The following is a 107,234-nucleotide window of genomic DNA, read 5'->3' on the forward strand; positions in this document are numbered from 1 at the left end:
TGATTTTATGTATATAAGTACACTGTAGCTGTCCTCAGACACACCAGAAAAGGGCATCAGATCTCATAACAGATGGTTGTGAGCCACCATGTGGTTGCTGGGAATTGAACTCAGGACCTCTGGAAGAGCAGTCAGTGCTCTTAACCACTGAGCCATCTCACCAGCCCCTCTTTCCCCACTGTTTATCCCCACCAGTTTCACCCCCTCACACAAAATAGCAAAGGAACAAGGATAGAGGAGAAAGGAGAAAAGGGGAGAGAAAAATTAGAAAAACTCTTAAAATTTAATTTCTTTCCTTTTGTTTCTTCTTTGACCATGGCTAATAACAAGCCTTAAATAATCTTCCTAAATGACTATCAACCACCAACCCACCTATTGGGAATGTAGCATTTATATACACTCCGAAAAGTTCCCAGAATTCCAAACATCACACAATCTCAGAAACTATCTGCAGCTGGCAAACCCATGCTTTTGCTAGAGCGCGAGGCAAATCACGGTCAACTGCTGTTTGAAGCAACCCTACATCCCTACACCTACGATCAAAAGGAAAACCTTTTTTATGTTTTTTCTTTTTTTAAGAAACCAAAGTCTAAAATTATCAATAGAAGTTCCTACTGTAACACATAGTATTCTAGACTTAATAGACTTAAGTTGATCAATTCCAGTAGAACATGATTTGCCAAGGCAGGGTTCACTAGGTCTTTTTCGTCTCCTCCTTGCTCTTTTTTTTTTTTTTTTTTTTCCGGAGCTGGGGACCGAACCCAGGGCCTTGTGCTTGCTAGGCAAGCGCTCTACCACTGAGCTAAATCCCCAGCCCTCCTCCTTGCTCTTGACACCACAGTATTACATTGCCTATTGGAAACCTTATTTTTCTGGATGTATTTAGTTTACATGTAGGAATGGTTTTTTTGTTTTTTGTTTTTTTCTTTTTTTGGTTCTTTTTTTCGGAGCTGGGGACTGAACCCAGGGCCTTGCGCTTCCTAGGCAAGCGCTCTACCACTGAGCTAAATCCCCAACCCCATGTAGGAATGTTTTTGTTGTTTTCTTGTCCGTTTGTTTTTCACCTACACATTTTGTATGTGTGTGTGCCCAGTGTCAACAGTGTCAGAAGAGGGCACTGAACTCACCCTGGAACTAGAGTTTCAGAAGATTATGAGCCACCATGTGGGTGCTGGGAATAGAACCCTGGTCCTCTGCAAAGTCAAGTGCTCTGCTGTGCTTCTGCCTTGATCCTGGACTGAACCTCTGAACCTGTGAGCCAGTCCCAAGTTAATGTTGTTCTTATAAGACTTGCCTTGGTCATGGTGTCTGTTCACAGCAGCTGGACTTTCCCATTTGGCTTCTTGGTCTCATCATGTTTGCTGTGTAGCAATTACCTCCCAGATGAAATATTTCACTTTGAAGCCAAGCTCCAAGTGCTGGATAGTTGTTTTTTTTTCTTTTTTTTTTTTTTTTTTTTTTCAGAGCTGGGGACTGAACCCAGGGCCTTGCGCTTCCTAGGCAAGTGCTCTACCACTGAGCTAAATCCCCAACCCCCTTTTTTTTTTTTTAAGATTTCTTTATTTAATGCATGTGAGTACACTGTCACGCTCTTCAGACACACCAGAAGAGGGACTCAGATCCCATTACAGATGGTTGTGAGCCACCATGTGGTTGCTGGGAATTGAACTCAGGACCTCTGGAAGAGCAGTCAGTGCTTTTAACTGCTAAGCCATCTCTCCAACCCAATGCTGGGTAGTTTTATGTTACCTTGACATAAGCTAAAGTCATTTGAAAGTAGAGAGTTTCAAGAAAATGCCTCTATAAGATCTGTTGTTGTAAAAATATAAAAGATAAAATGCTGTCTTTTATCCCCCACTAGGTCTGTCAGCGCAGTGCCCCCGAGATATCTGCTTGATATTTTGATCTCAGTCAGCAAAGCCTCTCACCCGCTCTGCTCCATCCCATATCACACTGCCGAAGGCCTCTCTCTGAGCCTGGCAGCAATCTCTCTACCTATCTAATTCCCATGGCAGGTTTCCATGCCAGAAACACACATCCCAGCTCCATGGCGGCCCAGACCAGCAGCCTCACACTCTCTTAAATCTACACATGAAAGAACACACAACACAATAACCTTTGATCCAATTGATAGGATATAATTGCACACCTAAACTTACAAAGCCCGGTACACATTCATCCCTTAAGAACACTCATGGGCTGGAAAGATGGCTCAGTGGTTAAGAGCACTGACTGTTCTTCCAGAGGTCCTGAGTTCAAATCCTGTCAACCACATGGTGGCTCACAACCATCTGTAATAAGCTCTGATTCCCTCTTCTGGTGTGTCTGAAGAGAGTGACAGTGTACTCATATACATAAAATAATGAACACTCGTAACAACCTGTAAAGGTACAGCGTGGATGGAATCTTAACGTCAGCTTCTATATTGTCTCCGCCCCGGCTTCTCTTCCTATCCCTCCTGTTTCCTCTTCCTTTCCCTTCCAGTCCTCTTTTCTTCCTTCAGACTTTTCCCCCACCCATTCTTCCTTCTCATCCAATGACAGGCCTCCTTCTGTCCTGTACCTGCCCTCACATGTATTTTACAAATTAAATGGGTAGAAGGTTCTGGTGAAGTCACCTGAGTCCTGAGTAGGCAGCTGTCCTTGGGGCAGTGGAATTAGCATCAAAATACAGATAACTCCAGGGCAAACCACAACAAAGATCAGACTGTAGGGTGCTGGATAGTGGTGGTACACACCTTTAACCCTGGCACTCGGGGAAGTAAGCAAACATAGGCAGATTTATAGGAGTTTGATACCAGATTGGTCTACAGAGTTCCAGGACAGCCAGAGCTCACAAACTGTAGGGCATTTTCTTAGTTAGTAATTAATGAGGGAGGACATGGTCTATTGCACCATCCCTGGGCTGGTGGTTAATTCTATAAGAAAGCAGGAGGAGCAACTCAGAGAGAACAAGCCAATAAGCAATTTTCCTCCATGGCCTCGGCATCAGCTCCTGCCTCCAGGTTCCTGTTCTAAGTTCCTGTCCTGACTTCCTTCAGTGATAAACTGATTTTTGAAGTGAAAGCCAAATTAACACCCCATCCCCCATCCCCCACTCCCCAGCTCTGCCAAGCTGCTCTGGTCAAGGTGTTTCATCACAACAATAAAAACCTAACTCGGACACTCCGAAAGGCACAGTTTGTTCTAAAGGGAGGTGAAACATTCCATTTCTAGTTTACCTCCATCTCAGGGAGTAAACAGCTCAATTGTTGTCCTCCAAGGAACCAGGGGCTCTGTGGGTCTCCTGTCTGTCGGAAATGGTTAACGTGTTACAGCTCCCAGAAGGAAAACCCTTGCAGGGCAGGTAGCTGGGGTCCCACATCTCACCCACAACCATCAATGCTGGCACCCGTGGTGGCAGCAGCAGCAGCAGCAGCAGCAGCAGCAGCAGCAGCAGCAGCAGCAGCAGCAGCGGTAGCAGGGACAGCAAGGTAGGTCTAAGGTCCAGAGATGAATGCTTTGTGAAAGAAAACGCTTCCCCAAAATGTTACAGCTCAGTAAAGCAGCCACTCTCAGCCAATTATTGGTGAACTAACTTGTGAACATTATTCCATTTGCACAGGAACTTTATAAACATGGAGTAGGGTGGGATCCAGGTGCAGATGCTCCCATTTGGTTCAGTTTGAGGGGCAGTGGTACTCTATTAGCCTGGAGGAGGACTTCAGGTGTTTTCCCTATGTGATTGATTGTCATGGTTCTCTCAGTAGGGTGTCATGGTTATGTGTTTCAGAGCATAGAGTTAGGCAGGGCATGGCCCCACTCCTACCATTCTCAATTCTGAGTTTCATAGAGTTTGGGCTCACCCAGCCTTACTAGCTCTTCTGTCTGGTAGCAGCGTCTACTTGCCTCACACTCAATAACTTCAGAAAGTTCCAGAAACTGACTGGATTCACTAGGCCCTTCTCTCCTCATGCTTCTATGGGAGTAAGGACTGTTGAGAAACACTCTCAGAACAGCTAAACTGCCTATAAGACTCTGCACACCTGCTAAAGTGTCTGGTGAAAGCAAAAATCAGCCACACCGTCTAGAAGAGCCAGGAGACCTGACAGGCTGCTTGGGGCACTCACTCTCCAGTCTGCCAAGATGCCCACAGGTTTTACAGTGTGCTGCAGATGTTGTGAGCCATCACCTGTACTGGGTGGGCTTTTTTAAAAAAATCACTTCTGCTGTTCTCAGTGGCTGTCCTATTGCTGTGACCGAGCACCATAGCCAGGACAACTTACAGCGTTTCAGAAGAGTTCATCAACAATGCAGCAGGCAGGAACAGCTGAGAGCTCACCTCTCCAGCTACAAGCAGCAAGCAGAGAGAATAAACTGGGGAAGGCAGAAGGCTTTGAAACAGCAAAGCCTGACCCTGGTGGTATGCTTCTTCTAGAAAGGCCGTGCCTCTTAACCTCCCTAAAAATGTCTGAGGACCAAATATTCAAATGCCCAAGAATAAAAGTGTCATATCATATAAACCACCAGTTATTCTTTACCCATACTCCTGTGAGAGGACTGAGTTAGCCAGAGCCAGGCTGACTCCATGACAGGCTGGCAATTCAGGAGACTAGGCCTGAGTTTCTGTTTTCTACAACTAAAGAAGTCCAAAATAAGTCAATTCCAGGAAAAATGACCCCTCACAGCCAGCCAACCAGGAGCTGCCCCACCACCTAGCCTGAGGTAAGTATAGATAAATTCCTGAAAGCCTTAATCAATCACAAAGGCAGACCCCTGTGATTCAAGGCCAGTCTGGTCTACAAAGGGAGTTCCAGGAAAGCCAGGGCTACACAGAGAAACCCTCTCTGTGAAAAATAAAATAAAATAAAATAAAATATGCGTTTTACTTATGACTTCACAGGGTCAGCCCATGGTTGTTTGGCTCCATGCACTTAGGAAGAATGTGGCAGTTGGAGTGTGGTAGAAGGGGTGCTTTGGGGGAAGGGGAAGGGGAGGAGGTAGGGGGTTGAGGCAAGGTTTCTCTGTGTAGCCTTATCTGTCCTGGAACTTGCTCTGTAGACCAGGCTGGCCTCGAACTCAGAGATCCACCTGCCTCTGTCTCCCGAGTGCTGGGATCAAAGGCACCACCACTTCCTAGCTGTGGTGCTTACGTTTTTGGCTGACTGGAAACAGAGTGAGCTGTGAATCTGATTTCAGAACATCTTCTCTTTCCTAAAGGAACCCCTCAGCCACGGTAGTCACCTGTAGATCTCCACCCCATGGCCATTACCATCTTGAAATCAGAACAGCTGTGCTTACTCACAGGAGGCTGCACAGGCATAAGACCCTTCCCTGAGATCCCAGCCACTCACTTGATCCTGACCCATCCTCCAGTTGCTTGTATTCCTATGCCAGAGCCATGTGATCTCTGGTAGTGCTAGGGTGTAGATCAGAGTTGAAACAGTAAACAAAGTGGAGTCCATCCCTGCAGTTTTCCAGAGGCCATCACCAGCGCTGGGTAGATATTTTTATGATGTAAGCTGTTTTGGAGGTCACCTACATTGCTATAAGTATCCCTTCATCTATTTAGGACTCCTCATAAGCTCATTGTTTACCACGGTGAATTTGAACGGGGCTGTTCCTTTGGTTGGCTCTCAGTGTCTGGGTTTGTGGTGATTTGGATGAGAATGGCCCCCACAGGTTCATATTCTTAAAGAGTTGTTTCCCAGTTGGTGGAACTTTCTGGCAAGAATCATGAGGTATGACCTTGATAGAGGAGGTGTACCACTGGACTCTGGGCTTTGAGGTTTCAGAAGAGTCATGCCATCCCACTGCGTGCTCTCTCTCTCTCTCTCTCTCTCTCTCTCTCTCTCTCTCTCTCTCTCTCTCTCTCTCTCTCTCTCTGTGTGTGTGTGTCTTTCTGCTTCATGGAGGTGAATCTAGATATGAACTCTCCTGCTGCCCTTCAGCCTGCCATCACAGACTCTAACCCTCTGAAACCACAAGCCAAATCAAATAGTTTCTCCTATAAATTGCGTTGGTCATGTTTTATCATAGCGTTTCTCTGTGTGGCCCTAGGTCTCCTGGAACTTGCTGGGTAATCCAGGCTGGCCTCAAACTCAGCCTGGTATATTTTTGTTTTTGAATAAAATGTTTGTGAATTCAGGTGCCTGCAGAACCCAGAGTGTCAGATCCACTGGAATTTGAGCTGCAGGCATTTTGTAAGTCACCAGATGTGGGTTGCTGGGAAGCTAATAAGACTCCTCAGAAGTGGGAAAGGCATCTCTCGGGCCTTAACAGATGGGAAACTAACCCTTTGGAAATGGGCCTCTGGGCATACCTATACCCAATTATCTTGGGGCTGGAGAGACGGCTCAGCGGTTAAGAGCACTGGCTGCTCTTCCAGAGGTCCTGAGTTCAATTCCCAGCAACCACGTGGTGGCTCACAGCCATCTGTAATGGGATCCGATGCCCTCTTCTGGTGTCTCTGAAGACAGCTACTTATATACATATATACATAAAATAAATAAATAAGTCAATCTTAAAAAAAAAAAAGAAAAGTGTCACCCTTGATAACATTATTTAATGTGTGGAAACCATTTTTTTCCATACATGGTTTCTCGTGTAGCCCTGGCTGTCCTGGAACTCTCTTTGTAGACCAGGCTGTACTCAAACTCAGAGATCTGCCTACCTCTGCCTCCGAACGCTGGAATCAAAGGTGTGCACCACCACACCTGGCTAGAGAGACCAATCTTAACTATGGTACAGCCATTTCCTGGTAAGGAAGATCCCACACTACATAAAGTGTAGGGAGGAAGCCAAACACTAGCAGGCTCAGACCCACGCCCTCTTTCCTAATTGTGGACAATTTATGACCAGCTGCTCTGAGCTTCTGCTGCCTTGCCACGGCAGATTGGATCTTTTTTTTTTCTTTTTTCTTTTCTTTTTTTTTTTTTTTTCCGGAGCTGGGGACCGAACCCAGGGCCTTGCACTTGCTAGGCAAGTGCTCTACCACTGAGCTAAATCCCCAACCCCGGCAGATTGGATCTTAAACTGTGAGCTAAAGCAAACCCCTTCTCCCTTGAGCTGCTTTTGTCTTTCCCACAGAACCATGAACAGTAACTAAGGATGCCCTCCAAGGCTCATGAAACCATTGCCCTTTCTAATCTGCTTGTGCACAGGTATGTATTCTAGAAAGTTCATCCAATGGAACCATAAAATATGTGGCCTTCTCTGTCTTCAACCTGAAGACGGACTTTTAATGAGCACAATGTTTTCTAGTTCCATCCATTTTTCTTTCTCTTAGCTTGTTCATTAAAAACAAAATCAAACACACAGCTTAGGGGCTGGATAGGTGGCTCAGTGGTTAAGATCAATGCTCTTTCGGAAGATTGTTTGATTCCCAGTGTGTGGGGAGCTGACTTGCCTGAGACCCCAACACTGAGCTAATTAGGACAGAAAAAGAACATATGAAAATTCACCTAAAGGATAAGCTCAGTTGAACAAACCTAATGTTCTAGCTGTTCTAATGGCAGTCATCATGTTATCTTTTCCTTCTATGTAGCAACATATTATTTAATTTTCAGTCATTGATACTGTACTCTACTCACTTGGGGTTTGCTTGTTTCTTACATAACACGCACAGGATACTTATTTATGTCTTTTTTTTCCTGATGGATATAATTCAATGCTGGTTTCTCCAAATTATTTAAGATGTTTAGTATCAGTTAAAATTGTAATTCCCTGCCTGGTGGCATCCCTTCTGTGATAGTTCACGGTAAACATTTACAATCATATAAATTAATTCCATTTTTAAACTTCCACATCTATTCAAAATGGAGCAGTGTTTTAAGTATATCTGTCTATTTTAATTTTGACTCACACTGTCTTTAAGAGTCAGACGTTGATCAGAAAGAACAATTGTCTGGGCCCCCCCTTCTACATAAACCAAACATGCTAACAAGTGTACTTATTTCTGATTGGCTTTTTACCTTTAATTTCCCAACTTTGAGCAATCACAGTGAATTCTGGTTTGTGAAAGAAAAGGCTGTGCTTAGATACTTCCTATGTCTTAGAATAGGTTTAAAGAGAGCATGAAAAAGGTCAGAGAAGGCTTAGAAAAGAGAAAATGAGAAAGAGAAAAGGCTGAGAGCTGGTATAAGAATTGGTTTTCCACCTCCCCTTGGCCCTTCTTCCCTCTTTGTTGGGGCCCTTGGTCTTCTTTTGCTCATATCTTTTGGCCCATGGGCCTTTAATCGCTTGACTAGCCTTATTAAACAACAAGTAGATGATTTGGCAGTGAAACCTATTCAAGTACATCATCATAGATTGGCTTTAGAGGATTTAGATGAAGAAGGCTCAGCCTCAACTCCCATCTCCACCCAACCCCGATCTGGGCGACATTGCCCTTGGACTGCCTAAACATTGGCCCTACTTGCAAGAATAGCCTCCTTTACCTTTCAGCCTTGGCACTGACATTGATCATGATTCTCTATCCCCCGCTCAGTCCATGCTGGGTAGAGCACCAAAGATGGGCAACTTTAGAGATGTTCCTCATTCACCTAAGACAGGAGCCCTGAAGGCTGACAGGGTATTCAGTGACGGGTTAAATTGGTGGGACTCCTAGAGCAATCCTAAGACAGCGCTAACCCAAAAGGATAAGAGGGACTTTGTTCCCCTGAGCTACTTGCCACCTCGCAGCGCTAATATCAGGGGCCTTTCATCCTTTATTACAGGGAAGGGGGAGATGTGAGGAGCCGACTTGCCTGAGACCCCAATATTGAGCTAATTAGGACAGAAAAAGAGCATATGAAAGTTCACCTAAAAGACAAGCTCAGTGGAAAAAACCTAATGTTCTAGCTAAAGTGCCCATACCAATCTGGTGGTCAGCGTTGCTCAGTAACAAGACTTGCCAGAAGCACTGATACAAATCTGGTGGTCCAACAGGTTTGCCAAGTGGAGGCTTCTGACCTTTTGTTGGGAGCTAACTTCATACAGACCCAGGGCTCATGATCTTTGCAAAAGAGCCAGCTTCCTAGAGACCCCTACAGACCCAGGGCTTGTGACCTTTTGCTGAAAGCCAATTTCCTACAGACCCACGGATTGTGACCTTCTGCTAGGGGCCAACTTCCTACAAGACCTAGGCCAACATCCCGCAGGACTGAGCCAACTACCCTATTGGCTAGTACATCAAGGTCTCCTGCCCTCTGAAGACTTCCTCCTCCCCCTGCCTTGCTACTGTATATAACCAGAGCCTGCAAGCATTAAACTTGTCGCCTTGATCAGACTCTGGTCTTGGCATCCTTCTTTGTATCTCTTGTTCCAATTCTCTTCCAGATACCCTCTGGACCCTCATTGACTGTACTGCAGGAGGGGACACCAGTGCCCAAGTGCTGCTTGTTCACACCTTCTGAATCTAGGTCCAGGGTATCTGATGCCCTCTTCTGGCCTTCTCAGGCACCATAGACATTTACACAGACAAGCAACCCTTGCACAGAAAATAAAGAAAGACAACAGAGCCCAGGGTAACTTCAGCTTCCTCAGTCTTGGCCACTGAGTGCTGGGACTCCAGACATGCACAGTGGTGCCCCTTTCATGCCCTGGTGATGATCACTTGGGTTCTCCCCATCTTTGGTCCCTGTGAATAGAGCTGTTGTACACTCTGTGTGCAGTTTGGTTTGAACATCTGTTTTCACTTCTCTTGGACACATGCCTGGTGGGGATTGCTGAGTGATGTGGTTGAGTCTTTCAACTCTGGGAAGCTGCCAGGTGATTTTCCACAGCTGCCGAGTGATGCTTTCCCACCAGCAGCAGAGTGGGATCCAGTTTCTCCACAACCTTGCCAACACTTGTTATTGTCTGTCTTACGTGGAAAGCCATCCTCGTGGGCGTGGCTATGGTCTGTCATGGTGTTTACGTTTCCTTGGCGACCATGATGGCGAGCACCTTCATCATTTTTGTGTCTTTGGACATGTTCAAATATTTTTCTTTCTTTTTCTTTTTCTTTTTTCTTCAGTGCTGGGGCAGAACCCAGCTTGTGCATGCTCAGTAAACTCCTTAGCACCAGGCTCTGCTCCAACTCTTCTTCTACTCACCTTATTTTCTTAAAGCAACATTTTAATTTTTTCTTTTTTCTTTGTTTGTTTGTTTTTTACAAACTCCTAATAAGTTAATATATGTGTAGGTGTCACCCGCCCCCCCACATGTGTGGAGGTCAGAGACAACTAACAAGAGTTGTTTCTCTCCCTCACCATGTGGGTTGTAGGAATTGAACTCAAGTCATCAGGCTTGCAGCAATTGCCTTTCTAAACCATCTTGTCAGCCCTCTTTTCATTTTTTAAAAAAGAAATAGAGCTGGGCCTTAGGCATGGTAGTGAACCCCTTTAATCCTGACACTCTGAGTGGACCTCTGAGTTTGAGGCCCGTCTGGTCTATACAGCAGATTCCTGGGTAGCCAGAGCTATGTAATAGAGACATCTTGTCTCAAAATAAGTATGTTAATGCATTTATTTTATTTTAAATATGTGGGGTGTATATATGTGTATGTGGTCTCTATGTATAGAGAGCTCACAGAGGCCAAAGGAGGGTGTTAGATTCCTGGAGGTGGAGTTACCGATACTTATGAGGTACTATGTGGGTGCTGGGAACAGAACCTGGTATAAAAGCAGTTAGTGTGTGTGGCCACTGGGCTGTCTCTCCAGTCTGTCATCACCTTTTGAGATTAGCTCCTATGTACCCCAGGTTGGCCTTGAATCTCTTTCAGCTGAAGATGATCTCTCACTTCTGATTTTCCTGCTTCCACCTCCTGAGTGCTGAACTGCATGCGGTTCACGTCTTGCTAGGACTAATCAGAAGGTTCTGTGTGCACTAGACGAACATCTGCCCACTGAACAATATCTGCAGTAAAAGGGTTTTTAAAATGATTTATTTGGGGCTGGAGAGATGGCTCAGCGGTTAAGACCACCCGACTGGGGTTGGGGATTTAGCTCAGTGGTAGAGCGCTTGCCTAGGAAGCGCAAGGCCCTGGGTTCGGTCCCCAGCTCCGAAAAAAAAAAAAAAAGACCACCCAACTGCTCTTCCAGAGGTCCTGAGTTCAATTCCCAGCAACCACATGGTGGCTTACAACCATATGTAAAGAGATCCGATGCCCTCTTCTGGTGTATCTGAAGACAGCTACAGTGTACTTATATATAATAAATGAATAAATAAATCTTTAAAAAAATGATTTATTGGGGTTGGGGATTTAGCTCAGTGATAGAGCACCTGCCTAGCAAGCGCAAGGCCCTGGGTTCGGTCCCCAGCTCTGAAAAAAAGAAAAAGAAAAAAAATGATTTATTTGTTTCTATTTTATATGCGTCATTGTTTTGCCGACATCTATGTCTGCGTGAGGATGTCAGATCATTTGGAGCTGGATCACACACAGCTGAGAGTGGCCATGCTGGGACCTCTGGAAGAGCAGCAGTACTCTTTTTTTTTTTTTTTTCTTTTTTTTTTCGGAGCTGGGGACCGAACCCAGGGCCTTGCGCTTCCTAGGTAAGGGCTCTACCACTGAGCTAAATCCCCAGCCCCGAGCAGCAGTACTCTTAACCACTGAGCCATGTCTCCAGCCCCCACAGTACAAGTTTTTTTTTTTTAAGATTTATTTATTTATTATATATGACACACCAGAAGAGGGCATCAGATCTCTTTACAGATGGTTGTGAGCCACCATGTGGTTGCTGGGATTTGAACTCAGGACCTCTGGAAGAGCAGGCAGTGCTCTTAACCGCTGAGCCATCCCTCCAGCCCCACAGTACAAGTTTTTAATGTTGATGTGGGTTCGTCATTCTTTGTTGCTTGTGTTCTTGGAGCTGCAGCTTCCAAACTTCTTGTTCATGGAAGACATCTCTCAGCACTGTGTTATAGGCTTTGTGTTGGTGCAAACGCAAGCTCTGGAGATGAGCCAGGTAGATTCAGATCCCGGTAGGTAGTGCTACCAACTGAGGACTGTGTTTCCTTCACTGTAGTGATATTTCACCAGGAGATCAGGATCCTGGTCTGTTCAGAAGATGATGACTATAACTTTCTCCAAGAGTCCTCTTTCCGTGGGCTGAATTTAGTTGGAGCTCAGGGAGACCTGAAGTTCAGGAGTGAGGTGGCCATGGCAGCACATGCCTTTAATCCTAGCACTCAGGAGCTGGAGAGATTAAAGGCAGCCTCAGTGCATATTGAGCTTGAAGACAGTGTGGACTGCACAAGACCCTGTTTCAAAACAAAGCAAAGGGGCTGAGGAAATGGCTCGGGGGCTGGTTAAAGTGCTTGCCACAGGTGTGAGGACCAGAAGCTCACATAAATCCTAGGCAACCATGGCTTCCTACTTGTAATTCCAGCTTTGCAAGGAGCTCTGCCTCAAAGAAAAAGTTAGAGGGCTTGAGGATGACCCCTGACATCCATCTCAGGCCTCCATAGGCATGCATAAGTATGGCTATGTAAGTGTAAGTTTCTGGTCACGTCATGTGATGCAGACTCCTGTGATGCCTTGCTGAGGCAAGGCCTGTGGGAGGATACTTGATGTTTGAAGAGAGCATAAATAGGACTCAACAGACAGTGACAGGGCATAACTAGTCTTGCAACCCTTTGTTGGTCTTGAGTCTTTACTGATCTTCACTTGAGAGAGCCACCACAGAGAACTTTTGACGCCTTGAGTGGTTTTGGTCATTCCCACTGACTCATGCTGATTCGGCTGTTGCTGCTGGATCTTGGAGCTGCTGTTGATTTGTTTGGTGTCCTGAACTGGACTACGACTACTACTACTGAACTGGATTGCTGGTACCCTGACAAACGGAGATTGGAATTACCCCAAAGAACTACTACTAAACAGGTCCACATCCCCTTGTCCTGTTTACCATCTTTTTCTCCTTACCTGTGGACTGTGGGCTAGAAGGGGGGTCAAAGCATTTGAGAACGCTTATTAAAGAGATTTTCAAAAATCTAAGCCTACACATACCCACACAAATGCACAATCACACACACTGTGAAAACATATACATACACACAAAGCATAACACACACACACACACACACACACACACAAGAAACAGAAAAAGAATGGCATAACAAATTACATACACAGAAAATCTAGGTGCACTCCTTTGAAGCTTACTGGTCATTCCCTTCTCAAGCCATGGCTCCCTGCAAGTTCTTGTTTTGTTTAGAGACAGGGTTTCTCTGTGTGACTGTTCCAGAACTCAATCTGTAGACTAGGCTGGCCTTGAACTCGCAGAGTTCTCTCTGCCTATGCCTCCAAGTGCTGGGATCAAAGGTGCACACCACCACTGGCCCGCTCCTTTCAGAAATTTATTTCATATCTTCAGGCTTGGTGGCAAATCTTCTGGGTTTATAGCAAGCAACTTTAATCATTGATGTCACTTTTTTTTTAAAGATTTGTTTATTTTATGTATATGTGTACACTGTAGCTGTCTTCAGACACACCAGAAGAGGGCATCAGATCTCATTACAGATGGTTGTGAGCCACCATGTGGTTGCTGGGATTTGAACTCAGGACCTCTGGAAGAACAGTCAGTGCTCTTAACCACTGAGCCATCTCTCCAGCCCTTAATATCACTTCTGTATTTTAACCCTTTATTAGCTACTTTTCCCATCACTACTACTGAATCCCTGAACAAAAGCAACTTAAGAAGACAAGTGTTTAAGGGAGCACAGGTCTCTTGTGGTGGGGAAGCCTGGCAGCAGAAGTGTGAGATGGCTGGCCGTGCAGAACCCAGTCAGGAACTGAGAGAGATGAATGCACGTGCTGCTTTCTTTATTTTCCTTCTTTACTCAGGCCAGGACTAGTCTCAGCTGATGCAATGGGGCTGCCCATTCAGGATGGGTTAAGCTCTCTGGGTAAGTAGTACATATCTACAGTCTCAGGACTTTGGAGGAGGAGCTAGGGGTCAGGTGTTCAGGGTCATCCTCTACACAGCGAGGCCAGCCTGTGCTACAGGAGAGATTACCTCAGCAACCCTACCTGGCCCTCTCTCAAAAGGAAACCTCCTCGGAAATGAACTCACAGACAGACTCTGAGCTGCATCTCCTGGCTGATTCCAAATCCAGTCAAGTTGATAATGAAGAGGTAGCAGCACAGCTCCCCCTCAGTGCCCCAAAAGGTTCTAAAAGAAGTGAAGATGCTAAACAGATACAAGTAAGAGCTGCTTCCTCACAGTGGTGCATGCTTGTAATCCCAGCACTCAACAGTGTAGAGGCAGGAGAATCACTGTGAGTTCAGGGCCAGCCTGGATTACACAGTGACTTCCAGGCCAGCCTAAGAGCTCAGGAATCTGCTGTCTGTAAGAAGCGTATGTGAGTGCACACCTACTATCTGTCAGCTGAGTTAGCTAAATCCCCAGAAGCAATGCAGCTTCCAGGAGGAGCAGTGGTTGCAATTCTGACTCTCAAGCACGTGCCCTTGTAGCACAGTGGGAAGCAGCACGGCCCGTTATCTCTGAAGGATGACATGGTCTGCACTCATCGGTTCACAGGGGAGCTTCCAGTCTCTAAGGAAGGAGGATCCCCACCCCTTTGCACAGGAGGCTTTGCTTCCGGCTTCCTTCCTGCCCCCTGTTGTCTGGAACTGGATCCTGGGCGTTTAGCAGGAGAGGCACGGATGTTCACTTCCTGTCAGACCAATAAACTCCAGGTTATCCCTATTGCCAAGGCCCAAATGAAGTGGGGGTTTGGTGAGCCCTCTAGTTCTAACACTGTCAGGAAAATGCAGGCTCTGGGATCTGCTGGTTTCTTTATTAGGTAATTTCTTTTAAATTAATTAATTGTGTGTGTATGTATGTGTGTGCGTGTGTGTGTGTTTCTGTTTTCTCACATGAGTGTCACAGTGTGCAGAGGTCAGAGGACAGCTCATGGGAGTTGATGTGTAGGTACATACGTGTGTAAGCATGTGTGCCATAGCTGGCACGTGAAGGTCAGATAACAACTTGGAGGGATCACCCTGTGGGTCCTGGGGATTGAACACAGATCACAGGCTTGGCAGCAGCTGCCTCTACGCGTGGAACCATCTCATCAACCCCTAGATGACTTCTTTAGAAAGAATATGGGCTGAGCAGACGGCTCAGTGGTTCAGCCCTGGCCGCTTTTCCAGGGGACTACGTGGCAGACCAAAGCTCTCTAACTCCAGTTCCAAGGGATCTGACATCCTCTTCTGACTTCCCCCAGCACTGCACATATGTGGTACACAGACATACAATACACGCAGGCACATATACATTAAATAAATAAAGTTATAAAAGATATTTCTTGAGGCTAGAGCAATAGTTTAGATAATAAGAGCCCCAGCTACGCTTCAACGGGACCCAAGTTCAGTTCCCAGGACCCACATAGTGGCTCACAACCATCTGTAACTCCAATTCCAGGGAATCTGATGTCCTCTTCCGGCCGCTTTGGGCACCAGCATGCATGTGGTGCACAAACATCTTTGCAGGCAAAAATAAATAAAGTTTTTGAAGATAAGAAAGTGGAAAGTAGGGGTTGGGGATTTAGCTCAGTGGTAGAGCGCTTGCCTAGGAAGCGCAAGGCCCTGGGTTCTTGGTCCCCAGCTCCAAAAAAAAAAAAAAAAAAAAAAAAAAGAAAGTGGAAAGTGGGGCTGGAGAGATGGCTCAGTGGTTAGAGCACCAACTGCTATTCCTGAGGTCCTGAGTTCAAATCCCAGCAACCACATGGTGGCTCACAACCATCTGTAATGAGATCTGATGCCCTCTTCTGGTGTGTCTGAAGACAGCTACAGTGTACTTAGATATAATAAATAAAAAAAAAAATTAAAAAAAAAAAAAGAAAGTGGAAAGTGGCCGAAAAAGATACTAGATTCAACTCCTGGCCTCTACACACACACACACACACACACACACACACACACACACACACACACACACACACACACACAATGTAATAACAAATTTTTTCTAATAAAAAAAATCAAAAAAAAATTTTTCATTCTTTTTTTTGGAGCTGGGGACCGAACCCAGGGCCTTGCACTTGCTAGGCAAGCACTCTACCACTGAGCTAAATCCCCAACCCCAAAAATCAGATTTTTTTTCTTTCCTCTTTTGTTTTTCTTTTTGACAGGATCTTACTATGTATCCCTGGGTATCATGGAGGTGGCTCTGTAGACCAGGTTGGCCTTGAACTTGCAGAGATCTGCCTACCTATGCCTTTCAAGTGCTGGGATTAAAGTTGTGCACCACCACGCCTTGCAAAATTTTATTTCTTAGTATTGTGCTGTGTGTGTGTCGGTAGTGTGTATATGTATGTTGGTGGTGGTGGTGTGTGTGCGTGCGTGCGCGTGCGTGTGTGCATGCACACATCCTGACCATGTGCCACAGGTGCACAACTGTACTCCGCTTAGGCAGAGGTGGCAGCTCTTTTTCAGTTCCTGGACAGCCATGCCTACAACATTCCGCCCCTCTACTGACTCCTTCCTTCTCTCTACCTCAACGCTGCGACATTCCTTAAGTCTTGGTTGGGGTAAGATAGACGGGGTGATATTTATGGCTGAACATTCGACAGTCATTTATTGTCCCTTCTTTAACCAGTTAGAACTCTGTGGTTAACGTTGCTCACTGCAAAAAGAAGCCCCGTGACCACTGCTCATCACATGGTAAGTTGGTAGTGTGTTATGCTGGGTTCACAGGAAGACTGCTGACGATAATTCTCCCCCAGCCATGTGCACAGTACACAGTACCTCTAACCGGAGGGAGAGCGTCATTTCTCTCTGTTCTACAACAAGTGCGTGTCGTGCCTTCAGCAATAGTCCAGGCTACGATCCATTTTGTCTTTTTTTTTTTTAAAGATTTATTTATTTAATGTATGTAAGTACACTGTAGCTGCCTTCAGACACACCAGAAGAGGGGATCAGATCCCATTACAGACGGTTGTGAGTCACCAAGTGGTTGCTGAGAATTGAACTCACAAAGAACAGTCAGTGTTCTTAACTATTGAGCCATCTCTCCGGCCCTTGTCTTTGTTTTTTTTTTTTTTTGGTTCTTTTTTTCGGAGCTGGGGACCGAACCCAGGGCCTTGCGCTTCCTAGGCAAGCGCTCTACCACTGAGCTAAATCCCCAACCCCTGTCTTTGTTTTTTTGAGACAGGATTTCTTACTGTAGTTTTGGCTGTCTTGGAACTCAATTTGTGGCTTAGGCTAGCCTTGAACCATCACTTAGATCTTCCTCCCTCTTCCTCCTAAGTATTGGGACTAAAGGTATGTGCCACTACCCCTGACCTGTTTTTTATTTTTGTATACAGAGTCTCTCTATGCAGCCTTGGATGTCATAAAATTCACTATGTTCACCAGTCTCTGCCTCTTAAGTACTGGGATTAAAGGCATATGTGACCATACCTGGCTAGTTTTTGTTTATATTCATAAAATAACTTGCTGATTGATTGATTGATTGATTGATTCCAAACAGAGTTCTCTGTGTAGCTGGATGGCCTGGAATTCATGCTGTGGACTAGGGCTGACCTCAAGCTCATAGATTCACCTACCTCTCCCTCCCCACTGCTGGGATTAAAGGCACATGTCACCACTGCCATATATATATATATATATATATATATATGCAACTTAATCTGTGGGTAAATTTGAGAATCAGTGGGATGATTCTGGGGATAAAGGTGCTTGCCACCAAGCCTAGCACTGTAAGTTTGAGTCCCAGAACTCACATATTAGAAAGAGAGAAATGAATGCTGCATGTTGTTCTCTGATATCCACATGTATAGCATGGTGTGCATACCCATTTACATACACATAATAAATAAAGTAAAATTTAGAAAGGAATTGATGGGAGGAAATAGGTTAATTTAAAGTACGACCAGAACTAGGGAGAGAAAAACTCTCAATTTCTCTGCCTTGCCTGTAGCAGATTTAGAACTCTGAAAACTTAGGAAATACACATGCATTGATATAACCTGGAGATTGGTAATCAAATCTGTGAGGTAATGCCCCCCATGCACTTTAAAGTAAGGTGAAGTGTCAAAGAATGAGAATCTTCCTAACGCTGATACCCTTTAATACATTCCTCATGGTGTGGTAGCCCCCAACCATAAAATTATTTTCATTGCTACGTTATAACTGTATTTTTGCTAATGCTATGAATAAAAAAATGTAAACATCAGCTTTCTAATGGTGACCCCTGTAAAAGGGTCATTCCACTTCCCAATGGGGTCATGACCCCCTAGGTTGAGAACTTCTGCCCTAGACAGGTCTTAGAGCCCTAGAGCTCCCACCCTTTCTTTCTTCTTCTTCTTTTTTTTTTTTTTCCGGAGCTGGGGACCGAACCCAGGGCCTTGCGGTTGCTAGGCAAGCGCTCTACCACTGAGCCAAATCCCCAACCCCTCTCCCACCCTTTCTATCATCACCTTCAGCATGGAATTTTCTAGAGAAATTTCCAGATGCTAGATGATCCAGCTGGGGGCCCAGAATAGCTATGTATGTGGTCCAATGCACAATAGTATCTGTACTTAAAACATTTTGTGATTACCTTTCTTTACCTTTATGTATTTTATACATTTATTGTGTGTGCGTGTGCATGTGTGCGCGTGCACATACATGGCACACATGTGGAAATGAAAAGGCAACTGTGGGAGTTAGTTCTCTCCCTCTATCACATGGGTGTCAAGGGATTGGACTCAGTTGGTCAGGCCTGGCAGCAAGGGCCTCTACCATGTGTCATCCAACCTGCCCTTATGTTTTATTATTTAAAGTTTTTTTCCTAGATGACTATGTAGCCTAGACTGGGCTTGAACTTGTGTAGTTATGGATGGGTTTAGACTACTTAAAGAGATTGTGTTTATTACTTTTGTCTGTGGCAGTTGGGAGGGCATGTGCCACACTGTGAAGGTCAGAGGACTACTTGGAGAAGTCAATTCTCTTCTTCTACCACAAGGGTCTTGAGGATTGAACTTGGGCTGTCAAGATGTGGCTATAAGTCCCTTTACCTTCTGAGCCATCTCATGGGTACCCAAAAGTTCTAGAATTTGAAATCTAGAGTGATACCATTTATGAGGCTGGAGAGATGATTCAGCAGTTAAGAGTACTTCCTTTAGCCGAGAATGATGGCTCACAAGCAAATGCAGTCAGATCTTTATGAGTTTGAGGCCAGCCTGGTCTACATAGAGATTCCAGGCCAGCCACAGTTACATAGAGATATCCTGTCTCTAAAACAAAAAACAGATAGTACCTGCTGCTTTAACAGAAAACCTAGGTTTTGTTTGGTTCCCAGCAGCCAACTGGGGACTACAACCTCTGCAAGCCCAGTTCCAGGGGTTCTGGTGCCCTCTCCTGGCCTCCAGGCATTCTGCACGCATGTGGTGCACACTTGTAGGTGAAACTTCCAGGTACACACAACTAAAATATTTTTTAAAATCCTAGAGGCAGAGTGATACCCATTTCTTTAAAGTTAATGAAAATTGGTGGCTGGTGGAGTTGAGAAGGCTAGGCTGATTCCATGACAGGCTTCAAATTGGCGGTTAAGAAGACTAGGCCTAAATCTCTGTTTCCAAAAACTGAGCAGTTCCAGGCAAGTCCAGGCCTCAGAAGCTTCCCTGCACCTGTCCTGAGGCAAGGACAATGGGTCAGCAGCCGTTTCCAGACTTCCTCAGCTACTTACTCAGCAACAGTTTCCATAGAGATGGACCCAACAAGTTAACACAGAGGTCACTTATTCCGGAATTCCCTAATGTGCTTTAAATCAGGTTTGAGAGCTCACTTGGTTGTCTCTCTATCTTGGTAATGGGAGACCCCAGCGTGCTGGACTAATGCAGAATAAAACACTCTTTGCATTTACATACTGCTTGAGAATCGGGTGTCATTCTTTTGTGAATCATGGACCCTTACATTGGGGGACTTGTCCTGGGATTAGCTGGAGACCCCCGACCCGAACAGTGGAACATTACTAATTGGTAAGTCCAAGTGCTTGGCTGCCTTTTGTCCATGTCTGTGTTTCTGTTTTGGGTTTAATCTGGAGGCCAAAAAGGGTAAAGCGGATGTGTATTACGTCACCTGGCCAGGAGCAATGGAGGAGACTCCTGACTCCCTACCAGAAGCAGGAGAACTTGCTAGTTCTCCTCTGGATTCTGAACTGGCTGTGGGCCTGTGGGCCTCCCATGCACAGGGAGGAAGGCTGCCATCTATAAAGTAGGATGGCCTGAGGAGGGGACTCTCCATATCCCCATCGTTGACAGAGGGAAGGACTAGTTTCTGACTCCCCTCACCCTTCTTCCTCTAAAGGAGGGTCAGCCTCAGCCCCCTTCCTGGCTTCCCCTTTCTGCTCCTAAGGAGGATCTCTGTCCCCCCTCCTTATGTTCCTGCTCCTGCCACTGCTGCCCCTGCCCAGCCAGCACAGGCAGAGGGAGGAGCAGCCCCTGACTCTCCTGACTTTCTTGACTCTACTTGGAGTCCACCTCATAGTCTGGCCTGTTGCGCTCATAGGACTGACTCTGTTATGGCCTTACCCCTCTGGGCTACAGGGCCTCCAGATGCTCAGGGGAGACTGTTCTTGACACATGTGTCATTTGTTAGTATTGATCTTTACAATTGGAAGGTGCAGACCCCCCTAATTTTTAGAAAGGCTGTCAGCTCTCACAGCTCCTCTAGACTCAATCATGCTGACTCACCTGGGATGATGGTCAGCAATTGCTCCAGGTCCTCTTCCCCATAGAGGAGAGAGGATCATGGGAGATGCCCGGAAATTGGTTCCTGGAGCAAATGGGCTGCCCACTCAAATTCAAGCTGACATCGATGCAGCCTTTCCTTTGACTCCACCTGACTGGGGTTTTAACACTGCTGAAGATAGGGAGAGGCCCCAGGTCTACCACCAGATTCTGATGGGGTGGGGTGGGGCCTCTGAGAGGCCGCCAGAAGGCCCACAAATTTATCTAAGGTGAGTCAGGTGATACAGGGAAAGAATGAGAGCCCCAGGGAACATCTACTAACACTTTTTGAAGCCTATAGGACTTATACTGCTTTTGACCCAGAAGCCAGAGACAACCAGTCAGCTGTGAACATGGCTTCTATTAACCAAACTGCCCTGACATCCTTGGAAGCTTCAGCCACTGAACAACTTTGCAACCAGCCTCTATTTGCCTTTGAACGGCAAGATTTGGAGAGAGGTTTCAAGGGACAACTGACTTTTGGACCTGCCTCAAGAATTCAAGAACTCACCCATCATCTTTGACAAGCCACTGCATGAGAACTTGGGTGAATACCAGCTTGCCTGACCCCAAATAACTGTGTGACTTAGAGACACTCCAGGAGGCCACACCAGACCTGCTCCAGGAGCTGAGTCAACTTGGCTACCTAGTATCTGCTAATAAGGCCCACCTCTGTCAACTTGAGGTCACCTATCTGGGGTACATATTAAAGGGGGAGTGGCCAACACATGCTCCCAGAAGCAAACCATCCTCAGCATCCCAGTCCCACCATCCTGAAGGCAACTTCTGGAATCTGCCGGGTTCTGTAGAGGTTGGGTGCCAGTATTCCCTGAGATAGCCAAACCATCGTATAAGGCCACCAGCGGCCAAGAAGATAAAATAAAATGGACTCCTGAGATGGACATGTATGGCTTCTAAGACTCTAAGAAGAGCCTTATAGGAGGCTCTGTCCTTGACCGTCCTGGACAGTCACAAACTTTCCACCTGTATGTGGATCAGAGAAAGGGGAAAGCAAACCAGTTGATCACCCATAGTTTGGGACCGTGGAAAAGACCTGTGACTTACTTATGGACTTATGGAAGCTGGACATGGTGGCCCAAGGATGGCCTGTCTGCCTCTGGATCATAGCTGCCACTGCCTTGCTAGTCAAGGATGCTGACAAAATAACCATGGGGCAGGACCTTGTCACTATCGCCCATTCTTTCTTCTTCTCTTTTTTCTTTCTTTCTTTTTTTATTTTACTACACTGTACACTGTAACTGTCTTCAGACACACCAGAAGAAGGCATCAGATCTCATTACAGATGGTTGTGAGCTACCATGTGGCTTCTGGGAATTGAACTCAGGACCTCTGGAAGAGCAGTTGGGGCTCTTAACCACTGAGCCATCTCTCCAGCCCCATTATCCCCCACTCTATTGAGCGAACCTCCCAAGGATCCACCCAGCTGGTGTCTGTTCAACACCAGACTGGTGCACTTTCAGGCTCTGCTTTTGAAGCCCCTCTCACATAAGACATAACCCATCATCTGCCCTAAATCCAGTCACCCTGCTACCTGACCCTTCCTCAGACGGGCAGCATGAGTGCTCTATAGCTCTGGGGAGCATCCAGAACGTCATGCCAGACTTGACTGACATATGCTAGCCAGATGGGGTATGTATCTACTTCACAGATGGGAGTGGCTTCATCCAGAACGGAATCAGGTGTGCAGTGGCGGCGGTAGGGGACATGGACTCTGTTATTTGGGCAACTGCTTTGCCACTGAGAACTTCAGCCCAGAAAGCTGAAATAAAGATTCTAATTCAGGCTTTAAAACTGGCAGAAGGAGCCATGGCTAACATTCACACGACAGCAGATGGGATTATTGACTGCTGAAGGAAAAACCATCAAAAATCAGGCAGGGACGCTTGCTTTATTGGAGGCATTATGGCTTCCTCCATAAGAGGCCATAATTCATTGCCCCAGGCATCAGAAAGGGACATCAGAAATAGCCCAAGGGAACAGGCTAGTTGATAAAACCAAAAGGGAGGCCGCCCAGGCTCCCACTGCCAATATCCTGGTATCCTTGCTCCCCCCTGAGCATCCCTGAGTATACTACGAAGACAAACAGCATCAGGGAAGATGTTGAGGAGTTCGCAGAAGAGACATGATTGCTGACCTCTGAAGGCTGCACCCTCCTACCTAAGGAGTTGGCTGAGCCATTCATCCCTCACATTCATCAAGCTTCACACCTGGCCACCGAAAACTGAAAGAAAGCAAGGGGCAAGGTACAGAATGTTTGACTTGGGACACTGGGTTGGTCAGGTGATCTCACACTGTCCCACCTGCCAGGCTGTGAACCCCGCAGGCCCCATCAAGGAACCAGAACCAGGGGTCAATGGCCAGGGGCTAATTGGGAAAACCAGGAACATACAGATATAAGTATTTGCTAGATTTTACAGATATCTTTTCAGGATGGGTAGAAGCCTACACTAAAAGAAGGAGGCTGCCAGCATAGTGGCAAAGAAGCTTCTGGAAGACATCATACCCAGGTATGGTTTGCCTATCCTGCTTGGGTCTGACAGTGGACTAGCATTCATCTTTCAGGTAACTCAATCTCAAGTACAGGTTCTGGGGAGCAGCTGGAAATTATATTGTGCACACAGACCCCAGAGTTCAGGGCAAGTACAGAAGATAAATTAGACCTTAAAGGAGGTCTTGACCAAATTAACCCATGAAACTGGTAGTGACTGGGCATCTCTCCTACCTTATGCCTTATATAGGACTAGGAATACCCCTTATACTTTAGGTCTCCCACCTTTGAGATCCTATGTGGGAGGACCCCTCCCATGCTGCCTAACGTCCAGTCTGATATCTTAGCTGAATATGGCCAACATAAGATTTTAAAATCCTTGGAAGCCCTCAGTAGGGTCCTGAAGCAACTATTGGCCTGCCATCCCCCAGGTTTATGAGTCTGTTCCTCCCCCTAACGCTCACTGCTTTGAACCAGGTGACGAAGTCTGGGTTAAGAGCCATAACCACAAGACTCTAACCTCTCTGGAAAGGGCCTCACACGGTGAACCTGGCCGTGCCTGTTAAGGTGTTTGGAATCAGGATGTGGATAACCACTCCCACACTAGGCCCACCAGGAGTGATGATCCAGCCGTTGAGGTCCCAGAGGAGAAGTGCAGGCGAACCATCACAAGAACGAAGGAAGGTCACCCTGTACCCTGCCAATCCGGTCCGTGAAACTGTGACTCCAGCACTCCTGATCCTGCTTGTTTGCTGCTTACGCTTGGCTGTGCCAGCCAGTAGCCCCCTTGTTATCTGGGTGTCCCCACGGGGGTAATGCAACGACCTTGCCATCAAGGTCACAGTGACTGGCAAGAAGGGCGATTGGACTCTTCTCTCCCTGGACTCAACACAGAGCTGTTGGTTACCCCAGGGACTGTGCATTGGAAATAAGGTACCCCCAGCCTATTCCTACCTCTGCAACCACACTGTAACCCCTACCGTTGCAGGATACCTGCTGCCTCCAGAGAATACTTGGTGGGATTGTATCTTGGGCTTACTCCATGCATTGATGGCCTGGTTGTAAATACCACTGAGGATTCTTATGTTCTAGTACGGCTTGCACTCAGAGCGACTTGTTACTCTGGGGAGGATGTCTTCAACCAGCTAGTGCTTCCAAACAATCCAGTTAAAACGGCGGCCATGTACCCTGTGTTACTAGGTTCTCTACTTGGCATAGGCTGGCTGGAGCTGCTAGTGTAGGGGCCTCAGAAACATCTCAGGGATTCAAGATTCCCCATTACTGAAAAGGGGGCGGGGCGGTGAGAAGGCTAGGTTGATTCCACGACAGGTTTCAAATTGGCAGTTCAGGAAACTAGGCCTAAACCTTCGTTTCTAAAAACTGGGCAAGTCCAGGCCTCAGAAGTTGCCCTCACCTGGCCTGAGGCAAGGACAGTGGGTCAGCAGGAGTTTCCAGAGACCCCACATTCGGGTAATGTAATCAGCATGGAGATGGACCCAACAAATTAACATAGAGGTCACGGGGTTGGGGATTTAGCTCAGTGGTAGAGCGCTTGCCTAGCAAGCGCAAGGCCCTGGGTTCGGTCCCCAGCTCCGAAAAAAAAAAAAAAAAAAGAAAGAAAAAAGAAAAAACAAAAAACATAGAGGTCACCTACCCTGCAATTCCCTAATGTGTTATAAATCAGGCCTGCGAGCTCACTTGGTTGTCTCTCTGTCTTGGTAATGGGAGACCCCAGCATGCTGGACTAATGCAGAATACAACATCCTGCATTTACATACTGTTTGAGTCCAGGGTAGCATTCTTCTGGGAATCATGCATCCTTACAAGGTGTCTCAACAGTTACGAACACTGGTGTTAAAGTTCTTCCTCCCAGCCCCATGCTCCCAGAAATAGGAATCAGACTCAAAATATATTTACACACTCCTTGGCCACGGAGCTAGGCTCTCCTCTGACAGGATATAACCTAGAATGACCCGTTTGTCCTAGCCTACACTCTGCCACCTGGCTGCTTACCTGTGCTCAGATGCCACGTGTCTGCATTGTCACATCTTCATGGCGAATTTTCCTGCCTCCTTCTCTACCAGAATTCTTTCTCCTTCCTACGTCCCACCTTCTACTTCCTGCCTAAGCCACAGGCTTTTTAATCGATAGGTGATGCATTCATACAAAACACAAGATGTTCTCTCTACAACTTGGTGTTCTCTCAGAGGACCTGTTTTCCATCATCCATATAGTGGTTCCCTAGAACACTCACATGATTCACATACATACATGCAGGCAACACATTTATACACATTTAAAAAAGATATGAAGAAGAATAAGAAAAAGAGAAGAAGAAGGAAGGAGGAGGAAGAGGAGGAAGAGGAGAGGAGGAGGAGGAAGAGGAGAGGAGGAGGAAGAAGAGGAGGAGGAGGAGAACAACTTCTGCTGGAGAGAGTTAGTGGTTAAGAGCATTTGGAAACAGATTCAACTCCCAGCACTCTCATGACAGCTTACAGTGTCTGTCAGTCCGGTTCTAGGCAATCTGAAGCTCTATTCTGACAAGGCACTAGGCACACACATAGTGTACATATATGTAGTCAAGTCACTCGTATACATGAAATAAAATAAAGCAATAAAAGAGAGGCTAGAATAGCTAAATGTGGTTGCCTTTAATCCCAGCACCCAGGAGCCAAAGGCAGGAGAATCTCTGAGTTTGAGGCTAGCCTGGTCTACAGAGCGCATCCCAGGCCAGCTAGGGATACACAGTGCATACCTTGTCTTTTAAAAAGATGGTAAGATAGATAGATAGACAGACAGACAGACAGATAGATAGTGTTGGGGTTCAGGAATTGCCTCACAAACCACAGGGGCACCAATCCCAGTCAGACAGGGATAGCTTATTGAGCATACACCCCAGGGCTGGTTGACTAGGGCCTTGGTCCAGATTTGGGAACTGTACCATGACCCAAAGTTAGGATCCTACAGGGTTTTTAAGCCCAAAATCCACAAACATTTGTGCCAAGTTACTCCACCAATCAGGATTTAGGGATAGGGGATTTCCTTAGGAACATGTCTTTGTTGTACATTTATTCTGTTCCCGATGGTTGGGGTATTCAACTGTGGCAGGGGACTTGCCTTGTATAATATTCATGTCAGAACTTGTCTACCAGGATAGGATTTGTCTTGTCTAACATTCATGTCTTAACTTGCAGGCCAGGATGTCAGTTACCCACTTGTATGCCCCTTTCTGCCAAGCAAGATGTCAGTTCCTAGTCTTGGGAACTCACTTTATTAGAGCACTACTCAAAGTGGAAGTCTTTTTTTTTTTTAAAGATTTATTTATTTATTATATATAAGTACACTGTAGCTGTCTTCAGATACATCAGAAGAGGGCATCTGATCTCTTTACAGATGGTTGAGCCACCATGTGGTTGCTGGGAATTGAACTCATGACCTCTGGAAGAGCAGTCGGGTGCTCTTAACCGCTGAGCCATCTCTCCAGCCCCTCAAAGTGGAAGTCTTATTCTAAATAGTTTGTCTCTCTTATGTTGGTGTCTACCCCAGGGGCAGCTTATAACATTAAACTTATACACAGGTACAGAAAGGGCTGATGGGTGGTTGGTTTGGGTCCAAGCTTATTGTGGGTAACTATTCTACTGACTTCTATCATTCTACATCACAGGCATAACAGGATATGTAATCGATCTTGGCATTAGAAATGTTTCTAGTAACAGCAGAAACATATGACAAAGTTTCTTTATAATGGCAGGCTATCCAGGTGACAGTTACCTTGGCTTTATATTTTACGTAGGCCTTAACAGACAGACAGACAGATAGACAGACAGACAGAGAACTGGAGAGAACTGGAGAATTGTTGATTGAATTTCTTTTCTGAGATAGGGTTTTCTACGTAGCCCTGGCTATCCTGGAACTCGGTATGTAGACCAGGCTGGCTTTTAACTCAAGAGATTCATCTGCATCTACTTCCCAAGTGCACTGGGATTAAAGGTATGTACCACCACCCCTGGCTCCTTGTGTTTAAAACTTATTTATTTTATATATGTGAGTACACTGTTACTGTCTTCAGACACACCAGAAGAGGGCATCAGATCCTATGACAGATGGTTGTAAGCCACCATGTGGTTGCTGGGAATTGAACTCAGGACCTCTGGAAGAGCAGTCAGTGCTCTTAACCGCTGAGCCACGTCTCCGGCCCCCTGTATATAATTTTTATTCCTGGAATTCTACAAGAGATTTTTCATGAGATGATTTAATTTCCAGACTATACAGAAAGCCCCTTTGAGGGCTGGAGTGTTAGAGAGGGCTGAGTTTCAGTGTTAGAGAGCTTGCCTGGAACGTTGGATCCTAGTTTCTATTCTCAGCCACACACACACACACACACACACACACACACACACACACACACACACACACACACACACACGACATCTACTTGTCATATATATTGACCTGTCAGAGGTGTCAAAAGGCAGCCTTCCAGAACCATTATTTGTTTTTGAGCTGTGAGTATATTGAAAAATAAGTATAGTGTTTGTGGGCAATTTGGGTCCAGTGATGCTAACATGTGGTTCCTTCAAGTCTCCCCTTGGGAACACTTTTCACAGCTTTTCTGGTTTAGTTCTTAGCCAAGTTTACCTTGTTATGGTACTGCATAAAGAGACATCTAAGAAGCAGGAGGAAGTGGCCTCTCATTTTGAGGATCTCTGGCACTGGGAGCAGAGAGCGGTGTCAGGGAGCCCATAGCCCTGACTGGTGATATTAGCAGGCAGATTTGAGGTTGAGATGAAGAGAAGAGCCAATATGTCATAACTGGGAGGTCTCTGGGGCTGGAGAGATGGCTTAGCATTTAAGAGCAGCTGTTGGCCTTGCTGAGGACCAAGGTTCTATTCCTAGCATCCACATGATAGCTTCTAACCATTCATAACTCCGGTTCCAGGGAAATCAGTGGCTTTTTCTAACCTCCCTGGCCACCAGGCATGCACACAGTGGGCATACACAACATGCAGACAAAACACTCATACATATAAATACATCAATCTAAAAATATTGGGAGATCTTTGGCTCAGGCTCCCAAGTTCCTCAGTATGCAGCGTTGGTTAGTCTGGAACTCACTATACAGACCAAGAGGGCAGCACACGCTCAGAGATCTGCCCTAGTGCTGGGATAACGATGTACACTACTCTGCCCGGCTTCCCATCCCGTTTGAGACAGGGTCTTTCTATTTGTTGATGGATACTTCACACAACAGGCTGGCCTGTTCACAGGAGTAGCAGTTTATATGCTTGTGCCACCAACCCTGGGATTACATCTGAAGAATCCGACTTGGGTCCTCATGCTTGTGTGGCAAGTCGCACAGAGCCACCTCAGCAGCTTGACGTTTATCTTCTGATGCTCTTGCTCCTGAGGTGCTCTACTATGCCAGCTCTAGCTTTTATTTCTTAAACTTTTTATTGATCCTCTGTGAATTTCACATCATTGCACCCCAATCCTATTCATCTCTCCATCCCTTCATATCTGCCTGCTATCCTTGTAACCTCCCCCTCCCAAAGAAAATAAACAAATAAAAAAGGAATTAAAAAAACCCAAACATATTGTCATGAAAGCTGCAGTGTCATAATGTGTCCCACAGTACACCCTTTTGTCCACACATCTTTTCTTGCAAAGGTTCCTTGCCATGAGTCATTGGTCTGGTTCAAGGCCTTTGACTTCTGCTACACTGTCGGTGCTGGGTCCACACTGGGACTCCTCTTGGATATCCTGTTCTTGCCCTGTGCCATGGAGATCCTGCAGCTTTGCATCTGTAGGACTGGCCCCTTCACAGTTTCCAGCAGTTCATTGGTTAGATGTTGGGGTGGGCCTGGGTGGTAGCTGAATTGCTCAGCCTGCCAGCTCTCCTGTACCCACACAGCAGGTCAAGCTCTCCAGCACTGCTAGCCCACCCAGTGCCACAGCCCATGAGGGGTGGGATCAGCTCTCCCACTCAATGACCTCTCCTGAAAACGCACCAGCCCCGTTCCAGGTGTCGAGGGGCTGGAGGGCATTCCTCTCTTTCCCATAGCACCTCATGGGAGCTAGTGAGGGACAGAGCCAGCTCTCTGCAGTGCTTGGACGTTAAACATGGTGCCAGCATGGGACATTGACACAGACCCCTGCTGCTGCATGGCCACAGGCCCAGACATGGACATCAGTGGTAGCATGGGATGGGACTTCACCATGGCCTCAGGTGGCAGGGCAGGGTATTCCTCTCCACCCCCCAAGTCTCCAGTTCCACGTCTTTGTCGTGTTCCCATCTCTCCAGCATGTAGTAGCAGGCAGGCCTCTCCAACTCTACCTTCTTTTTTTCGGAGCTGGGGACCGAACCCAGGGCCTTGTGCTTCCTAGGTAAGCGCTCTACCACTGAGCTAAATCCCCAGCCCCTGCATCTTCTGCCTGTGAAGTGGAAACTTAAGGGTTCTTTAGAAAGCCAGTTGTGTCAGATGGTGTTTTCCTGAAGTGGACACAGGTGAAAGGCGAAGGCAGACTCTTGAAGGAATGTTTCACTGAAGCAGACACAGGAGAAAGGATGGACTGCTAAAGCAAGCACATGAAAGGACACGTGATGAAAGATTTTTTGCTAATGACAGACATGTATTGGTCCACCTTACATTGCATAGTTGAGCTCCATTTGTCTATACTCCATAGGGAGAAACACACCAAAAAAACTTCTGGTGGCATGCTACAGTTTCTCATCGCTTCCTTGGACTCAGGCTGATTGACAGAATAATGTGAGCTGAGACAAGTTCACATGCTGAGGTAAGACCGGTGGAGGACACATGGTGTTTAGAGGGATATGAAGAAGTCTTGGTGGACAATGGCTATGGCTGAGCTAGGCTTACTTATAGAGCAGCTATACAACACTTGTTTGTCTCATGTCTTCTTTGCTGATCTTCACTTCACTGAGAGAGCTTTTCCTGGCGCTCCTATTGGCTTGGTCCGTCCTGCTCACTCCTGCCAAGGGTGAAGCCTGGCTGTCTCTGCTAGGTAATGCCACTGCTGTTGATTGAGTTTGCTATTCCAACAGTTGGATATAACTGGCCTGCTAAAGCGTTTGTGAGCGAATTGAGCTGCTGAGGCTAACTTATGAACTAAAGTGCCAATTTCCAGACAACACTTTCTACTACCTCTGGTGAGTGATAGGCTACAAGGGAAGTTAAAGTGTTTAAGAACCATCATTAAAAGTAGGTTCTAAAAAATTCAAGTTACATGCCTGTCTACCACTGTGTCCCCTAGAAATTTCTTTTTTCGTTAGTTTTTCGAGACAGTTTTTCTGTGTAACTCTGGCTACTCAGAACTTTCTTTGTAGACCTGGAACTTGCTCTGTAGACCAGGCTGGCCTCCAACTTAGAGATCCACCTGCCTCTGTCTCCTGAGTGCTGGGATTAAAGTCATGCGCTACCATGCCTGGCTTGGACCAATTTTAGAGACTCTGCTTTTCATCTTAACAGGTAGCTCCACATTCATGGCCTGGCTATGAGGACTAAACTAGGGATGGAAAATGCTTGTGGAGCCTTGAGGTCCTCCCTGAGACAAGGGGTGAGGACTGACAACTTAAAAATAGCTCCAGGTGGCTGTGACAGCTTTCTTTTGGTAGCAAAATTGGAGTTCATAAATAATATCGGAAAGGAAAGATTCCAAGGTGTTTTGCAGGGCTGGCCCTGCACTGGGGACCCTTATACCTGGAAACTAAACTAGATAAAGCACGAGGCCTTAGAAGAACAGACTTCTTCCCCTTAGGTCACTAAAGTGCTTTGGAGTGTTTTATTCCCTTAGTAAAGGTCCATGGGATAGAATCTAGAGCTAACACCTAATCATCCTGCCTCGGTTTCCAGGGTGCTAGAGCCATGGCTTCCTGACACCACATCCAGTCCTTTCTTCCTTTTTAAAAACAAACAAACAAACAAACAAACAAACAAAAAACCAAAAAAAAAAAAAAAAAAAACCTTGCTATGAGATGAGGCTTGCCTACAAAGACCTTCCTGTCAGTGCAGGGATGAGAAGCTTGTCCCATGACCCCTGGCATCTTTTTAAGTTTTACACAGGAACATGTAAAGGCCAATTCTCTGTCTTTTTCTTTCTGTTCCCGACCTAGCAACCTTCCACTTCATGATGCATCCGGCATTCATCCCATGAGCATGTGTCCCTGCTCGGTCCAAGGGGTGAAACGAAGGGCAGCCAACCACGGGAGAGCAGAGCTATGGAAAGGGACTTATATTTCCCCAAGGTGAAATCTGTCCCAAGTCACTCAGGAGACAGATGACGTGGAAGGGGGTGGTGTGGCTGGGTGGGATTTCCACCGACGACAGTGCCGTTACGGAACTTCAGAAATTCTAGTTCTTGTCCTCTTGGCATATACCCTTTGGGGAATAGTTTCCTGTGGGTCCGGTAATTTAATAGTTTCCTTACTCCCAAGAGGCTGAAACTGTTTCGATTTTAGAGGTTGAGGATGTCTAAGTTACAGGCAGTAGTAGCAATCTTGTTCAACGCTGCATGTGTCAGTTCTTGTACATAGTAGGTGTTAAGTGTGAGAATGACTCCATGAACGGTGACCTCTTTGACTGTTGTGTGCTTCCCCGACAGGCAGGGAATAAAACCCACTTCTAGACCCTCATAATCTCCACATCCAGTAATTTGGATTTCCAGGCCTCTGCTTTGTTGTGGGCGACCAACCAAAGGCTAAGCGAGCACCTGCTTCTCCAGCTGATCCTAACAGGACACCAGGCTGCCTCGACCCTATAACCTCTCGAGGTTCCTTTTCTAGGCTTACTGGGCGCCAGGAACCTGAGAGTGTCCCTGCAGCAGCCTAAACCAGATTTCGCCCCAGGGGTTTCCAGCGTAGGGATGCGCATCTCCAACTGTCCATCACCTTGATCTGGGCCAGCCTTCTTTGCCCCTTCGTCCTGTGCAGGAGACCCGGGGCTAAGCGAAGTGCCTCACCCGGTACTTATAGGCCTGTGGGTGCGTGTGGGGGTGGGGGGAGCAGGAGCCTGAATCACCGCCGCAGTCTCCCTCTCTTTCTGGCTTCCAGTCCGGGGCCACCTCTGTTTCGCGGCGCCGGCTGGCCAGGCGCAGCGTGCTAGCTCTCTTACACTCCTCTGCGCGCCCCTCTCCCCGGCTTGCGCTTTCGTGGCCGCCGCCCTCACTCTGGCCGGATCCGGGGAAACCTCGCCCCGCCGCCCCTCCCCGTAGAAGCCAGAGCTGCCAGCGCTAGCTCCAGGCTCCCGCGGGAGGGGGCGCGGCAGCCCCCACGGCTCCACCCTCTTCGCGGGGCCGCGGCCATCTGGGGCCCCTGCCAGGCGCGTCCGTTCGGGGCCCGCGCCCAGCTCGTGCGGGAGGACGAGGCACCCCGGAGAAGGGAGCTGTACCGCCGCACCAGGCGGTCCCCTGATAGCGGGCTGCGGAGAGCTGCTCTCCGAGATGCCCCGAGGGGGCGGTGGCTGAAGCGCGTCGCAGAGGACCGGACGCGGGCGCCCTAGTCACCTCGGCGACTCTTTACGAGCCGGAGCTGCAGCTGTAGACGCGGCAGGGCGGGCTGGCGAGGGCGCTGAGGTCCGTGCTCCCCGCGTCCGTATCAACCGCCCGCTGCGGACTTGCTACCTCCCGCCTTCCCCGCACCAGCCCCCCGCGAGCTGGCAGGAGGAAATTGCGCGCGGCCCCTTTAAATTTACCCAGGAGCCCTTAAAGGAGCCCCAGGGGCCCCAGACAGGAATCCCCACCCCGGTCCAGCCCGCGCTGCCTAGCGAGCAGCTAGCCGTCCGTGCGGCCGGCTGCCGGTGAATGCGCCCCGCGCCCGGGGGCCCCGCGCACCGAGCGCCCCGCGTGCGCCGCCGCTGGCTCCGCGGCCCCGCGCCCCGCCGTCCCGGGGCCCCCGCTCCGCAGCACAGCGCATGGAGCCCGGCGGGGACCACCGGAGCCGGAGCGGCGGCGGCAGGGGCGGCCCCGGGCCCGCAGTGGCCTCGGCACGGGGCCGACGGCTGCCGCCCACGGCGGCGAGTAGTGGCACAGAGCCCGAGGAGGACGACGGCGGTAAGATCTGGGGCCGACGGCCCGGGGTGGGGGCCCCGGCGTGGGGGAGGGGAGGGCTGCGGCTCCGGGCCCCTCTCGGCCGCCGAACAAAGCGGGGGACGAGCGCAGGGCGGCTCGGGGCGCCACCTGGTGGGCGCAGAGAGCAGCTACAAGGCCCATGGGGCGCTCCCCGCCCGTGGCGGGGTCTGCCCGCCGGGCTGGGGCGGATCCCTACTCCTTAAAGGGCCCCGCGGCGCCCGTTTTTGGGGGACCAGCGACGTGGGAGTCGAGGCATTGGAACTTGCGGCTTCCGCCCTTTCTCTTTCACATTCCCAAGTGGTTTTTCTTTTAAAGGCTGCCTAGTCCCTCTGTCCCTCTTTGAGGCTTTCCCCAGAGTAGCATAGCTCTGAATTCCGCTGTTCTCGGGTATGCCGTCCCTTTCTGCGTGGCCTTGCTGGAGACGGGAACTCTTCCCTTTACGGTTACGCTACGAGAAACAAAGCGCAGCCTGCGTCCTGCCCCCCCCCCCGTCTGTTATCCCCCACATCGGGAAGGTCTTAAGTAAGGGATGGGTTCGCACACGAAGGTGGATGCCCCCTCCTGCCTGTGCGTTGTCGCGTTTCAGAATTTATTTTGGCCCCAGTTTGTCAGCTGTACCAAGACCCGCCGGTCCTAGTTGGCCCTTAAAACCAACTGCTTTTTTGTCTCCCTACTGAAAGGTTCATTCCCTTTAGATCAGTGGAGGTTCTGTCCTGACCAGGGAGGCTGTTCTCTACTCTCTGAGCTCCCTTCCCTATAAGCCCCCTACCCCCCCTTATTTTTAAATATCAGCTCCTCCTTTTCTTTCTTTCTTTCTTTTTTTCCCCTTTCTGCTCTTAAAGGGCTAGTCTGTCTTAGACTTACAAGCCCCTGCACTGGAAGGTTGCAGTAGGATGCTAGATGTTCAGTGTGTTTGCAGACAAAGGCCCATAGGCCCAGAGAGCGGACTGACCTACCAAAGGTCACTGAGCAAGGCATCAGTGAAGCCAAATCTTGAATCTAATGTTCTTTCTATACCTCTGCTTAAAAAAAAGTAATGGAAGCAAAACAAACAAACAAACAAACAAACAAACAAACCAAAAACCAAAACCCACCACTACCACCACCACCAGACAACTCCATACAGGGGTGAGAGCTGTTTGTCTGACCCTTGGGATTCTGTACTGAGAGAAGGACCAAAATCTGCTTAGTTTGTGGCCAGGAGACCATTTTTCTAAGTAAAAAGTGGCTAGCCAGCACTGCAGCGAGGGCTCTGGGTGTCTTTAACAAAGTGAAGGAACACTAGTGGGTTGGTGAGGCCCCAGGAGTGCACACACCTTTGGGATGATGGCTGGTCAGTAACCACATCCCTGCAAGCACAAATGAGATTAATGCTGAGAAAGACTTATTGGGTGTGATGACCAGCCAGGAGTCACTCAGTGGCTCTGGGGAAGTCCTGGTCTGAACAGCTCCTTTCCCTGGAGGTGTTGACAGATGTGTCTTAGGTGTCCCTCCAGTGGAAGACCTGACAGTTGACACCCCATCCCTAAACTGCTACTTACAGGATGGCAGATTTGGGAAGAGGGAGAGAGGGGCCTCAGGTGGGTGGGTGTTGTACACAGATGTGGGTGCAGACAAACACCCCCTATTGTTCCACTCTCCCGACTGCCGGCTGGAACTGCCTGGCCTGCTGAGCTTCTGGCTTTATCCCTCCTTATTTCTCTGTAGTTGGCATCCTCCCTGGCCTTCACCTTGGTTTTAAAGACTTCAGCAAGCTAGCCTAGTACCCACATCCCTTTGTTCTCCCTCGCCGGGTCCCTGCTCTCTGTATGGGTGTTCTGACCTTCTACCCACTTCCCCTTTCATTGCTCTTGCCATCCCTCTCTAGTCCTGAACTCTCCCGCCCCTTCTCATGCTTCCAAATCAGAGCCTTAGGTCTTTCTGTGGAAATCGGAGATTGAGAACCTGTCTCCCTTTTCCCTTCTTCAGGACAAGCTCTTCAGCTGGAAGGGGGTGCCTTGGGGTCCTGGGGGAGTACCCCCCTACCCTCCTCCAGGGCCAGGGGACCAGCATCTTCAGGCAGGAAATACTCAGATCATTGTGAGGCTCGCGCCTCACGACCTGGAAAGAGTCGAATCCCTGGCAGGGATCACCGGCGCTATTACCACGACCACTGGCGGCTGGAGTACCTGATGGACTTCATCCCCTCCCGGCACGGCATGGTGTGTATGGTGTGTGGCAGCTCCCTGGCCACCCTCAAGCTCAGCACCATCAAGAGGCACATCCGCCAGAAACACCCCTACTCCCTCCATTGGAGCCCCAGGGAGAAGGAAGTCATCAGCAACAGTTGGGACGCCCACCTGGGGCTGGGGGCCCGTGGTGAGGCTGAGAGCCTGGGGGCCCGGGGGGCTGAGGAGGAGGAAGAGGAAGAAGATGAAGAGGAGGAGGAGGGGGCCAACCTTCAAGCTTGCCCACCCAAGGGCTCAGGTAATACAGAATATGGAGAGGCAGGGGCTTGTGTGTAATGGGGCTCTGGGAGGGGGCAGCTTTTCTGCCTTTTTTTTTTTTTTTTAAGCAAGTCTTTGCTTCTTTGGGTGGAGTCTATTTACTGCCCTTCCTGTTGAGAGTAGGGAGGGATAGTGGGGTGGGGGTAGTTTCTAGCATCACTGAGGCCTAGACACTGTAGTTGAAGGAGCAAGAGTAGTTATAGGGGTGGGAGGGTCAGGTTGAGGGAAGGGCTGTGAGTTGGTGAGGGAAGTGGGGTGTGGTGTGGTGTTGGAGCAGTGAAGCCCAGGGAAGGGGCTGAAATCTGGGTTTAATGAGGCTGGGTGGGACTAGAGTGAGTGAACAGGAGGGTTAGGGAGAGGGGTTCAGATAAAGGGAGTGGATGTGATGGTATATGCTTGTCATCCTAGAACCAGGAAACTGGAGGCAGGAGCATCGTTAGTTAGATAAGCATTGGCAACATAGGGCCTTTGAACCCTGCCTAGGCTGTGTGAGTTTCTGTCTAATTAAAACAGAACAGAAGAAGATGTAAGAGGAGAAGAAAAGACAGGCAAAGGTCAGCCATGGGACCCGAGTCAGAGTTGAGTGAGAAAGAGGCTGTGTGTGGAGCACCTACCTGGCTGTGGTGGGGGACTCCCCAGAGGGCCAGAGACTCAGTTGCTTCCCTCCAACCCTTTCAGGCAAAGCCCCAGCTGGTGGGGGCTGCCGGCGCCAGCGGCGAGGGGTTCGAGGGGGCCCAGTAGCACCTCGGCGCCGACGCCTCGCAGCCTCCCGAAGGGCTGGGGGCAGCAGGGGGCTGGGGGCCCGGCGCCTGGAACGGAGGCTGAAGGAGTCACTGCAGAACTGGTTCCGGGCTGAGTGTCTCATGGACTACGACCCACGGGGGAATCGGCTGGTGTGCATGGCCTGCGGCCGGGCACTGCCCAGCCTGCACTTGGACGACATCCGTGCTCACGTGCTGGAGGTGCACCCCAGCTCCCTAGGGCTCAGTGGCCCCCAGCGCAGTGCCCTGCTGCAGGCCTGGGGTGACCAGCCTGAAGCTCTGTCCGAGCTCACCCCGCCCTCACCAGGTGCGAGGCTGTCCCAGGGCTGAGATCCCTTCAATATTAGGGCGGCAGCATGGGAGCTGAAAAGAAAATTGGGGGGGCAGGGATTTTTGGTTGAGGGCTGCAGGCCTATTTTCCCTTTACACACAGACATTCAACTCACCCATCTCTCTCTGGCTAGTGCCGGCTAGCTTGGGGCTGGGGTGAGGAGCAAGGATGGAACCCTCTTGTGTGGGTAAGGCCAACCCAGCCAGAAGGCTGAGCCCTTCTCCTTCACCCCTTCCCCAACAGACGATGACCTCGTCCCCCAGGACCTGACCAGAAAGAGCCGGGACTCCGCCCCCGCTGCTGGAGCCCCCTCCTCTCAGGATCTCAGCCCCCCAGACGTAAAGGAAGAGGCTGGCTGGGTGCCTGAGAGGCCCGGGCCGGCGGAGGAGGAGGCCGAGGAGGGCGAGGGCGAGGGCGAGAGGGCGGGCATCCCGGGCCGGCCTCGGAGGGGCCGAGACCATCGCCGCCACTACCAGGAGCGCTGGCGGCTGGAGTACCTCATGGAGCTGGACGGCTGCCGGCGCGGCCTGGTGTGCATGGTGTGCGGGGGCGCGCTGGCCTCGCTCAAGATGAGCACCATCAAGCGACACATCCGCCAGCGCCACCCGGGGTCCAACAGCCTCAGCGGGCCAGTCAAAGCCCTCATCGCCCAGGAGTGGAGCGAAAAGGCCGCACACCTGCTGGGCCTGGGGCTTCCCAGGCCGGAGTCACCCAGCGGCCCTGTCGCCCCCAGCACAGCCTCAGCCTCTGAGGAGGGGGGAGGGGCAGAGGAGGCGGAGCCAGAGGAGGAGTGGTGGGGTGAGCCTGTGGAAGGCCAGAGCAACTGGCAAGGGAGAGGGCAGGGCTCGGAGGGAAGGGTGGCGAGAATGGAAGGCTGTAGAGAGCTGGGAGGATGGGTCAGGAGGAGCAATGGAGAACAGGGACAGGGACTGGGCTTGATTCTTGCCACTCGCTCCAAGGCAGCCCTTTGTTCTTCTCTAGGCGACGCGCCGCTGTCCCCTGGAGCTCCGTCGGAGCGACCCGCCGAGGAAGAGGACGAAGATGACAGCCAGGAGCCCCGGGGGCTGCCCTTTCCGCCGCCGCCACTGCCGCCACCGCCACCTCCGCCGCCGCCGCGAAGCCGGGAGCAGCGACGCAACTACCAGCCGCGCTGGCGGGGCGAGTACTTGATGGACTACGACGGCAGCCGGCGCGGGCTGGTGTGCATGGTGTGTGGGGGCGCGCTGGCCACGCTCAAGGTGAGCACCATCAAGCGACACATTCTGCAGGTGCATCCCTTCTCCATGGACTTCACCCCGGAGGAGCGCCAGACCATTTTGGAGGCTTACGAGGAGGCAGCGCTTCGTTGTTACGGCCACGAGGGCTTCGGGCCACCCGCCCCGGCGCCACGAGATAGCGGCGCGGATCTCAAGCCTGGCGCGGTGTGTCGCGCGTAGTAGTCACCCTGCGCTGGCCTGGCCTTTGGGCTGAGAGACCCTGATGTCAGGTTCTGGGACCCTTACCTCCCCGCTGGCCGGGCTAGGCCGGGGCCGGGGGTGGGTATGCGATGGCGCCGCAGCAGTCCTTCGGTGACACTGCTGTGCCCCCTAGTACTTGGCCTCCAGTGCGCAGTGGCCCGGGGATCCCGGCGCTCTTTGTGCGATGCTCCGCGCTTCCCGAAAAGCCAAAGCGCCTCCCCAGTGTTCGCAGCGAGCGCTCTCGGCTGTCCCCGAGGGCGCAGTGCTGCCAGACCCGGATGGGGGCGCAGTCAGTCAGTATTAGGGTAGAAGGCGGGCCGCAGGGAAACCAGGAAGGACGCGCTGGCCGCGCGACCTGGCCAGTGACCCAGTTCTATGCGGCCTCACGCCAGCGGGCGAGGCTCTCGCCTTCCAGGCTGTGGGGTCCAATAGGTATTCTTGGCCTCTTAGAGGCCCAGGCGGTGGGACTGAGGCTCAGCAGGGGGCGGGGCGCGGGGCGCGGGCGGAATGGTGGGGCCCAGTCTGCTGCGCCAGCTTCCCTGGCTGGCCCAGGGGACAGCGCACCCATCCTGGGCCACTGCCACGCCTGCAGGACCAGGGGCATAAAGGGATTAGCACTTTTTCTTTAGGCCCTCCTGCTCAGAGGGCTTCTGTTACTCGGTGAAAGCAGCGGGAGTATTCTTGGTCCAGTGCCAGTACTGTTCCACTCCAGGGCACTGGGGCGGTTGGTTTCTATTGCTGCCCCCTCTGAACGTGAATTGTCCTGGGTGGACACACTACCGGTTCTCAGCTCCTAGGGCACGGGCCTCTTCCTCCCGTGCTCTTACCTGAAACAGCGCCAGGCCCCGTGGTGCCAAAAGGGCCCCTCAATCTCCCAGGCAGGTCCGAGAGGGATATGTAGATTTCATTCTCCCGTGGAGAACAGGTGGTCCGAAGATCAGGCCCTTTTTTGCTCTTTGTATTTTATTTTGAAACTGTATTTAATGCTTTTTATATGAAGGGGGTAGGGGAACTGGCCCAATCACCCTTATGTGCAAATGTCTTATTTATTATGCGTGTATCAGAGATAAGCTGTGAGGTGGTGGAGGAAGAACTGAGATGGGAGTGTGGTGAGGGGATTGGGAGTATACTAGATAGCTCCATGTTCCCCTGGCCTTTTGTCTCCAGGTCCAGTGTCTGCTCTTTACAAAGGGAAGTCACTGCAGGCACTGTGCCCTCCTTTTAAAATCGGGTGTGGTGGTCAGGGCGTGGGACCTGGGTTCTGGAACCAGTGCAGCCTTTGTGGTGAGAAAACAAGAAAAGAAATCCCTTCTCACCCTCCAGAGCAAGAGCTCAAGGTTCAAGTGCCTCAGGCCCAGTTCCCTAGATCGAGAGATGGATTTTATACCACGGATTTTATAGCATTTTTTTATAATTCAAAATTGTCAGTGGGAAGGGATCCTGGAGCTCACAAACTGATCCCTTTCAAATCTCCCAGCTCAGTGAGCTTTACACTATATTGCACTGCTTCTAATCTGGCAAGTTACCAAGATTTCTTTACCTATTAGTCCTGTCAAAAGTGTGCGTTGGGCACTGTAGGCCCACAGCACTTGTGACTCCTGAGGACAGCAAAGTTCTGTACTTCCTGGGAATGAGGACGCAGGTGGCTTCCAGCAGTGCAGGCTTGCCCGTCAGAACTCCAGGTGGGGCCCACCTTCCCTGCCGCTGAGGTTTCCCCAGCAGAATTAGGTTGCTTATCTGTGCTTGTTTTGAGGCCATCGACCATCAGGTATTCTGGAACGGCTGCTGGCTCAGTGAAATTACAGTTTCAGCCAGCAGGGTTTTGGAGACAGTATTACAATCTTAAGAACGGAGGTTATGTATGGATTGTGCCAGGCTGTGCACTTACCCTTTTGCTTTCCATCGTGCATGTTCTTAAGCTGAGAATGATTATTCTCTCCCACCTCTACATAAATTGGAGCTGCTGTCGTTGCTAGAGCTCACTGCAGAAGTTCCAGTTAGCTGGGGCAGAAGATTTTGGCAGTTTCCAGGCATCTGAGACACTTGATAGAGACACATTCTTGGGCCCACCTGATTACTACATTCTGATAGGTCCTTCCCATACTGTCGAAGCTCCCCAGGTAGTTGTCAAGTACCTCTGCAGTGACTCTGCCATGACCACCTATGGCCTCAAGGGGCTGGTGGCTCTCCTCCCTCCAATTCTGACACGAACAGGTGAAGTTCCTTCATTGTTTTGTTAATGATATGCTTGCTATTATGGCCCATATGTAAATGTTACTCTGGATACATATTTATATGCCATGTTACTTAGTGACACTATTCAAACATTTGTATGTGTATTTGTGAAGTTGTTTGCATCAGTCATAAAGCCCCCCGCCCCCCATGAGGTATGTTGAATAAAATCTAGAAGTCCAGCCCTATGAGTCACAGCCAACTTAGTTTGGGGGTAGAGCAAGTCAGAGGAGTTCTGGTGTCAGATTAGACAGCTATGACCAGCTCAGTTTCAGCTTTGGTTGCCCATGGTTTACAGGCAGCTTCCCAGGCAGGTGAGAGTGGGAACCAGAGCCTCTCACCCCGTCACTTCTGAGGTTGTCCTTTACAGGGCCTCTCCGTTTTAGAAACCAAGCCATGCAGTGTGTGCTCAGTGCCATGGGAATCCTTGCAATCTTGGGAGTTCCTTACAACGTTCCTGGAATGAGGGTGGGAGTGAGTGAGCCTTTGCTCTCACTTCACCCAAACTGTACAGAGAATAAAGTTGCAGACTGATGAGACAGTCACTGTGTTTTTTATTTATAATTAATACATCGATTTGCAGTTTTACAGGGACCAGAGAGCTCCTCGGTACTACCGTATTTTATGTTGCACGCACAGACACGCACACAATATCATTAGTAGTTTCTCATCTCTACACTTTTCTTTAAAAAAAAAAAAAAACTCATGTGACACAGAAATCTTTCCCATTACTTTAACACAGCAGCAACAGAGAAAAGAGCAAGGTGTGGAGGCTTCCAGTGCAGAATGGGGTCCCTGGTTGGGAGACCCCAAAGACCATCGGTGTATTTACTTTCTGGGAGGGCAGAGGATGGTGATGGAGTGTTGTCTACAGTGGAAACCAAGGATTCAAAATGTACAGGGGCAAAGAAACTTAAGAAAATGGAGTAAGGCATTCTATCTATGGAAATCTGTAAGTCATTTCCCAAAAGGATTGGGAAGAGGACCCATTCCTAATTTTACAGTCAGAACTTTGGGACCATTGAACACCTTGAAGTCCCCAGCTCCTACTTCCTTACAATAGGGCAGAGCTGAGAACTGAAGGAATCTTGGATGCCAGTTTTCAAGCTGACTGGGTTTCCATGCTGAAGGGGAGATGCAAGGTCTCGGATAGAAACTAAGACCCCTGGACACCCCACGGATGCCACTGTAAGCTCAGTTGTCTTAGCAGTATCACCTGGGCTTGCTTGGCCACCCACAACCTAAAACTTCTGGAAAGCCCTCTCCAGAGAGCACTGTGGATCATGGTAGGAACTATTTCATCACTATGTTTGAGAATGGAGATCCTTTCAGATTGCACTGACTCCAAGCAGCTGCATGCCATGCTTCTAGAAATGTACCTCCTCTATCAGCCACGGCCTCTGGACTACAACAGACACATGACTGGCAGGCAGTGGGGCTCAGTGGTCCTCAGGCTAAAGCACTGCACAGCACAGGTGGAAGCAGCAGGGAAGACAGAGAAGGAAGGCTTTTCATGTCCTTGTACCTCATTACCCACAGACTGAGATAGGATTACAATAACTCAAGGCGGAGAGCCCACATGCAGATTATTTTTCTTTAACAAGTTTATAGCAGTGTACAGCAGTTACAGACATTTACTTCATAATAAGAAAAGTACAACCATATTTATTAAACTTGAGGTAAGGTGGGCAGGGAAAAGAGGGAAAAGCACATTCTGGAATGATTTCTCAAACCAACACTCACACTGGTATCCCAGACCAATGGCTTGGGCACTGCCCTCCCAGCTGGCAGAGCCCTTCCTTCCCTAGGAAGAGCAGCAGAGGGTGGCTGCTGCTGCCCTCCCTCTGACTGCTCCCCCCACTGTCCCCTTACCCCTGGCACTTCTCAGGTGGCATTCTGGGAATAGGGAATCACCTCTCGCCTGTAAGTTCTTTCATTAAGGACGAAGAGGAGCAGGAAGAGTAGCTGCTTATGTGTAAGGCAGGAGGGTGGGACTGAAGAAATCCCACTCTTGCCCCAGACTATTTACTCATAAGTTAATCATTATTTCCTGACTTAAAAATAAGGGCACAATTATAAATGGGAGCTGTAACAGTCCTTGAAACTGGAGAGAGGACCTAGACACGTTTTTCTTTTCCTTTAGAGTACACGTAAAGCCCCACAACCACTATGGTCTGATTAATTCTATCAATCTGATTCAATCCTTATTCTTTAGGGTTCTAAGAGATCAGTTCTTTTTTTCAGTCTAACACATCTTGTGCTTGGTACTGAGGGTAAAGGGAGAGGATGGGAGAGAACACCAAATTAAAAAGAACAAACAACTTGGAACCAAACTCTAGCTGACACTGAGCAAGTTCCTTCATAGTACAAGTGACGATGTTATAACTATTAAATGGCGTTTTAGTAACTGTTGCACTTCTGGCTTCCATGTGTTTATTCTGCCTTTTTTTTGGCGATTCCAGGAAGCTTTGCTTGGATCCTATTGAGGAAAGAAAAAGAAAACTGAAAATATTTGTTTTAAATATACATTTGTTCTGAAGTCAGGTAGGGCTCAGCTGTTGGGAACAAGCCTGAGGGAGGGTCCCGCCACACTGCCCTTACTGCAGAGCCTGATCCTGTTTCACTACAGGGATCCCTGCCCCTTCCCTGGGAGCTAGGAAGAATCCAAAAGTATTGGGGTCTTGGTATGGCAGCGTGAGAGCCCACTTCTTTAGCACTGTGAAGTGCAAGAAAAGGAATGACAAGTTGGCAAGACGAGATGTGGGAAAAGGACATGGCTAGTTGCTTCATGGTTCTCTACAAGGTCTGGCAAGAGGACATCAGAGTTGTCCTTTACTCTGGTGAAGTGGTCATTTGAACCTTCAGTGATGTCAAAGCTGCTCTCCATAGCTGCAGCATCTCACAGAGGACTATAAACATCAGCTAACACTTTCAACAACAAAGCAGGCCTGGTGAGCAGCACCAGGTATCTATCTAGTGTGCCTTCAAGCTGGAGTTAGCATAAGTGTACAATAAAGAAACAAGTCAGGGAGGATTCTGCATCGGCACCCATCTGCCTGGTTCACGTTTAGTTTCTTCTTTTCTCTCTGTGGATGGAAATCTGGGGCCATGTATGCTAAGCAAATGTTTTACCACTAAACTCCACTCCTGACCCATTCAGTTCCCTCCTGATAGTGTAGCACTTTACTTCTTAAAGAACAGCTGAAGAAAACAGAAAAGAGGAGGACATGCTAATTCAGTGCTGGCTTCATCTTGCTGTGAACATTCAAAATAAAAGAGTTCCTTGATTTGCAGTATTAGATAAAGAATTCATGGTATCTTGAGTGGGGAGATGGCTCAGTGGTTAAGAGCACTGACTGCTCATCCAGAGGTCTTGAGTTCAATTCCCAGCTACCACATGGTGGCTCACAGCCATCTGTAATGAGATCTGATATACATTAAATAACATAAATAAACCTTAAAAACATATGAAAAGGTCATTAAAAAAATTTCATGATATCTTATAGCACTTTAAAAATGAAAACAGGGGGGGTTGGGGATTTAGCTCAGTGGTAGAGCGCTTGCCTAGGAAGCGCAAGGCCCTGGGTTCGGTCCCCAGCTCCGAAAAAAAAGAACCAAAAAAAAAAAAAAATGAAAACAGGGACTTTTGTTTGTTTCTTTTGAGACAGGTTCTCACTACATAGCCCTGGCTATGTTGGAAACAGGCAAGACCTTTTCCCCACCTACTTCTGCCTCTCTCTCTGGTGCTGGGATTACAGGTGCTTACCACGGTGCCAGAGTCTAGGCTTATATCATTTACCGAAAGAGACAGGAAGACTGCCTTGACTTGGGTGCATATGAGAAAAACAGGGTTAAATATCTAAAATATTTGACAGTCAAATGTTTCATTGATCATTTCAATCTTGAGAGCAGGAGGGTAGGATATTAAGTTTGAGGCCAGCCTGGGCTACATAGCAAGTCCCTGTCTCTAAACCAAATGAACAGCCCAAGAAACTAAAGTTCCTTCTTAACATAAGTACAAAAAGCTAAGGTTTTATTCAGGGTGAAAATTAGTTACGTTTGACAGTAGCAGTTTATATAAGAGACTAAATGATGTGGGGAAAGGGGTCCACATGGGAAATAGTGAGCACAGCCCCTAAGGACACTTACTTTTCAACAATTGACTTGGTCTGATCCCGGGCAATCCCAACATAGTGGTCAATCTGTGTCTTTAAGGAAGAAAGGAAGGAAAGAAGGCTCAGTTGGGCAATAAAGGGGCTAAGAATTTTTAATTTCAAATTATATATATATATATATAATATATTATATATTTTGATATTAATCTCTTCTCTGAAAAGGCACTATTCTGTTTTAGTGCAACTATTAAAAATCCCACTCTTCACTATTCCAGAAAATAAAAATGACGCCCAGTGTTTCAGAAGTTACAAATCTCCGTCTTCAGATTTCAACAACACTACAAAATAAAAATTACACGTCATCTGTACAAGTAAAGCTTATGTGGTGTTTTCTGTAGCAACACTGAAGTACATTCTTAGCATCAGAAACTACAGCATTTAATCTGTATTCTGTAGTTGTGATGTGTTTTAACTCCTGGGCATTATTAATTCATTTAATAATAGAAAGCCAAAGATATTTTTGTTGATATATATGATATATATGTGCATTTTATAGTACATGTGTGTATGAGTGTGATGTGTCTTTGGAGGCAAAATTTTGATATAAGGTTTCTCTCAATTGCTCTCTACCTTATTATTATTTAACTGATTAATTTAATTAAATTTAAAGATAATGTCTCAGGTGGCTTCCAATTTACTATGTAGATAAGAATGAACCACGAACTTCTGATCTTCCTGACTCACCTCCAACACTACAGATGCACACCACTATATACAATTTATGTAGTGCTAGGGCTCAAAACCCAGGGACTTATACATATTAGGCAAGTACTTTACTAACTGACCTACATCTCCAGCCATCGACTTTATTTCCTGAGACAGTTCAGTCCTTCACTGAACCTATAGCTCACAGATTTGGTAGAACAGCTGCTAACAAGCCCTAGAGACTCCCCAGGACTGGGACTTGCAGTTAAATGGTGGGTATTTTATGTGGGTGCCTGAGATAAGGTCTCAGGTTCTCATGCTTATGTGACAAGCATTTTACCAACTGAGCTACCTCCCTGGCTCTCTCAAAAGGTCGTCAGATGTAATCTGCTCGAGCCACAATGGAAACACCTGTTCACACTAACACTTCCTTCAAAGTGCAGTTCAGTTTTAGGAGCTCAGTTTTAATACACAGCATCTTTTCTACCTTCCTTTTTTGGAGTGGATAATTCATCCCTACGACACAGAACATCTGCCTAGGCCTCCAGTCTCTCTTACGTCAATCACACATTACTTAGCATATCTGTTCCAGACAAATGCCTACCTTATACTTCTCATAGACAATTGGGACGCTGAAAACCAGCAGCTCGGCTGTAAGACAGAATAAAAACACGGCAAGTGCAAGTGTGAGACTCAAGCAGCATAGCCATTTGTTTAAGTATAGAGAAACAATCAAAAAGAGAAAAATAAGAGCTCTTGAAATTGAGGTAACTAGGGCACAGCAGATAAGGGGTTGAAAACCTCTAACAGGCTATTTTCTTTGTATGACAGGTGTCAACTTCTAAACTACATAAGTGGTTTTTAAAAGCAAGGTCCCCATATTTAAACCAAATTTAAACAGTGCTCATTATTCACAGTTTCTTTGAAATCCTTTGTGAAACCATTTAATAAACTCTCGGCGGCAAGCCCAGGTTAGTCTAATATCTAGCAAACTCTCCAGACACCACAGGCTGGCCATACAGGGTAAGTGATACATGCTGTGTACATGCTCTTTAGACAAGTCCTGTACTCCTGGGCTGCGTTTGGGTGGTTGTCCTCAGTGGGCCCAGAACTCACTTTGCAACTTAATTCGCTGCTGGATCCCTGAACTTCTGTTCCTGCCCACCTGTGCTGGGATTATAGCTGTGCACCATCATCACGCCTGGATGCCCTGGCCTTTTTGTTTTTTGTTTATTTTTTAGAATTATTTATTATATATGAGTACACTGTAGCTGTCTTCAGACACACCAGAAGAGGGCATCGGATCTCATTACAGATGGTTGTGAGCCACCATGAGATTGCTGGGAATTGAACTCAGGACCTCTGGAAGAGCAGTCAGTGCTCTTAACCACTGAGCCATCTTTCCAGCCCCCTTTTTGTTTTTTTATTTTTCCTTTGAGACAGAATCTTATTAAGTTACTCAGGCTGGCCTTGAAGGTTTGATCCTTCTGCCTCAGTTTCTTGAACAGCTTTGATTATAGGCCTGCACCATCTGGCTCAGCATTTACACTGAGTCTTCCAAGTCTTTTAAGAAATAAGCACAGACGGGCTGGGGATTTAGCTCAGTGGTAGAACGCTTGCCTAGGAAGCGCAAGGCCCTGGGTTTGGTCCCCAGCTCTGAAAAAAAGAACCAAAAAAAAAAAAAAAAAAAAAAAAAAGAAAAGAAAAAAAAAGCACAGACACACTTTTCCTTGTCACCTTACCGAGAATCAGAAGGGTAATTCCGTTAAAAACAGCACCGACGTAGGTCATCAGCCACATGAAGACAGCCAGCTGTGAAGGCCAATGCAGAGGGTTAAATAAGAATAAAGATGCCCCTGGCTTCAAGCTAACTAGGTTTGCATCAATACAGTGTTTTATGACACAGATCCGCCATGTGTACTAACTGTCTTGGGGTCCAAAGGAGACTGCTAATTACAGGGTACTAACTGAACAGGGCTGGTCTAATGCTGCTCTCCAGAGGGTGGTGGCTTTCTCTGTTGATCCCTATCTTCTTTTCTACAGGCTTTCTCTTTTCTGAAAAAACCCTGTATGCCCTATTTTAGCTCTAAATTAAAGCCCAGCAACTAACCTTCAAGGAGTCAACCAAGTCTTCTACCAGAAAGAGACGAATAATGAGTTTGAGGGCCTTGTTGACATGCACCATTGCAGCATTCATGTAGCTGTGGAAAGCTTCTGAGGACAGTGTAATGTCCACATCCAGGTAGGCCCTTCCAAGGAAGAAAAACAATCAAACATGTGACACACACGGGGAAATTCTTCAACAGCACAGTGGTAGTTTAGTGTGAAATCAGCATTCTAGAAATCTGAAGGGGACACAGCTGTCCTTTACTGGATAAAAGCTAATATGCCAGTTATCTATGAACTATAAGGCTTTCATGTACAATGAAGAACTATCTAGTGTGGATATATCAAAATACATTCTGTGGGAATGTAGATCAGAGAGCAGAGCACTTGCCTAGCATTATGAGATCCTGGTTCAATCCCCAACATTGTAAGACAAATAAGTAAAAACTAAAAATTCATCTGTATGTGTTTGTGTGCATATATATGTAGGTCAGAGGACAACTGTGGGTGTCATTTCTCTGGTATGCATTGTCTGCCTGTCTGTCTGCCTGTTGGTCTGTCTGTTTACCTACTTATCTAACTAGGGGTGTGCTTTGAGGTTTCTGGAGCTCAAGCCTAGCTCAGTGGTTCATATGGTCTTTTCCTGTTGCCTGCTGATCCAGGTATAGAACTCTCAGCTCCAGTTAAATGTTTTCCTTTATCGCAAGGCCCTGGGTTCGGTCCCCAGCTCCGAAAAAAAAGAACCAAAAAAAAAAAAAAAAAAAGTTGCTGTGGTCATGCTGTCTCTTCTCAGCAATAGGACATTGTCTAAAACAGTGTTCTACACCACAGTGCACATGTAGAGGTCCGAGGGCAGTTTATGGCAATTGGTTCTCTCCTTCCACCATGTGGGTCCTGCAGACTGAACTCAGATTGTCAAATTTATAGTAAATACCTGCTGAGCATCTTGCTGGCTAAGACCCTGTCTTAGAACACCCAAAGCTATGTAGAGAGACCTTGTGTCAAACAACCACTATCAAAACCAAAAACTGAAAGAAAAAAAGAAGGGCTGGGACTATAGTTAAATAGTGGAGCACTTGTCTGTGTAAAGGTCCTGGGCCCAATCCCCAAGCTGGATAGTTTAGAAAAGCAAAGGAAAGACAGAGGTCAGAGATCATGAATCTGTTAGGGCTGCAAACTACACAACGCACTGTGTTTACAGAGGCTGAGTTTTTTTCTTTTTTTTTTTTTTAAAAGGGAGGGCACAGGCAGACAGAGGGTCTCAAGTGCACAGCCCTAGAACTTACTGTATAGATAAGGCTGGCCTGAACTTAGAGCTCTGCTTGCCTTGCTCTCCCAAATGCTGCAATTTTGGCATGTGTTACCATGTCTGGCCATCTTGTTCTGAGGGGGAACCCTGTGCTCATAACCTGTTCATTCACACAGTAGCTACTGAGCGTCTACTGCTTATCAAGTTTGAAGACATCTTGAGGAGCTCAAACTCTTGAAGAGCAGAAGAGTAACAGGCATATGTTCGTCCTCCTGTTTACTAAGAAAGTATCTTCAAATATAAAGGTTTTAAATATGAGATGTTTTCAGCTATGGAAGCAGTGGCAGGTAAGCCAGCCTTATCAACACAGTGAGCTCTAGGCCAGCTAGGGAGATACACTGAGACCTTGTCCCAACAAAACAAACAAAAACACTCCCCAGATGTTGGGACTAATATGATTTAACAAAAATTTTTTTTTATAAATTCACAGAAATGATACAGAGAGGGACCATTATTAAGATATCTGAGCTTGTAAAATGTATTCACTCAGTCAACACTACTGGCTCATTAAGATTAATTTACAATATAATTCTAAGGGCACATCTGACTTAAGTTATCCCTTCTATTTCTATCAACAGAAAGTACAAGCCCTAGCAGGGAGCTAGTGGCTACTCTAGAGAGGTCACAGCAGCTCTTTCTCTGAGACAAAGGAGTTTTAAAAGCTAAAGCTCAAATACAATTTTTTATGGGCAAAAAATTTCAACAGCACAAACATGAGGAAGCATTTGTTAAAGTCAGAGTTCAACCAGAAAGGCATTAAAATTTGCCTCCAGATTAGGACTGGCTCAGTAGTTAAGATCACCGGTTTCTCTTCCATAAGATCAGAGTTCAACTCCCAGCAACCACAGGGAAGCTCATAACCTGTACTCCAGGGATCAGATGCACTCTTGGCCTGCAATAGCACCACACATATCTTGTACAGACACACATACAGGCAAAACAGCCATATACATAAATAATATTTAAAGGTTAAAAATAACTGCTCCCCTGTCCCAGGAAAACTACACTAGAGCAAAAGAAAATCAGAAATAAAACCTGGAACAAACAGAATAAACTCCTGGTTTCTAGCTGTTACTACATAGGGCTGAAACATGGACATAGTGGCTGACTGAGGGCTGCCTTGGGCAAGCTAGTCTGTGCCTATTCTGGATTTAGAGCTCTCTTTAGTCTTAAGTCTGAGCCTGTAGTGAGTAACAAGTTCTCAGATACTAACCTGATTACTTCTCAGGGTGACTGCAAGGTATTTAGTGAATGCTTCTGCCATCAATCAGCTATAAGGGATAGGCTAGAACTTCAGACATGTGTAATCTCAGCAAACTTACTTGAATGGATGTCCTTCTTCTGACTTCTGCACAGCTTGGATGACAGACTTGTAGACTCTGAAGCTGATGGTGACAGAGAGTAGAGCCAGGATGAGGTAAGAGACCACACTGATAACACTGAAAGCTGCCAGAGAGAGCAGCATGATCAGCGTGGTGCCAAAGACAAACCCAGTCTTCTTCACATCTCGCCAGAAAATCAGATCATGCACTGCCAAGAGAGAGGGAACAGAAGTTAGAGAACCCAGGACCACCCTGCTTGTGCTATGTTTTACTGACTGGGCCATCTATCTCCCTAGTATCCTGGCACCTCTTTCTTTTTGGTTTTGTTATTATGGGTTATTTTTTATAGCCCAACCTTGCACTCTACTCCTGATCTCCTATGAATTGGGATTGTAGGCCTGTGACACATATCTACTGATTTTTTTCTTAAGACAGGGTCTTGCTCAATTGCCCAGTCTGGCCTTATAAAAATGGACAAGGCCTCTAGAGTTGGAAAGATGAAACTCTGAGTCTTGGTCATTTCTACCTGTGCTACTTTTCACCTTTCTAAGTCATTCTCCATTGTAAAGTGAAGAAAATGGCACCGTCCCCCTAAAGCTGTTTCAGGTCCAACGCAGGCAGACTACATTATTACCTACATGCAACAAACTTATGTGACTTAATAGGAAGGAGAGGTTTCAAGATTCCTGATGGGAAACTGAGTTTCAGGTAGAGGTTTTGCAAATCAGGGAGAAAACTGGGTACCATTCAGGTGCACAGGACTGAACTGAGACTATACAGGAAAACTGAACAGCAGGAGACTTACGCAAGAGGGCTGGCACTAAGCAGGGTAATTCCTACAGTCAGAGTTCAGGCACATACTATGCCAGAGTTCATGTGCCTATAAGTGTAGTTTCAATATAGAACGCAGAGAGGTTTCATGTCACCAACTAATCAAACAAACTGATGATACATGTCCCTGGATATGACAATACTGCTTCTATGGAATTCTAGCCCTAAATATGTACCTTTTTAGAAAGAGAAAATAACTTGACAAATTCAACTGGAGAAATATCCTACAGAAAGCCAATCTATATTATTAAAAACTACCAGTGTAAACAATAGGGGGCTGGAGAGATGGCTCAGCAGTTCCAGCTGATTTTAGTTCCCAGCATCCACAGATTGGCTCACAACTGTCTGTGACTCCAGTTCCAGGGGAGTAACAGACCTCTTTTGGCCTCCAGGGGCACCAGGCACACACATGGTTTATACATACATACATACAGATAGCTAAACACTTATATAAATAAAATTAATAAATCTAAAAGTTTTTACAAAGAAAGGAAATAGATTTCTATACTTGCACAAGTTGAAAAACGCCATGTATCCTCACGGACTTTACCGCCACCTGCTGGAAAGTTGTTATTCAATCACATGTGACTAGTGCCCCTAGAGCACTGCAGAACATGAACTGCCTAACTGTACAGAAAGGCCCTAGGCCAGAAAAAGGGTATTAGGGAATGGCAGATAAAGAGCAACTGTCCTATACCTCCAACCTCACAGCTTGTCCTTGCTTCACTCAGGCCTTGGCCTGCCCTATTTCCTGCCCACACTCTGTATTCCACCACTTTGTATGACCTTACAGCTTTGTCTCTTCTAGGAGCTCGTACCACCACCTTGTTTATAACAGGCTCTTCAAATCTGTGACAGGCCAACCTCATAACCCAGAGCCAGTGTGAGAACAACTTCCCTTCATTTCCTGATACTGCTCCTCAACATATAGAGATTTGCCAAGCATATTCAGTTACAAAACACCTAAAAAAAAAAAGAGGGGGGGTGGTGTGGCAAAACATTTGGAAACTTTTACCTTTCTGATTCTCTGGTAGAGTTAGAGGAGAAAAATGTGATAAACAGGGCGGCTATTGAAGTTTAATGTGAAGCCATTAGAATGGGTGTTCAAACTAGTAAGAAGGCAGAGTTTTGTCTCCATAATTCTTTTTTTTGGGGGGTGGGGGGCACTGCCATTACTGCTTTTAAAACAGCAAATTGGCTAGGTGTGGTGGTATACAGCTGCAATCCCAGACCCTGAGGGTTGGAGGCAGGAGGGCCAGCAGTTCAAGGCTATCTCCACTTTCTGAGCCAGCTGTGATTAGATGTGCATGCCAAATTGCCTGGGATATGTGGTGCCAGGAAGAGCTATGTTCACCTTTCCACTTTTTTCACTTTTTAATTTTGAGGTTGGTCTTGGGCTTCTGACCACCCTGCTAACACAGCTTCTTGAAGAGATGTGATCACAAAACTTGTGTTACTTGGGATATCTCTTTCAATGAATGGAAGGGAAACAAGAAGGGCTAATAGAGTATGAATCTGATCAAACTATATTACATACATGTGTAAAATGTCACAACAGAATTCACCATTTGCCCAATCTTTCAGCTGATAATGTACAGATTCTGAAGTTTGGGTTTACAACCTAGGCCACTGGCAGTGGGGTGACTGGGACAGGATACAGAGCTGGATTCTCACTATGGGATGTAGTAAGGACCTTGCAGGGATTGCAGGACTGCCTGGGTGAGTGTGGAAGCACCAGGCTCTGCTGAGCAGGCAGGCAGAGCCTAATGCTGGCTGTCATTGCCCACTCACTGCCAGTCTCAGCACGCGGCTACAATGGAACACTCATGACAAAGGCTTGTTACAGCTTGTAATAAAGATTCGTCTTTTTTCATTGTTGCTAATAGGATATATAATTAAGATTGGGGGATAGAAAGGAGCTTTTAACTAAATTTCTTTTAAAAAATTATATTTAGAGCCAGGCGTGGTGGCATACATCATTAATCCCAGCACTTGGGAGACAGAGGCTGGCAGATCTCTTGAGTTCATGGCCAGCCTGGTCTACAGAGTGAGTTCCAGGGCGTCACAGAAACCTTGTCTTGAAAACCAAACCAAACGAAAAGAATTCCATTTAAAGATTTTATTGTTTTTATTTCATGTGAAATCTGTGTGCTATATATTATTCTATGTATGCAGTTTCCATGGAGTCCAGAAGAGGACATTGGATCTCATGGAACTGTATGGTTTTTAGTGGCCATGGGGGTGTTGGGAATTGAACTTCTGACCTTTGGAAGAGTATGCCAGTACTCTTAACCATTGAGCCATCTCTCTAATCTCATTAGTTGTTTTTCTAGGCTTCCAATGCAAAGCCTCTGTACTTACTAAGAATATTTATGTTGTTGGTGAATTATAAGCTATCCTTCCCTACTTCCAAAGTCTTCCATAATGTGGTTGTGATGGCTACTCTTGGTTCTCAACTTGACTACATCTGGAATTAACTAAAACACAAGTGGCTGGGTATACCTTGAAGGATTTTTTTCATTTGACGTTTATTATAGATTTTTTGTTTGTTTTGTCTTGTTTTTCTAAACAGGGTTTCTCTGTGTAGCTCTGGCTGTCCTAGAATTCCCAGAGATCTACATGCTTCTGCCTCCTGAGTTCCAGATCTTTTGAGATGGGAAGGTCCACCTTTACTCTGGGTCACACCTTCTGCTGGCAGTCTATATAAAGGGCACAGAAGAAGGAAGCTTTTGTTCTTTGCCTGCTTGGTCTCACTGGCAAGTCTATTCCTTTACTGAGGTTAGAGCCTACTTCTCTGAAATTCTGATAAATACTGAAGACCAGTTAAGATATCCAGACTCATGGTCTGAACAACTACTGGATTCTTGACCTTTCTGTTGGTAAATAGCTGTTAGACTAGATGGACTACAGCTGATAAACCATCCTAATAAGTCCCACACATATCTATATATACATATATATGTTTCCATTCTATAGGTTGTTTTTCTAGAGAATCCTAATAAAGTGGTCATACTTAAAATTTTTTAATTTAAGCTTTAAAAAATGTTTACATGCAAAAATGGGCTTATTTAAAATCTTGAGCAGTTTCCATTCCTTCTGAAAATTCATTATAAACAAAAAGCCAGTGGGGCTGGGGAGGTGGCTCAGTGGTTAAGAGTGATTGCTGTTCTTCTGAGGGACCAGAGTTTGATCTGGATCAGACAGTTCACGACTGCCTGTATGTCCAGCTCCAGAGGATATGCCTTTTTCTGGCCTCTACAGATACAAATAAAAATAAAAGGCTAAGACAAACTACTATGGTAGATTGTGCCAAAACAAAACATTTAGCTCATGTTTAATATACAACTTTAAAAAAGCATTAGCACAGGAAACAGAGCCAGACAACAACATCTTTAAGTGATTCCCAACAATGAAGCTGCAGCTTCAGTTATATTGATATTAACAACAGCATGACAATGTACATTCACATGCTAAAGTGTCACACTCATCTGAGATGGAAACAATGACAAACCTAGATCTCACTGTAATTAAGTACTGTGCATACTACTTCAGTACAGCAGGAGCCTCAAGTTCCTCTTTCTATCCGACTTCTCTTTTCAGGGCATTGCCCTGTTGTTGTCTCAAGACAAAAAAGAAAACCATACTAAGGAAAGCCCAGGTAAGTGTGCTTACAGAAACCCATGCTCAATCCTCAGCCAAATCGAGAGCAATGAGGGAGCTTTTTATATTCCTTATTTTTTTATTTAACAGTTATTTATTTAATGTGTGTGCTGCATGTATGGGTGTGCATTTGTGAGTGTGCCTGTGTGTGTGCTACCAAGCACTTTCAAGGGTTTGTGCTTATTAGAAGCTGGTTCCTCCATTTCTGCTTTTACTGCTGATTTCAATATGGGTTAAATAACAACAGGGCCTCTATTCTCCCTACTGTTCAGCTTTCCGACTTGTATCCAAAGTCTTGGTATTTATATTTCTCAGATAAAATGAGATTTATGTTCCTATTGTGCAGACTGTTTTTCAAACCAGCAGACCACAAATTACTCCTGAGAACCAGGTCAACCTGACTTGACAAACAAGGCTTTCTGAAACTGGCAGACCATAATGAATATAACAATGTATTTATGCTATATGCTAGTCCAGAACGTTTCGAAGTTCCCCTTCCATTAAGCTTTGCTTGCTTGCAAAAGTCATGAAATACCTATAGAAGAGTCCCCACTGTAGCTGAGGGTCACTTGCTCATTTCTGATCCCAAGGAGAGCAGGTGGCCTGGCCATTATTGAAAATTCTTGCCTTGCTCACTGAGATCTCTGTTGAGTGTTTGGATCTCCAGTCTGACACCATAACAGTGTTCTCCTTAAACCATATTGGTTCTGGCCACGAACTCGGGTCAGGCTTGGCAGCAGGTGTCTTTACTGAGCCACCTCAACGGTATTCCTCGGCCTTGTATGTTGCTTCATAAACTTGGGGAAAAGCTGCTTGCCACAAACTATATATACTGATATACTAGTTACAGGCCATTAAATCAAAGAGCAATAGAACCAATGGAATCTTTCATACCAAAAAAGATTTTATTTACTTTTAAATACCTGTATTACTACTATTTATGTTTTCTTTAAACATCCATATGTAAGAACATTTACATATTCTGTGTAAAATCTTTCAGAGATCATTTATTGGAAATACAGAATTTTAAAATAGGAACACCCTCAAGAAACCAATATAAAGTCAATATAGTGGCATATAAAAGTAAAATATCTAAATATATAACTATACATTATTTTTAATATTGCTATAACATATCAGTAGCCTGTTTTTTTAATAGTATCTCTGATCAGAATGTGTCAACATCACATTAGGATATGCATTTGTGATAGATGTGGAAAGACCGTTTCTTCTTACTCTCCCTCTCTTAGATTTCTTAGGGTTTTCTCAAGTTCTTAGTATCAGACAACAGAATTCAAAGAAGTCATCAAAATTAATGAAGCTGGAAAGTGGGAATAACTATCTCAAACATACCTGACGATCCTCACTCAGCCCTCTTTATAGCTGCTGAGAATTAGCAAAAACACTTTTTAAAAGATTTTCAGGGGTTGGGGATTTGGCTCAGTAGTAGAGCGCTTGCCTAGCAAGCGCAAGGCCCTGGGTTCGGTCCCCAGCTCAAAAAAAAAAAAAAAATTTCAGTTTTTTCAGTTATATAATAAAACAGGTTTAGTCAGGCAGTCAAATTAAAATTAGCCAATATTTAAAATGCAAAAACCCACAAGGGTAAGAATACTATAAAAGGTTAAAATAAATTTAAAGAAGAACATGTTAGAGTCCTTCAATTGGTCTTGAAAAGCAGAGGGCAGGTGGGGAAATCGAAGCCATCAGCTGTCTTTCATCATCCTCATTCCCTTCTTGTAAACCAAACATTTACGAAGTCGTCCCTGCTACCCTTTAAAGGGTTCTGCATTGGGGTTGGGGATTTAGCTCAGCGGTAGAGCGCTTGCCTAGCCAGCGCAAGGCCCTGGGTTCGGTCCCCAGCTCCGAAAAAAAAAAAAAAAAAAGAAAAGAAAAAAAAAAGGGTTCTGCATTTATCACTAATGCATTCTAGTCCATTTTTAACACTAGGTCAGAACTGCTAAGCAGGGTCAGAAAGTTTCATTCTGTCCAATCTCCTGATCTGTTTTAGACTGATACTAGAACCTGGCAGTTCTAAGATAGGACTCACAAGCCTGCAAGACTCCGTCACCACCGTCATCCATCTCAGCCCTACAAAGTCCTTATCCCTCTTGCCCACAGGGATGGATCATCAGAGCCTCCCTGGGTCAGTGCTATGAGTGCTGTCTAGGGAATGTCTTCCTGTTCTGGTAGGCTCATGAGAAGGATCCTATTTTCTGGTCCCATCTAAGTTTGGGCTATCATATTAGAAGCTGATTTAGTTTTGGTCGTTAAATCATAGCTGCTTTTGGTACTTTTTGTGTATCTGGCAAGATCCATACTGCCACTTCCTATTTCTCAAGATCCAAACTCGTCTTTTGGTCAATAACTTTGAGTCTCCCTGCTAGTAGGAAGGACATCATGGTTTCTTCCAATTTTAACTTCCTGTCTTACAAAGTTAACTCTGAATCTTATGGCCATGTTCTATTTTGCAGTAATCGATTCATAATGCCTCTCCTACAAGATAACTAATTCCCCAGTAGGTGGCCTATGGCTGCTTTGTGTGTGTGGCTCACTCTCAGGTAATTTCTTATGGGCAGGTGCACAAACTCTGTTTAAGTGCTCACCTCGCGGGCACGCTCTAAAACACTTGGATCCTGCACTGCTTCCTCCTGTCTGCATCAGGCCCCCTTCTTTGTGGAGCAGACTGAAGCACTGCGTCCAGCAACAGTTACCCATCGTATGCTGCCCAGGCACCAGCAGCTGCATCTGTCAGCTCTAGAGAGCTCCGCCAAGGTGGCCGTTATTACAGTGGCCTAAAGGAGCCGCGTGAGCAGCAGGAGCACAGCGCGGTGGCTCTAGGCCAGGAGCTCAGGCCTGGTCCGCAGCCTCCACTTTATTTTTATTACTATTGAAAACAAAGGTTTTCTACTTCTTGCTAGCGAGATTTAAGGACTCCGGTTGCAGTACCCATAATATACCAACAGAGGGAGCCTAATGGCATTCTCAAAAGAAGAAGCTGCCAGTTCGCAAATTCAGTCAGGAGCAGCTGTGACCCTTGGCTGATTTCCTTATTGATGTATTTTTGCCAAATTTAGGCAAAGAGTTCGATTTGATTTTAAGCTCATAAACTCCCAAGGGTCAAGAGAATTTATCCTAGTCTCCCAAGCAGGGTTCTTTCTGTAGCCCTGGCTGTTCTGGTACTCAGAGATCTGCCTGCCTCTGCCTCCCCACCATGTGGAGCTTCTCCCAAGCATTCTTAAAGGTAGAAAATGATTATTCTGAAAAAGGAAGGATTTTTACAACATTGACAAACCTTCAACTTTAATTTTATTTTTAAAGAGCAATTCAAGATCTATACAAGGTTTTATTTTCTTTGTTTTGTTTTAAACTGCTAATATTCAATACATTTAATAGAATTTAGGTGGGCGGAAAGTCAGATTGGATGGTTGATTTGTTTAGAGCAGGGTTTTCCATTTGTAGCACAGGCTAGCCACCAACTAATGATCTTTCTCAGCTTCCTGAGTGCTAGGATCACAGTCTTCGGCTACCTGATTGGCTAAAGACAGGCTTTTGGCCACAAGAGGGAGACCTGCTAATAAAGAGGAATGCTCACTGACAGGGAAAGCGTCTTCCCTGCTTCTTCCAATTTTAAGTTCCTTTCTTAAAAAATTAACTCTGGATTTACTAACCAAGATTTGCTCTGTAGTAATGGGCAAAGACTTGCAAAATGGGCTTTTTGGTAAATGGGTAAAGACTTCCTTGCTAAGCTTGTTAAGGCCCCAAGCTCCATCCCTAGCACTGCTAAATTGAAGAAAAGGTGAAAGGAATGGTTCAGTTTCAAAAAAATATTTTACTAAAAGATAATGATGAAAGCATTTCCCCATTGGATTAAATTTTCATCATTTTTAAAAACTGCACTGTTTCCATTAAATCAAACCACTTTTTAAATTACAAACGATATTAGATATCTGTAAATTCAGACCTAAATTTGTGGATGCTGAAATGGCTTGTCTTCTCTACTGCAGATTTCACCATTAACTCAGCAGATAGTCCTCCAGGTGGCACAGATCACTGATGGGGAAAGAAGCTCTCCCTGTCCAACATGCATACATGCTTTGCCCACAGAAGAGGCTGGCAGCAGATCAAAGGGATTTGTAGGGACTTCTTTCAAACCAACACCCCCTAGACTCTTAGAAGATGAATCATTTTCAATCATTAAAACCTCCCATTGTCTTTCCCCTCCATTTCCATTGTAAAGCACATGCAACAGGCGTGTGAGACTAGCCCTCCCCAAGCTGTGCAGCAGGGTGGTTTTGAAACTCTTTGGCCTCCTTTATTTAAGGATGCAGCTAGATATTAAATGGGTAAAGACACAAAGGCTTGTTTTTTCTTTTCTTCCCCTACTAAGTCTGGGTGTGTTTTCACACATGTCAGACTACTGAATTTGCTAATTAAGAAACAGTATAGAAGATGGGTGTGGTAGAGTGCACCTGAAATCCTGTCCCTGTAAACCTGCAATCCCTTGGGAGGCTGAGGCAGGATGAGCAGGAATTTAAGGTCAGTCTGGCTACAGTGTGAGAATCTGTCTCAACAAAGAAGAGAGAATACAGAGCCACTGGGCATGCTACCTCAAACACTAGTTAACTGCTAACGAATCTAAGCAGACATTTTAAAGAAAGGCTCCCATAAAGCCAAAGCTTGCCTCAGACTCTAACAGAAGAACTTTGAATTTCTGATCCTCCAGCCTCCAGTTCCCAAGTGCTGAGATTACAACATAAGACACCATGCCCTGCTTAAGCAGTGCCAGGGTTCAAACCCCGAGGTTCCTATATGCTAGGCTAGTACTCTAGCAACTGAACTGCCTAGAATGTGCATCCTCCTGCTTTTACTCTCTTCATCTTCTGCCAGTGTGGGACACCTCAGCCAGCCTCAAATTTAAATGGTAGTCAGTTTCTGTCTTTCTCTGCTAATCGACTCAGGTAAATAACATGGTTTTAGACTTTATTAGAAATGTGACAGAGTCTGTATGTGAGACAAAAATTGAAAGCAAAGGTTAGGTAATACACATACCCATGGCCTTTGTGGCCTTAATTTTTCTAGCAAGTAACTCTCCTATGGAAATAGTGGGTGTACTGGCTAGTTTTAGGTCAGGTTGACACCAGCCAGGGTCAGAGAGGAGGGAGTCAACTGAGAAAACGCTTCCTCAAGACAGGGCTGTGGCCACAAGCCCTAGAGAGCGTTCCTATTAGTGACTGATTGAGGAGGACCTAGTCATCGGGCCAGTGTTCTCAAAGAGGGCGGGCTGAGAAGGAGTAAGCTGTAAGCAGCATTCCTCCATGGCCTCTGCAACTGCTCCAGGTTCCTGCCTTGACTTCCTCTTCTGACTTCCCAGATGAACAGTGTTGTGGAAGTGTACGCCAAATAAACCCTCAAATTGCTCTGGTCATGGTGTTTCATCACAGAAATAGTAACTTCAACTAAGACAGTGGGCATCTGGGTAATGAGCAGATGATTGCCCTCTGTTTTTACTCCAAGCACTGCACAGCTGACAATCATTTCAGACTAACCAACCACAGAATCAGCATCGAGATTTTACTCCCAGTCTCAGGCAATGCTGGGGATGGAAACTGAGGGCCTTAGGAGCGAGTATTCTTACCACTGAGCTACACACCTACACTATTTTGTTTGTTTGTTTTTGAGACAGAGGTTTACTTTGTCTCAAAGGCTTGCCTCCACCCCACCGTATTACTCCTGCCTCAACCTCCTAAATGCTAAATGCCATCATGCCCAGCTTCTACATAAAAAAAAAAAAAAAAAGGTGCTAATAGGCTGGAGTTGGCTCAGCTGTTAAGAGCACTTGTTTTTGCTGAGGACTGAGAATCAATTCCCAGAATCCATATGGCAGCTCACAACTGTCTGTTAACTCTAGTTCCCCAATGCCCAATTCTAAACATCAAGGTACACTGGGCATGCACATGGTACACACACATATGTGCAGGCAAACACTCATACACACAAAATAACAAATCTAAAACAATGTGCTCAAATACATATATCATAAGACAACATGGCTATTTTTTAAGAGTAGTTTAGTAGCCTTTAGTTACATGCACATTAGCTGGGTCAGGTGGCACATAATCCCAGTACTCTGGAGGCAGAGTTCTCTGAGTTTGAGGCCAGTCCCTCTAAAGAGTGAGTTCCAGGACAGTAGAGGCTACAAAAAGAAACCCTCCCTCCTTTAAACTACTCCCCCAAACGTACATGCACACTGATGGGGACAACCATTACTGTTATCCATTGATGTTGCACTGTATCCTGTTTACTCCCGTTTTAAAACAAGCATGTCAAAATAAACAATAGTTATTAGAACAGCTACTTCAGCCTGAGAACCAGGACCAAAATTGAGTATTCTTTTCATTTTTTCCTTAGATAAAAAATTTATAGTAAACTACATTGTATAGTCACTGGGTACATGTACAGTATGTATATCTGTTCAATTTCAAAGTGTAGAAAAGGCTACACTCCTGAAGGTTCCCTAGTGCACCTTTCCCATTATAGAGTTTGTATCTTGATCCCCCACAGCCACTCCCAAAGGCCCATTCAGTTAAAGACTGATCTGCAGAGAGGCAGTTTTGGGAAGGAGGTGGCTGTCTAGTGTAGGTCTTAGGTCATGGGGTATTGAGGGGACTGTGAGACAGTTTCTTCTTTTATGTTTTGCCATAGGCTGACAGTTTTGCTTCAGCAGATTTGCCCTACAATAGGTGACGCCAAAGGCTGAAGAACAACAAAGCCAACTGTGAGCCCCACAATCCTTTTCCAAGTTATTTCAGGCCTCTGTTACAGTAGTAGAAAGCTGACTAACCCAAAGTCAACAACTCGACAACAACAACAACCACCACCAAAAAACCCCAAAAAACCTAGAGACCTGCTGTCTCTCCCAGTTCTTTTGATCTCCAATTATATAGATGCTCTATAGTTATACAGACGTAACTGACACAGTAAGAATTATTTTATGCTGCTTTTCCACTGGGCATAGTTTCTGAGATTTATATTGATGCAAGCAACAAAACACAACAAACCAACCCAGCTATGTGCAGCTGAAGACGGCTCAGCAGACAAGATCACTTGATCCCTGGGATCCACAAGGTACAAGGAGAAAACTGACTCCTACAAGTTGTCCTGTGATCTATACACAAACAGCTATGCAAAGGAATGTTTATTCCCTAGTAAAACAACAACAACAACAACAACAACTACTACTACTACTACTACTACTACTACTACTACTACTACTACTAAACCCCCCCCCCCCCACACAGGTGAAGGAGTTTTTACCTTTCTATACTGGAGTGGAGTTGTTAGGTCATAGGACAAATAAATAGGTATTGTTTTTCAACAATCTGCTCACAGTACATGAGACTCTCTCTGTCACCCACCTTCACTGGGAACATTACTTAGCTTGAGCCATTAGAATGCATGGACAGTGGTAACTATTTAAACTGTGTGAGATTCAGTAATGGACAGATTTACACTGTATTACAGACATTTGTATAAAGTTCTTTGGGGAAGTGTAGAGGGGTGGTTCTGATGCTTTGATTTAATTAGTAATGTGTTTACTGATACTGAAGCTCCTTGCCCACAACTGGATTTTGATCTATCACTAGATGTCAGTGGCCAATGGCTGAAGCTCCTTGCCCACAACTGGATTTTTATCTATCACTAGATGTCAGTGGCCAATGGCTGAGTGCGAGGCGGAGTTTCCAGGTTCCCAAAGGCAAGGAGAGAGGAGGAGGAAACTCAAGATAGTTGGGGGAGAGAGGTGAAACAGACTCAGAGCTGTAGGGGGAGATCTTCCAAAATGTAGGTGGAAAAGGAAATAGGCCCACGGAAGGGCAGCCTGAAAGTGTCTTGGGCAACAGGACCAATGGGCTTCACAGAAGGCGAAGGTGGGCAACTAAGTTGAGGGCAGATTTAGAGGTATTGGACTAGGAGTGAAGGTAAGGGCATGATACCTGTGGAAGGCTTTGAAGAGCCCAGCCACACACCCAATAAGGCAGTTTAAAAATGAGCTAATGTGTGTATGTCTTTCATCTGCGGTTCCTAGATAACTCCTGGGTGGGCGTGCGCCTTCGACCAGCTGGGAGCACAAAGTGGGACAGCCAAAAACTACCGGCAGGGAAGTGTTTGGTCCAATTTCTGATAGTCCAATAGATACACGTTGACAAGAACTTTCTTAAGGCAGTAGCTTACTGGTGATGCCTTTCATTATGCAAAAATTAAAAATTAGTTTTGATAAAGTCTAATTAAATTATTTTGAGATTAGTGCATCCAATGACCTAAGAACCCTTCCCCCAGCCCCATACCATGCAGATACTCTTTCTTTCATTGCGACAGCTTCATTGCTCAGTCTGGGTTGAACCCAAGTCTTCTTATCTAACCTTACCCACCACCCTGGCTTTGTATGATTTTTAAAAAAGTTTTTATGTCGGGGTTGGGGATTTAGCTCAGTGGTAGAGCGCTTGCCTAGCAAGCGCAAGGCCCTGGGTTCAGTCCCCAGCTCCGAAAAAAAGAAAAAAGAAAAAAAAAGTTTTTATGTTTACTAATTTTCAATTAACTTTGTATACCATGTGATGTTAGAACTGGTGGGCAACATCCAAAGACTTGCCACCTGGTTTATGTGTCCTGTATTAGAATGACTCACCTGTTCTCAATTATGAGTAGAACCTGTGATGAGGAGAGGCTAGTCAGTGCAGTAAGCTACCACTTGAGAGTACTAGAGGCTAGAACCCGAGGACAGCTCTAGAAGCTAAACATGACCACTCTCCATTTCATAGTTGACTGCTAGTAAGAGTTGTGATCTAGGGTGAGAGAGATGGCTTAGCCATTTGGAGTACTGATCTTCAGAGGACTAGATCAGTTCCCAGCACCTACATCCTATAGAGAAGATAAGGATTCTGGGATAAAGCAGGGAGATCCACTTGTGAAGATGTGAGGAGATGGTCACGTGGCACCTGAGCACAGGTAACCAGCCTCGTGGTAGAATGTAGGCTAAAATAATTGGGTTATCTAAGTTAAGATTCTAATCAGAGAAGAGCCTAGCTATAAGGCCAAGGTATCTGTAAATAAATTGAGTCTGAATTTTATTTCTGGGAACATGAGGATGGGTGGAATAACTGGACCCAACATCTACAACATCCAGTGGCTCACAAGCCTGCAACTCCAGGGGTTCTGATTCCCTCTCGGCCTTACATGAAGTACCTGTACTCATGTATACAAACCATAAAAAGATACACACATAAAGGCTTTCAGTTTGTTTTTGAGACAGGAACTCACTATGTAGACCAGGCTAGCCCCAAACTCAGAGATCCACTTTCCTCTGTGGATCTGTGCCTTCTAGGTGCTGGAATTAAAGGCATGTGCCACCATGCCTAGTCCTAAATCCTTTTTAGAAAATATTTTTAAAAATTTAATTATGTGCATTTGTATCTGTGTGTGGTATATGCACATGAGTCCAAGTGGCTGGTGAAGCTAGAGTTCCAGGTGGTTGTGAGTCATCCAATGTAGGTGCTGGGACTGGACTTGGGTCTCTGCAAGAATACCACTACGCTACCTCCCTAGCCCATCTACAACCATGTCTTACCACACCCCACCACCAAAAGTGGGGATCTAATCCCACAACCTCCATGATTTAAATTCTGTGAGCAACCCAAGAAGCTGATACCAAGCTCTGGACCACACACATGCCAATTTTAGAATCAGACTTTGCTTCATTCAGTCTAGAAGGACTTGCCTAGAAGATCAGCAGACCCTCATATGGATCTCTGGTCTAGAGGATAATAGACATTATTTAAGTCACTGAACTAGTGGTATACTGCCGATGCTCTACTTGACTTTGGACATCAGCACTGTCTTCACTACTAGGGTTTTATAGTATCTTGAAGTGAATATTCCAAGTCCCTTAACTATCTTCTTTTCCAAGTCTGCTTCGGGTTTGCTAGGTTCTTTGTATTTCCACAGAAGAATTCCATTTGGACTCTCAATTTTCTGTGGCAGAAAAACATCCTAGTTCTTTGACTTCACGGTATTGAAGCACATTCTGGACAGCACTGACATGGTGATAACTGCCAGTCTTCCAAATCCAGATGGAACGTCTTGTTCCTCCTAGCTCTTCCTTCATTTTCCTCTGCAGTGATCTGTACCTTCTAACGTATCTTATACATGTTTGTTAATTTAAAAAAAAAAGTGGATGCTGGGAATCAAACCTTCATTTTCTGCAACAAGTACTCTAAGCCACATAGCTGGCATACTCTCCAGTGCCCCAATTTTTCTTTTTTGTTAATTGTGATTTTTAAATAGAAATGTATTACGGACTAGGGCATGGGGAAGGCAGAGGGCAGGAGACAGGGCTGCAGGTTCTCTATAGCTCAGGCTACTCTCTAGATCTTCCTCTTTTAGCTTCCCAAGTGTTGGGACTTCATGCATGTACTACCTCACCTGACTTGCAACTCCCTACCCCACTTCATAGTTTCTAAAATTATTTGCTACTAGTGTACAACAATAAATTGAGTTTTAGGCATTTTATTTTTCAAAGTATGTGTGTGTATTTCCCCATGGGAGGTAGGAAAGAGCACTGGACCTCCCGAGCTGCAATCATAGGTGATTGCTGACTCACCTCTCCAGTCCTTGAGTCCTTTATTTTACTGTAGTTCTGGGGATCAAACCCAGGGCCTTGTGTCTTCTATTTTCTATTACTTACGTTTTGAACATTAGCCAATATGCCTTCTTAAATTTTGTTACATTCATTAATCGGTGCTAGTGATTGTTTTTGTAAATTATGTAGGATGGATTCCTTTCACACTTTAAAAAGCTGTTTTTAAGTACATTTTCTATGTGTGTTGTGCTCCATGTGGGTACAAGTTACCTGTGGAGGCCAGAGTAGGATCCCCATGGAGTTGGATTTACAGGCTGTTACGATCTGCCTGACATGGATACTGGGAATCAAACTCAGATCTTTTGTAGGAGCAGCAAGTGTTCTTGGTTTATGAGCCATCTCTTCAAGTCCACTGTTTTGTTAATATAGCCCAGACTGGGACTCAGCTGACAGGTTGTGGAAATTGGTTCTCTCCTATCATAGAGATGCTGGGGGAACTAACTGAACGCAAGGTGTCAGGCTCGGTCGGTAACAAGTGCCTTTACCCTCTTAGCTATCTTGTCAGCCTGAGAGTCTTTACCTTAAATTCTTGATCCTATTGCCTTTAGTGCTTGATGGGCTTGATGTTATTTTTCTTTAATCTGGATAAATTCGTTTTGTAGTTCCAGTCATCTATTACATCTAAGACACATCTTTATTACGCATTAAAGATAGTTTTTAGTCCATGTATATGAGTATTTGCCTATGTGTAAGCATTTGTACATGCAATGCCCACAGAGGCCTGGAGAGAACATCCTCTCAAAGAACAACTAGGGCTCTTAATTGCTAAGCCAATTTTCCAACCCTTGGTTTTAGTCTATTATTTAATATAGAAATCTGGGTTAAAGCTGGACACTGTGGCACATCCCAGCACTTTGGAGGTGAAGGCAAGACAGAAGGATAAAATATCTCCCTTGGGTTATTTGATTTTTTTTTTTTTTAACATTTTACGTGACTGAGACCTCAGGGCTATGCTATTTCATAATGATTAGATTAAGTATAGCCCAGTAACATAATTTATGGCAAATGCCTATTTTGGCTTGGTGATGCTAGAGTCTGAGTAGTCATGTAGTAGTTAACAAGAAGTTTTGGATGACAACTCTACATGCTTTGTCATCATCGTTGTGGAAGAATTTGATACTTCCCTGCACTGAATGTGTTGATAGCTGAAAACTTGCCTGGTATCTTCCTCTGTGTGACCCTTTGCTACAATCAACCTTTTTTTTTTTTTTTTTTTTTTGGTTCTTTTTTTTTTCCGGAGCTGGGGACCAAACCCAGGGCCTTGCGCTTCCTAGGCAAGCGATCTACCACTGAGTTACCCCAACCCCTGCAATCAACTTTTAACAGCAGTGTTATCAGTTTCTGAACCCACTGAGTCCTAACCAATCACTCAGCCTGGGAGTGGTCTCAAGACCTCTGACACAGTTCCCAGGTTGTTTTTGGGCTTATCCTAGTAGGTGACAAATGAGCTTTAGCCAGCCAGTGTGTGTATTTCCTAGACTAGGAAACCTGTGATCATTTTATCTTCAAAAAGCTTTAGTCTACTGTGGGACTTTGATTACACAATCTTTTGATTATTCCAAAGGTTCCTTAAGTTTTGAAGGTAATTTTTCTTTCTCCCTTGTTCTTCAGGTTGTGTAAATTCCCTAGTCATCAAATTCACAGATTCCTTCTTTCCATTTTGCTATTACGGTCACTTAGTGAGTTTCGAATTCAGAAATCATATGGTTCTAGGGTTTTCCCTAGGGAATTTCTGTTTCTATTTTTAGGCTGAGATTCCCTTTATTTTCATTCAATACATTTTTCCTTCACTTTGTTGAGTGACTATAACAACTTTTCTCTCCCCCAAACTCTTTTCCAGGGTCTCACTATGTAACTGGCTGTCCTGGAACTCATATATAGACTAGGCTGGTCTTGAATTAATTCTAATATATGAATTTAGTTTATAGAGATCCTCCTTTTCCAAACTGAACTGTATTTTTCTGGTTTTAAAAAAGTTAGTTTTGGGTTCTATTCTAAAAACCAACTAACATGTTTTACAGATTAATGTATTTAATGTTACAGTTCTCTGTAGAGTATGCATTAAAAATTATTTAGCTGGATATTCATTTAATCCCAGCACTCAGGAGGCAGAGGCAGATGGATTTCTGAGTCTGAGAGCTTCAGAACAGCCAGGGCTATATAGACAGATCCAGTCAACACTCTCACACATGCAAATAAATGACTTTATTTATTTCATATGTATATGTGAGTGTCTGCCGGTCTGTATGTGTACTGAGTGAGTGTAGACGCCTATCCTAAGGAGGCTGAAACTGAACCTGAGCCTCTGCAGTAAGGCTGTAAGCCAGTGCCTACAGCCACTGAGCCTGGAGAGTATGGATTGGGGTGTTTTAAGCACGCCATTTTGTTAAACCCAGTTTGCAAACTTTTATCACTGGCGCAGATCAAGGCTCAGTTCTTTCATCTTTAGCTGGACTGCCTGGAGTCTCTCATGTCCACATTAGGTCAGAGATCAGACAAAGTGTAAACAGAGATTATTTTATAGAATTTTAGGCTTTTGTCTTCTGGATCTCTCCTTTTCAGGATACTTCTTCCCTTTTAATGTCTATCCATTGAGAATGACTTAAATTTTCCTCTTTGGCTGGGTGGTGGTAGCACACACTTTAACCCCAGCACTTGGGCGGCTACATAGATAACCTGGTCTCAAAACAACAAACAAACAAACAACAAAAATTCTCTTAGTCTTCTCAACCTGTCAGGTCTCAGCTTCAGCTTGTTCTTCTGATTAAAAGCATGAAAAATAGATTGAATTTAATTGTTCAAATGTATTCAATGCCTTCTTATAAGTGTTAACTCTTTAAAAAACTGCTTGCTTCTCTATGTTCTATACAGTCTTCAGGCCCTTTTCTTTTAAACTATTTTTAAGTATAGTCATGTACAGAAAGAATGGGTCCAATAGAACCCCACCTGGTTATAATAAAAAATGTGACTTTATTATTTTTTTAAAGATTTATTTACTCATGTACTTTACGTATATGAGTGCTCTGTCTTTATTCACACAGAAGGCATCAGATTTCATTACAGATGATTGTGAGCCACTATGTGGTTGCTGTGAATTGAACTCAGGACCTCTGGAAGAGTAGTCAAGTGCTTTTAAGTACTGAACCACCTCTCCAGTCCTGTGATTTTATTTTTATTTAAAAATTTTTAATCTAAATATTTCTTTTAAAAAAGGATTTATTCAAAATAAATAAATAAATGTATATATATATACATATATATATACATATATATATATAGCAGAAGAGGGCATCAGATCCCATTACAGATGGTTGTGAGCCACCATGTGGTTGCTGGGAATTGTACTCAGGACCTCTGGAAGAGCAGTCAGTGCTCTTAACCGCTGAGCCATCTCTCCAGCCCTAAAGATTTCTACTTACGTGTATGTACTCGTCATGTGTACACACTGTGTGAAAACAAGTTGATGCATTTTACTGAAATGTTTTTACATTTTTAAAGATTTGGACATAAAATAACTGCTAAGGTTTTTTTAATCTTGAAATTTGTAAAGAGTAACCTTTTTTTTTTTTTTTTTTCAGAGCTGGGGACCGAACCCAGGGCCTTGCGCTTGCTAGGCAAGTGCTCTACCACTGAGCCAAATCCCCAACCCCAAGAATAACCTTTTTAAAAAATACTTTTAATATTAATTTTATGTATGTGAGTATTTCACCTGCATATATGTAAGTATACTCTGTGTATGCAGTGTCTGAGGAAGCCAGGAAAGGACACTGGTTACCCTGCAACTGGCGTTACTGACAGATGTAAGCTGGAAGCTTCTACCCATACGTCAGTCTGCCTTAACTACCATCTAAAATATCTACCAATGACATCATTTGGTCAGTGAGAAATATCCTTAACTTCCATAGCTCTTGAAATAGATCAGCTGGGAATTCCTAATAATTACTACTTACAAAGTTCTTTACTTATAACAGCACAATAAAACATGGTAAAATAACTACCATCATCCCATTACCAAAGGAAGATGGTGAACCAGTTAGGCTTGTTGTCTAAGGTCACACTGAAGTCTGAAAATACCAGAATTAGACAGGAGGCTTTATGACTCAATTTCTATAGGCTTCATCACTCAAAATTGTTGCAATGTACTGCAACCCAGGAATTCAAAAGGTACTGATGTACATTGGAGTAGTAATCTACGCTTCAATGCTGGCTGTGTGTAGAGCTTTAAATATCTTTTCTTACTCCTTAAACTGTGGTGGTTTGAATAGAATGCCTTGTATAGGTTCATATATTTGGTTGTGAGCCTACCCTTTAACGGCTGAGCCATCACTCCAGCCCAGGTTCATATATTTGAATGCTTGGTCCCAAGTTGGTGGAACTGTTTTGGTAAGGACTAATAGGTACTATTAGGGGAGAAGTGTCACTGGGGGTGGACTTTCAAGTTTCAGAAGCCCATGGCAGTTGGCTATTTCCTAATTATGCATCAAACTTAATCTTGCAGTTAGTGCTCTAGAGCTATGCCTGCCTGCCATGGTCCTCACCACAATTGTCATGTAGTCATAGTCTCTGAAACTATAAGCAAGCCCCCCGCCCCAACCTGTTTTTTCAGGCAGGGTTTCTTTGTGTAGCCCTAGCTGTTCTAGAACTGCCTGTGTAGACCAGGCTCAGAGATCCACCTGCCTCTGCCTTCCGAGTGCTGGAATTAAAGGCATGTACCATGACCACCATGCTAAGCAAGCCCTTTTTGAATGCTTTCTTTTATAAGTTGCCTTGGTCATGATGTCTCTCACAGCAATAAAAAGTAACTAATATACTCTGCAAGATAAACAGCATTCAAAACCATTTTACTGCAAGCTATCTGCTAGGAAAGAGACCATTCCAAATAAAAAAGATTCTGGTACTGTTGAATGTCCTGTTGTCCGCAGACTGTTCAGTAGGTCTGAAGTATGAGAATGAATGAGTCTCTCTGAAGTATTACTCCAAAAGAGCACTGTCATAATGATCACCTACTTTCAAAGCATAAACCCTCTGTGGAATACAGCAAATTAATTAAAAGTTACATTTACTGAGTTTCCCGGCAGGAATTCTTTTATCTTTGATAACTAATTAAAATTTACAAGTCCCCTATTTAAAAAACTGAACTTTGAAAATAAGTAAGAATACAGACTGGGCCTGTAATCTCAGCACTTCAGAGGCTGAAGCAGGAGTACTATGAGCTCAACAATAGCCTGGGCAAGATAGAGAGTTCCAGGCCAGCTTGAGGCAAACTTATCTCAAAACAAACAGCAGCAAAATCACAAAAATGGTAAATAAGCATGTGGTGATATTCTTAAAAGGCAATAGCCATACTCAGACTACTTATAAAGAAAGGACTTCAAAATAGAACAGAAACTTTATAATCACAGCAGTATTAGCCACATGCAGAATTTCTGTTGTAAATGGTTACCTGGGAAATCACTGAGAAGTCTTGCTAGAACATGCTTGTTAACTGTTTCAGTCTTGGTAAGGCTGGAAATAGAATCTATTCTAGTGTCTTTGATGATAGTAGGCTTTTTGGGAATCCCAAGATCAGATCCAGTTGTGATATCTGTGTGTTCTAGGATGTCAGATGAATTCTGTGGCCCAGACTGTGGATCAAAGGTTCGCTTGAGTTTTCCTCCAGGAGACATTCTTTCAGCCTGCACCTGCTTAGCCCCTAATTCTTTAATGGCTCTAATGGTGAGCTGCTCCTGCTCTAAGTCGGAAGACACCTTGGGGGCACCTCCATTTGTTTCTCTGCTGTGTTCACTGTATTTGCTTTTAGTATTTTTGGTTTCAGAACTACTTAGCTTATTTTCATGCAAGAGTTCCACAGGCAAAGTGTTTTTAACGTTTGCTATCTTCTCTAACACTGCTTCCAAAACATCACCTTTCTCTTTATCCACTGTCCCCTTCTCCTCAGTTCCTGTGAGGGCAGCCATCAAGTCCTCTGGAGAGGAACCATCTGTATCTTCAACATTTTTTCCAAGCAAAGATTCTGACTTGGCAGAAGCTGGCACAGTTAGTGAGAATCCAGTCTCACTAAGAACACTTGGAGGTGCTGCTGAGCAAACTCTGGTTGTGTCAGTCATAGCAAGATTTTCAGGTATGACTTCATTCAGCATATTAGGTACTTGTGGAGACATCTGACCTTCCAGACTCCTCTGAGTAGGAGTTTCTGCATGGGCCTGCTGCTGCTCAGAGTTTTCATACATTTCACTCCTCACAGTTTCATGACTGGTAGTCTCTTTGTTTTCCCTTTCACTTGTTTTTACAGCAGCACTTGGAAGGGAGTCAGATTTTTCTGGCAAAACTTTGTTGTTCTTAACTGAGGGATTTTCTGTGGTGTCCTCTATTACTGTGTCATCAGATTCCCCAGAACTATCAACCTCTGTGACTTCCCCTAGCACAGAGTTAGGCCAGGTACCCCTCAGGTCAGGTAAAGTCACTTCCACTGTGGCTGCTCCAGAGCCTGAGATAGGCTGAGAACTGTCTGGTACACCTTTGCCACCAGCTTCTTTTGTGGAGCTGAGGTAGCCTTTTACAGGTTTTCCTTCTGTAAATGTTTCTGTCCAGTCACCTGTGGATCTAGTAATGGGAGTGCTCCCATTAAAAGAACATACAGGCATTTTCTGTTGAGGGCTTGTTTTAAGATTTATAACTGGAATTTCTGAGCGATGTTCACTCCTGTCTAGTCCTGTACTTTCTGTGGTGCAAGGTGATTTGTCCGCCTGTTGTTTTGCTTGGGGATCTAAGTCCCAAGTCAGTATTTCATTAGTAAAGTTATGCATATCATTCACACATCTAGACACTTCTTCCAGTGCTGCTGTAGTGTGTGAGAATTGTCTACCGAGCAGTGCAGAGGATGGGTAACGCCCTGCCTCTTTATTTCTCAGTGGAAACACTTTGTCATTCATTTCCAATAAATCTGCTGGGGATTCTCTGTCACCGTGAGCTGCCCAGCCACCCAAATCATCTGTGCTTTCCTTATACAAATCTTTAAATTCTCTGTCAAATGTTGCTTTGTCAATAATTACTTCAAATGGTGACTCAGGAGAATCTTTTTCTACACTGGCTACTGCAGGTTCAGATGGAGACAAGGAATGTGTACAAATGTGTTCTGCCTTACGCTGCCCAAGATCCAGTGCACTTCTGTCCTCTCCACTTGGAACTTCACTTGGGTTCTTGGGTTCTTGGTTTTTAACTACCCACTCTTCTGTTGGATCAGTTTCCTTTGAAAGAAAAGTAGGTTGTTCTGGGAAACTGTCTGGAATAGAAGGGTGGCTGCAAGGAATGTCAGCTGCAAGAGAAACCGGAGTGTCTACTCTGTCCTTGTTGGTCCCCTGAGGTGAGTCCAGAGTTTTCTTATCTAGAAGAACCAAGGGATCTTTTCCGTCTTTAGCTACAAGATGGCTGCCTAATGTTTCACTTCCAAGTGGTGTTGTAGGGTCAGGGTTATATATTTCAGAAGATGAAAGAAAGGAGGAAGTCATAATTTTTGATGGTGGCTCATCAGAGCAAAGAGAGCTCAATCCCACTATGGTCAGAATTTGAAAGGAAAAAGATCATTTACCAGGTGCAAGTACACACATTAGCTAGTCAGGCCAAGCAGCATGCTTTTTATTTTTAAAAATCATATGAACACACGCGCGCGCACACATAACAGCATGTATATAAACAGATGCATAAACACACAAGTATATAACAGAGCAAAGATCAATGGTTGTCTTACAAAACATGCATAAAACTGCCAACAATAAAACAAAAGCCAGTATCATGCTATAAATTGTGAATGACAAAACATATTCAGGACAAATATTTTTTAATTGGTTTACTTTTCCCTCCCTGCATAATAAAGGGGTGATGATACTGAGAGATTTGGGGAGTTTTTCTTTTCTTTTGAGGGGGTTCTTATTCAATAGGAGCAATGTAATCTATACAAAACAGCTTGCTTATGCTTATGACATGCTGCTATGCCTTCCTTTGTAAGCTGAACAATTCAGAACATACTGGCTCTATAGATCCCTTGTCATAGTCCTCATAACCTGAGAAAGAAAAGTAAGCAGCTTGACTCAAGTTGTTCTTGATTTAGAAAGGCAGCAGATGTTTTTTTGATTCAACAAAGAGATGCAAATTGCCTGATGTTCTGGAGTATTGAAAAGCTCAGCCTGCTATCGAATCTCCTGGCTACTGGCCATTTTAACCCAATCACACAGTGCATCACAGTAAGAGTCTCCTTGAGCTTCCGAGGTGGCTCAGGACTTGACTTCTGAACAATGTCAGACCTGTTAAGGCTATGGGCATCATGGAAACGGACACAACCTTGCAATTGGCCAGGTGTACAGTGTTATAGTGAAACATCTGGGTGTAAATTGACAAGGGTGGACTTGTGGTAGTTCTTCTCCACTGTCACTTCAATAACTGTCTATGATGATGCTTCAAAGAAGTAAACTGAATGTGGATGGCATCACCCTATGCCTAGTCTAGGGGTTCAGACAAAATAAACAAGAAATGAGGTGGCCAGTTGAGCAACAACACCCTTCTTTGCTTACCAACGTAGTGAATATTCTGAACTTATAATCTAAAATAAATCTTTCTTCCTTTTAAAAAATACTGAATGGTATGAGTTGGTTTCTTTGGGTTAAAACATTAGAGTTCTGGGGTTGAGGATTTAACTCAGTGGTAGAGTGCTTGCTTAGCAACCGCAAGGCCCTGGGTTTGGTCACCAGCTCCGAAAAAAAGAAAAAAAAAAAAAAAAAAAAAAAAACCATTAGAGTTCTTTTAAAAACAGGAGTGATATACTAAGTCTTACAAGTTAGTAATTTCACAGCAACCATTTACCTACTATATTATCTTTATAATCTAAGGGAGGATGAAAATAACCATCCCAAGAGACAGCACTGTCTTTCCCACACATGAGAGAAGGTACTGTCTTTTTCACACACTGCTGGAGCTGGAACAAAGCAGACCCTAAAATATTTCTAAATAAATGAATCAAAGGCACAACTTGGATCAGGTGAGGCTTATGTAGGCTCAGGACAGCAATGTTTTGAGCATGAATGAGTAATTGGGAAGACATGGAAGAAAAATTCCTTTGTGATTGTCTCTACACATAGTCTAGACTCTTTTCTAGATAAAGCAGATAGAAGGAAATTTATGACATCATGAAAATTGCTAAACATTAAAATAAGATTAAATGTTTTAGTACAATAAACAAAAATCATATATTATGGGATGTTTCCAAATGCCATATAAAGAGCTGTTGCCTCATTAGACAGGAGTGGTGGTGAATGCCATTAGCACATTGGGTGGAGTTGGGGGCACCAGAGGCAAGAGGATCTGGGTCAGTCAGAGGCTAGCCTTGTTTACATGGTGAGTTCCAGGACAGCCAGGGCTATGTAGAAAAAGACCCTGGCTCCAAAAACAAAAACAGAAGTTGTTTTATTCTGGCACATCACTAAAATTTTATGTCATAGGATCTGAGCTTTAGAACAGTAAAGCTGTAACCTAGGCAGAGGGAACCCCTTTCATAAATGGAGGTGGGGTAGGCATAGAAGTAAGTCTGGTTATAAAACTGACAGAAAAAAAAATGACGCTATAGATGTTATAAACTGTGTGTATACCAATCATTACATATCCGAGATCCTCAGCATGAAAAAGGTGTAAGGAGGACTGGAAAGATGGTTCAGTGGTTAAGATCACTGTCTGTTCTTCTAGAGGACCCATGTTCAGTTCCCAGCACCCACATGGTAGCTCAAGACTGTCTGCAATCAGGCTGGAGAGATGGCTCAGCCGTTAAGAGCACTGGCTGCTTTTCCAGAGGTCCTGAGGTTCAATTCCCAGCAACCACACAACCATCTGTAATGGGATCAGATGCCCTCTTCTGGTGTATCTGAAGACAATGACAGTGTACTCATACATAAAATAAATAAATAAATCTTAAAAAAAAACTGTTTGCAATCAAATCACTAATGCACATAAGATAAAAAAATAAAAATTATATTTAAAAGAAAAAAGGAGACGTAAATGAATCCCAATACTTGGGTTAAAATGCTGAAACTTTCCCAACAGGAATGGAACTCTGAGGCAAGCAAAACTGACCTCACAAAGAGAACATAGCCTACCATTTTATAGACATGGAACTTCAGACAATTCAGAGGACTTGAGGTTGAGAGTGTCAGCAAAGTAAATTAATTAGGTCTACCACATGCCAGACACCATTTCAGAAACTAAATTTAATATAGTAAATGAAACAGAAAAAAAGACCAAAATATACAAAAATCAATAAACAAATAAAATAATGGTATTATTGATTTTATTCTGTAAAAAGAAAAAGAAACCAATAGAAAGAAATGATTACAACATATGTAATTATTAGAGTAACAGTGAGAACACTGTGTGCTTTGCTAGGCTGTAAACTTGCCAGTTTCCTCTGCCCTGTTTCTCTCCTGTTTCCCCTGAACTATGAGCACTCCAATAGTTCTGAACTGGGTATAGAACAATCTAAGGCAAAACTATGAGGTTAGGCTAGAAGTCTTGCTGTCAGAATGTTAGGGGTTTTCTTATGAGTACCATGACTACTTAACAGCCTGCAAATATATATATATATATATTTGATGCAAAGTATTCTGTGTTCTAGGCTGGCCTCAAACTTACTATGTAGATCAGAATATTCCTGAACTCCCGATTCTCTTGCCTCTACCTCCCCAAGGGCTTCATATATGCCATGTAAGAACTCAATCAACTGGGGTTGGGGATTTAGCTCAGTGGTAGAGCACTTGCCTAGGAAGCGCAAGGCCCTGGGTTCGGTCCCCAGCTCCGAAAAAAAGAACCCCCCCCCCAAAAAAACTCAATCAACTGAACTATAGCCCCAGCTCCTTATTAAAGCCTCTTATATGCCAGGCATGGTAGTGACATGCCTTTAGTCCCAGCACTTGGGAGGCAGATCTCTATGAGTTCAAAACCAGCCTGGTCTACAGAGTTCCAGGACAGTCAGTTACATAGAGAAACCCTGTCTTGAAAAACCAAAAGCCTGATACTCATATGTGCGTGCATGCCCACACACACACACACACACACACACACACACACACACTCTCTCTCTCTCTCTCTCTCTCTCTCTCTCTCTCTCTCTCTCTCATAATGATTTCATAACTACTTGTGGTGGACAGTGTATTGTGAAGTTTTGAGGGTAAACAGAACATTGCCTTGTTCGTTCTTTGGTAAGCGTGAGATATAGGATGTTATTAGCTTTCATTACTGTCAGACTTTCCCTCATGTAGCCAAAGAAGGTAACATTTTCATCTGTGTTTTAATTTTAATTATCTCCATTAGAATTTTGGGAAATGAAAAGAAACTCTGGCTAACCCTAACCCTAGCAAACTTCGGCAGAGCTGATATGTACTAACACAATGGAAAAAATTAGGCTGGAAGTAAAAGGTTTATAATGTAAAAATATTAAGCAGAAATAATAAGCCTTTTACAACAGCTCTAAACAAGAACTCTCCAATTAGTAGACAGCATGGCATTTAATAGCCATTAGTGTTTTACAAATCAGCACTTTATAACACAGTAGAAAATTCCAGAGAAGCTGAAAGTTGTTACTTATTAAAATACTATACACTACACGACTTGCTGTTTAGGTTTGGGTTATTTTATCAATAAGAAAATATCTACTAGCTTTCTTTTTTCAAACACCCAGCCCACGGTGTCTCATGCATTTGACCACAGCACCCAGGAGGCAGAGGCAGGAAGATCTCTGAGAGTTCCAGGACAGCCAGGGCTACAGTTACCCTGTTTCAAAACCCAAAATAAACACAAACAAACATAGACCTTGCAATATTTCATATACACTTAAGTCTCCATGAAAAAAAATCTCTCATGAGTAGGTATGGTGCACACATCTATGACCCCACACTTGGGAGATGTAATATCAGTAAGCAAGCACTCGGGAGCAGTAAGATTAGGAGTTTGAGGCCAGTTTGTGTTATATGATACCTTGTCTCAAAACCACAAAACATTACCACCACCACCACCACCACCACCACCACCACCACCACCACCACCACCACCACCAAAAACTTTTAAAAGGGGGCTGGAAAGATGGCTCTGTGGCCAAGAGCAATTTGTTGGCAGAGGATCTGGGTTCAGTTCCTAGTTCCCACATGGTAGCCATTTAAACCCCAATTTCAGGAGATTGATCTAATGTTCTTTTCTGTCTTCTGTGAGCATTAGGCATACACACAAGCAAACATCCACACACATTGAAATAGGAAGAATTGAGCATGGTGGCACTAGATAAACAAAGGTAGGTAGATCTCTGAATTCAAGGCCAGCCTGATCTCTTGTGAATTCCAAGCAAGGTGGGGTAACAAAGTGAGACTGTTTTAAATAAAATAAAATAAATTTTAAAATCATTGCAACTAGTTTCTAAATGAAGTTTTTTCCAACCCTGAGATTCAATTGTACATTCACTTTAAGGTTTTCTAGGTAGCCCTGGAACTCACTCTGTAGGCTGGGATTAAAGGTATATGCCAGCACTGCTCAGTTTTAGGAGCTTAAACACTGTTTTAAACCTCTTTTGAGACAGAGTCTCTCACGCTACATAGACCTTGCTGGCTTGAAACTCATGACGTAGATGAGGCTGGTCTTGAACTAACAAATATCCACCTGTCTCTGCAATACCCTCCACCCATTTATCCCCCTGTTAAGCTCTGGCACTAAAGTGTGTACCATCTTGTATTTATGGAGCTGTATATCTTTCATTCATTAACATAGAATCTCTGAGGATAGAGCTCAAGGGTCTGCCCTCTAGTTTCCCTGACACATTTAGTTCAGACCATCTGATAAATTTTAGAATGCAGAATGATCAGAGCTACCTTTCAGAGCTCTAGTTCTGGAAGTCACAGGTGGTGGCCACTCTCTTCACTGTCTGTCACATGTTCAGGAGCACAATGAGGAGCAGGGCTGGAGGGGCTCTGGGTCCCACTCCCATAATCACACACAAAACTAACTAGACTATGAGCTGGAGAGATGGCTCAATGGTTGAGAGCACTGGCAGCTCTTCTAGAGGACTGGGGTTCAATTCAGCACCCACATGGCAGCTCACAACTGTCTGTAACTCCTGTTCCGGGGACCCAACATCCTAATCTAGATATACATGCAGATAAAGCACCAATTACATAATAAAAATAAACAAATTAATAATAGCCAAACCGGGTCAATTTTGAGCCTATTTTAAAAATTCAGTAACACTAAATTTGAGTGAAATAAGGCAAAACACCACTTGACTAGAAATCTGGCATAGGAATTGACTGAGAAGGGTTTTCAAGAATTAGAATATTTTATAAGATGAGGTTTAAAATGTGACACAATTAAAAAACTTCAAGTGAATTCAACATATACATCAAATGAATATATTTGAATTGTAAAATTCCTTATAGCTCAGCCTACTCTTTCTCAGAAAGAGTGAACGTTTACTATTTATGTTAAGTATTCCCTACCATAATCACTGAAAATGTGGGATCTAGATCCAAGAAGCACATGAGCTCGACTGTTAAAGAGCTCTTCCTACAAAGAATGAATAGCTTAGACTAAGATGATCACCACTTAGTTAATTTTCCTTTTACTTAGGAATTCTGTTGTTTTAAAGGGACATTCTCAACATGGACGACTACACACATTAGCAAAGGGGTGCCAGCCTGTGGAAGCCACTAAGCCACTCTTTCACATAAGCAGTATATATATCAACACAAGAGGAGCTTGGAATATTCAGGTGTAGGTTGTCCCACACTTGAATTTTCTTATGTTCACAGAACAAGAAGGCAAGACACATTACCGTGCACAACAGTACCAGCAGCTTTCAGCCACAGCATCCAAATAGGAAGTTAGCCAGCAGACAACTTTGTAGCCAAGCAAGGTCCTAAACAAAAAGTCTCTTTTGTACAAAGAAAAATGTTTTGCTTTAAAAAAATTTTTTTAAGAAAAAGGCTGTAACTGGTAAAATGTTTTTCTCAATGCTTTGCCCCAAAGTTCAGTGTTGCAACTTCCTATTCCAGACACCCACTGCATCAGTCAGACTGCGCATGAATGCCCTGATCAACTCCACTTCTAATCTGCATCCTCAATGGCAGATGGAGTCTGTGTTTCCACCTACTTAAAAGCCCCCCCCCAAAAAACCCAAAAACAAACAAACAAACGAACAAAAAACCAAAGCCTTTTCTAAAGAAAATATTTTCCAGACTCCACTCTCTTTAAAGCTGAAACCAAATTTCTATGTGATTTTGTGTATAATGGAAGGCTTCTTATTATAGCACAGTATAATCACTAATAAAATAGGAATATGGTCAAAGTTCTATACTTCTTTGCTCTCATGGGTTTAATATCAACTTGAACATTACATCCTTTAAAAGTTTCTAAATTTTAAAAGCAGCTGCTTATTTGATCATCTATATCGCAGGTGCAGCAGTTAGACAGAAGCGGGCTCTCTGGAGTCTTTGGTCTGTGTGACTCTGAGCCAGGTACCTCACCACTCTAAAGCCACGCTGCTCCACTGAGCTAGTGCCTTTCCTTCACCACTGGCTGTGAGAGCTAAAGATTTGCTAAACCAGCATGGTAAGGTCCCTAGAAATACCTATATGCAGTATGTCTTGCCAATGTCTTTATGTGTCTTATACTGGAAGACACCATCAAAAGCCACTCAATTCTGAAACACTTAGGAAGGGCCTAACATTTAGCTCTACTTGATGGGAAAAGGAGCCCAGAGGCAGAAGACTGTGAGGGCCTACTTCCAAGCACAAGTCAATTAAGGATTCCATTGGCACATTAACTATAAATATATTTATTAAAAAGGTTGACTTCCAGGGTTGGGGATTTGGCTCAGTGGTAGAGCGCTTGCCTAGCAACCGCAAGGCCCTGGGTTCGGTCCCCAGCTCCGGAAAAAAAAAAAAAAAAAAAGGTTGACTTCCTAACTTATATATCTTTCATAGAAATAAGTTAATAAATATAATTTATTTGGAAAACATGACTTTTACTCAATCCAAATTAATGACATCTTTCTTTCTTTCTTCTTTTTTTTTTGACACATGCATCTCCCTGAAACCTGATAATGGTAAATAATCTATATTTCAGTATTTTTGTTGTACTGAGGACTGAATCTGGTCCTTCTGCATGGCAAGGTAAAACCTCGACCACTGAGTTATAATCCAGTCCACAAATAATTTTAAATCTAAAAATGTTCTACTTAATGACTGCTATGTATTGTGTGATATAGTTTGGATAGATAAAAAAGTAGCATGTTTGCCCCAAGACTTCCTTCAGGTAAGGGATAAGGGATTAGTTGAGTTAGTAATAGGGAATCAAGGTCCCTGCTAGTGGCAACATTTAGAAAGGCTTCTGTGAGCTCTGACTACTTCTAATCCCAGGGTTTTAATTGTTAACCGAACATAACCAAATATACTTATTTTAAAGGCAGACTAGAAACTTCTAGTATTGGCTACCCCAAAGTATAGCTAATCATACTGATTAGTGACACTAATCTAAGCTGACTTCCAGACTAGCAGAGCTCCCCTAAACTGACTTTTAAATCCTGTTTTTTTGTTGTTTGCAAGGGAAATGCTACAAAAGAGGCTGGGGCTGGAGAGATGGCTCAGCAGTTAAGAACACTGGCTGCTTTTCCAGAGGTCCTGAGTTTAATTTCCAGCAACCACATGGTGGCTCACAACCATCTATAATGAGATCTGATGTCCTCATCTGGTGTGACTGAAGATAGCCATAATGCACTCATATACATAAAATAAATAAATAATTCTGAGAGAAAGAGAGAGAGAGAGAGAGAGAGAGAGAGAGAGAGAGAGAGAGAGAGAGAGAAAGAGAGAGACACAGAGACTGAGACTGAGTCTGGGCTGGAACACTGTCAGGGATACAGCACTATTAACTGCCTTTACATAAGACTGCTCTGAAGCTGCATGAGTCAAAATAAAATGTTTTGGTAAGCAAAAAGGAAGAATGATCAACATGCTCTTCTGAAGACTAGAATGTAGTGTAACACTGAAGCTACTTATCTATGTTCTACTGAGGTATATGTGTACTGTTTGCAAGTAAGGGCTAAGAGAGAGCTATTTCAGTATGACACTGTGTTCCTAACCCTTTATTAGCAACTGACTTGAGTTATATTACTATCCAGGACATCAACTATTCCTTTTCTGTGTGAAAAGTGACTCAAATGTGTTTTTTCAAAATCTGAAGTTTTTACTACTGAAGAAAAAAGTTATTTGTTTTACTTATAATATGGTATTTTTCTTCCAGAATAAAATAAATTCAGTATTTATTTGTTTAAATTATCAACTAATGAGGGGAAAATAGCTTAAAAATAGCTATCTGGTTAGATTTAAAATATCAGAACAATATAACTACTTTTATATATGTGAATTACTTGTGAGTTCACAAAACTTTGAAAGTAAACACATAAGACACCTGGCTCATAAGATAGCAGAATTATGATTCTGATATTTTATTATCTTAAAATCATGTAATTAAGGATATTATAAGGGAGTTAGGGATGCTAAGTTATCAGTTTGCATGAAACCATTTATTTCATAAGGTTCTCATCCTTTCTTTTTAAAATTTTAGGAAGATTTCTATTTAGTTTATGGGCATGAGTGCTTTACATGTATAAGTGCATTTCAGGCCTAAGGGGACAGAAATTGTCACTGGATCCCCCTCAAACTGGATTTATAGTTATAAGCTGTCATTGGTGCTGAGACTGCACCCTGTTCCTCTGCAAGAGCAGACAGTACTCTTAACCACTGAGCACCTCTCTTCAGACGATCCTACTCAGGGCCGCATGCATACCTGGCAAGCGCTCTAGTTTGAACTACACCCCCAGCATTGTGCTTTTATCATTACAAGGTCAAAGTCTTCCTTATGAGCCAGCATCCAAGCTGCAGAAAATCCCAGCTAGGATGATGACTATTTTTCATAGAACTTTTGAGAGCTATCTAGTGACTTTAATTACACAGGACGCCCTCCTCTCCCCCATGCCTCTACGCTTAGGTGATGCTGGGGCTAAACCCAAGGATTTGTGCATGGAAGGCAAGTGTTTTATTATTAAGCTATAACAGTGTAATCATTTTTTCTTTAAAAAGTAAGTTTACCATTGACTTTTATTTGGGTTTAGTACACAGTACAAATGGAGTGCATTTTACTAGCACATATAATCAACAAAGTATACATCATGCTTACACATTTTTGGCAGGAGCTGCCATACTAACTTAAGAGATCTTTCCCATTGGTTGATGGGTTTTTTTTTTTTGTTTGTTTTTTTTTTGGGTTGTTGTTGTTGTTTTGTACCTAGGTGGGTGTTTCTTGCTGTGTAATCCCGGCTGGCTTGGAATTCACAGGTGAGCCTCCTGCTTCTTCTTTCAGAGTGCTAGGATCATAGGTGTGAATACCACACTTGGAGTTTTTTTTAAAGTCACTGCTTACTCTCTAGGATAAGGAGCCTTAACTGCTATAAGTCAACTGACTTGTTCAATATTTCTAAGCATCTGAAAACAGCTTAGCTGTTGGGATAAATTTCAGACAGATTTACATTTAAACTTTTTAGCTAGGTTGTTATTTTGTAGGAAGCATATTGTTATTTTCATTGGAAGCATTCTTTCATTCTGCTTCCAAATAAATTCAAATTAATAGGTTAAATGCATGTTAGGATTGAAAAGTCTCAAATCTTACACGAAAACTGTAATATTTTTAAGATTATTTTGCTTTTAATTATTTAATTATTTTTAATTGCATGTGTGTGTGTGTGGGGGTGAGTATGTGCATAATAGAGTTCAGTGCCTGTAGAGGCCTAAAGGGGGCACTGCAATACAGTAAGTTACCCAACAGCAGTGCTGGTAATTAAACTTGGGGCCTCCAGAAAAGTAACAAGAGCTCTTAATTGCTGTACTATCATCCGAGACACTTTAAGCCGTGTCTGTGTGAGAGAGAAGTTGTGGATGGAGATCAGAAGACAACCCTCCGAGTTGATTCTCTTCTACCACGTGGCTCTGAAAATGGATTCGCCTTACCAGGCTAGGGTGGCAGGTGCCTTAGCCTGTGGAGGCATCTCACTGGCCACGTTTTTAATTTTTAAGTAATAGTCAAAGCTACATTTAAAACTTTGGTATAAATGGTTCACTCAGCTTCATTCAAGTATATTAAGCTTCACAGGGACCTACTGGCAACTCTAAAGTAGAGAAATGATGGGTTAGTAATTCGTTTTCATTTTAAGAAATGTGGGGGCAATAAAAGATTTCCACCTCATCCTCAGTTACAGCCTCTTTCTTAACATTTTTCTTTTTATTAATGTGAAAAAAAATTATGAACTTGCCTTGTGAGGTCGAAAATATAGATACAGGCTGAGAGGAAGAGGAAGAAACAAAGGAATCTGAAAGAAAATATACAGAATGAAAATTTGACAACCCCACACAGGAATCTTCGTTGTAACTTTTCTTTTTCTGGAGGGTCAAACATCATCATTTTTGCTGGGCTTACTAGCCAAGGGAAGACTCAGGCTGTTTTCACTCACCTGCCAGTGACACCTCATTTCACTCCCAGGACGCACTTCTACCAGTTCACCAAGTCAATCTCTTTAGACAAGCATTATCACCTTCAGGAAGAAAGAGGAAGCCCTACCATTTCACAACATCAAGAACAGATACTCCTTTGCTGCCCTCTGGCAAAGTGGTTTTTAAGCACTAGTTGCCAGCTTGCTTTAAATAATTTCCTATTACATCTAGAAGCATTAAGTCATTAAGATTATTAGCACTTTAAAAATATTTAATTGGCAAAACCCTACCTGCAATACTTTAAAAAAAATCATAATTCACTGGTCAAATAGGGCTAAATGAGAAATCTTTCAGCTTTGAAAAACACTCCTCCAATCTGTCAACATATAAAAAAATGTAACATCTTTTTTATCTGCTCCGTAAACATAATCTTTAACTAAATAGTTAATGCTTCCAGGAATCCATCCTACAAAGTACAACTGTGTACAAGGACATGTGTAAGGCACTGGTTTTAAGTACTAGAAATCACGTAAATGTCTACCATAAATGACTAGTTAAAAACAACATCTAAACAATTAACTTGGTGCTCTGGAAAAGAATAAAGTACAAGCTTTATGTAGTGATGCCTGCCTACAGCCCAGCAGCACAGGATCCTAAGGTCATCTAAGTTCAGAGACCAGGACAAGTAACACAACTTTGCCCCATTTCCTCCTGCCCAAAAAACAGGTGAAGCTATGTATACTGATATAGCCTGCATATTAAATATAAAAGTACATTCACTGTGCTCCACATGTTTAGTGCAACAAATCGGATTAACAGAAGGGACTAAAAGTCTGAGGTGAAACCTGTATGAAGGTCTGTAACCCAAGCACTTGGGAACTAAATGGAGGAGGATCAGTTGACTACAGCCTGGGATACATAAGATTCTGGCACCACTGTCTCTGTCTCTCTGTCTCTCTGTCTCTCTGTCTCTCTCTCTCTCTCTCTCACACACACACACACACACACACACACACACACACACACACACAGAACCATGAATTGTGGCACACACATTTGAATCCCAATGTTCAAGAAGCAGAGATAAAGGCAGGCAGATCTTTGTGAGTTCAGGCTAGCCTAATCTATATAGAGTTCCAGGCCAGTGGAGTTACATAATGAGATCCCATTTCCAAAAAAGAAAAAGAGGAGCAGAAAAGTTGCTGTCTGGGATAGAAGGAAGATTTTGCTTTTTGTACCTAAGAAAACATAATCTTTTCAGCAAAAAATAAAATATATTAGAAAAAAATGTCATTGGGTGGTAGTGGCACACACCTTTAATCTCAGCACAGTGAAGGCAGAGGCAGTCGGTCTCTGAGTTTGAGGTCAGTCTGATCTACAAACAAAGTTCCAGGACAGTCAAGGATACACAGAGAAACTGTCTCTAAAACAAACAAACAAACAAACAAACATACGTCTTCTGAGATAGAAAAATGGTTTAGCAGTAAAGGTGCTTAACAATCCAAATTTGATCTCAGAACTCACATTACACTAGATAACTGTTGTCCTCTGATCTCCATATGCACTGTGACATGCGTGCACCCACATAGACACACACGAAACACTCCCTGCAAATGTACTAAATATACAGAACATTATACATGAATTTTTCTTTCAATTATAAAAGTGTTTTCACAAATATTAAAGTTATACTTAAAAACAGAAGACTGCTTTAAGTAACTAAGCCATAGTATCTGTAAGTATAAATTTAGGAAAATTATTTTGTAACAAACACAGAGCACATTAAAATTAAGCCAGAATTTGGTGGGGATCAGATAGTTACTCATTAATTCAAGACCAGAAGTTTGAAATTCACTTTCAAGTTGCTTTAAGATGAATCATCACATACATTCTTAGACATAAGAACCATCTCTCTTTTTAAATAACTTAATTATTATTATTTTAAATCATGTATATTTATATAAGGGCATGTACACGAGTTCAGGTGCCTGCAGAGTCTAAAAGAGGGCATTAGATTCCCTAGCATTTGTGAGCCACCGAGTGTGGGTGCTGGGAACCGACTCTGCAAGTGCACAACGTACTATCTCAAGGCTCTCCCCTCTTTTTAGAGGAAAATGTTTACTATCTCTTGTTCAATGTTTCCAAGTGGGTCCATTTCAATATGCAATTAACATTAAATCTTTCAACTGATCAGTTTAAGCCTAAACAAATAGCCAGGTGTGTTGGAACACACCTATAATTTCAGAATTCAGAAGGCAGAGGTAGGAGATTGTGAGCTTAAGGACAGTCTTGGCTTCTCAAAGAATACGCAAAACCAAAAATAAAATAAATGTTATAACCTGGCTGTGGGGGGAAATCTCCTTTAAGCTTTAAGTAAGACCAATACAAGAGGGGGAGAGAGAGAGGAGGGAGGGGGGAGAGAGAGGGGAGAAGGGGTAGAGAAAGAGAGAGAGAGAGACCGACCAACCGACCGACCGACCGACCTATGAATCTGGCAGTTGTCCGCCTGTTCATTTCTATTATAACCCCCACCCAGTGGAAAATTCCGCCCTGCCAATTTGTATGCATAGCATCTGTTCTGATAGAGAACAGAGATAACCAGCAGTTTGTAACAATATTGCAAGAGGTTTCCAACTTACAAAACTATATTATATTCCTATTCAAATCTACCCTGCAGGTAAGTGAACTGAGAATGGCAATCTTAATCTTCTAATACTAATGAAATAACTTTCTGTAATAGCCAAAGCTAAATACACTAGCTAGTCTAATACAGTAAGAGATATCAAACATAAGTAGTGTAAGTTGTTGGAATGCAGCAAGGACAGCCACTAGGTTAAATAAAGATCAGTTCAGAAGAGACTTTACGGTCTTAGGTGAACCAGGGCCAGGGCAGGGAGTGGGGAAAGCATTCTGGAGGAAGGAACTGAGCAGATTCCAAATGCCTTTAAATACTAAATGATATATCTTGTACATAGAGGAATCACTCTCACATATGGGTTTTTTGGGGGGAGAGGGTGTGGTGTTTGGAGACGGGGTTTCACCATGCATCTTCTGAGAGTGTTGGGATGCCAACCATGTGCACAATACTCAATTTTCACATGTTTTAAAAAGAACTCAGATTTCTACTAAATTGGAAATCTGCGTAAAATCAGACATGATAGTACACACCTGTAATTCCAGTACCAAACAAAGCAAAACAATCACGACTTAAGCAAGACAGAATGGAGACAACCTGGACATCTTCTGATTGGATGCTAGAAAGTAGAGAAATAATAGTTAAGATAAGGGAGGACGTGGTACTGATGCACACCTGTAATGCTGGCACTTGGAGAGCAGAAACAGGATCACTGTTAAGTTTGAGGTCAACCAGGATGACACAATGTGACCTTGTTTAGAAAGAGAAGGAGAAAAAGGAAAAGGAAAGGAAGAAAAGAAGGAAAAGAAAAAACCTGAAGGACTCAATGCCATTAATGAATCCAAGGGATAGCTTATATAGCATTCGTTCCTTATTCATTTATATTCTGTCTCTTTCAAGGTTTAGAACAAGATCTTACAGTGTATCTCAGGTTAGCCTGGGACTTGTAGTTTGGAAATCAGTATGTTAAGGTTAGATTCAAACTGGTAATCTTCCTGCCTCAGCCTCTCAAGAGCTGGGATTACAGGTATGTGCCATGACCACTGGCTTATGTGGTGCTGGTTACTGAACAGAGTTTTGTGCATCCTAGTCAAGAATTTTACCAACTGAGCCACAGCCCCAGACCCTTTTCACCAGCTACGAAGACATGCAGGATATCAGCACATATTGGCATTATCACACCTTTAACTTGTAGAAGATGACAGCTTCTCAGATTTTTCCAGCTTTATGATTTTGAATAATTGTGTGTGTATGTACCGTGTTGATATGTGTAAGTATGCAAGTTCGAGGCAAGACTGTGCGGGGGCAGAAGCAGACATAAGGTATCTTTCTCTGTTCTCCACAATTTTTCATTCTCATGGAACCTGGAGCTTGCTACTTTGGTTAGGCTGGCCAGTCAATGAACCCCAGGAGCTGCTTGTCTACAAAGTTGCTTCCCTCAAATGCTGGGGTTACAGAAATGTGCATCAAACCCAGCTTTTACTTGAATGCTAAGGGATCTGAACTGTAGTCCCTGTGTTTGTACCCAACTGAGTCATCTCCCCAGCTAAACTAGCAAGTTGGTTTTTTTTATTTATTTAGCTTTATAGCTAACATTGATTACTATAAGTTTCCCAGGCTTGGGTTCAGAAGACCATGGGGGAAAAAAGGAAAGGTGCAGGAGGAGGAGAAGCTGCCATGGATTAGGAGTCAAGGTGATCTTGACAGTTTTGAGGAATACCAATTGATATATTTTTACAGAATGTCTTACAGTTTTTCTTCTGGTTAGACTGAAATGATGGGTTTAGAGCAAGAAGAACACAGAGATGAAGGGTCATCATAACCTTTGAAGGAATAGTTACTAGTAAGTTTTGCAGTAGTGATGAATGCCTAACTTAACTTAGGCTGTTTGCTAAGTTTCTCCAGGACAGTTTTGCTCCCCATCCAAATAGAGAACATGTAAGGGTTAGACAACTTGCAAGAGTCAGTTGTTTCCACCACATGGGTTCTGGGGACCCAACTAGGACACTGGGTTTGGTATTAAGTACCTTTACCTGCTAAACCAATGGCTCTCAACCTGTGGGTCAAGAACACTCTGGAGTTACAATGACTCTTTCATAAGGGTCATCTAAGACCACCCGAAAACACAGGTATATACATCACAATTCGTAACAGTAGCAGAATTACAGTTATGAAGTAGTAGTGAAAATAATTTTATAGTTGGGGGTCACCACAACTTGAGGAACTGTTTTAAAGGGTCATACCATTAGGAAGGTTGAGAACCAAACCACTGTGTTAGGTCATCTCATCAGTCCAGGTTTTCCTTAAACACTGTGTTACTTGTCAGGTGTGGTGGGCATTCCTTTAATTTCAATATTCAGGAGGCAGAGAAAGGTGGAACTCTATAAATTTGAGGCCAGCCTAGTCTTCAAAGAGTTTTTGGAAAACAAACAAACAAACAAACAAAAACCCAAGCAAACAAAACAAACTCTGTCAATATGTATGTATGTGTGTGCATATACATACACGTAAATAAATGTGTGCATCCATCCATCCATGCATCCACCCGTCCATGCATGCGTGCATCCATCCATCTGTCTCTTATTGTTGAGGTTTGGTCTTTCATTATTTATTGTAATGCTAAGTGCAGGCCCCCAGGACCTGGCTGTCCCAGAGATAAGAGTCCACATGTAGACCATGACCCCAAGTTATTTCTGATTGGTAAATGAAGATGATAACAGCCAATAGCTGGGCAGAAGAGACATAGGTAGGGTTTAGGTTTCCTGGGCTTGGGTTCAGAGGAGGGAAAAAAAGGACGGTGCAGGAGGAGGAAGAAGGAGCTGCCAATAGTTAGAAGTCAGAGAGAATGTGGCCCTGAGGGCTGGCCAACTGGAGTTAAGAGCAGCCCAGATGAAGTAATAGTAAGTAGTAAGTAATAATTTGGGGTTATCAATAGGAAAGTAGATTCTGATAATCTACCCTAAGGCTTATTGTAAATACAAAGGGGGGTTGGGGATTTAGTTCAGTGGTAGAGCGCTTGCCTAAGAAGCACAAGGCCCTGGGTTCGGTCCCCAGCTCCGAAAAAAAGAACAACAACAAAAAAAAAAATACAAAGGTTGTGTGTCACTTTTATCTGGGATGTAAGTCGGGGTAGAAACCCCAGGTTGGGATCTGGTAATTTCTACAACATATTGGCACTCAACATGGGTGTGGGGGTTTGTGTGTACCAGGACCTAAGTCAGTTCCTTCCTTCTTTTATGTGGGTCCCAGGTATGAACTCAAATCATCAGATTTGTGGCAAGCACCTTTAGTGATCCATTTTGCCAGCCCTAAACTAGCAGGCTAACCTTTTTATTTATCTATAGCTAACACTGACTATTGTACTTGTTTGTTTGTGTGACTGGACTATTTTTAGCACAAGCTTCTTCAAAATCCTAACCATAGAGGCAGTATATATGCTTATGTGAAAGAGATCTGGGCCTTACATTCCTTAATTCCAGCCAATCTACCATCTTGACTGTTGCTAAATTTGTGGCATGGTTTAATTTCTCTGAGCCTGAGTCTCCACCTAGGCTGTTGTATTGCTACCTTGTTACCTAACTCACCAATAAACAATACAAGTCTTTCTTCTATTGAAAATAGCCCCTAAAGGAACAGTCTATGTTGTTTCTGTCTTTCTGTCTCCTAAAGTCCCTTACAAAGAGCCTTAATATAGTCTGCTGTTGATTTATTATATGTGGGCATGACTTAAACCAGTAGGTAAATGTTAATGTATCAGAATTACTAGCCAACCCTGGTTGGCACATACCTGTAATCTTAGCTGCTTGAGGAGTGAAGGTCTGAGAACAGCCTCTGCCACAAGTGAGTTCAAGAACAGCCTAGGAAACTTGGTGAGACCTTGACTAAAAATAAGATGTACAAAGAGAGGGAGCTGTAGCTCAGTGGCAGCATCTCTGCTTAGTACTCACTGAGTTCTAGATTCAATTTCCAGTTGGGTAAAGACCACCATTATCAAGTTTTCTACCTTAAATGTGAACCAAATCAATTCTCATTGTTGAAACACTCTGCCGTAACAGAACAAAGAGGTTATGTATTAATTTTGCTTAAGAAGTTTTCCAGAGGCCTGGAGAGATGGCTCAGCAGTTAAGAGCACTAGAAGCTGTTACCAGCGACCACATGGTGGCTCGCAACCATCTGTAATGGGATGTAATGCTATCTTCTGGTGTGTCTGAATATAGTTACAGTATACTCATACAAATAAACAAAAAATCTAAAAAAAAGTTTTCCAGAATACCCTTCCATGTATCCTGAAGGGCAAACTGCCAGTGACAATGGCAAGAGCCCACATGTATCTCCACTGGTTATGTTATGAAGATGTTTTTACAGGAAGTAGCAAGTCAGTTGATTTCAGAAAAGAGGTAAGAATATTCTTTGAAATTAAAAAAACAAAAACCAACAACAACCAAAAATACCATTAAGGTGGCCCACCTGCTAATGATTAACCTTCCCTGAGTGAAAAATCTTACATAGCAATTATGTTGGGGTGGTACTTGGGAGGCAAAGGCAGGTGGTATCTATGAGTTCAAGGCCAGCCTGGTCTATATAGAGTACACCCAGGAGTACACAGTGAGATGATGGCCACAGCAGCAGCAGCAGCAGAGGTTCTCTCTGGAGCTGCAGTAGGACAGCCATATGGCTTCCGTAAATCACAGATACACAGTAAAAAGACTTCCATGATGCAACCAGAAGCAATAGTGTTATAACTTAAGCACAGTTAGCATGTTCATGTCTTTCAAAACATCTACAATAAGCCATAATTGAAACAACTGTAGATTTATACTCAATAATTGTTATAGAATAAAAGTAAGGCAACATTTTTTTCTTTTCTTGAAACAAGGTCTTAATATATAGATAGCCCTGGCTGGCCTTGTCCTCACCTTTGCCTCCCAAGTACTAGGATTAAAGATATGCTCACCTCTGCTATCCAGAAAGGTGTTTTTTGTTTGTTTGTTTTTAAGGGGATTAGCACATGCCAGACAAACACTCTATCCTTTTTGTTTTTCAAAGGTGTGTAAAGTTTAGGAGGTTAAATTCATCCTTCACCCTAAAAGTTGAAGACGAAACGCACTGGTACACAGGATCACTGCACACACAGTCACGGACACAAAACTTATTTGTCTGCCAAGAACTAAGCAATGCTCAATTCTAGGACTATCACTACCTTAAAGAGAAGTGTCTTTCAGGAGAAATAATGCTTGGCTCAAACAAAACCGATAAACTTAATTTCCTCTTTCCTTTAGTGACACGTCACTAATTCATTCATCACCAAACTTCACCTTACAAGCGCTTGCAACATTCACCTGAGTAGAACAGGTGACTGGTGTATTGTGAGGAACAATTTCCTCACAGATGAATTTAATAAAACAACACTGTTCTTGCCACTATTTTCAGACCATTTCTAAAATACTAAAAGGCAAAAAGGGTTTCAACACAAAAGCAAAGAATAAATGAACAGCAACAAAATAAAACCACTAAAATTCTCACCCTAAACTATGTAAATAATCACGGTGACTCCAAGTTAAAGTTCAGGTGCATCCATAAATAAAATCAAGTCGCTGGGCAGGGCGGCTCATGTCTTTAATTCCAGTACTTGGGCAGCAGAGACAGATAAATCTAAGTTCTAGGGCCAGACTAGTCTAAGGAGCAAGTCCCAGAACAGTCAGGGCTACATAGAAAACCCTGTCTTGAAAAACAAAAAAACCCAAATCAAATCAGGTATTTCTAGACTATTCTGATACGACTATTCTTGCTATCTCTTAAACCATCTGCTGTGCCAAGCATTTTATAATGTATCATAACTGTATTTACTATGGCCAGAATGGTACAAAAAATACTTAAACATACTAATGCTATGCCAAGTCCCCCTCCTTGCTTTTTTAGTTTTTGATATAGTTTCTCAACATAGTTTTATGGAACCTGATATGTAGATCAAGTTAACTTTGAACTCAGAGAACTGTCCATCTCTATCTTCTAAGTGCTGGGGTTAACAATGAGCACCACCAAGCCTAGAGTTATTAAAACTTTTTTTTTTTTTTAAATGGATAGAGGTCTGGAGAGATGGCTCAGCAGTAAGAGGACACAGCTTTTGCAGAGGACTAGAGTACAATTCCCAAAATTCACACTGGATGGCTCACGACCACCTGTAATTCTAGTTCCAGGGGGAATCTGACACCTCTGGCTTCTGTAGGAACCTGCACTTGTATATACACATAGCTACACACATACACATAATTACAATTTTTTAAATATGTATTTACAAAAGTGGCTATGAACACATAGCTCACCGGTGGACTGCATGTGTAGTATAGGCCAGGCCCTGCACTCACACTTCAGTACTAGTGGCAAAAACAATAATTTTCTTTTATTGTTAAGGAAGATTAGGATTTTTCACTTGTAATTCAATTACTATTCTATGTGCAGATAATTTGTTAACTGTCAGATGCATCAAGTATTAGGTACTGTTAACAGATTTTTTTTTTTTTGAAGTAGTTTGAAGTAGTTTGCTTTCAAGGACACAAAGCAAAAGCATCTATTCACACAGCTGATGTGTATTTATCCCTCCACATTAATCACTATTTGCTAACATACTATAGGCAAAGTATGTGCTTTCTGTGTGCTTAATCCTCATACCAACTATTATCATTTTTATGAAGTGGAAACTAAAGCCCAGGATTTGTACAAGAACAGCAATTATTAAAGAGATAAACCCAAGGGCTGGAGAGATGGCTCAGTGGTTAAGAGCACTGGTGGCTCTTCCAGCAGGCCTAGGTTCAATTCTCAGAACCAACATGGCAGCTCGTAACCATCTGTAATTCCAGTGTCAGGGGATCAAACAGCCTCTACAGACATACACAAAGGCAAAACCCCAATGCACATAAAAGAACCATTGAAAAGAGAGAAACCCAAAAGGCACATGCCTTTAATCCTAGCACTCCAGAGGGGAGGCAGGCAGAGGCAGGCAGAGGCAGTCTGCAAGTTCAAGACTGGTCTAATCTACACAGTGAGTTACAGGCCAGCCAAGGCTATACAGTGAAGACCCCTGTCTTAAATAAGTACAATTTAATAAATTAATTAAAAAGGGATAAACCAGAATTGAAGTCAGGTCATTTTTGGCACTCATATTGTTTGTTGGTAAATATGATGCTACCATGAATAATCAGGAATGAATATGATATTGACATTAATATAAACAAGTGGTTAGGATCCTTGTAATTTAAGGGTTAATACTGTAAATCTAAATTACATAGTTAATGTTTGACTGGCTGTTAGAACAAAGCATGGAATGATACCATGAATAGAACACAGAACTAAGTTTGGAGAGAAACAAAAGAAATAGTTACAGCAAAATATTTTTCAATTACCCATGCCATTGTTTGAGCAAGTTTCATGAAGTGAAATGTAGCTTTATTTTGACATTATGGTTTTCATAAAAGTAGTTAGCCTTTAGCAAATTGTGAAATTTCAATGTTATAAATATGAAAACCATATTTAAAATTCAAACATAGTGCTGGAGGGATAGGTCATCAATTAAGAGCACAGGATGTTTTTCCAGAGGACTGGGTTCTAGTCCTGGTACCTACATGGTCTATAAATGTCTATGAATCCAGTCCCTGACCATCAGCAACCTGAAGTGTGACCTGTAAGGACACTAGACACACACATGGTACACAGACATACTGTATATACATATACACACACACACACACTAACATGTATATCATGGCAGTCAGAGCAACATGGGAGTCAGTTTCCCCACAAATCACGTGGGCCCATGGGCTCTAACTCAGGTTGTTAAGTCACCTGCAAGTCCTATGCACTGGGCCATCTTGTTAGCCCCATACGATAGACTTTTATATTCAAGTAGTCACTTGACCAACAAGACTCCACTGGCGCTACTGAACTACTGCTCTTTGATATCAGTTAATTAACAATGGGCAGTAGTTTATGATAGGACACTCGTTGTGTGTGTATTTCAGGTATTCCTTTCCAGCTTGTAAACCTGATGACTCATTCAACAGAAACGTATTGAGTACTTCTGTAGTTACAGATAGACTCTTGCTTTAAGTGCCAATAGTGGGCTAGGGATGTGTCTCAGAGGTTTACCTAGCAGCAGCACGGCCCTAGGTTCCATCTATATAGCACTACAAGACAAGGAAAACAAAAACAAAACCCTCACTAAGAGTCAATAGTGACAAAATGTCTACAGTTGATGTCACAGAAACAATTCTAGACAAAAATTAAGAAAAATGGGTCATACTAGGCGATTTATACTGTTAGGGAAGTGCAAAGCAATTGTATCTACTCAGAATACTATTTCAAGATATAAATTTCAGTGTTGTCAAAATGCCTCATTTTAGCATCTTTCTCACTACCATAAAGGGGTATTTTAAAAATCAGCGGCGGCGGTGGTGGTGGTGGTGGCGGCAGCACATCTTTAATCCCAGCACTCAGAAGGCATATGGATCTCTGAGTTCCAGGCCAACCAGGTCCACAGAGCCAGTTTTAGGACAGCCACTGCTACAATGGGCTACCTTTTTGTTTGTTTTGGTTTTGTCTCAAAAAACAAAGCCAAAAAATCAAAACAAACAAAGAGGTATGTTAAAAAACAACAACAAAACAAGCAAGGTAGCTTGGCATAGTGTCTCACACCTATTATCCCAGGATTTGAGATGATGAGACAGAAGAAAGTTCAAAGCCTGCTGGGATATGTTAATGAGTTCCAGAAGGAGACTCTGTATTTATAAAACACAGGGAAATGGCAATAGTAAAACTATGACAATGTGGCATGTGACATGAGTGAATGATATCAGAAACACAAGCTAAACAAAAATACTGCATGTTAGTATATCAGTACAGCTAATATAAAATTCACAGGGTGGCAGTATATACTTGCATTCCTCTGGTGTACCAAGGGAGCCAATCCCTTATGACAGTGCATTAAAAGGGTAAAAATGTTGATTCTTGATAGGTGTGGTGGCATGCACCTGTAGTTCCCATGGAGGCTGAGGCAGAGTCATCTTGCATTCAAGGCCAACCTGGGCTACTTCGTATTAATTTTTTTTCCACCATTTGATCACAATTAGAACTAAAATTTTTAATTCCCTAGTGCTAGCTAGATATTTAACATTTAACACTCAATATTTAACATTTGCTCTTCAGCACAAAAGGCCAACTTCTGAAACCTAGATTTTTATCAGAAATTTGGAAATTAGGATTAGGCTAATCAAACAGTAAGCAGTGATTAAAGCCAGGGGATCAAGTCGCTAAGTTATAGAAAAGCCATTGTTCATCTGGAAGTTAGCCCAGAACACAAAAATTTGGAAGAGAAATGCTAGTGGTTTAAACAGAACCAGGGTTCCAAATACGCTGCCTCATTCCTTTTTTATCTGCAGAAAGCTTCCCCCCATACCATTTATCCAAATGGCCATAACCACACCGGAGAATTCTGCAGGGCACCAAAGCTCTCAGACAAGTGGAAGGTCAGTATTAGGAAACATAAGAGAATATATTTGATGCTAAGATCAGGGATATTATGTTCACAATTCATATGTGCGCTGGAGTCAACAAAGCATTTTCTAAACCTCTCAAAATCCTTCCTTTGACAAACCGAATTTTTTTTTTTTTAACCAAAGACTCAGTTTCTTTTAGAACCACCACCTGCCAGCGGTGCATATTTTTCCTCAAGGAGGCATCTGCAGTGCAGATCTCTCTGATCTGAGGGGAGCTTGCCAGTCAGCTCCCACCAGCAGGCAGACATGTATACAAAAGAAACTAAAGGAGGCCGGCAGCGTCCCTCCTAGTCCTTTCACACACAGGGAGAAGGGGGTTAACCAGCCCAGGCTTTGTCTGAATTTCCTTTTCCTTGCAGCAAACGTTCCCCTTTGTTATACTGCTATTAAGAATATGCCATCGAAAACAAGAAATCAAAACATGGTGATGGTGATGGCTTGGCATGACTGTATTTATTATAGCAACTGATCGCGTGTCCCCACCCCCACGATGCACCGGTGAAGAGCCGGCTGTGCTGCAGATGCAGCCAAGGATCCATCTTGGACTATCAGCAGCTCCCTCCCAAATCTTCCCATGCTATTCTCATCACGCATATATCTACCTCAGAGTTTCAGAAAAAAAAAAAAACAAAAACAAAACAAACAAACAAAAAAACCCCTGGTATTCAATTTAGCCAAAAACAGTAATAGAACTTCCTGATCCTTCTGGCGAACAAAAAAAAAATTTTTTTTTGGAAGGCTATCACCCATTTAAGATTGTGTCAACCAGTTTGCAAACCTGCAACACCACCTTTCACCACCACCCCTCTCAAAATCCTAACGACTTCATTTCTCCAGCGACCCACCTGTCACAATCCTCTGAAGCTCGCTAATCCTTCTCTAAGTCGCCCCCACCCCCGTCCCACCCTAAGGCTCTCGGGCCTCCGAACTCGATCCATTCCGTGCACCTAGCCTTTCCCCGTTTTCACCCCACTGCGGTGTCCTCTCTTACAGGGGGTCAGTGTCAACGCCCACTCTAGTTCACCACCCCGCCCCCAACCTGTTTTCTTCACACCCCGTTATTTCCTCACCGCGGCTCGGTCCTTCGCTCCCCTCCCCCTTTGCCTGTTCCTCAAATGCCCGCCAAGAGGCTGAAGCCGCCCGCGGCCGCGGTAGGTCACTCGCCCCTTCCTAGAGACCTAGTCGCTCGCGCTCCCCAGGGTCTGAGCCCCCCGCGCGCCTCACCCGCACAGGAGGAGCCGCAGCTCTTCGCCCCCAGGGCGGGGCAGGCTCCAGGGCTCCCGCCGCCGCCGCCAAGCGTTGACGGCTCGGCCCCGGAGGACGACGAGGAGACTGACGGAGACTGAGTGGCCGCCGATGACTCCGCCATGGCTGCACGAGCAAGGGCGGGAGAAGGGTGAAGAGAGACTTGGGGCGGGAGAGTGGGAGGGGACACAGAATAATCCAGCAGCTAGTTCTCCGAAGTAGCCGGCGTAGCCTGTTCGGAAGACTGACTCCGACAGACTGACTGACTCAGCCGTGCTCCGCAGGGAGAAGAGTACGGGCGCGCATGCGCATAAAGAGCCTAAGGACGCGCGGGCGGCGGCCTGGGAGGCGCGCAGCGACGCAATGCGCAGGCGCAAGAACTGTCCCTCTGCGCTCCCGCAGGAAAGGACGCAGTGTGACAGGGCCCGCGGGTGGGGCAGGCCTCTAGGGGTGGGGGGTGGAGGAAAAAAAAACTGACGTAAGGGGCGTGGCTAAGCGCTAGAACCCGCACGCCACTGCAGCCCTTGCTACAGATTAACCGTGCCCAGTCTCCCTACCCCCAACTTGTTTCTTTGTGCCTTTATAAAATGCAAATAACTTCTTATAAATTCTAATTGATGTCTTTGTCTGATGTATACTAGCCTGCGACTTCAAAGAAAGTGAAAGCCTTGAATAATGTCTAGAGACCCCTCTGTAATGTTCTTTTCTAATTATCTGGTTGTGTCGTAATATCGCCTCACCGAGGCAGACATGGCACAGTCCTATGTTTGATAGGTGGAGAAAGATGCTAAACAGAATGAGAAACTATTACTCATTCCAATCACATTGCAATGCAGTCACAGAATTAGCTTCATATTTTTATCTTGTTTTTCTTCCCAAAGAAGGCTTCAGGTTGCCTTTTCTCTGAATAGGATCTGAGCTACAAAAGACATACTTTGGGGGGAAAAAGCTGCTGAGGAAAGGAAAACCAGGAGATAACATCTTGGTTGTGACTGATGTCTGGCGGAGTGGAGTGGGCATCAAATGAGGTATTAAAAATGAGGCACAGATACTAATAATGCTGAATTTTATACATGTCCTAGGATGAGTCCCTAAAAAAAGACATTTGAAACTGGACATCAATTTATGCCAAATTTTGTTCATCTATTTTCTTCTGGAAAATAAATTCAAAGCCTCCCTATATCTGCTCAAAACAATTTAAAAGTACACAATAATGATCATCAAAGCTGTGGGATTTGATGTTGCTAAGCAGCAATCGATGACCCCAAGTGAAACAGCAGATTCAGCAAATTCTGTAAAGATGCTAACTCATGGAGGGGCCTCGGCAAGCTGGCTGCTGCAGATGGGAACAAGCTGTGGACCTTGTCTGTCCTAGACAGTGTTTTAAGGTCAAATAAAGCTCAGATTGCCTTCTGGTTATTGCAATGTTTTGAAAACAGCCCAGAATATTCCCCAAAACGACTCTGGAAAATATCTGTCATTCAGTGGCAGGCATCCGTTGACAGTGCAGCAAACTGTCCCCGATGCCGTTGAGTGCCAGAGAAAGATGGCAGTGCGATCAGGAATCCAATTGCTTATTTTGGTGAATGCTTAGGTATTTTTTCTTAAAGTCTTTGTTATAAACAGGCATGCTGGATAGTTCTATGTTTCCCTGACACAAGCTAAAGTCATCTGAGAGGAGGGAACCTTAAGAAAATGACTCCATAAGATTAGGCTGTAAGCAAGCCTATAGGACATTTTCTTAATTAGTGATCAATGGGAGAGGCCCCAGCCCATTATGGGTGGGGCATCCCTGGGCTAAAGATCCTGGGTTCTCTCATGAACAAGTAAGAGAGCAAGCCAGTAAGCAGCCCTCTCCATCAGCTCCTGCCTCCAAGGTGCTGTCCCGTTTGAGTTCCAGTTCTGACTTCTTTCAGAAGTGTGTAAGTAGGATAAATCTTTTCCTTCCCAACTTGGTTTTTTTTTTATCATAATGTTTTGATGCAGCAATAGGAACCCTAATAAACGAAGTTGTACCAGTGTAGTGGGGTGTGGATAATGTTTTGGGGATTGTTGAAGGACTTTGGAACTTTGAGCTAGAAAAGCCATTGATTGTGGAGAGCTCAGTGGGATATTACGTAGGAGCTTGGAAGGTAAAAATGTTGAGAGCAGTGCAGATGACAGAGGCCTGGCTTGTTAAGTTTCAGAGGGAAGCAAAGACTACCAGGCTTTTTGTGTAAAGAATCTGTGGTGTCTGGTCAGTTGGGGCTGAAGAATTGGCTGTGATTAACCAGACACCAGAATCACCGAAGTAAAACCTTTGCTTTGCTGGGACAGTGGATCAAAAGAATCAGATGTGATTAAGAAAAGACCAGGTTGGGGCTGGGGATTTAGCTCAGTGGTAGAGCGCTTACCTAGGAAGCGCAAGGCCCTGGGTTTGGTCCCCAGCTCCGGGGGGGGGGGGGGAGAAGAAAAGACCAGGTTAAGACATGGTGGCACAGGCCTTTAATTCCAGCACTCCAGAGGTCAAAACAGGTGTATCTCTGAGTTCGAGGTCAGCCCTGTCCACAGAATGAAACCAAGTCTACACAAAGAAACCCTGTCTTGAAAAACCAAAAGAGGGTGGGGGGAGACAAGACCAAATCACTGAGGTGAAATCTTTTGGAAGTGTTTTCTCGGGGTCAGCACAGAGAAGCTATATTCCAGAAATGGCCAAAGTTATACTTCATTGTCAGCTGAACTTGGTAGGATAAGAGTCACCTAGGTGGCACTGGTTTTTGAAGGGGTCATGGAGAGCAGCTGAGGCTTGGTACTATGTGGCAGGGCTGGAGTCCCTGAAGAGTGCCCAAGAGAAGTTATTGGTAGAAGTACATTTTGGAGATGCCAGTACCATGGGATGGCCACCAAGAAACAGCAGGTGTGGAGTGGAGCCTGCAGGAGCCTGGGAGACGGTGGAGCTGGAGAAGTGACCCAAGCCCTTTGGAGGGGCCCAGAGGATAGTGAGTGGGTCCTAGACATTGGCTGTTGAGTTAGTCACAGTGGGAGTTTGCTTTGCTTTGTTCAGAGTGTGCTATACTTAGTTCTTCCCTCTGGAAGTACGAAAGTGCTTATTTTTGAAGTTACAGGAGCCCACAGTTGGAATTTAAACTTTTTTTAAAAAAGAAATTTTAGAGTTTTACAGAGAATTTGGATTTTAAAAGAGACTGGGTATTATATTTTAAAAGATTTATTATATGTAAGTACACTGTCGCTGTCTTCAGACACACCAGAAGAGGGCATCGGATCTCATTACAGATGGTTGTGAGCCACCATGTGGTTGCTGGGAATTGAACTCAGGACCTCTGGAAGAGCAGTCAGAGCTCTTAACCTCTGAGCCAACTCTCCAGCCCACCAGGTATTTTTTTTTAAAGATTTATTTATTTTTTGTATACAATTACACACACAGATCCCATTACAGATGGTTGTGAGCCATCATGTGGTTGCTGGGACCTTGAACTCAGGACCTCTGGAAGAGCAGTCAGAGCTCTTAACCTCTGAGCCAACTCTCCAGCCCACCAGGTATTTTTTTTTTAAAGACTGAAATTTTTTAAAGTGTGAATTTGAAAGGCTGTGGGACTTTAAGTTTGTAAAATGTTTCATACTGTGTTGTCTATATTAATGTGTGACCTTGGGGAAGAAAGGAGAGGTTGACACTCCAGTGATGTGTGTGTCAAGTTGACAAGGGGTCAGTTGTGCTGGATATCCTAAGATAGCAGATGTGGCACACGTGCCTGTAATCCCAGCATCTTGGCAGTTGAAGTAGGAGGAGGGGAAGGGGGCTTGAGGCCTTATTTTAGGACTAACAAGAGTTCAGTAAAAAGTTTTTGGGTGGGGAATGCCTCAGAAGAAATGTCTCACTGTATGGCCCTGGCTAGCTTTGAATTTAGAGCTCCACCTGCCTTTGCTTTCTCTTTTCTGGGATTAAAGGCAAATGCTATCACACCCGCACCTCTGAACATTCTTATTATTGCTATAGTGGGCACTGAACCCAGACTTCGTGTCTGCTGGGCAAATGCTCTATCACTGAGCCATGTCTCAGCTTTGCTATGGGGCTCAGGCTGGCCTTTGGTGCCCCATCCTGCCTCACTCCAACTCCCAAGTAGAAGAATTACAGGCCCACACCATCTTGCCCAGGTCAGAGACTAAAAAAATAAGTTTATTTTCATGTGTATGTATGCCCTTCTGTGAGTTCATACATAATATCACGTGCCCACAGCAGCCTTTAGAGGCCAGAGAGCATAGAATCCTCTGAAAATGGAGTAGCAGGTAGTTTTGAGCTGCCCTGTGTGCTGAGAATTAAATGTAGGTCCTCTGTAAGAACAGAATATGCTCTTAACCATGAGCCATCCCTATAGCTGAATAACAATTTATAAAAGGTGACTGTGGGGTATTTGTCTTTTCTGTGACTGATTTTACTCAACATAATAACTGCCAGTTGTGGCTGCAAATGACAAGATTTCATTCTTTTATTCCAGAAGTCTATTGTGCATATATATCCCATTTCTTTATCTAGTCACTCATCAACAGACACAGAGCTGTTTGTATCCTAGCTACTATGCAGGATGCTGAAGGAGACATGGAAAGCCAGAAGTCACGACATACTCGTGCCCTCAAGAGGCTGAGACAGGAGAATGGAGAATTTGAGGGCAGCCTGAACAATATTCTGAGACCCTGTCTCAAAGAGAACGAAAGACAGTAAGGGCATCTAAGATGTAACAGTTTTCTTTTCATCAGGTGTATGCCCTGTATGGGGTGGCGGGGTCATGTGACGGCCCTGCTTGGAGAATTCTGAAGTTACTTCATGTTATTTTTCCATTTTCCTGTCCTAAGCTGCACCTATACCGTGTGCATATAAGTTTCTCCTTCTCCACATCCCACATGTTTTGTTTCTTTTGGTACTAGGAATTGAACCCAGGGCCCCTTACGTGTTAGACAGGTGCTTTACCACTAAGCCATTTCCACAGCCCTATTTTGGTTTGGTTTGGTTTGGCTTGTTTTTGGTGTTCGTTCTTTTGAGACAGGGTTTCTTTGTGTAGGCCTGGCTGTTCTGTAACTCACTCTGTAGACCAGGCTGACCTCAAACTTGGATATCTGCCTGCCTCTGCCTCCAAGTGCTGGGATAAAAGTCATACACCTCCACAGTCCTTATTAATTTCAATTTTTATGTCTCTATGTGTGTTGAGACAGAGTCTTAACTATGTCGCTCAAGCTGGCCTCAAATTCTCTATCCTCCTGCCTCAGCCTCTTGAAAATCAGGAATTACAGGTCTGTGATATCAGGCTAAGTTATAAATATCTACCTGTCATTAATATATACATATATATGCACATGTATATTAAAAACCATGGATCAGGGTGGTATTGTATACCTTTAATCCCAGCACTCAGAAGACCAATATCTGGTCTATATAGTGAATTCCAGGACAGCCAAGGCTACCCAGAAAAACCCTCTCTCCAAATCCTACTTGTTCTAAAAAACCAAAACAAAACATAAAACAACAACAACAACAACAACAACAACAACAACAACAAAAACCAAACCAAATCAAAAAACCAACTATGAACATAGCTGAGTTCTGGAGTTTATCCCCAGAACTGAAAAATAGAGACTCTCGTGAGTTGTTTGATAATGGGAATGTGCTGTGAGAATGGCATTAGGAAATTTCATTCTTGTGGGAACATTAGAGAGTGCATTTTCAAGAATCTCCATGGAATAGTCCATGTGGTTTCTGATGCAATCAAATGATTCAGTGAACACAAGATATGCAAAGCCGCTTCCTGTGTCACATGTGGACGGCTTTCATTTTATAGAGTTTCAATAAAACTGAAATAATGTTAAAACACAGTAAGTACATGGGTCAGCAGCATGCTGCTTGCTAGGGCCAGGCATCATTAGCTATACATACTCGGATGTACAATCTTTTCACGTGACTGACAGGCCTCCAGCATTAGCATAACCATGTGAGTGAGAGGGTTTGTACCAGAATGCCCACATCACTCAATAATAAGAGGTTTTCTGCTGTTGTTGACCAAAATATTACTATGTGGTATATGACTATTGTAAAGTTTCATTCATCACTAACCTCCGCCTCCACATTGCTACACACAGACAGGTAACCATGGTTAAAATCTTCTAGTCTAACAATCTTTATGTGCATCTACCTTTAAACAAGCATTTTCTCTTTTCTTTTTGTTTGCTTTCTCAGGACAGGTCTTTGGCTATCCTGGAATTCAGTATGTAAGACCAGGCTTGCCTCGAACTCAGAGATCCACCTGCCTTTGTCTCCCAAGTGGTGGAATTAAAGTGTGTACCACTATGCCTAGTTTACAAAAGCATTTTTATTAAAGCATATATACATTGGGGGGGAGGGGCATTGGCATATGAGTACGGGGGGCCCTCAGAGGCCAGAGGCATTGTTGCTGGTAGGGCTGGAGTCACATGAGCAATGCTGGGAACCAAGCTGGGGACCTCTAGAAGAGCTGTAAGTGCTCTTAACCACTGAGCCATCTCCAATTCACAGATATACTCCCTCAGCTTCCTCGCTGAAATTAAAGGCATGCACCACCACACATGGCCCACACCTTTTTAACACAATGGATATTGTGCTATATGCACTGCTGTGCACAATGCACTCATTTAGAATACTCTCTAGATTCTTTTTGAAATGTTTGATGGCTATACTGTTTGCTGAACTACTAATAATGGAGCAATACAACCTTAAACTCTGACTACATTACCATGCTGGATTCTACTGCTCAACATTTATTGTTCATGTCATTATTGTTATTTAGACAGCTCAGCTCTGATTGGCCTGAAACTTGCTAAGTCAGTCAGGCTGACTATAACCTTCCATAATGTCTATGCCTTCCTTCTGTGTGCTATCTTTTGTTCTTTTTAAAATTATTTTTTAATTTTTATTATGTATTTTATATGTGTTTATGGTATGTATATATAACAGTGTGGGCACATGAAGGCCATGGCTATCCTATGTAGATAGATAGTTTCTGGGTGTCTGTTCTTACTTTCCATTTTGTTTTGAGGTGTGATCATGCTTAATGTTCCTGACCCTTTGCTAGCTACTCCCAGTCGGCTGCTGTGTGTTCTCCTCTCTCTGTCTCCCATTATTCTATAGGAGTGCTGGGATTACAAGGTCTGAGCTACTCCATGCAACTTTTTGTGTGGGTCCCTGGGTTTCATTTGAACTCAAGTCATTAGTCTTTTGAAGCAAGTGCTTTTGCCAGCTGAGCCACCCCCCTGCTCTCTGTCACTGCCCATTTGTGGTGCTTGGGAATTAAACCCAGGGTCTGCTGAATGTTAGGCAAGTGTTCTACCACTAAGCTATCTATCTCGATCCCAGAATAAGTATTTATTTTTGTGTTCCAAAATGAGATCCAAACTAGGGCTTTGAGCAAGGGTAGGCAAGTGTTTTACCACTGAGTTCTGTCAAATCTAGGTGGGTTTCTTAAAAGATGATTTCAAGGCAGGTAGTAGTTTATTATTTTGAAGTTGCTTAGCCATTAGTCCTATAAGAAGGTGCTGAGAGGCCAAGTGCTGTCACATGTCTCATCAACAGAGAATGATACTTAGGTCTACCTCACAGGCCTGAGTCTATGGAACACAGGAATGTGTCCAATGCAGCATTACTGCCTCTCATGGTGCCCAAAACATAACCATTATCCTGTTTTGGGAAAGCTTTGGAATCTGAGTCAGAGTGGATGTCATTTTGAACAATTTGGCTATTTTTATGCTTCATAACATAGTACCTTGAGTATTTATGACTTTGCTTTGCTTCTCCAGAATGAATATAATCACTAGTTCCAGGCTAACCATAAAGCAGTCATCAGGGGCAAGCACATTTAGTCCAAAACTCTGTCGGCAAGAGAATTAGTTTGTAACTGATGAAACAGATTCAGAGAGATTGCTTAACTTACCTGAGTTTGTGCAGCTTAGTGAACATTAGTGCCAAAATGTAATGCCAGTCAATCAGGCTGCAGATCCAATGGCCTTAAATACTCCAAAGTGTCTACATGTAACCTATCACCTTGTTACACACACACACACACACACACACACACACACACACACACACTCATGTGCCTCAGTCCTAAGTGAGAAGACTGAAGGCAGGCTATAATGAGAATCGATATTTTGAACTTTGACTGTTTTTTATTTCTCTTTCAGACAAGGTCTCTCTATGTAGTTCTGGCTGTCCTGGAACTTAATGTGAAGACAAGGCTGGCCTTGAACTCACAGGGATCTGACTGCTTCTGCCTCCCAAGCGAGTGCCGGAATGATAGGTGGGTGCCACTAGGTCAGCAACATTTCATTTTTTCTTCCCATTATGATGTGAATTCCAAATGGAGAACTTTGTTTTGAATACAATAACCTTAGCATCAGTGCCTGAAACAGGCAGTAAGTAGAAACTACAAAGGTTGTATTAATGAATGAGGGAGGTGTATGTTACACTAACTGCTCGAGAACTTTCTGTTTCTTCTAATATTACATACATAGTTTTTGCTACAGAACACAATACCCTGTTTGATTTTAAGAGCTTCCAATAAAAATGCACTGAAATATATCCTGACAGGAAGTGAACACTAAGTGTTAGTATTGGATCTGTGCAAATAGGACAGTACTGAGGCCAATACAAGTATATTGGCCTTTCTCACACTTGGAAGAAGATTTTGACTTTTGAAACAACATGGTACAAATTATTGGTAGATTTTAGGATTGGCTTACAAAACAATCCTAGATACAATCACAGCTTACAAAACAACTTTTGCCAAGGAAAAGCATGTTTGATGGTGTTTTCCCATCAGGATAGCTGAGGATACACAGAGAAACCTTGTTTCAAAAAAACCAATAAATAAACAAATAAATGATTTTTTAAAAAAAAGTAAAAAAAGAAAGAAATGTAAAACGCAAATCTGATGGTAAGAATATACTGGGAGAAAAAGTGTAGGAGCCAGCAAGATGGCTCTGAAGCTAAAAGCACTTGCTCTGTGTGCCTGACAACCCAACTCACATTTTAAAAAAATCTATTATATATACTACCAAAAATATATATGCAATATATAGATATAGTGGGGGCTTTCTCAGCATTCCTGCAGCAAGATGGGAGGTAGAGATAGGGCAGTCTTCTGGAAGCTTTTGTACACACTGAGTGCCAGACACAAAAGATCCTGCCTTACCAGTGGAAGGGGAAGCCCTGGGTCCTGCTAAGACTGAACCCCCAGTGAACTAGACTGTTGGGGGGAGGGCGGCAATGGGGGGATGGTTGGGAGGGGAACACCCATAAGGAAGGGGAGGGGGGAGGGGGATGTTTACCTGGAAACCAAAGAATTATTATTACGTATTAAATAAATTAAAAAAAAAAAAAGAGATCCTGCCTTAAAAACAAGGTGGAGGGGCTAGGAAAGTGGCTTAGCAGTTAAGAGAGCTTGCTGCTCTTGCAGAGGTCCCAAGTTCAGTTCCCAGCATCCACGTGGGGGGGCTCACGAATACATAAAGCTCCAGCTCCAAGAGATCCCATGCCTCTGGCCTCCATGGGGAACTCGCCCTCATGTGCATATACTCACGGATTTATAACAGTTTAAAGTAAATCTTAGAAAGGTAGGAGAATCAACTGAAAAGTTGCCCTCTGACTTCTACGTCTGTACTGTGCGGTGTGTGCGCGCGCACACACACACACACACACACACACACACACACACACACACCCACCCACCTCTACCCCCCAGCCCCCAATTAAAAAGAAAAATACAGAGGATAGACGGGGTTGGGAACAGGTGGTAGGGAAGAGAAATGACTAAAAATTTAAAACTACCCACACATCTTAGGGTTTAATTCCCTAAATGGAATTTAAAATGCCCCCAAATTGGGGACATTTTGGGGGTGAGGAAGAAGCCCAGTGCAATGGAAACCCCCATGTAACTTATGAGAGTAATGTTAGCAAAGACTCCTAGTAATGGGGG

The 107,234-nt window shown here is 44.2% G+C and overlaps 2 protein-coding genes across 7 annotated transcripts; one reads left to right on the forward strand and one right to left on the reverse strand.

The window, feature by feature from the left end:
- Positions 1 to 32,926: 32,926 nt before the first annotated feature.
- Positions 32,927 to 41,058, forward strand: Zfta (zinc finger translocation associated). 2 transcript variants are annotated; one of them, NM_001401804.1, is made up of 5 exons: positions 32,927 to 33,228; positions 35,215 to 35,712; positions 36,411 to 36,800; positions 37,068 to 37,622; positions 37,806 to 41,058. In NM_001401804.1, the coding sequence occupies exons 1-5, from the start codon at positions 33,090 to 33,092 to the stop codon at positions 38,258 to 38,260; spliced, it is 2,037 nt and encodes a 678-aa protein (NP_001388733.1). In that variant the 5' UTR covers positions 32,927 to 33,089; the 3' UTR covers positions 38,261 to 41,058. The 2 variants fall into 2 exon arrangements, with proteins under 2 accessions (NP_001388733.1, NP_001388734.1); NM_001401805.1 differs by lacking the exons at positions 36,411 to 36,800; positions 37,068 to 37,622.
- Positions 41,045 to 97,851, reverse strand: Rtn3 (reticulon 3). 5 transcript variants are annotated; one of them, XM_006230649.5, is made up of 9 exons: positions 97,222 to 97,851; positions 83,637 to 83,693; positions 70,695 to 72,803; positions 50,071 to 50,278; positions 47,444 to 47,582; positions 47,076 to 47,145; positions 45,938 to 45,984; positions 44,663 to 44,721; positions 41,051 to 42,992 (listed from the first exon to the last, which is right to left on the reverse strand). In XM_006230649.5, exons 1-9 carry the CDS (start codon positions 97,364 to 97,366, stop codon positions 42,947 to 42,949), a joined length of 2,880 nt encoding a protein of 959 aa, XP_006230711.1. In that variant the 5' UTR covers positions 97,367 to 97,851; the 3' UTR covers positions 41,051 to 42,946. The 5 variants fall into 5 exon arrangements, with proteins under 5 accessions (NP_543185.2, NP_001009953.2, XP_006230711.1 ...); NM_080909.3 differs by lacking the exon at positions 83,637 to 83,693 and having other exon boundaries at positions 41,045 to 42,992; positions 97,222 to 97,567; XM_063271575.1 differs by lacking the exon at positions 70,695 to 72,803.
- Between the last annotated feature and the right edge of the window lie 9,383 nt (positions 97,852 to 107,234).

The sequence above is a fragment of the Rattus norvegicus genome, chromosome 1, assembly GCF_036323735.1.
Source record: "Rattus norvegicus strain BN/NHsdMcwi chromosome 1, GRCr8, whole genome shotgun sequence".
In the NCBI taxonomy this organism is placed as follows: Eukaryota; Metazoa; Chordata; class Mammalia; order Rodentia; family Muridae; genus Rattus; species Rattus norvegicus.

Coding starts and splice junctions, on each gene's coding strand:
- Zfta (NM_001401804.1), top strand. CDS start 33,090: ATGGAGCCCGGCGGGGACCACCGGAGCCGGAGCGGCGGCGGCAGGGGC. Junction 33,229..35,214: donor GCCCGAGGAGGACGACGGCG/GTAAGATCTGGG, acceptor TCCCTTCTTCAG/GACAAGCTCTTCAGCTGGAA. Junction 37,623..37,805: donor GCCAGAGGAGGAGTGGTGGG/GTGAGCCTGTGG, acceptor GTTCTTCTCTAG/GCGACGCGCCGCTGTCCCCT.
- Rtn3 (XM_006230649.5), bottom strand. CDS start 97,366: ATGGCGGAGTCATCGGCGGCCACTCAGTCTCCGTCAGTCTCCTCGTCG. Junction 45,985..47,075: donor AATTACCCTTCTGATTCTCG/GTAAGGTGACAA, acceptor TCTGTCTTACAG/CCGAGCTGCTGGTTTTCAGC. Junction 44,722..45,937: donor TTGTCTATGAGAAGTATAAG/GTAGGCATTTGT, acceptor TCTTCCTTAAAG/ACACAGATTGACCACTATGT.